At 38.7% G+C, this 121,896-nt stretch overlaps 14 protein-coding genes, 1 non-coding gene and 1 pseudogene across 20 annotated transcripts in view; 8 read left to right on the top strand and 8 right to left on the bottom strand.

Annotated features, from left to right (window-relative positions):
• Window positions 1-584: 584 nt before the first annotated feature.
• On the top strand, window positions 585-1,010 carry LOC144637628 (dynein light chain Tctex-type 5-like). Its single transcript, XM_078496686.1, has one exon. It carries the CDS (start codon window positions 585-587, stop codon window positions 1,008-1,010), a length of 426 nt encoding a protein of 141 aa, XP_078352812.1.
• Window positions 1,011-4,956: 3,946 nt separating this feature from the next.
• On the top strand, window positions 4,957-5,643 carry LOC144638538 (dynein light chain Tctex-type 5-like). Its single transcript, XM_078497730.1, has one exon. The coding sequence runs from the start codon at window positions 4,957-4,959 to the stop codon at window positions 5,641-5,643; it is 687 nt and encodes a 228-aa protein (XP_078353856.1).
• Window positions 5,644-7,909: 2,266 nt separating this feature from the next.
• LOC144637832 (dynein light chain Tctex-type 5-B pseudogene) lies at window positions 7,910-9,169 on the bottom strand (annotated as a pseudogene).
• A 3,452-nt stretch (window positions 9,170-12,621) lies between these two features.
• On the bottom strand, window positions 12,622-18,769 carry LOC144637824 (ceramide glucosyltransferase-like). Its single transcript, XM_078496904.1, has 12 exons — window positions 18,625-18,769; window positions 18,424-18,493; window positions 18,201-18,269; window positions 17,881-17,983; window positions 16,495-16,596; window positions 16,148-16,212; window positions 15,795-15,842; window positions 15,114-15,225; window positions 14,914-14,980; window positions 14,629-14,715; window positions 13,524-13,716; window positions 12,622-12,867 (listed from the first exon to the last, which is right to left on the bottom strand). The coding sequence occupies exons 1-12, from the start codon at window positions 18,747-18,749 to the stop codon at window positions 12,670-12,672; spliced, it is 1,239 nt and encodes a 412-aa protein (XP_078353030.1). The 5' UTR covers window positions 18,750-18,769; the 3' UTR covers window positions 12,622-12,669.
• A 687-nt stretch (window positions 18,770-19,456) lies between these two features.
• Window positions 19,457-28,488, top strand: LOC144637772 (uncharacterized). Of its 2 annotated transcripts, none has more exons than XM_078496849.1 (12): window positions 19,457-19,592; window positions 19,809-19,875; window positions 21,138-21,313; window positions 22,662-22,743; window positions 23,118-23,191; window positions 23,967-24,076; window positions 24,619-24,686; window positions 24,818-24,894; window positions 25,253-25,353; window positions 25,621-25,703; window positions 26,279-26,509; window positions 27,618-28,488. In XM_078496849.1, the coding sequence occupies exons 1-12, from the start codon at window positions 19,527-19,529 to the stop codon at window positions 27,704-27,706; spliced, it is 1,224 nt and encodes a 407-aa protein (XP_078352975.1). In that variant the 5' UTR covers window positions 19,457-19,526; the 3' UTR covers window positions 27,707-28,488. The 2 variants fall into 2 exon arrangements, with proteins under 2 accessions (XP_078352975.1, XP_078352974.1); XM_078496848.1 differs by having other exon boundaries at window positions 26,279-26,518.
• On the bottom strand, window positions 27,795-30,852 carry LOC144637773 (RWD domain-containing protein 3-like). Its single transcript, XM_078496850.1, is given in 4 exon segments — window positions 27,795-29,066; window positions 30,091-30,449; window positions 30,451-30,486; window positions 30,488-30,852. Coding segments are annotated over 4 exon segments (867 nt in total). The 5' UTR covers window positions 30,848-30,852; the 3' UTR covers window positions 27,795-28,954.
• An 82-nt stretch (window positions 30,853-30,934) lies between these two features.
• Window positions 30,935-46,054, top strand: LOC144637771 (cytoplasmic dynein 2 light intermediate chain 1-like). The gene is made up of 17 exons (XM_078496847.1): window positions 30,935-31,054; window positions 33,222-33,289; window positions 33,422-33,492; window positions 33,984-34,018; window positions 34,485-34,557; window positions 35,117-35,205; window positions 37,043-37,121; window positions 37,480-37,532; window positions 37,624-37,678; window positions 37,828-37,896; window positions 38,695-38,772; window positions 41,505-41,584; window positions 42,451-42,521; window positions 43,196-43,241; window positions 44,208-44,259; window positions 44,412-44,504; window positions 45,411-46,054. Exons 1-17 carry the CDS (start codon window positions 31,041-31,043, stop codon window positions 45,492-45,494), a joined length of 1,110 nt encoding a protein of 369 aa, XP_078352973.1. The 5' UTR covers window positions 30,935-31,040; the 3' UTR covers window positions 45,495-46,054.
• A 1,982-nt stretch (window positions 46,055-48,036) lies between these two features.
• LOC144637762 (serine/threonine-protein kinase NIM1-like) lies at window positions 48,037-50,983 on the top strand. The gene is made up of 3 exons (XM_078496839.1): window positions 48,037-48,416; window positions 48,508-48,776; window positions 49,055-50,983. Exons 1-3 carry the CDS (start codon window positions 48,158-48,160, stop codon window positions 49,820-49,822), a joined length of 1,296 nt encoding a protein of 431 aa, XP_078352965.1. The 5' UTR covers window positions 48,037-48,157; the 3' UTR covers window positions 49,823-50,983.
• Window positions 50,984-52,962: 1,979 nt separating this feature from the next.
• Window positions 52,963-69,347, top strand: LOC144639306 (general transcription factor IIF subunit 1-like). Of its 2 annotated transcripts, none has more exons than XM_078498611.1 (10): window positions 52,963-53,157; window positions 55,486-55,568; window positions 58,423-58,492; window positions 59,326-59,519; window positions 60,802-61,108; window positions 62,442-62,538; window positions 63,917-64,078; window positions 65,462-65,677; window positions 67,497-67,646; window positions 68,813-69,347. In XM_078498611.1, exons 1-10 carry the CDS (start codon window positions 53,095-53,097, stop codon window positions 69,184-69,186), a joined length of 1,716 nt encoding a protein of 571 aa, XP_078354737.1. In that variant the 5' UTR covers window positions 52,963-53,094; the 3' UTR covers window positions 69,187-69,347. The 2 variants fall into 2 exon arrangements, with proteins under 2 accessions (XP_078354737.1, XP_078354738.1); XM_078498612.1 differs by having other exon boundaries at window positions 52,964-53,157; window positions 63,920-64,078.
• Trnas-gcu (transfer RNA serine (anticodon GCU)) lies at window positions 66,197-66,269 on the top strand. Its single transcript has one exon. It is a non-coding gene; the product is annotated as a tRNA-Ser (tRNA).
• Window positions 69,348-71,687: 2,340 nt separating the features above from the next.
• LOC144639322 (epoxide hydrolase 4-like) lies at window positions 71,688-86,124 on the top strand. Of its 3 annotated transcripts, XM_078498640.1 has the most exons (12): window positions 71,688-71,918; window positions 74,676-74,809; window positions 75,993-76,063; window positions 76,806-76,884; window positions 77,497-77,548; window positions 78,362-78,374; window positions 80,252-80,317; window positions 80,644-80,695; window positions 81,555-81,638; window positions 82,498-82,659; window positions 84,115-84,188; window positions 85,489-86,124. In XM_078498640.1, the coding sequence occupies exons 1-12, from the start codon at window positions 71,783-71,785 to the stop codon at window positions 85,577-85,579; spliced, it is 1,014 nt and encodes a 337-aa protein (XP_078354766.1). In that variant the 5' UTR covers window positions 71,688-71,782; the 3' UTR covers window positions 85,580-86,124. The 3 variants fall into 3 exon arrangements, with proteins under 3 accessions (XP_078354766.1, XP_078354765.1, XP_078354764.1); XM_078498639.1 differs by lacking the exon at window positions 78,362-78,374 and having other exon boundaries at window positions 77,497-77,561; XM_078498638.1 differs by lacking the exon at window positions 77,497-77,548 and having other exon boundaries at window positions 71,689-71,918; window positions 78,310-78,374.
• A 1,844-nt stretch (window positions 86,125-87,968) lies between these two features.
• On the bottom strand, window positions 87,969-92,134 carry LOC144638703 (uracil-DNA glycosylase-like). Its single transcript, XM_078497922.1, has 3 exons — window positions 92,077-92,134; window positions 90,326-90,402; window positions 87,969-89,020 (listed from the first exon to the last, which is right to left on the bottom strand). The coding sequence occupies exons 2-3, from the start codon at window positions 90,381-90,383 to the stop codon at window positions 87,999-88,001; spliced, it is 1,080 nt and encodes a 359-aa protein (XP_078354048.1). The 5' UTR covers window positions 90,384-90,402; window positions 92,077-92,134; the 3' UTR covers window positions 87,969-87,998.
• Window positions 92,135-96,379: 4,245 nt separating this feature from the next.
• Window positions 96,380-103,145, bottom strand: LOC144639318 (inactive pancreatic lipase-related protein 1-like). The gene is made up of 6 exons (XM_078498632.1): window positions 103,047-103,145; window positions 99,161-99,397; window positions 98,597-98,896; window positions 97,982-98,173; window positions 97,569-97,799; window positions 96,380-96,511 (listed from the first exon to the last, which is right to left on the bottom strand). The coding sequence occupies exons 1-6, from the start codon at window positions 103,099-103,101 to the stop codon at window positions 96,501-96,503; spliced, it is 1,026 nt and encodes a 341-aa protein (XP_078354758.1). The 5' UTR covers window positions 103,102-103,145; the 3' UTR covers window positions 96,380-96,500.
• Window positions 103,146-103,971: 826 nt separating this feature from the next.
• The window catches only part of LOC144639319 (inactive pancreatic lipase-related protein 1-like), a 19,057-nt gene continuing 1,132 nt past the window's right edge, over window positions 103,972-121,896 (bottom strand). The window contains exons 1-6 of one of the 2 annotated variants that reach the window (XM_078498635.1): window positions 113,312-113,405; window positions 111,601-111,837; window positions 110,788-111,087; window positions 108,824-109,015; window positions 107,780-108,010; window positions 103,972-104,135 (exon numbers count right to left, since the gene is read on the bottom strand). In XM_078498635.1, the coding sequence (XP_078354761.1) occupies window positions 104,125-104,135; window positions 107,780-108,010; window positions 108,824-109,015; window positions 110,788-111,087; window positions 111,601-111,837; window positions 113,312-113,366 (1,026 nt within the window). In that variant the 5' untranslated portion in view covers window positions 113,367-113,405 and the 3' untranslated portion in view covers window positions 103,972-104,124. Of the gene's footprint in view, window positions 104,136-107,779; window positions 108,011-108,823; window positions 109,016-110,787; window positions 111,088-111,600; window positions 111,838-113,311; window positions 113,406-121,896 lie in introns of those variants that run through there. The other variant, XM_078498634.1, reaches the window with a different exon arrangement.
• Window positions 106,631-121,896, bottom strand: part of LOC144639320 (pancreatic lipase-related protein 2-like) — a 97,798-nt gene continuing 82,532 nt past the window's right edge. The window contains exon 7 of the mRNA XM_078498637.1: window positions 106,631-106,733. The gene's annotated coding sequence lies outside the window, so the exon portion shown is untranslated. The remainder of the gene's footprint in view (window positions 106,734-121,896) is intronic.
• Window positions 106,673-121,896, bottom strand: part of LOC144639323 (pancreatic lipase-related protein 2-like) — a 35,026-nt gene continuing 19,802 nt past the window's right edge. Inside the window, exon 6 of the mRNA XM_078498641.1 lies at window positions 106,673-106,767. Within this exon, the coding sequence (XP_078354767.1) occupies window positions 106,757-106,767 (11 nt within the window). The 3' untranslated portion in view covers window positions 106,673-106,756. The remainder of the gene's footprint in view (window positions 106,768-121,896) is intronic.

Here is a 121,896-nt window from a genome sequence, read left to right as displayed (position 1 = left end):
GGCCCGTTTTCCGCTAATTTTACTTTGACTAACAAGAAATCTTCCATTTTCTACCACGAAGCCAGCCATAGAATGATTTTTGAAGCTCAATATAGATTTTTTTCGAGCGATTTTTGTCTTTTCGCATTGGAGTCAAAGCTTTCTCATTCAGTGTAGCCTCATTTGATAAACAGTGGGGTTATTGATTAGAAGGAAAATAGGAGTTACGGCCAAAAGAGTTCGCATAATTACTTCATCAAGTCTAAAAGAGTTGAAAGGTAATTGTTCAGCGAGTGAGGTCGCAATCAAACATCATTGTTACCCTTCACTCGGACAGGAAGCAACTGTGAGAAAATTGATCTCGTCCCAGAGAAAACCGACGAACAGCGAGCTCAGTTTTAAACTGAACTATCGCTTTTTTGTCTTCTTTAATCACTGAGAACACAAGTGTTGCAGTTGGACTTGTTTGTCAGACTGTATGTTTCCGTTATTGGCTTCAAGCTAATTACGTCGTATTCAACTCAACGGGAAGCTCTCATCTCGCTAACAAATTGCTTGTTTTGAGACTTTTCACAGAGAACTGTTCAGCGAGCGCACGACACGAAATGATGAGAAAACGCACTTATGAAAACTCGGCCATTACATCTCGGGCTCCGCTCAGTGGCTTCATGAAAGACGACTTGCTTATCCTTCAACCGGCTTGTAAACTTCAAGATCTTCAAATACAAGACACAATTGAAGAAGTACTCAGAACAAACTTGCAAGGAGTTTGTTTCACGTCATGGGATAGCGACGCAAGATGCGACGCACTGAGCCAGATAATCAGGCAAAAACTACGAAGCTTTCAACATCAGTTCGCCGATTTTACTGTGGTTGTTTTGATAGGACAGGCGAACGATACAGGGATCGAGAAAGCTTCACACAAGGTATGGAAACCTGAATATGACAGCTTCGCTTCCGCTTGGTACAAAAACGACTCCTTATTTGCCGTGGGGACTGTGTTCGCTACATATGCCACAAGAAACTTTTGAGCCTTGATGTCTGAGTCAGTACGCCCAGAGTTTATAACTTCATACAGGATCGAAATACATGAAACGATCTAAATATCGACAACAAGCGACTGTTTTAAAAAGTAAAATCTAATAATATACCTAAAAAGATTATCTAAACAAATTCAGTACTGTAAGAAACAGCACGAGGCAGAACTCTGGTTCTAAGCTAGGAGATTTTAATCGGCATTTGCCGGCCTTTCGCAAAATGCTAAATATGTTGTGCCTTAATTACAAAACTTGATTGCGTTAGCTCTTGGGCTTTGTTTGCGCAAAACATTTCTATAAAGTAATAAATTGTACGTATTTGCCTAACAAAACAGCAACTAATACGTTCAGAGCATATTTACTGTTTATAATTCAAATATCAATTGTACATGACAGCTGCCGATCATTTCCCTTGATGTATTAGTTAAAAAAAGATCGATTATTTTGAACTGTAAGTATATGTCCTAGCTTAACTGTAATCCATGGCTTGTCTTTTTAATCGATGTCGCTTTCTCTTGTAAATAGGTAGTAGAAAAGATTATTTATTGCTTTAATAAATCGAGTAAACCTCATTAAGTCATGTCTTATGTACAAAGATCTAATTAAATTCAAGGAAAAAAAAAACAATTCTACTAATAGTTTATCGTTATCTCTATCTTAATTTTCTAAACACTCAATGTTTTTTTTTATTTATAAGTTGAGACCATAAAATATTTCTGTCAAAAAGTACCGCATCACATAATGCAAGGTGTTTTTTCGCTTAAAGTCTGTATCAGGAAAAATTTCGACGATGCTAAGCAAAATTTTTTTCCTATCATTTTGGTGACGTCATGGGGACATTGAAACGGACAACTCTGTTTTAACTTTTTTACGGTTAGCAAGCCTAAACGCCTTTCAGTCACTTGTATATAGCCCTCCTTATAGTAAAGCACTATCAGTCTACCCGAGAATTTTGGTTTGTGGGTTTGGGGGTACACATTGGGAAGCGAGGGAGGTAAAAAGTACCCCCTTTTCTCTATCTTAAAAAGAATTTAAGCTATAGCAATAAAATCAATAAAACTCGGATGTTGAAATGGCCAAGAAGCTCTTTTCCTATGCGGCGCATTTTTGGTTGTGTTCGGAGGAGAAGCAGTCTATAACTACATTCGCACCGAACTAATCACGAGTAATTAGGCCAAGCAAAAAAAGAAATACAACTGTCTTTCGACCCCGCCCGTATCATTTTTGGGGCCGCCCCTCTTTTTATTATTTGTTATTGGAAAAGTTCGAACGAACAAAAACGCAACGGGCGTTACTATACTTTCACTTTGCACCTAGTTGAAAATTCTGTAAGACATGGCTTTTGTCTGCGTTTTAATAAGAAATCAGGCCAAAATTTTAAAGCCTTGGTATACTAGGTTTGTACTGGATAGGTCAATTACCTTGCAGGATTTATTTTGCAAGTTCGCTTCTGGAGAATTTAAATATGGAGGGAAAAAAACATCGATATTCGAACAACACAGGTGAGGAATGCAACAAAATAATCTATAACAAAAAAATGCGCCCGCCCGCTCTCTTTTTTATAGAAATCCAAACGAGAAACATTTGTTTTTTTTTTACTTGACTTTATATAAGCATAAACGAGGTGAAAATTACGATTCAACTGATACCTTAATCAAGACACTTATCATACCCTATGATACCCTAGATAAAAGTTGATTAAAGTCCTTAACTTTATTATCGTTGATAATAAAGAGGAGAGGAGAGAATCCCATATAAAAGGGATGCCCGTCGTCTCGCTAAAAGGGGTGTAAATAACAGAATCTGGTCTCACATAGGTCAGTTGTTCAGGACATAATTCATGGATATATTTTTAGCCGTCGAGATCTCGTTTGTGGTTGCACGTGAAAAAATAAAAAAAAAAAAACGCATTCATACCGTGTTGGCTTTCTGGAGCGATCAGGCTAGGCATGAAAACTGTTATCTTTTTTATAGGGGCCAAAAAGAGAAAGCTTGAGCCACGCCCAAATGGGTTTCTTTTAAATTAATTAAAAGTTTTTGACGAGCATCCCCGTCCCTTTCAGATGGGATAGCGTAACCCCCCCCCCCTAACAGGGCCTCAGATGGGTGTCCCCCCTTCCCCAATACTCATGCATGTGGCTATTTGCATTGGTCCTTTAGAGCTGAGTGCCATCTGCAAGAACTACGTGATGACCAAAGAGAAAAAATTGTCTTATATCTTTTTATGCCGTGCACCCAATCCTACTAAACCTACTAATTACAAGGTTTTTGACGATGTTCCGACGATTTCCAACCATTTTCGAAATGTTGTCCGAAGGTCAGACGAATGTTTCCGAACATTTTCAGAAGATTGCCGAGAATGATCCGAAGATGTTTCGACTTAATGTCGATAAACTTTGGCTCATTCACCACTGAAACATGGCAAACTTGTCAGCACGTGATTGGTGATATCAAACACACGTAAAAAATTATCGTAATTTTACACACTCTGAGATACTGTTTTTTTCGGTGGTCAAAATCCCAATAAACATCCGCAGTTTATATAATAAAAAGTTTTATATCACTGACTTTGGAGATAGTTTCTGGCGAGATCATGGTTCGCTCAGAACAGTGAAAATACGGTTAAAAGAGCAATGTCGCGGTATTGCGGTTAGTCATTTCCGTGATAACTTTCAAATGAAAAGAAACCTCAAAATACTGATAGTTTTCTAACATAGAAAAACAACGAAGGAGAATTAAAAACGCGCAAAATAAATAACTAAGGATAGTTTTGCTGACGAAGATTACGACGGATATGTTCTACAATTGGTATAGGATTTATGGAGCCGAAACCAATTGTAGAATTGAACGCATTGTAGGCATCCAACTGATGAACGCCATTACGTTCATGGTCGCCGGTCCCCTTAGAATTGCATGCGCATACAATGGCCGTTTTCACACTAGAAGACGTTCGTCTAGTGTGATCTAGTGTGAATTTAAGACGGCTTTAAGACGACTTGTCCGTTAGACGACCAAGTCGTGTTTGAAAAATCGTCTTCCCAACGGCCAAATCGACGGACAAATTCAGACGACTTGTTCGTCCAAAATCGTGTCCGTCTCGTTTTCACACTAAGAATTAAAAACGCGCAAAATAAATAACTAAGGATAGTTTAACTAAGGATAATAACTAAGGATATGCAAACGACCAATGCAAGTTATTCTGGACTCTCTCTTCTCGCGCCCGAGTTCAACCCCTATTAAAATAAAGGGCGCGCGGAAGAGAGAGTTCAGGGACTGGACTAGGGTAAGATGTTTAAACGGACAAAAGTCTGCATTCAATTGTGGTTTACAAGTAGCCCCTCATTTTTTCCTACTGGGGTTGCAACTACACCTAACCGTAGCGGGACCGTGTGTCGGGTTTTCGTGTATGTGGTCAGTTCATTAGCATTTTTAATAGAGCAAAACATAAATCGACTTCGAAATAGAGATGTAAGTGGAATCTTAAGAAAACCTCTCGATCAATGTCAACTGAATTAAAATTACTACGCCTTCATATAACATCACTGCTTAATTGGATTGGGACATCTATCAGCCCCAATTGATTTGCGCGCACCGGGAAAACGCGCACTACTTTGGCATCATTCAAGGCTTTGATGTGTTTTTAGTATCGAAAACATCAGTCAATTATTCTCGAACTCTAATAGTAAACAACATAACAGTCTCTTCGTTGTTTTATCGTTAATTTACATGCAAGCTTTTTAAAGTATTTACATTATATAATGGACACCTTTTCTGTAGCTTTCTCAAGGGATCTAATTAAGGGCACTTTAGATTTCAAAAGAAGCTGTTTATGAAACTCATCTTAAAGAATAAACCAAACAAATTAGGAGTAATATTCAAACATCAAAGTTTGCCAGAAACACACTATGGTTTTGATTCCTCCGACCGGAGTTGTTTTGTAATGGAACCCACAAGAAGGAGCTCACTGCAATCGAAAAGTCCCCAAAAGAAAACAACTTTCTTTTTAACCTCGCAAGAAAAAGGAGAGAAAGCACCTAGCAACGAATTAAAGCAAGCGGGCGAACAGGACAAAGTTAAAACGAAATTTGCTTCAGTTGCTAAAACAGTTTTGCTTGCAAACCGTGCTTTTCCGCCAGCTACACGTAAAGCAAGCCGTGGAAATTCATTGATCCCAAACCAATCAGAAGTTTTATCTGGAAAGTTTGCAAGTTCTACCACAACAGCGTCATCCGTCGACGACAACTCATCTGTGTACGCCATGGAAAAACTAATGATCGAGAACACATACAAATTGCAACCAGACGAATTCTTCTTGACTGGAAAAGCACGTGCGATCATTCGAGACGTGTTAGAGGCGCACTTGACAGCCAAGTCGTACATTGCTGAAGAAAGCAAGAGATTGTCAGTTGAAATAAGCGATGAGATTAAAAGAAAAGTGAAAGCAGAAGCGCCCGTGGAGAGGTATAAGTTAGTTTGTGTGGTGTGGATTGGTCAGCAGCTCGGTCAAGGTGTACATATCTCGAGTAGATGTTTATGGAATGCTAACTTCGATAACTTTGCACAAGAGACCTTTAGAAATGATCAACTTTTTGCACAAGCCTCTGTTTACGCTGTTTTTGTGGAATAAAATTGACATTTTTATATTTTCAGCTTCTAAGTCGCTAAACTGGCAAATATAACCAAAGTAAAACTGTGTAGTTGTGCTAACTGTGTGATTGCGTGATGAGTTTCACAGGCTCCAAAGATGGGTATTTTATGAGAGGGCAGAAATTAAAGTCCCCCCTGCTACTCTCAAAAAAGTATGTGATTTACACTATGGCAGGGTCGTAACCAGGTATATGGGATCAGGGATCACAGCCTTGAGATCGGGATCACAGCCTCGGGATCGGGATCATGGACCCGGGATCCCGGGTCACAAGTCATGGGATCCGGATCGGCCAATCAGATGGGATCAGAATGGAATCAGGGATCAAATGTTGCCACATTTTGGGGATCAGGAATCAAAATTTAGAGCTAAAATTTGGGATCAGCAATAAAAAATATACCTGGTTACGACCCTGCTATGGTAATGAATAAAACTTGTTTCATATGCAAACTTGCAAAGGCTTCTGTTTAAAGGAGGGTCTTTAAAGGGGGTCTACGGCCTATCAATTATGACGTCACATCATTAGGTTTAATTATTGCTTGAACCCAGCTCCCCTTTTTTCTTCCCAGGAAAATAGGATATAAAGTGGAGTAAAAGACTAGACGATTTGCTGCACAAATTAGCGATAACTAAGTCGCCGACTAGCTGGAGCCAGAAAGGCGAAACTGATAATAAATACATCTCCCAAAAAATGCTTAATAATGACCGTGAAAAGATATTTGCATGAGAGGCACTTTAGATATGCAATTGATTTGATCAATTTTGCCTACACTATCCAGAAAAACACACAACAGTGTAGATACAGGGGCATATATAGGTCAGCAAGGACCTCAAAACCAGTTTATTGCTAACCTGCCATCAACTTATCAGAATACGCTTAATAACAATACTCTCCATCACAAAAGATCGAAGTTCCTCACAGAAACTGTGTACGACACCGCCGGATACGAAAACTCAAAACTACTTTGTGGAAGAAGGGAACGTATACCCCCAACCTGCTGAAATCAGCTGCGGTGTCGCCAACTATATATGAGGGCAGGGGAACATGAAATCTAGAAAGTTGTGAAATTACAAAATATTATACAAAAATTTCCAAAATAAAATTTTGGTGCTCGAGTAAAGTGCTAGCCTGCGAACAAAGACGTGTTTCTGGTCGTCGCTTCTCTAGATCTTCGGCGGAGAGAAACGACAGTCGGAAATACGACTGCGTTCGCAGACATAGAGAATATTACATGGTTGCGCGGAGATATGAAATTTATCTTCGAGTGTTCAAATCGATATCTCACGAGTGAGCACAGCGAACGAGTGGGATATCGATTTGAACACGAGATTTTCCGAAGATTGCCGACCATTTTCCGAAGATTTCCGAAGATTTGCAAAATGTTGTCCGAAGGTCGTACGAATGTTTCTGAACATTTTCCGAACATTTCCGAAAATTTCCGAAGATTTCAGAAGATTGCCGAGGAAGATCCGAAGATGTTTCGACTTAATATCGATTTACTTTGGCTCATTCAGCATTGAAACAGGGCAAACTTGTCAGAAAATGTTTCGAAATCGATATCTTCACATGTGAAAATAACAAGTTATTTTCACGTGTGAAGGTATGATTTTAACGCGCGAAAGATTTCCTGGTATTTCACTGATGTTAATACCGTTTAATAAAAATCTGTAACAAACAGCCATACATATCTAATTACGTTACCCACAATCCCTCCTACATGGACGGATGGACCCAGTCCTCTGTTGCGTGCTGGCAAAATAGCTATTTCTGCATGTTCCTCGATGCCACACTGTCAGAAATGCCATAATATATTTGTGTTTCCAAAACGCTAAATCGCCAAAACAAATGCGATTTTAGCGCACTTGATGACAAAGTTTTCTTTTTCTACTAATGACATTGTCTTGATATATCTCGAAATTCTCAGAACTGACGTTACAAGAGATGTATGGTAACCAGGAAAGAGAACTTGATTTTCGTAAGGGGTTTTGGGTGAGCTTATAACCGGGGGGTGGGGGGGGGGGGATTATATCTGGGGGGGCTTATAAGCAGAATAAAAAAAAAAACGTTGCGATACGAGCCACGGCAATGTTGATAGAAATACGTTTTTAAGTTAAAAGTCATAAAAAAGCAACATTTAGCCCTGTTCAGTACTGTCATCCAGCAGAGGGGATAGTGATAGTGATCTAGCCTATCCTTTTTTGACAGTTGTTGTTTCCACAGCCCTGTAAAACAAACACATCATTTTCACTATACACCTTTATTAATATTTAAATTTTTTTTTACCTGTTTAAGTTACTCAGCTTTGTCAGTGTTTATAGTGATCTCAAATGGCGTGACGCCAACCTATACAGGTGTTCAATAAATGCCATTTTGCGCTTTCATAATTGGAAAGCGGCGTCTAACACACAGCAATTTCGATTATCGTTCTAATTGCCTTTCTCTGTGGGAACATTTAAGTTCTGTAAGCTGTTGTTATTAAAATTCGTAACAATGTTTCTAGTTATTCAGTTTCGACTCCGGCCTTGATTTTGCATACACTCTAGACTTGATAATTTCCGTATCTAACCTATCATCGTGCTATACACAATCATATTTCCCCCCGCTTTAATAATACACTTTCGTTTCCAGAAGTTTATTTCCGTCAGAAACTAACGAGATAACAATTAACCTTCGCAATAAATCGTAGAACCCGCTTCAGATCTTGACTCGCTTATTATTGTCTACTCGCAATACAAACCGAACACAGTTGCAACCGCAAACAAGTCTCCGTTCCTAAAATATCCTTCTGCAACATTGTCAAACTTCTGATCCCAGAGGCAACGACTTCCTATTCGCATTCCTTGGTTATTAACTTGTCCCATGTGTACAATACAGATAAACTTGTACCTTGAAAATCCCAAAAACTTGACACGTTGTTTGATAATATCAGAGAGTTTTTTACTCATTTCCTTGCAGAACACTGCTTCGTATGTGTGCCCATGAAGATTCTCATCCAAAACATCTTCAATAACTTCTTTGACTTTTGGCTCGGAGAAGCGGCTTACGGGTTCCATACGGTATGTGTTTCGCGGCGTTTGGCTTACATGTGAGTAGGCATAACGCGACGCAACGCTAGTAGATCGTGAGGTCGGTGGGGATTTTCCGCCAGGGACGAGCAATCTTGTCGGTGGTTCATCACGACGAAAATTTCTCGGGAAATCCCAATGAATCACTGCCGTCTTGCCTGCATTTTCTCTCCGCGTTCTGTCCGCAACTAAAAACTGTGCCCGTTTTTTAATTTTAACGGCGAGTTTTCTTGCCCTAATCATACCAATCATTGAAGGCCCTCCACCGAGCGAAGAGTTTCTAGAGTGAGCCGAAACTGAAGTACTCATTTTCACAACTGAAAACAACAGTCGAATGTACAGTTAATACACAACTTCTCAGCGAAAATCCAACAGTGTCTTTCACGTAAACTAAACATGAATGTTTTTAAAAACGAAACGTTGTTATAGCGATACGCTGGTGACATTAAATTTACATGGGGTTTGATAATGAGATGTCGTTGTGAAACGTGCGTCGTATTGCATGTAAATACATGCTAATAAGTCAACAGGTGAAAGACCTTCAACCAACCAATCACAAGCGCGGAATTTTTTCTGATGTTAATTTTAGAGTCTAAACGTTCTGAAAACCTCAAGCTGTTAACATTGTTATACCTTTCGTAAAGTCTAGTTTAATGTAAATTCTTTTCCTGTGTTTTGAAGAACGGGACACAAGTTATAATTAAAAGGAAACGGCTTAGAATAATTTATTTGCAGACGCAATCTAAGAGGAATTTTTTTGTTTTAACACGTACAATTCCGTTATGCACACGCGCCAATGAAAAACGGGGAATCAGTTATAATCTCACCAAGCTTTGTTTCTCATAAAAATTTATCGTCGAATTGGTTTCACTTAAAAATATAATTACTTCTAGCCTCTAAGGCTTAAGGTTTTGTGCCGACCCTGCGGGTATATGGTATAATTATAAAACATTGGTATCATATCCCGAAAACTTGAATGTTTTGTAAGTTAAAGAAACCGAAATGCAGTTATACAGGAACATGACTGAAATATGAAATTATACTCAGTTAAGAGTAAAACGATTCTTATTAGTTCGGGTTACGAATATCAATAAACCAGGGCCTTTGGCATAAACGAGGCAAAATCTTGCTAGGAGGTTCTGGGAGCATGCCCACTAGAAAATGTGGCTCTGAAACTCTTTCTTAAACATTTCACATGAAAGGTATTTCTCGAAAAAAAAATCAATATTTTTCAACTGGGAATTATTTTCCCCACTAAACATATTTTGTTTTAAATTCTGGATTAAAATCTAGACTAGGCAAGTGCCTCGACTTGCCTCTTGCTAGTTATGGCCCTGTAAACTTTGTAAACTTTATCCGCCATCGAGTAGGAGTGGGGCTGGAATCTAGCAAACCGGAGGGGAAAATTGACGTTTCAAACAAACCCAATAGAACCATACGGCACGAGACCATAAAGTTTATCTGGGGGGGGGGGGGGGGGGGGGGGGGGGCAGGGGGAATAAACAACCGATCTATGTTCATTTCACTCGATCACTTTTACTTTCTGTACACAATGGAAATGTACACTTCAGACAAAGAGAAAAGATCGAACAGTGTCTCCGTAAGAAACATTTATTCAGACTTGAATTCAATTTATTTTCACATTTATTGTCAAAATTCTTAACGAAGCATAGCTGGCTATGTCTTCTTATTAAATAAGCGGCTACATTATTAATAAGTGGTAAATTCAATTTCAACCCTTTACCAACGTCAAATTCCTTTTTCTGTCCCTCAATTCTTACGTTATGTGTAAACATAAAATACGAGATAAATAAAGAACTAGCATGTAGCAAAAACACACCCGTTACAAAAAATATCGGTACCATTAGCCTTGTAATATAAAATTCAAAGCAGTATTAGCGGATAGCAACGCAAAGTGTGGCAGCCCTTATAAAACGCAGTTGGAAGAAATAGAATATAAATTTTCTCCAAACAACCGTAAAAAATAACAAGCGTCCTGAAATTTTACCAAAATGAAAAAAAAACCTTTAAACGATATGTAAAAGTACAATGATAGCATTCCAAGACAAAAACACAGACGAATTGATACATCGGTTTTCACTTAAGTATCTAAATTAATTCGCGTTTGCTTTGGTTTTGCATTGCTTCGCTTAGTGATTGGTTTAAAAAATTCGCACCACTTTCTCATTCAATCAGAAGTAAAACCAAAACCAATCGTGACTCGCTTGCACACGTTTTCCCGCGCTTCGCGCCGGCTACGTGTATTTTCTTCGAGTTTTGATTGGTTCAGTGGATCGTCTGTGTCCTTTGTGATTGGCCAGAGTGATTAAAAACCACTCTTATACACTGAAAGCATTCCATTCTTGAACCAATCAGAGTAAAACCTTAAAAATCCCCCAACCAATCAAATTTCAAGTACTGAATTGCCTGGATCGCATTTCCAGCCTTTTTCCTGCTCCATGATTGGTTCACTTGAAAACGTTGTATGAATGAACTATTAAACACAAACTAACATTTAATTATGTATGTGTTAAAACGAGGAATTCCCTGTTCAATTGGCTGCATGAGAGCCTTCATGATGGCTTTCATATTATAATGCTAACTCACGCAATGTTACACTTTTCTAATAAGAGGTAACTGAAGACTGTAATGTTATTAAAATATTAAAATTATTTGTTTAACGTATTCAGTGTCTGTGCCGAAATAACATTTGACAATTTGGAATGTTTCCGTGATGCTATGCAAGTCCCTTTACTTTTTTTACAAAAGCATAAAAAACTCGTATTATAGTATACTATTTGCCATAACACAATAAGAATAAAACATGAGTAGATGGAAAATTAATCAGTGTATTCAGAAACTGTTTTGAGCCCCTAAGAATTTACGGTTTATTAAGCATTATAATAAGAAAACCATCACGTCAATTAGGCTATACATAAATTACAATAACTTAAATACAAACATTAGGCATAGAACCTATCCTGTGAACTCTATGATACAAAATAAATAGTCATTTTTCTTATTCCATTCCATTGCAAATTGATACAAAGTCGAATATTGTTTTTCACGTTTTACAAAATATGATTTAACCCTTAATGTGCATTGAATTCATAACATTTAATTAATATTTTCCCTTGATACTAGAGGTATTGATTGTAAGTTGGGGTGGGGGGAGGGAAGGGGGCTGTATCAAGACCATGTTCTATACAGAAAATGTTGAGAACTACTTTTAATTGAAATTGTTAAAACAAGGTCTTAAAAATGGTTTGACAAGAAACCATGTTTAAAAACATATTTCAACGCTAGTCTTTCCAAGTAATCTTCCCCTGTTGAACTGAACTCACACTTTTACACAAAGTTCTGTTATGCCTCAAAGTCCTGTCCCCTCCCCCAGTCATGGTCTTGTTTAAGGAAAGAGCACCTTTTTTAGTAATCTTTTACAATGAACACCTCTGAACCTCTTCCCCTTCTTTAAAATGGACCTAAAATGCGATTTGAGGGTTTGGCAAAGAGATCTGTCCCGGCCCACTTCCCTGTTCTTGCTCACAATTTCAAATACTCCTTCCACATTAAAACTGTTTAGCAAAGATGGACACTATGAGTTTATGACAGTCTCCATTTCCTGCACCTTTACCTTTCCACATGCAGAAACATACCCTGCCTGTTGGCCACAACTTCTGTGGCATGCTCAACAGTCTAATCTTCTTATAAGACTGCAACAACTTCATTATTCTATTCGCACTTATTGGTCTCAGTAAAGTAACAAATAATTCTTCTTGACACCCCAAAATAAATTCCCACAAATTTTCTACCTTTGGCATGAATTCCACAAGGAAACCATAAAATTGCTATGTCCATAACAAGTTATATGTAGCATAACAATTTTTTTGAACAGCCAACATGGCAAAGAACAGTAAATACCACTATGGCTCGGGTTTCGCGTCAACAGCAGTGGTTGTTAAGGTCTTGACATTTCTCTTGGAGTCGCTCAGCCTTACCACCCAGCTGTAACACAAAGTGTGATGTCCGCCATTCAATCTCACGGCCACAAGCTGCTTGAAGAAAAAATACTATCCAGGAGAACTCGCGAAACAGCCACGCCAGAAAGAGCTTCCATAATGGAGGCAAGGCATTGTTAGGCTAAAAAAAAGACAATATGATTCAAGTCAGACATACTTAATTACATTGTACTTATTTTTTTTTCTGCATGGTACTTAATTACTTATTACTTGTCTTATTTTACTTTTGTCTTCTTTTAATATGTACAACCTTGTCAAAGCAATTAAATTTTTTTTTTACTACTCAGCTCGTTTAGTTTTATGTTTTTTTGCCAATTTTAGTTAATTTATGTTATGCTGTAATTTATTTTCTATTTAATTTGGCAAAATAAAATGGTTGTTGTTGTTGTTGTTGTTTTGTTAAAAGTGATTTTTTTTTAATTTACACAATAAATATTATTGAGAAGAAAAAAGAAAGACCAAAAATGCTGACTCGTCCCCAGTCGTTTTTTTGGAGTCCGTCTTGAAGTCAACTGCTGAACACCGAGGGAATCATGGGAATCATCATCCTTAGCGCCTTGCAATTTTCGCATAAGAGACGACTGTGGACGAGTCAGCCAAAAATGTAGAAAACCCAACAACAAGGAATTGAATTATTGTGTTGTAACAAAAAGTACCCATACCACCCATGACAGTTTTTTTAGTTTGAGCTCCACCAAGCTTAAGACTCAAAGAAAGAATAAATTTAAAGATGGAATGAATCCAATGCTTGTAAAGGAGTAAAGGAAACAGGCTCACCCCTTGAAGACATCTGAGTAAAAGATAATCCAACGCAAACCAAAGCACAAGATGTTCAATGAAGAATAGTATTGCACTGAAATCCCACAGGTGTCGTACTGCCCAGCAGGTCAATAAGCCAATTACAGCACTCTCTGTGAGAGGTTCAAACACAGCTGGGAATGGTTCCATTGTGAGGCGCAGCCTGGTCCATCTACAACAAGAGCGATCAAAATCTAGTTTGTCCTCAAAATATCAATACAAAGCTTAGCATGCATTGTGCATCCAGAATTTTCCAAGCTGAATTCTATAATTTATAATTCAGAGTGCAAAGAAAGTCCTGGCCGATAGCCGGGGGCTAGTGGATTTTCCTGTCAGGCTAGGCAGATTTTTTCTGTCACTTGCTTGATGGGCAAGTAACGTTTTGAACTTTTTAGTTGGCAGATGAAGTAAGGCCAGTGAGGAAGGCCTTCAGGCTAGCAGACAATAACTTCTTTCCCCCTGTAATTTGATTAAAATTATTTGGTATTCATGCCTTTTTTCTCCACCATGCTCCCTTGTAACCAGAAAAATATGGCCATGGCGTTAAGGTCCACTTACTGGCGAAAAAAGCTTGTTGGCAGTGCAGGAAATTAACGCGTCATGAAATTAACGCGAATTTCAAACTTTTGTGTTAATTTAAGTTGCGTTAATTTTTGTTAACGTTAATTTCCGCGCCGTTAATAAAGTGGAGCGTTAATTTCCATGACATTAATTTCCGTTATTTTGACCCCAATTTTTCGTTACAGTCCAGATGTTCTTGACATCAAGGAAAAAGCATAATTTTATCTGCCACTATCATTGATACAGCGAGGAACGCTCGAAGTGGAAAAAGTACCACGAACATTGTTTGCGTTTAAGATTATACGCCTACAAGTGTTGAAATAAACTTGTTCCTGTTGTGTACATCGCGTTAATTTTCTTCCTTTCATTTCATGTTACCCCCTCTTTCGCGTTAATTTCCTTTATTGAGAAGTAATTTTTCCTTCAATTTGCGTTAATTTAAGTCGCGTTAATTTAAGTCGCGTTAATTTCAAATACCTTAATTAACACAAGCGTTAATTTCCTATAATAAGGTACAACTCACCTGACCATTCGCTGCTGATATCTTAGAAGAGAGTAACTGCTTGGATTCTGCATGGCTGGGTCAGAGCTGAGAACTACCTTCATACCTCTGAAATCAATAATATCTGAATTTAACATCAGAGGCTTGAAGTAAGAGGGACAGATCGAGGTCACTATTAATGATGTACAGAGTACATGGCAAAGTGTACAGGATTGTACAGTTTTCTTTATAGTTTGACCAATATTAACGCACAGGTCATACATGTTTACTTGAAATTCAGCGATCACCATACAGTTTATTACTTACCTCTTAAATATCGCCTTTGATATGAAATAATCTTCTGCTATATAGCAAGAAAACACTTCTAGACCACCTGCAAAATTGGTAACAACATAGTGTGATTAAAACATAGAGTGTAAATTTATTAACACTTGACTTAAAACTTGTGCTCAAAACTCACAATAACATAATTACTATTTGTTTCCTGGACCAGTTCTCATCCTTACCTATCTCATCCAGGAGTGGCTTGCTGTAGAGGCTTGACATTCCATTTGCACACAGCTGACCCAGGCTGTAGGCTAGCAGGTATACAAATGCATGCTGGGTGCCAAAGTAAACCTGTCGTGATTTGCAAGGATCATTGTTTTAGGTAAACAGTTGAGCCTTCACAGACAGACACCTCTTCCCATAAAGGGACACTTAGTCAAGATCCCAGCCACATACAAGTTACATTTTTAACCTCCCAGAAAAAGGACACCTCTCCTTAGAAGCCCTGCCAGGGGGGTGCCATGTTGCTTGTCTGAATTGAAAAATGTCCTGTGACACTTTTTTTATTGCTCTTCATGTCGCTATTAGAAATTGTATTGAAAGAAAAATTACTTGTCTTTGCAGGAGTATTTTCACTGATTTTCTACCTTGATGTCGCTGCTGGAATTTTTGCCAAGAATGAAGGGTTGTCTTTTGACGCAATTTTATTTTATGTGTTGTCTTTTATTTTTTATTTTATGTGTTGTCTTTTTTGTAGGAATTTACTCTGGCAGGGCCCCTCCTGTGTTGACACTATTTCAAGTCCCAAAAGTGTCCACTCATGACAGGTTTAACTGCCATAAAGCCACTTAAAACAACAACAACAACCAACAATAGTCAGTAATGCCTCTTCCCCTCCCTTATGCAGCATTATCTCTTACCTTATCTACACAGGCAGCAAAGTCCATGCAATTGGTAACAAAAGGTATCTAGTATGAAAATAATAAATAAACAATTCCAATTGACATTAATCAGATCAATGCTACAGTGATGACAAAGAGAAGTCACAGGATGGTACAAAACGTGCACCCCCATTACTGTATTGCAATTACTAATAATTTGTCAGGTCACAATTTTTAACCTAAGACTGCCCTCTTATGTGAACACTGATAATAGCTACAAAACAAAGTTGTACCACAAACCACCCACACACACCGATTACATTCATAAGCTTACATTACACTTACACTAATTTCTATTGCATATGTGCATGTCTTATTGTTGCTTGTATTACCTGATGAACCATTCCTACACCTGGTCCCATATGAGACACTAACTCCTGCAGGGTGCCTTGATGAACTACAATTAACAAAAAAATCAAGAAATAAATACAGGAATTTCAATTAAATTTTAAAGTAGACGACTAGTTTGAGAGAGTAACCAACTGTTTCAATTTAGGGAAAATTAAAGAAGTCGATTTCGCTGAGCAAAGCAGCCAATACTTTTTGTTGGCCATCAGTGCTTAAAATAGATAAATAAATATATAGAAATTATTAGCAGAAATTTAACAGTTGAAGTTTAAGGGGCACTGTTATTAATTTGTAGCTAGCATGATTTGGATAAGATGAAATTTTAACTTACCTTTAATATTACTATCACAGATCCATAACAAGTCATACTTGGCTGCTTTATAACCTTGGTTCATGTTATTAATCTTCGGATTCACACCAATTGTCTTGGCAGCTGTGATCAAAACAATAAATTAATGGGAGAGTATACCTAAAACAGTCAGCATCCAATCATACAAAGTAGTTATTATTTGACTGGTTCCTCAAGCAGGCAAGATAAGGTAAACCCCTGTATTGTGATTGGCTACCTAAGGGGCAATATCCACCAAAAAGTGTCAAAAAATGTTAAAAATCTTGCTCGGGTGGCAACGGTAGCATGCTTCGTGCTGTAATATGGAGTACCATGACTCCAGTTACTGGCCTTTTTTTGGGTGGGTATGGATTTTTTTTCTGGAACCAGACAGTGTTTTGAGATGGCAAAATAATTTTTCAACTAAATGTTGCAAAAAAACTCAAACACTCACACTGAATCAAGTCTCTGTGTAGTGACCATCAATTTCATTTGCCAAAATTCTGCCTTGTCTGGTGCAAATTTAAATTCAATTCCATAATAGCATAATATGAAACCTTATAAAAACTTATATTTGTGACAGCCATTAATAGAAATACTGCTAGTGAGAGCATATGTGCTATGTTGTCTCTTGTAACTGTCAATTTAATCAACCACAAAGCTCTTGTATCATCAATAGCTTTGGCTGCCTGTATAAAGATAAACTTTGAAAATTTTTTAATGCAAAATATTTCTTTCTTAAAGCTTGCTATTTCAAAAAGTGGAATTTCAAGCTGTTTGTAGTTACTGCAAAACATTATTTGTGGTTAAGAACAAAAACAGCTAAATTTATTCATAATTTAACTTGGTGAAGATTCAAGAATAGGATTTCAAAGAGAACATTATGGGGCTGAATATTTAATGAGCCATAGGAGATAAACAAGAATTTTAATTCTTATAAATTAAAAGAAAAAGCAATTGTATCAATTGGAAATATTTACAAATTTTATTTCAAAGAACATTATGCTACAATTATTTGCCCTGTAACAACATTTAGATATCGTGTCATTATATCGATATTCAATAAGCATTATCCGTGACAAATTAGGTCCATATTTTGAATATTTTTGCCATGCCAACATTAATCTAATTTCAAATATCCCTATCCAGAATTTTAATACAGTAACAAAATTTTAACAGTTTCTTTTTGATACGTTGCTGTTATTGTTCATTCAATGTGAAATCACGGATTTTAAAATTCAGTTAGCTTTGTGGTCTACAGACCATTCCAGTCTCGAGCACTCTGAGGACATATTTATGTAAATATAAAATATATCGCAAAGAATAAATTTTTCGGGTAAATAAGTCTTACAGTTCCTGCTCGTAAAACACGTCTGTTGTTTAACCTACCAGTAAATAATCTTGAATTCACCAAAGGAAAGGCTTCCATCAACTGACGTACAATTTTGACAGCGGGATCTAGTTCATCTTGTACACAAAATAGAATTTCAAACTGAAAAAAAATAATACACAGTAGGATTGTTAGAAAAATTCAATGCGCATATTTGGCTTTATATTCCAAGCGTCAACTGTCGGGCTTCAAATTACTTCAAAGAAAAATAAAAGAAGAAAAATAAATACGTAATGTAAGTTAATTTTAAAATAAAAACAACGAAGGAAAACAAAGAATCGATAAATGAATGGGCATACCGCGAAGTTGTACATCTTACCTTTGGGTATTTGAGTTCGAAAAAAGTTTGAAGATTTTTTATAAGATTCGGCTCATCCCCAACCAAAGGCTACAAAATAAAGATACACACACGCTTGATAAGTGGGATGTTTCCGATCAGTAACGCTAAAACAATATGCTTATAACTGAATTAAACAACTTTGTCATGTTTAGCATGCAGCAGTAGGATTAGAAAATAAGCTCGTTTTTTAACCATTTCTCACCTTCAAGATTGATACCCCTGGAAGTTCTTTGTTGTTAGCACCGGGAGTAGATTTGTGAAGGTATATTTTTCTAATTCACAAAATTATAAAGTAACAAATTAGTGAATGCAATCGAACATGATCGGCAGGAAACCGAGCGAGTTGAAACGAACAATATTGAATGAAAACAGCTTAGTAAACAGAATAGAAAACAGTACTTACCCTGTTGCTATAGATATCAACTGAAATAAGGCTAAAACTATCCATAATAAAATAAATACAAAGGCTAAAAGATCTGTGGCACTGGGCGCGTAAACCTCCTCGAAACTAACAAGAGGGGAAGCCATGTTGGATGTTGGAGAGCACTCGGCCTGCCCTCGGGCCAAGTATGAATGTCGTTCCCTGATTCGCTCATTCTTTTTGAATGATTAATTTGATTGGCTAAAAATTCCCGCTCTTTTTTTGAGAACTTTTCAGAGTGGCGTGACGTGGCCTGGAGAATGGAGGCTTAGTAGGCGGATTATTTTTAATCCCCAATGTTTGAAAATATAAATTTTGCATATATATTGCCTATACAGATAAGGCATCTACCAATTTTCAATTTACTTCGAGAAGAGAAGAGAATCAGTTTTCCCTGACCAGTAGAATGTCAATCCCCAGGGTGGGGGTAGGAGGGGGGGGGGGGAGAGGGGCAGTGGGCAGAACCCGGGATTTTGAATTTCAGACATCCCTCTGTGCTCGCTTAGTAGGCGACCACAGAGGGATGTCTGAAATTCAGGCAGATGTCAAAATCCCTACCCTGGGAGAGCTCTGGGAGAGACTCGTGATAAAATTCCCGTGGGTTGCCCCCCCCCCCCCCTCACCATGGGGCTTAACATAGATGCATATTAAAGACTCACAGTTTGCTTGAAGAGGGAGTTTGTATTCCCTAGGATGTCCCTCGGATCCCCCCTTCCGATGATTTTCACCCGTTGCAAAAGGTTCTGCCAAGCCAAGCGCAGCGCCCTCACGATGGTCAGCGGTATATATAATGAGCCTTTCACGAAGTGTCAAATTGCACCGTTGCAATGAAATGAGCAAGTACTACAAAATTTCTAACTGTTCTGTTTATAGTTCCCTAAGCAATGGAGTGGGAGAACAAGTTTTCTTCTATTGTCCGTGAAACAGAGACGAATCTGGCCAGAGTTCGGGTTAGTAGCTCTTGATTTTGGACGCGATTTGTCACACATTCCTTTAGGTTTTACAAAAGATTACAGTAACGCAGACATTGGGCGGAAACCGAAATTTCACACAAAACACCTTTACTTTTTATCTGTATCGATCAGAATCCCGATAAAAAGCTCTTCTATTCTTCACGAGTTCCATATACCGTTAGATTAACTGGCAATTTGTTTGTTTACACTCAGGATCGCTTGGGTTCTTCAAGCAAAACAAAAGCATTTCACCCCAGGTCAAGTGGAATCCATCATGGCGGTGAGTTTGATTGGCTGTTATCACTGCACGTTGGTGTAATTAAATTTTAAAACAAAACACCTGCTATTCGTAATTTATTTTAAACTCGCTATTTTCACCTTGATGACCCAACATATAATGCAGTTTTCGCGAGGTAAGCTTAAGAAAACCTTGCTATACCTTCTTTAGTATTTATGGTATTTTACTCTCAGTCTATCAGATCAGTATAATTTAAGTAGACAAGAAATTGCGAGGTAAATAGCTGCATTCCACACATGCCTACATCTCTGACCTCAATGAGCTATTTTCAATATAATTATACAATTTTATTTCATCAAATCCTACAATATAATGGGCAGATCGGGTATTGATTCCTTTCCATGGGTCCACCAATTTAAGCAGTTAGTGGAAAGAAGATTTAACTTTGTGTTCTTTGGGAATAATACCAGAGCAATGCTCGGAAAGATTTCTGCACAGCCCCCTACATTAATTATGTATGCAACTATTTCATACTATCACTATACATAAACAGCAATCATGAAAAGAACGAATCAGTCAGAAAATTGTATGCATAATTAATGTAGGGGGCTGTGCGGAAATCTTGCCCAATGCTCTACCAACTGAGCTATAAAGCCGTACGTTGGGAGGTAGTAAGTCCATTCACCGGGTATTTCATTGTGGGTTCTATCTTTCCCATGAAGGACATATCAGTGAACCACACTGTACTTCTAGGATCAAAAGGAAGTGCATCAAATGTTTGCTGCTTCTGACATGTCTCCACTCCAGTCTTCTCTGTTGTACAGGTGAGGGGTGAAGGGAAGGAGAAACTCCTCTTTCCTCTTTCTCGTCTCTCCTTAGGCTCTCTCTCCTAGTGCTCCCATCTCCGGACCAGATACACATCATTCTTGTTCCCGGAGCGGCTTGCAACTAGTCCCTAGCCAGAGAAACCTGGGGCACAAGGAACAAGTGGTTTGGGGAAAAATGATTTGATTGGCAGAATTTACACAAAAGGAACAGCCAATAAAATGAACTGTTTTAAATCCCTTTGTCACAAAAGCGTTTAAAAACAGTTGATTTAATTGATTAGATCTGAACCTCCCTTCATTTAATTCAAATCAAGTGTCCCCAGAGCCACTTGTTTCTTGTGCACAGGCTTTAATTACTGGCTGAGAGGGACAAGGGGCTTTCAGTGAGGACGAGAATGGGTACACATACTCTGAAAAATGAGGGGGGACTTTGAGATGAGTCAGTTCCTGCTTCTTTACATATATTTATATCAACAGGCAATCTTAGGTCCCAGGCTGCCAGGAGCCCATATAAAGGTACTGTGGCATGGGACTTGCCAAGCAGTAAACATAGTCCAATAAAAACCGTTGGTATGGCAACAAGTGCTCCATCAAGCCAGGCATCACCTGCGCTAGTGAATGCGTTGTTTGAAAGAGTTGAGGAACAAGCTGAGGTAACTGTTGGTGTTATATAGCTAAAATTTTTTCCCCAACAGCACACGCTCTCATTGACTACTTCAAGGTCACATGACATCTACGGTAACAGTAAAATTGTTTTTTTGCCAAAATTGTTTTTACGCAATTCAGTTTTTAGACTGTCATGTAAGAATATCAATAAACTATCTATCTATCTAGTCTCTTATTGGGCAACATTGCAAAATCTATGTTACCGGGGTATTATTCAATATTACTAGCCCCAGGATGAGATTCCAGTAATGTATAACACAGCACCAGGCTGTTATATATGCACGGTCATTGAATGTTTTACCATGATTTCACAAGCACACATGTATGTATTGTATACCGGTAATATGAGAGAGCAGATGATCAACAAGCCTGAACTCATGAAATAAAACAAGTGATGTACTTTTTTCATTCATGTTAACTTTGTAAGGCATGGAATAATGGTTGATATCCATGCAGTTGCCGCTAAACCAATTAAAACTTTGCAAATGCATTATCCTATGCTCTAGTTTTTCAATATTTTATTATAAAAAATTATTGAATATATGCCAAACATTCAAATCACTTACAAACTGCACAATGTTACATACTTTTTGCAGGCCCAAGAGAGGCCCGCAACCCTAATCTTGACAGTGACCAGCGGATTGCGTTTTACGCGTGCGCGCCACCTCAATACAGAGCGAACAGAAAGCGGAAGTTGAAAATTTTGTTCTTCCACTAAGAACGATCGGAATGCGAAAACTGTGTCAATCACGACAGTTTGTCCTAAGACCGGAAGAGAAAAATCTGTTCTCCAAAAACGATAAGAATGCATAAAATGAGTCAATCTCTCAACAGCTTGTCACATAAGATCTACAACAGGCTTCTGTCACATGGAAGACTCGATGAAGGACGTTGTTTTATAGGTATTGCTTTTAAGAAAATTTGCTGTGATTGTATCACAGATAAACCACGGTAAAGCGAATGATTCCAACAACGGTTATTGTCGAGATATTTGTTATAACACTGACAACATAGCGAGTTTAACGAATGAGAAAAATCACATCTCAATTCACACCGCATGCTCGATTACACTTCCCAAAACCGTCAATCAAAAAACAACTTTGATCGGTTCGCGGCAATAGAAAACGATGAAAACGTGCATTCCTTGCGTGACGTGTTACTCGGAATAATTGTCTTTTGTCCATTTTATCATTTATTTATCGACACTGTCTACCAGAACCTTTTCTAAGTGCGTCAAGGCCCGCACTTTCTAACCTGTGGTTACCACTAGTTATTAGAAGTATAGTTTTGCTCTTTATATTATATTTAGTACATATTTTTTATGTTGCTCTATAGGTAGTGAGTCAATTATGTGACACAGTCAAGAAACTGGAAAAAGAAAGGGATATTCAAGCTACAGATATAAAGAAAATGAAAGGTTCTGAAACATGAATGCTTTGGTTTTCAAGAGTTTCTCATTCTGGCTCCCTGCAACTATTTTTGTTCACGAGTATCAAGTGATTTTCCTTCATATTTGAACAGTTTGAAAACCTTACAATGGCCAAGGAACAAAATAAGTACAAATATTGTCCTTATAATTTTATACTGCTGGAACTTGAAGTCAGCTTAGTACAAATCTGATTGACTTGGTATGACTCCCAGAATGTGTTGTGAGTTTTACATTGAACTCTCCAAAGTAATTATTTTAATACTGTTAACAACCCCTTCGGTCTGCAGTTACAACTCTGGAAATATCCTCTTAAATGTATCTAAAGTTTCATTTAATGAGTGTTTTAATTTTCATGATTTCAGATGAGATTAGCAGACTGAATGAAAGGCTCAGAGAAAAAGGAGTGGACATTGAAACAGAAAGAAAACTAGAACAAGTACGTACATGGGAGGAATTACCAGAGGAGTATTCTTAAACTGCTATGTAGACATGAAAGGAGGATATAAGTTTTTTAGAGATGTACTGCAGGGCTGTTAAAAAGCTTGACTTACTAGGTCTTTGCAAACATTTAGTTTCACAGTGAATATTTGACAAAACTTCATAACATAAAATTAACTTACTGCCATTTTCGAGCGACCGTGAAAGGCAAACTTTTTTCGGCGTTTTTTCAAGGGTAAAACATTCAAGTTTGACTAGACAAACCGTCGCGTTTTTCAACTGAACCAATTAACGTTTGGAGCGTCAACATGTCAAGTTTAACAGCTCCGCCGGTGTGTTTCTGCACATGAAACAATGGTTTTTGAAAACTTTTGCGTCGACTTTTTATATTTCTTCAATGAATGTCGAAAGCAAAGGGCGGCTTTACATTTCTGGCAATTGTTGTGACAGCGATCAGCGATTGTTTATTTATTTTTTTTATTTCGAGAGTATTTTTTACGTTAAACAACATTAAATGGTTTACTTGTAAAACGCGACAGTTTGTCTAGACAAACTTGAATGTTTTACAGGTGAGAAAACGCAGAAAAAAGTTTGCCTTTCACGGTCGCTCGAAAATGGTAGTAGCTGTGACACAGTCTTTTTCAGTATAAAATCAATAACAGAATTTTAAAACTTACTGTAATGAAAGATAACACTTATCAATCTTATCATAACATCATTTGCATAATTTGTATTTGCTATTAGTTTATAGTATTCATTCCAATTACTTTTAGTTTAAACGTGATGTATACAGCCAACTGGAATTTGTTCAAAGCCAAGCAAAGCTCAGACAGAGTGCTGGTGAGAGCTCTGGTCGCAGTGACTCAGCTGTTGTCAATGAAGCGTGAGTTTTGTTATGAAGTTTAACTTTATTAATAAGAAGGGGTATGAATGACCTTTTTTACATCATAGACAAGTATGTTCTGAAATATTATAATAGAATTATCTGCTTGAACCTAAGGCAATAAAAACAATACCCAATGAAGATCAACGGATGAGATAAAAGGAAGAATACAAGAAAATAATCTACCAAAAAAAAATAAATTAAAAAATATTTACAAGACACAGACTAAGTTGACTACATCAATTGGCTTCATAAAATGTTGTGATAAACATGCAATTTGTTAAAATCCAGTGGATTCCCAATTTGTCAAACCTGTAAGGAAAAGGAAAATTGATTGAAGAAAGCAGGAGTTTCGAAGTCTGGGGGTAAAACAAGGGAAACGACGTAAAGTTTGGTTTGAGTTATCAGAAAAAAAGTTCTGAGGGCTGGAGAAATCAGGATTCTACTGTACAGGAACATTATAAATTTATAAAATAAATTATGGTAGAAGGTGTCAATCATGGCATTTTAAATACTTTTTGTGATTGTCCAATCTTTTGAAGGAGAAGAATTGTTGAAGACGAAACAGAATCCTTACAAAGGGACATTGAGCACCTTAAAACAAAGCTGGGTAAAAGAAAATCATTTTTACTCTGTCCGACTTGTGATAAATACTGATAAATAATGATTTATTACCCTGGTAATTAAAAGATATTTTAACATCTAATTCTTGTTTTGATATTAATTGATAAAATAAACCAGGAAAAATGGAAATGGAGCTGCATTCAACCCTTGCTGAGTCAAGAGATGTATTTCGTAAACAGGACAGATTAGACAGGGTAAGACATTTTATCTTTTTTTTGATAGTTTTGAGATGATTGAACATAACCGTATTTCCTTGATTAAACGTCGGGTCTCCAAAGTGGAGTTGAAAATAGGCCCCTCAGGTATTTATTTGAGGTAAGATAAGTTGTAGTTATACAAGCAAGATACATGTTTGTTTAACTTATGCACAAAAACCCTGCTTAATAAACACCAGGCTTGAATAAACTACAGGAGTCAAATAATCACTGGGTCCACCAGGTCAAGTTTCAAAATGATTCTTGATTTCTTACAGTTTGTTGGAAAGTTAGATTTTGATCACCGTTCAGGGCTGAAAGTATTGATCAGTGTTGTTTTTAATGACATACCCTTTAGGCTTTATCATCACTATCAGAGAATCAGCGCTCACAGTCAAGAAGTCTCAGCAGTATCGTTGATGAGAGACAATCAGACGCCTATGACATACGGCAACTCAAGTAAGTAATTTTGGGCATGAAAAGTACAAGAAAATATGCCTATAGTGTCACAATCAAAATTTGATGTAAAAAGGTACTAGTTAATTAACTTCCAAATAAATGCAGCAATGTAATGCTGTTAACACAGCCAGCAGTGAGCCATCAAATGTTCCTACTTAAGAAATAATGAACATGCTAATATCTTGGTTGCAAAACCATAACTGTATTAATGAGGTGGCTGTAAGGAGGGATTCGACTGCAATGTTGTGGATAATTTTCTGTTTGCAGGCACCTTGTCAACAAAGTCAGTCATCAGTATTCTGAATTGGAATCAGAAATGCAGTCCAGCATCAGGCGTTCAGGAGTCTCCAGTAAGAAAACCTTCAAAATTATGTTATTGTCTTGTTGAGTTCTTTGAAAATTGATTAATGTTGAGATTAAATGATTGAAAGATTTAACCTAAGTTCCTTATGAGGCACGACTCTCAATGATGCTCGATAGCCTGGACAACACACCTCAACTGTCCAAGTTTATTTATTTCCTTAGTGGCTATTTGGCCACCAACTGCTCAAGTTTAGTCGCTAAATTAAGCTCATGATTCAATCCTTCTTCTCAATTTTGGTCACAAGTCTGGCGACTTTGATTCCAATTTAGTCGCCAGCTTCAAAATTGTAGTCACCATGGCGACTAAAATGGTCTTAACTTGGAGGGTTGTACCTCCACTTAAAATTTTTTCCCACGAAGAACTCCCATATGAAACAGATGGGGATGCTCATCAGAAATTTTAAATAAAACCCCTAAAGGAATTTCCTAAATGAGACCCCAACGTTACACCCCTAATCCCTGTCTCTTTCACATGGGAGCCCTCCCTGGATTTTTCATGTTGTGGCGACCTTCAGAAAACAAGTGAATGATTGTGCTTTTTTGTTCAAATTTTGTTTCACAGGTAGTAACTCTTCTGTGAGACTACCTCAGCCACGTCTGCCCAAGCAAACAAAGATGACTAATGGTGACTCTAAACCAAGAAGAAAAGGTGCGAAAAAGAAAACCAAAGCAGCTTCAGATGATCTTATGTTATCCAGCAGCAGTAACACTGATCTGAGCTTGACAACACTGGATATTAGCAGTCCCAGCGACACAGAACTGGTTTCTTTACAACTTGACAGATCACATCGAGGTAACAATGGTAAGCAGTATGTAAATAAAACATCCATTTCTATATTTTTATACAGAAATTTTATGAAGCCATGAAAGCCTTAGAAACAGAAAGAAAGATGTAAATAAATTACAGAAAGAAAGATGTAAATAAATTACAGAAGGCTTTCGACACATGTCTCTGAAATGAAAGAAAAATTACATGCCCCGAGCAGGATTCGAACCCGCGTCTCTCTGTTACTAGTCAGGCGTGATATTACATCTTTCTTTCTATATTTTTATACTCTTATACTAATGAAAATCACAGCTCATCATTTTGGTCCCAAGCGGGTATGGAGAGAATCTTAGCAAAGCTGTAGGCGAGGGCTCCATTATAAAGACACAAAACAGGGAGTTTTGTTCTTTATAAAAAAAAATTGCTACAACTGGCTAAAAGTGCAAAAGTGTTCCTACATTAAAGCTTACATTTTTCATTTGCTCACACGAAAAATTTGATGCAACTGTCATGTCATATCTATAGACCTTATCACGGTTTTCAAGGCCATCTTTGACAGGTAGGCAATGCCGTTAGAAATTACAGTGTTTGTATGGGAATTTGACAGCAAATAATTTTTTTTAAGAATTGAATTCTGGACGAGTTATGAATCGTAAAGTTTAAGATACTAGGTAAAAGTTTTTTCACCAAGTTTGAAGGATGTGGCTGGGCTGAAAAGCATTAAGTTTTGTTTTTAATTTTCCATACATTTCTCTGAAACTTTTTCCCATAAACCTAGTCAATTTGCAGAAAAAAAAGACAAATGTATGAAAACTTTAAAACGTAACTACTGGAGGCTTTCCAGCACAGCCACATCCATCAAATTTGGAGAATACAATTCTTTCCTTTGTATCTTAACTTTGCGATTCATAAGCTGTTGAGAATTAATTTTTGCAAAAAAAAAAAATTTGCTATCGGATTCCCATACAAACACTGTAAATTCTGACCGCTTTTCTCTTTTCATCAAGATGGCATTGAAACCACGACATGGTCTATTCTATATATTCTAATGAGCAACAGCTTTTTTATGAAAAAGATATCTGCAAGAATTTAGTTTTGTGGTTGATATTAACAAAAGGTGTGATTTGTTTGTTAGGAGTGTCTGGAAATGGAGTTGGAAACATCTCAAGCTCATCACTAACTTCTTTGGATTCTGATGATCTCCTGAAAGAACTATCGCACTAACATCACAGAAAAAGCTTCATGTATACAGCACTTGCAATATTTTTTTTCCAGCGACATAAATGTACAATTTTATTTTATTTATTTATTAAAAAAAAATAAAAGGAAACAAATTGCAGTACAAAAAACTTGCACATAAATTATTATTCTTTATTAAAGTTAGATGTTATACAGTTTTTTGATTTTGTAATCAAGTTTATTTTGTAATAAGTTATTTTTTAATACAAAGAGGCAAAGACATAACTATATATAATTATATTCATTTGAAGGAAATTTTAGTAGTTTGCTCAACATCACATTACGTTTCCTTTTCTTCTTTGTGTAAGGCAGATGATTGGTGATGGAAAAGCTTGGTTAAGGGCAACACAATTGTTTTTCTGAGGTTAATACCCAATAACCCTTCCAGCTTTTTGCTTCTGTTTTCCTTTTTTACACGAAATTATTCTTTGAAGTTGCCTTTAATTTGATACGTTTGTACATTGCACTGTTAGAATGAAATGTGGTCATTTGTATCTGTTATGTAACAGCAAAAATCAAAAATTAATGCTAGCTAGGTCAATATTTAGTGATTATCTCTCTTCTGAAATGGAAATGTTGAAGAAAAGAAACTTCATCTGTTTTTTGTTACAAAAATCATTTTTTTAACTTCGAGCATCACTAGAAATTATTCAAATTGTATATTAATTTATTACTAATTTTAAATATCTTGCTGTGTAATAAATTATGTCAGCCTTCCAGGTCAGATCTGACCACAAATACCAAATAAACTCAGCCACTATTTTCAAGTGTTGTAAGTTCTTTTATCAACCACAAAGATAGCTTGAGAAAGGCTTTCATGCCTGTTAACAGTAGCCACAGGTGAGTTGTTTGTTTATAACAACTCTGTTGGTGGGCAGGACCACGTAATGGTTGACTTTTGGAGATATCCACTTATGAACTACACCTGAGGTGTAAACATCTCCTTTATGATAAGCCTTTCTGTTAGCTCAGTCGGGGGAACAAGTGCCAGTTGATGGCGCGACATCACTTCTCCAAGAAGTGACTGAGCCCGCGGGTTTTGTCCCAGAAGTTGCTAAGCAACATAACATATTTATAAGCGCGACGGCTTTTAGAGTACTCGTGAGCGCTCGCGCTAGGTTTGATTGGATGAAATGATTCGGAAATACTTCGAGTGCTTCAACGAAGATTTGCGAAAACTGGCTTTTATTCTCCCGACTGAGCTTGTTTTGCATAGAGAAGATGTTATTTTGGTTAGAGCAAAGGCTTGATGTGTTCCTTGAAAAAATGTTCAAGATTTAATTCTGTAAATCTTTCCTCTAACTCTGACAGAGATTTGCATTCACCTTCACCAAGGCCACAAATCCTACAAAATTAACACAAATGACAAAAAAATTGAAATAATTCCCATAAGGTAACTTTCAATCAACAGTGTTAAAATAACAATATTCTGTTAATTCTAATAGTGAACACGATGTTGTCTTGATGATTTTACCACAAATTTCCAAGAAAAAATATTTGAGACAAAACGTTGGGTGTGTCCCTTGAGCACTGCTTTTCTGATGTTTATACCCATAATTGATTAGTTCAAGATTTTCTTATTCTCGTCACCTTACTGCTTGAAATGGAATGATTAACATCATCTTGTTGGGTTACTCCACCTTTCAATCAATTACACACGAACTCTCAAGTTCAAAACCAAATAGTTGTGCTTTTCACTGCCATCAATCAATTATTCATAATACCATGGTGACAGCCAGCAAACCTCGAAAAACAGAAAGCTGATCGAAATCTACCAATCACAATTGACAGATATCAGACCTTTTGAACCTCTGTTTGCTGAGAGGTTCACTAAGATGATTGACAGCAGTGTAAAACATAACCATTGCTTGGGCAGAGCTCTTGTTATTGAAAGGTGCAGTGATGATGTATAGAAAAATTGGATGTTGATTACACAACGTACAGGTGTGTTGTTTATTTGCATATAGTTGATATATAGATGGATTCTTTTTCCCAACAGCATGCACTCTCACTGGCTACTTAGAGGTCACATGTATGACTTCGAACAATAAAAATGGACATTCCTGCCAAAAAACTGAGTGGGCATCATTGCAAAATCTATGTCGTCAGAGGGTAACAATGTAGATCAGTGTTCTGTTACCCGACTGTTACCTGCTAATGTCGACCAATGACTGCCATTCTTCTAAACTCTTTGTTGTGATATATAGCAAATCATTTTATGACTGGTCCCTTGGGAAACCAGTTAATTTTGTTTTCCTCGAAACACAATGTTTCCCTCAGCTCCACCTCCAGAAACATTAAGATTCTCCGCGGAAACAAGATTTACTGTTTCCCGGGACCAGTCATTAACTAAGTGTTAATCATTTTACCTCAAATTACTTGGAGCTTTCTCTTGCACTAGAACATTTATCATTCTTTCCTTGCATGGTTTTCCAGAAGAGTCAACGTCAACATTGCAAGTTTTATGTCTCCGTAAATATTCTCTGACATTGTCAGTTTCCCCTGTCAACAAAATCAAGATCAAATAACTGGCAAAGAAAAGTCTTCCATTCAAGTTCAGCTCATCAATCCAGCGAGTTATAGTTCTGATGTAACGATTTTTATTCCGCATGTGGTCCAACTTGAGTAAAAGGATAGAATCATCCCCAGAACTATCATTTCTTTCGATGTTCAACGCACGTTTGTCGAAAAATAATGAAGCATTTTCTTGCAGCCACATCGCTATAATTTTCCATTATCATTGGCTCAGAACTCGAACTGTGATTTTTTCTCGAACTGATTTCCTGCATATTCGATCAGTTTGTCACGTAAAGAAGTCACACCTTTCTTCGAGATTTCCGTGCATGAGAGTGATATTTCTGGCAAGGTTTGTGGGTAGTTTAGTGGAATGACAACCGTCATTTCCACAACAAAACAAAGAGTGTTCTTTTCGGTCTTTTCCAGTGATTTAGTGGCATCGTTCGATTCTTGTTCTGCGGTACATTTGACGGCAATCTTGAAAGAAATAGGTCCTGTTGATGATTCAAGTTCTTCTAACGAGGAAGGGCTTATTAAATAAAATTCTCCGGGGTTACAAAAAATTGATTTCAGGGCCAAAATCTCATCGAACACTTCTGTGGCAGTCATGACTGATTTCCGTCAGGCGTTCCAATGTCACGCGGAAAAAACTGGTAACGATATACAAATCCGCTGGCAAGAAATATCCGCGGGCTCAAAAGTTATGTGAAAACATTGGAAAAGCAAGGAGAGAAGGAGTATTTCAACTAAAAATATCGTAATGTGATTTGATTTTGCCCAAGCTGAACAAAGTAACGCAAAAATGAGCGAGAAAAGGTAAGATATAAACTGTTTCCGCGATTCTCATGTAACTTCTAGCTTTTTCACACAAAATGTAAGCTTGCTAATGGCGTCTTGGTTGCTTTGGAAACGATCTGCAGAAGCTGGCTAAACTAGCAAATAATCCTTAATTCAAATCTTCTATTCAAGTTTTATCATTCTTTATTTGTTGACGAAGTAATCAAAAATGAGCCTTTTAGCTAACGGGATAAAAATTTTCTCATTTTAAACTTCTCATTTCTGAAAATAATTTGGCAAACACACAGGAAAGCAGAATTGTCTGTATTTTATGCTGCTTTCAATCGTAATTATGACGACAACCAAAGGACCCTAGAAAGAAAGAAACACAATGCAGATTGAAATCCACCAATCACAGTCCATTGACATGCTATGCCAAGTTAATAAAGGATTATGGTGAAAAAGGCAAAGATCCGCAAAGAGGATCTTAGGCATAACCTGCATGGAATGCAGGCTGGTGGACATAATGAGGGGGACATGGGGGACCCTGAACACCGCAACACCGCAAAAATAATACATAAATACCGTAAAATTCCTGTTATAAGCCCTGAGCTTATACAACTTCGGAAGGGGTTTTGGGTGGGCTTATAAACAGAGGGGCTTATATCCGGGAGGGCTTATAAGCGGAATAAAAAAATGTTTCGAAACGAGCCACGAGAGTGTTGATCGAAAAATGTTTTTAAGTTAAAAACACATAATAAAGCAACATTTAGCCCTGTTCAGTATTGTCATCTGGCAGAGGGGGCTTATATCCGGGAGGGCTTATAATGGGATGTATTTTTTGTTTTCAGATAGATGGGCCTATAATCGGGGGGTGGGGGGGGCTTATAAACGGCAGGGATTATAACCGGAATTTTACGGTACCTCATCACCGCAAGAAAATTTGATGAAACACCGTCACTGCAATATAATTAAGTAACTTATCAATGAAAACGTCTTGGGATTGGGTTAAAGATAAACTAGACAATGGTATGTGCTTTTAACAAATAAGAATGGATTAACAAACATAACAGAGCTAAATTTAGTTCTGCAAGTGTTAGAAAACACCGCTAATAATTTCGTTTCACCAAACACCGTAGGTTTTAAAACACAAACATCGCACACTGCTGGATTTGAGATCACCGTAACACCACAAGATGGGATTTTATTCACCGTAACACCACATAAAAAAATTAGTGACACCGCAACTCCCCATGTCCCCCTCCATGATGTTTATGAACCAATTGATGTGAACCTCTAGCCTGCGATTACAGCTGCCTCTCTTTCCTCCAGGCCACATTGGTGTTTCGCGAGGGCCGGGAGCAAAGAGAGGCGGCTGTAGTGTATTCACAGGCTAGTAAGCCTCCTGAAGTCCTTGTTTCTGGAGATATATGCTAAGATAATTGAAGGTAGTCAGTAAACATTACCATACGTCAAGTTCTAAATTTGAGAGGTCAGGTGTGGTCTCTATCTGGATACCCCAAGACCAGTAGCTAGTGGATGACATACAAGCTGCAGGGGTTAATTTAGGAGGGAGGAGGGGTGAGAAAGCCACAGCCTCCATTGTGTGTCCAGGAATTCACAACTCTCTCATTCTAAACCTTCTGGGGAAGAGGAGGTGTTGAGGGGTACTATGAAATGTTTGGACGGGGGTGCTGCACTGGGTCTAGGAGCCCCTACAATACCTCAATCCAAATAAAGAGCTCATTTTTTTATATAACCCCACCTCAGACTAAAGACTTTAATTGTATACCACATTTCTCAGACCAGGCTGAAGAAGATTATTTTTGCTTGTAATGGCGAGGTGGCTATAACTTTCTCATATCCAAGAAGCGCAAAAGGAATGTAATAATATCGATTTAGTAAAAACACCCAAGGAATTGCAAAATTTCAGCTCCCCAGCTGTTCTCACTGACTTAAACACCTACCATATTTGTGGTCCATGATATATGTCTTGAGCTCAGATACCATGTCCCGTAAACCAACCAATACTCAGTAATATACCATGGCTAGTTTTTCAGCAAAAGGTAGAATCCCATCCCTGGGTTTACAAATCTTAAAGATTTTGCACCTAATTTCCTAGAAAATGCAGGAAATTGTTTCTTGGAGAAATGAGATTTTTTAAATTTTCTGTGTCTTGAATTTTTACAATATATTATTTAAACAGGTCAGAAAAAACTATCTGGGATTTGGCAGTTGAAGAACGAGACAAAGTAGAAAACCATTCAAATAAAGGTATATTTTTATTAATTAATTTTGGAATTTTATTTCCATAAAGGTCACTTTATGACCAAGTCATCATACATATTGGATATTGAAAACTAAAGTGTTAATTATTAACTAAAAGATTTATTTATTTTGGTTTAGACCAACAAGAAGATTTCTCATTATCAAGTAGTGATGAATCCAGCATCTTTATTCTTGGTAGCAAAAACTCTGTAAGTGTCATGGTTATTGTTCATCATGTTAAAAAAGTTGTCAGTATTGTGGTCATGCACTTTGCTTCAAGATAGCTAGTTTACAGGCATGCCACTGAAACAGGAAACAAAATATATTGAAAGGAACATAACATGATTAAAAATCCCAACTGACAGGAGGCAGACCAGTTGGCTATATACAAAGCATGATTGAGGATTTGAACTCGGGACTACCAAGAACAAATCCAGCTAGTGGCAGGGGCAGGTCTTGAACTGGAGACCTCCGGATTACAACACTAGCGCCCTAAACCACTCAGCCTTGTTGCCTCCTCCTGTAAGATAGGAAAGATGCACATTTATTTGTTTCTCTCAGGATGGAGTCTCTTTGATTGTTGCTAGTCTTCATTCATTTTCTAGTTGAAAGTAACTATACAACAATTTCATATCCTTGGGCTACACTAGTTCATTATTTTAAATATAATAATAATTTTATTTGTCAATCATTCTTTCAGGGGAAAACCTCCATGATTTTAAGATTTCTTGATCGGTAAGTAGAACTCTTCCTGGTACACATATCTATAAGACGCTCGGCAACTTTGTAAACAAGTTGTAGTGATAATGTTAAAGGCTGAAATGAGAAAGTAAGAATTTTGTAATATAATAATAAGTAGTAGATAAAATATGAGCAGGAGATCTGTATGGGCGTTTACAATGGCGAGCCGATAGGCGAGCCATTATAAACGGCCATACAGATCGGACGCGAATATTAAATTTTTATTCTACTTGTGAAATGAAAACAATAAATTGAATGCGAATCAGTACAGATCTGTATCAAAAGTTAATGAATACTAATTAGCTGAGCAGGAGTTTGTGTCAAAAGTTAATTCTTTTGTTTGAATTGTATTGGGGTTTACAGTTTTGTACATGTGATCTGAATATGGTACTGGGATTGGTTCGCAACCGCATGAATATTTAATGAATTTTACAATAATAGTTATTGTTTTCTGTTGTAGAGATGAAGCTCCCAAACCAACTACAGCTCTGGATTACACATTTGGACGAAGAGCTAAAAGTGGTCATAATATTGTAAGTCACTTTATAATAATATTCATGTACAGATTGAAGGGTGTCGAATGGTAAATGTGAGACTCTGCGAGACGGCGAGACTGATATCTTTTCTGCGAGCCCAAGACCATTTTAGCCTTGAAAAAGAAATTGAGACTTTGAGAAGGAAGCAAAGAAAAATTTGAGAAGACGAGACCCCTGAAATGATCACACACATTTTTTTGAAGGACCATTCACCACCCCTAGATTGGTGTTAGTGTTTGTACTAGATTTGCAAACTTGAGCAGGTTAGTGCTACGATTAGCATAATTCTGATAATTTGCAGAAAATGTTTGTTTTATCCCATACCGTGCAATTAATTTATTTCATTTGCAGTTAATTTTGGGTTTTGATTATGGGTTAATTTTTTGGTTGCATCACTCACCTGCTTAAAAAAATAGGAGAAGTTTTTACTTAAAAGAACTAAATCACTGTCAATAATTTTAATACCAGCTGCACTTTGGCTGATTAATTCTTTTTCACCAGGTAATTTAATCTGAACTCTGAATTTCTGTGTTTTTTTTTTTTTTTTTTTTCATAGGGCAAAGATATAGGTCACATATGGGAACTTGGAGGTGGAACATTTCTTTCCAAGTTAATTGAAATTCCTCTTACTTCTGTCACTATCAGGTTAGTGCGTAATGATTGGTAAAGGTAAAGTCTGCATCCCGGGGGGGGGGGGTACTCCCTATAATGGCCTATACGGGGAGGCTCCGCCCGAAAGGGGTACCTTTTCAGGCTTCAGGTATATAAAAGGGTAGGGATTTCACAAGTTTAGGTATACGAAAGGGTATGGAAATCAGTCATTTAGGTTTTTCAAAGAGCCTTTAATTGAAATATTTCGAACGGATGCAATTTGTGGCTGAATTATTTCAATTTATTAAGCGCTACATGAAACTGGCAAGAAAATGTCATGTTTCAAGTCTTTACCATGTCTTTCAGGTATATGAAAGGGGTACCTTTTTTCATTAAAAAGTATACAAAAGGGGTACAATTGCTGTCAAAACGGTATATAAAAGGGTAAGGGGTAAGACCTCGGGGCGGAGCCTCCCCATACAAAACTTTTTTGGGAACCCCCCCCCCCTCATATGCAGCCCCCCAGGGGGGCCTGCATATGAGCCTGGTGGATGATCAGGCCGGAGCTTATCCTGTTAAGTAGCATGAAGTGACTAGGAGTATTGCTTCTCCCCCTGGATGGGATGCTAGTCCATCACAGAGTTTCCCCCAGCAGTAAATTCCCTGTTACACATTTATTACTCCTGAGGTGGAGAGAGGCACTGTGAGAGTAAAGTGTCTTGCCCACGGACACAATGCAGTGCTCTGGCCAGGGTTTGAACCCAAACTGCCTAAAGTGCTTTCAATAAGCACCAACAACTGATCAGAAGCGTCAGTAACTTCGCTCTACTTCACTCAGAGAATTCAGCTTCTTTTTTCCCTTTAATTGAAGCATTTAAAGGAAGATTCCTTCAAACAGGCAGTCACTAATGATCCAGTTACTCAACTCAGATCAGCTGCTTACTTCAAATTTTATTGAAATCTCTGAACTTAATCTAAGACAACCAACAGACTAACATGTCTTAGCTACTGTGTTGCAGTTTGCAAGCCTGGTAATAAAACTGTTATTATCATTGTTATTAGCAACCCACTTTAAAAAGGTTTTGTGTTTCAGAGTGATTCTCGTTCTAAATGAAATCCAAATTTGACTGGTCAACCAGGTGGAAAGAATCCAATTGACTCACTCCAAAAGCATATGACCTCTGCTCACTGATCTCTTGGCATTCAAACATACTAAAAATAACAAAAAAATATACCGTATCAATAATATTGTGTATCACCATACAGCTACGATTTTAATAAACTACATAATTTTATGCCTTTCGACCTTAATGGTCCTCTTGAGTGTAGTAACATTTGAAATGGCAACGACCAGTAGCATGATATTACAGTACATCTGTTAGGGTGTGTCAAGATATTTATAAAATTAAGTAACGCCGGTGCCTAATGCATACAGATCAGCCCTATTAAAACACCAAGGAGTATGACTTAAAAATAATTTGTCATACAAAGAGATATTATCAGTGATGATGAAAATGACCTAATAAGGCATTGCTAACCCTCCAAGTTTATTTTTTTCCTAAGTGGCCATTTGGCCACCGACTGCTCAAGTTTGGTCACCAGTGAAACATTTTAGTCACTAAATCAGGCTCACTCTTTCAATCCTTCTTCTCAATTTTGGTCGCCAGGCTGGCGACTTCAGTTCCAATTTAGTCGCCAGGTCCAAAATTTTAGTCGCCATGGCGACTAAAATGGTCTTAACTTGGAGGGTTGATTGCATGTCTTGACCAAACCTCTTGCTGATCAGGCTTGACTTCTCATCTCTTGTGCCCTTGAATAAGTTATGATATACAGTAAAAAGAACATTTGAACTGATCACTATAATTGAATCCTTGCTTTGTTGCTTGTACAGGAGCATGGCTATTGTGATTGTACTGGACTTGTCTCTTCCAAATGAACTGTGGTACACTATGGAAACACTTCTTTCTCAGGTACAAATGTCACTGGAAAGCGATGAAGTGGTTTTATTGTCAAAAAGTGTTGTTTCAGAAAATATCAGTTTCCACCTACAGAAAGGTTTCTTTGAGCCTCCCAGCCCATCAGAAAATCCCTGTACATTAATACTTAAAAATTTTGGCTTTTGAGATGCCCCATCCCCTCCATCCATTGACCTTTCATTGGGTGGGTGTGGATATTTTCTTCACATGTTTATTATTTAATAAAAAATGCTCATTTTCAACTTATAACACTTCGCAGTAAAAATACATCTATTGATTGGGACACATCCAATGTTGGGACACACCAGACAGCATTTCTTGAATTACAGGATCTACTCTTGTATCTTTTTAGGTCAAATCTAAAGTCAACAAAGCACTGGAGGGTTTGGAGAATAAAGAACCAGGGTAAGGTGTTCAATGCCATTGTGAAATGTTTCAACATTTTGCTTTTGTATACTGTAATATGTAACAGTTTTGTTTTATGTTTTTATTCCAGTTCTGTACAGCAGCTGAAGAAGCAAGCTTGGAAGAAATTTGGAGAAGAACATCCTGTATGTCAGAATCCTTTTCTGGTGTTGTATAATAATTAGAACTTACTTGGTAGACATGATAATGCTTTACTAGTAACCGTAAAGAAATTTGTTTTATCGCCAAATTCCCGCCATGGAGCATTAATTTTGTTTGATGCTTTGTTTTGCAGGACAAGTCTTCCATCGATCCCTTTCCTATACCTCTTGCCATTATTGGTGGTAAATATGACATTTATCAGGTAAGTAACCAGTCAATAAACTCCTTTAGTTACCTTATTAAAGGAAATTAACGCTCCGGCCTTAAATCAAGGTCTTTAAAATTTAAATTAACGTGACTTGGAGGGAAAATTTCTTTCAACTGGATAAAGGAAATTAGTGCAAAGGGACGGGCAAATTTTCAAAATGAAGAAAATTCACGCGATTTTCGATGTCTTTGAAAAGATATTTGGGCTATTGTACCACTCTTCCGAAAGCAAGAATAAACTAGAAATATTGCAGATGACATATCTTTAAGGCGTTTATACTATAAAGGACTGAAAATTACTGCACTGAAACGAGGTTTGTTGTTTTCTGGTTTGTTCCTAAATTGACGCTCCACTTAAATAATGTCGCGGAAATTAACGCTCACAAACGCGAATTTTGAAAATTCGCGTTTTTTTCATGGAGCATTCATTTCCTATAATAAATGTATGTTTTAATTTTTGTAATTGGAAAAGCCCTGGAAACATCCGAGAATGTGGATTGTTGTTAGTCTGGAAGCTGGAACAAGAATTGAAAACAGCACTAATCAAGGGACATCTGATGTACCATCACTTGTGGACGACTTGATAACTTCAAACAAACATTTGCCAAAAGCTATACTTGGGTTGCTTTTCTTATTCAAGAAATAGGACGGTCCCTTGTTCTCCATCCCCTTCACTCCCCTCAGGTGGGGGGGGGGGAATCGGTCTCCTGGGGGGGGGGGAGGTTTTCCACCAAGCGCGAAAAATACCGTCACAAAAAGTCATTAATATGTATGTTAACGATATATTTTTCAGGATTTTGATCCCGAGAAAAGGAAAATGATAAGCAGAGCGTTGCGATTTGTAGCACACAAAAATGGAGCTCATCTACAGGTTGGTATTATACTACTTATTTTTTTCTTTCTTCTTTTTCAAGGGTTTATAGTCACATGTCGAAACCCTAACTTGTCTGAGACTATTTAGACTGCACTCTTTTTTATATAAGAACGTCAAATTTTCGGCCGAGGCTGAACGTTCTTAACTTTTTCAAAGATTTAAGCCTAAAATGTTCTTATTTTTAAAAACAAAGTGGTCTTGTAGTAAATTCATTCCTAGCCGATACGTACACGTTCACGTCACCAATTGGTTTCAGGTTTGGGTCTAAATAAAGATTTTCTTTGTTTAGTACATATCTTTGTCACTCGCATCAACTAGAAATGAATAAAATTCGTTCTTAACCGAATTTCAGCCTTGGACACGTTCTTAGGATGTTCTTAAATTTCTGCCTTGTCCAGTCTCGACGTTTTTATAAAAAGGATCTTATATAAAAAAGAGAGAGTGTATTAAGTTAAATCGTTGAGGTGACGCCGATTTTAGCTTCATCGCTCTCGTCTCCTCGTATGTACTTCGTCCCAAAATCGATATTTCTATAACATGTGAGAAAAAAGTCGGGGAAATAAAAACTCATGACGGTCAAATACTAATTACGATGCCGAAGTAAAAATTCTTAGAAGAAATGAATTCCCTCCTCCGTCGTCAGTGGGTAATGGGATTGTATGCAAAATAAATGTCCTTGGCAGGGAGTGTTAACTACATAAATTAAAAAGTGCAAATGCTCCATGCTTTTTCTTTTTTTTTTTTTTTTTTTTCCCCTTTTTACTTCTTAATATTTTTCCTTATTTTTACATATTTTATCTTTCCGTTCGTACATTTTCCTTTTTTGCGGCAAAGAGTCATTTGGCATCGTAATTAGAAGATAAGATTCGTAAAATATCATGAAAGGACGCTATTTTATACCGTACAGGTTTACCGACGTTTCGGCATTATTGCCTTCCTCAGGAAAAGCAAAACGCAGAAAAAAACAAGCAAAACAAGACCCTACACAGTTTTTCTTAATGTTTTCAACTTATGTTATACAATGTCTGCCGGAACATTGTCTAACTGAAAACTAATAAAGTGCTCGCTTTCAATTAATTTCGTGTCACTTTGGTTTAAATTAGTAGTCATGTTTTGTAAACACTTGAAGTAACTAAGGAATACATCGTCCCCAGAGACTGAATAAAATTAAAAACAATTAGTTTTAAAGTGTCGTCAAACAATACATATCTTATCTTTGGCACGTTATTAAGTCGTGGATTAGTTTATGTTGGTTTTCAGTTTATTTGACCAATCAAAATCAAGTGAGTCAGTCAGTGAGCCTGTCTAGTTATAAGTTAAAGTAAGCATACGCCAATTAATTGCACGTGCAGTTCTCGGCATGCTGATTGGTTGAAAGGTTTGGAAAAGACGTTTTCAACAGCAATAGGACTTTCACACCTGACCATTGCCAGTTCATTATAGTTTGCATGCTAGTAACCTATTATAGAAAAAATTAACGCTCGTGTTAATTAAAGGGACTATGTCAAAGATTTTACCAGATTTTTGAACAGCCAAAATTTTAATTTGTGTCGCAGGAAACAAAAATAACAGTTCTTTTTTATTATTAAAAATCGCTATATTAGAGCACTGAAACTGTTTACGAGCATCTTTGGCTGCGGACGGCTCGGGTGGAAATAGATTGCAAATTGAAAAAGTTGGCTTACGTTTTCAAGTTAAATCGATATTTATAGCCGTAGCTTGATTTCTATCCGCAAATTAAGGTTATATCTTCCTTTATTGGGATAAGTTGCCTACCACTAATTTTAAAACAGTTTAGACCAAAAATCTGCCGAATCCCCGTGAAGTTAAAACGCAAATTGAAGGAAAAAATACTTCCCGGTAAAGGTGTATACTCTTAAACGGAAACAATGTTCCTGGCACTTTCCCCAAACGTAGGGGTTAAGCGAAGGAATCTGACCATTTCGAGCGAATATACTTTTTCATAGGAGTCAAGAACGTCTGTACTGTATTGAGAAATTGGGGCTAAAATAATGGAATTAAGGTCATGGAAAGTAATGCTCCACTATATCAAGGGCGCGGAAATAACGTTAACAAAAATTAACGCGACTTAAATTAACGCGAATTTTTGAAATTCGCGCTAATTTTCTACAAAAAGGTAACTACTTATTCTAATATCGGTTGGAGAGACTGTAAACCGGTAGGTAATACAATTAATTTGGCTGGCGTTAAATATGTAAACGGGGAGACAGAATATTGCTAAGTTAAACGGGAATAAAACTTGTATGACTAAGTCAGTCAGTCAGTCAGTCAGTCAGTCAGTCAGTCAGTCAGTCAGTCAGTCAGTGAGTCAGTCAGTCAGTCAGTGAGTCAGTGAGTCAGTGAGTCAGTCAGTGAGTCAGTGAGTCAGTCAGTCGAGTCAGTCAGTCAGTCAGTCAGTCAGTCAGTCAGTGAGTCAGTCAGTCAGTCAGTGAGTCAGCCAGTCAGTCAGTCAGTCAGTCAGTCAGCCAGTCAGTCAAAAAAAAAAGTCAGTCAGTCAGTCAGTCAGTCAGTCAGTCAGTCAATCAGTCAGTCATGCAGTCAGTCAGTCAGTCAGTCATGCAGTCAGTCAGTCAGTCAGTCAGTCAGTCAGTCAGTCTCTACGTTATTCCTATTTCAATTAAAAGTGACCTTGACCCTTAGTTTCTAGAATTTCACGAACATAAATTCATTCTAAGCCTTTTCTTATTAAACTCTTTTTCCTTTGTCAGTTTTTTAGCACAAAAGCTGAGGGCCTGACGAACCGCACCCGGGGTCTGGTGGGGTCCCTGTTGTTCCACACTCCGATCAGGTAGGTTCTTTTCTGCTGATTCCCAGGTTGAGTAGAAGAAACTATACTTTTCATTTACCGCTATCGTAATAATACAGTCGTTTTTTTAACGTGTAAGATCAGCCAAAACATTTTTTACGATTGAAAGTGTTGATCCCGGTAGAAGTGTTCTTTTCAAGAATTCGTCAAATTAAGCAAAGAAAATCATAACCGCGAAGAAGGTTTGGATACCCTCGAATATCCGGTCTTAATAAGCATAGATTTTTACGATTTTATTTCTTCGTTTACTCCGTGTTTTGTTTCGATTGAAAAGATATAACAAACACTCGAAACAGTGTTTCATCGGCTATCCAAACACCTCGAAGTTCGTCAAAATTACTCCGCTCTGCGTCGTATTTTCCGCTCTCTTCTCGGTTTTTGGATATCCCGATGAAACACTTTCTCTCGTGTTTGATATACAGTCAACTCTCTCCCTAACGGATACCTCTGCAAGACGGACACCTGGTGTTGATCCCGTCCCTGCTGTTTTTCAGTCATTTTACTGTAACTAAAAACTCCCTATAGGACGGACACCTCTTTATGACGGACAGTTGGAGCCGGTCCCGACGGTGTCCGTTTTAGAGAGAGCTGACTGTAGTAGAGCAGTTTTCAATTGAGTGTCGTAAAACCAAAACCAAAGTTATTACTCTGGCCAATCACAAAGGACACAGACAATCCAGTGAGCCAATCAAAACTCGAAGCAAATACATGTAGCTGATACGAAGCGCGGGAAAACCAAATCACCGATCGTAGTAATGCAAAACCAAAGCAAACGCAATTTAAAACTTTCGACACTCAAGTGAAAGCCGCTCTACTTACAATTCTAATCGTGTTATTTAACTTTGTAGTAAAGTGGTATCAGTGGATCATAACAAACCAATCATTGTTCCAGCTGGCCAGGATTCGTTAACTCAGATAGGTGAGAAAGTTTAACTGCCATCACTTCATGATCGGTAATTCTAATAGGCAAATGTAGACTCTTCCGTCTCCGGCTGAGCCCGTGAGTTGTGATGGTCAGAGGAACCATGCACCGTACTGACGTCACAAGCATCGGAGTACTGACTGTCACGCAAAGTGCTCATGCTACTTTTTGATTTGAGAATAAGAATTAAAGTCGCATTTCTCCTTACTGTCAAATTGTTTAAACCACTTCTTTCAGACCGTTGTCCAATATGTTCTTTCAAGTTCATATTTGACGGCTAGACTAAGGGGGAAGCCTCGAGCCATTGGGCCCATACTGCCGGAGCTTATCCCGGTTTCGATAGCTTTAAGCAACTAGGAGTATTGCTAGTCCCCCATGGAGGGAATGCTAGTCTATTGCAGGGTACCCCCCCCCCCCTAGTTTAATGTCGCCGGTACTCATTTATACACCTGGGTGGAGAGAAGCACTATGAGAGAAAAGTGTTTTGCCCAAGAACACAACACAGTGACCCCGACCAGGGCTTGACTAAGCTAGTTTCTAGGAAAAGGAAAACAACAACAACTACACTTTCACACTGTTCTTTTTTCATGTCGCTTTAATCTAGTTATTACCACTACTTTAAAAAAAACAAACCCCATAATTACCATGAGAGTTCGTTTTTTAACAAACAGGGGCGCCACCAGTGGCCAATCAAGATATGGGAAAAATGCACAGCAGGTAAATAACCAAATTCTCATTCCTGATTGGTCTCCTCGTCTCGTTTTGTTATCGGTTTATACGAAGATTGTACGAGGCTTTTTTGGTGTAATTTCAAACATAGCATCGCGGAGATAAAACTGACTCCTGTTTTGTTAAATTTGCTAGCAAAAGCGGTTTTCTTCGGTTACTTTGAGAATACTGAAATATGATACAAAATCTACTCATCGAGCTGCAGACATCTGGGTCAGGTTGTTCAAAGCACGATTAAGCTAATCTAGGATTAGCGCAATTTTGGTGTCAGCTTTTCAACCTGTCATTTAGACTTTCTGTTTATATTTTCTGTCCTTTAGTTTGCCATCGACTTATCTTAAACTCCAAAAAACGTCAGCAATAAAAATAGTTTTATATAAGAGAAACTAAACCCTCGATTAACTTTTAATCCTGGATAAGTGTTACTCCGCTTTTGGGCAAACCGGCCTTGGTATAAAGGTTGAGCTCTAGCTTTGTTTCCTAATGGTTGCCGTAAAGCTAACGGTGAAGTTAACCTGCTAGCCAGCGTAGCTTGGCGTTCCAGTCAGTCGGGGAGAGCGAGAAATCGCGCGCGCGGCGAGAGAGAAGGAACGCGTTCTTTCTTTCCTTTTGCCCCGCCGTCGCTTTTGCACGCGCGCGCGCGCGATTTCTCGCTCTCTCCGACTGACTAGAACGCCAAGCTACGCTGGCTATTAACCTTCAACTAATGACTTTCGGCGGCAAAAACTGTTATAAGCCAATCAGAACGCGAAGCGGCAAGCGCGGGAAAATGTGACGTATGTCGAATCGTCATTGGTTTTATTTTTCATTTGATTGGAGGATAATACAGCATCTTCATCCTAATTGTTAAGAGCAAGTAAGCTCTGCATTCGGTTCGTAAAACTAGTGTAATAACCTACAACAAGTGACTTGGCGAAACCAGACTTGATTCTAAACATCTTCACTTTTTTTCAGGGATCCATATGAACTCTGGAAAGCTGCTTTCTCCACGTTTTTTCCACCCGAGGTAAAGCTCGTTAAAGTAATTGTAAATTCTCCTTACATATTCCGTCCTTTGCGTTTAATTGTGGCAATAAGAATTGGGTGGTTGATGTCAGTAAAACGCCCAAATCCGATGTTGATCGATGTTGGCGTTACAAAGGCATTTTTTTATTTTAGAAATCTCAGGGGCGCAGCACAAGCGAAGATCCTTCTAAAGATCCACAGTATGCAGAGCCAGCGGTGGACACAATGAGAAAACAGAAAGATGAGGTAAACTGGAAACGATGATAACGCTGAAATTGTCGGTCTGGGCTGAAGCAACATAGAGCTCGTGCCGAGTAGAGGCGCGCGCAAAGAAGAACGCTCACGAGGCGAGAAAAAAGGAAACTATTAAATGCTTTTTTTTTTATGCAAATCGTCGTTAAAACACTCAAACAGTTTCTTATTCCAAATTTCTCAATCCGAAATTATCAACCCTTCCGGCCCAGTAAAGTGAACCGACTTTGGTGGGCGGGAGAGCGATAGTATAGATTGCATACTCGTACGCAATTTTTCATATGTAGGAAACATACAGCTTCAAAATGCTTTGCACGCACTAAAAGCACTGGTAGTAGTTCATCAATGAAACGGCGGAAGATATAGTTAGTATTTACCTTGCCCCTTGCCTAGTTCCTAGGCTTCTATTTTCGTCGCGGTCGACCCGTTTCGGGTCACGTGGTATGCGTCACCGAAACGAGTAGTGACGTCAATAATACCGTGAAGGCCTGGTGAAATTTCTAACATGTGTCCGAGCCGTTCACGCGCGGAATTCAGCTTGATTTTGTAAAGTAACGTGAAGTGAGCTTGTAGCGAAAAGCTCACTCTCTTAGAACTTTAGATTAAATGATAACAATCGGAGGAAGGCTTACAAGACTCTTGGTTTTAGGCCATCGTAACTTGGTTAAAAATATAACACAAACAGCGGTGATAAACATTATGAAAAATCGCATTTTACTAAACTTGACGTTGTATGTAGCTTAGCATACGAAACGTCAAGTTTAGTAAAATGCGATTTTTCATAATGTTTATCACCGCTGTTTGTGTCATATTTTTAATCAAGGCTTACAAGGGTTTACAAAAAACGGCCCTTGTTCGTTTTGCAAATTAATTGTTAAAAATTTCCTTTTATCCTTACAGGAACTAGAGAGATACCGAAAGTTAGCCATGCGAAAGGTGCGAGATGCATCCAAGGGAACTGAGGCAGAGAAGCACACACGGTGAAAAACAGCATCAGCTTTGTTTTAGACGACTCTGAGAAAATTTAGAACAGCCGTGGCCGGCCGTGGTTGATGGATATACGTGTATTTATTGAGTATTTATGCTGAAGAAGTCGACGAGCATTGTAAATAAGAAGAAAGAAGTAAAAATTTCTGTTGTTTCCTGTAAAATTGTACCCACAGAATCCTCGTCTCTGATTGGTTCTTTTCTCTACAAATTTGTCACCTTGTTGGAGCGCAATTGACACATTTGTCCAATTAGAAACAGCTTAGTTTAAAAGCTGACATTCAGTTCACTTAAATAGGTTCCTCTTGTAGAAATTCTAGCCAAAACAGTGGCTCTAAAGAAAGAAAGTAAATTTAGAGAGAGGCAATCGATCCCATGCGAGATAACAGGCTCTGTTACGAATAGAAACGATTTGTACTCGCTCACGTTTTATTTTTCCTTAATATACTCCACTCGCTTCAAATCCAATGTATCATTACTTATGTGGGAGTCTATAGCGTCATATTTCATTGTCAGAAATCGTGGCACTAAAAATAATAAAGTTTCCATTGACAGTTGTGCGTTGTTTTCTTTGCGTTGTCCATAGGTAGCGAGACAGGCAGCAATAGCCTGCGTTCAGGCGTTCTTCAACCTCCCGCCGCGAGAAAATAAACGCCTGATCGTAGGTTAAGACAGAAAAGGCTATAATAATAATAATAATAATAATAATAATAATAATAATAATAATAATAATAATAATAATAATAATAATAATAAAAATTAAAATAATAATAATAATAATAATAATAATAATAATAATAATAATAATAATAATAATAATAAAAATTAAAATAATAATAATAATAACAACAATAACAATAATAATAATAATAATAATAATAAATAATATTTTAAGAGGAGGCCTCCAATCACCTAGGGGGTGGTTTTAAGGAGGGTCCTCTGAGAAAATAAATGTTAAACATTAAAATACATTAAAATCTAAAATACAATAAAAAGACAAAACCTATGTTGTATGCTAACTGAGATTAAAAACTAGGACAATAATTAAAATACTACTAACTAAGGTTAAAAATGGGATTAAAATCTAAAAGGAAGTACAAATGTCACAGATCTAAAATATAAAAAAAAAACTAATTACAAATAGTTATCTATTAACATTATATAACATTGTGCAACTAAAATATTTGTTCGTCGTCTAAAAATGTTTATCCAGTAAGAACCTTGTAAGGTTTTTCTTAAAATGGCATTGGCTTTCTTAAAAATACTGGGAGAGACATCCAGTCATTTGTAAAGCGGAAGTAGGATACTCTCTTTCCGCTCTCTTTCTGCTATGAGCTCTCCTGTCGTTCACTTTCTGGGAGATATGTAACGCCCTGGGGGGAGAGGGAGGGGAAGCACGTGCAATCGTTGACAAGAAAACTTTCGCAGTGCTAAGTGGCACCATAAGTATTTGATTCCTGACTGGATCCACAGTGTGCTACCAGTGTGTGATATACTGGATACGAGTAATAAAGAACTCCAAATAATATTTTTTTAACTTAACTAAGGCGTTGTATATATCACGTAAGTGTTCCCTTACAGAGTTTGTTTAAAGCTGAGCTTGAAATAGTTTTAGAAAAAAAAACTCTTTGTCCACTACCCCTCCTGTTTAAGGCTTATATTAATTTGCTCTACTCCAATACTTAATCGAGTTTTTTTGACAACGGAAATTGCAGTTTTGAGTTGATTATGGGGACGGCGAACAAGAATCTATAATTTTAGAAGTACATAACTTCGGCTTAGGAAAATTTTCAATAATATTTACAAGCCCGCCTGGCAGCTTAAAGATCATTTGGTTACAAAATGGACGATTTGTGGGGAAATGTTTAATAATAGAAGTGTCGAGAACGAATGTTGCATAACCGTTGCCAACGGCAACGAACTTGGTTAGTTGCAAACACGCGGCATGGCGTGTAAAATTTAATTACGGATTCTTTTGATCACGAATGTATGTTAGACGTCAATTTACGCTAAGATATCAAACCGCACGCAATGATCAGTAAACATTCAAATTACAGCAAAAGCTTGTTTCTTTAAAGACTGTTTTCATCGTTACATTAAAATGACCCACACGAAAATCGTCAACTTTAACAAACTCGATAATTAAAACATTTAATAAGGTGTTAATAGTTAACTCACTAATGAACGCAAAAGCAATAGTTAGTTGTTTTGAAAGAAAACACCAAACAGGTATCAATTCGTGTACGTGTATCCAGGAGCTGTCGACCTCAAGGGAAGATGAAATTTACAGGAAGTTTGTTTAGCACGTATCAGCATAATCTGTATTTTTTTAAATAAATTCTCCGGTTCGTCGAATCTTACCGAACTATTTAATCCACTTTAGAAATGACGCACATTACGTTTATCTCCTCCAAAGCGAGATAAAAATCTGTTTTTCTCGCCACTAAGCGCTGGAAAAATAAAAACAGTACGACGTATCCCTAAGAGACAATTCACTTAGACGAACACAAAGGAAATCATCAATAAAAGGATCAGTGGTTTCCATAGCAACAGCCGGGACCCTTCGTGGCCTTTGTTCGCCGTCACAACAGAATGGACTGGCAGCCCGCTCTTCATCGATCAGTCACTCTCGCCATGGCGGTGGTAAACTTTTTAGAACCATGACGGTGTCTAACACTATGGCCGATTCTTCCTCGCGGGAGCGTGAAGGCGAAGAAGATCGTACTAAACGCATTGAACAACAACATCGGGAAAAGACTTTAACGCCTTTCGAACGATTGACCTACGATTTAGCTCACGACGAACGCTATCTCAAGGAAATAACTCTCGGCAAACGAATCGGATTTTATCGCATTCGAGGAGAGTTAGGAAGTGGGAACTTTTGCCAGGTTAAAATGGGAATACATTCGCTAACGAGAGGTAAGAAAGCTTGGTGATCGAGAAATTCATTGCATGGCGGCGCGCGTGCCTTTACGGAAACTTAAGCTTACATTGATATCTTCACTTGCAGACAAAGTCGCTATCAAAATTTTAGACAAGACAAAGTTGGATCAGAAAACGCAACGATTGCTATCTAGGGAAATTTCTTCTATGGAGAAACTTCATCATCCTAATATTATCAGACTTTATGAAGTGATCGAAACACTCTCGAAGCTACACATCGTAATGGAATACGCTCCCGGTGGCGAGTTGTTCGCTCGAATTTCAAACGAAGGGAAATTGCACGAGCGGACAGCTCGCCGCATTTACGCTCAAGTGGCATCCGCTGTAGAACATATGGTGAGTAAGCAATGTCGGATTTCTTTCTTTAATGATATAAAGCATTCAACACTTGATCTAACAAGTTTTAAAGCGCCAACTGACTACACGACTACTCGAAATCGTTTCCTGCTAAAAAAGTATTTACCACTAAGTCGCGAGGTAAGCTTTCATTTTATAAACCCGAATTCTACGTTCTATGTTCCCTACATTGTATACTAAATTTTAACAATGTTAAATAATTAAAGCTGGTTTTACTTGCAATCTTACTTATGCAGATTTTTTTTTTCCTTTTTCAGCATGACAACAACATAATTCATCGCGATCTCAAAGCGGAGAATGTGTTCATTGCGGGTCCAAATTTAGTGAAGGTTGGAGATTTTGGATTTAGTACATTATCAACTAAGGACAGTACACTTAATACTTTCTGTGGTTCACCACCTTATGCCGCTCCCGAATTGTTTAAGGATGAACACTACATCGGAGTGTACGTCGATATTTGGGCTTTAGGAATACTTCTATATTTCATGGTTACTGGCGTAATGCCTTTCCGTGCGGAGACGGTGGGAAAGCTCAAGAAGTGCATTCTCGATGGAACGTATTATTTGCCGGAGTTTTTGAGCGATCGCTGTAAATTTCTTTTACGGAACATTTTAAGACCTGTCCCCACGGATAGGTTTACAATGGAAGAGATCAAACACTCTTCTTGGCTGGAAGGTGAAGTGTTTCCACGACCTGACACCAAGTACAGCCTCCGTCCCCCGGACACAGAAAGTGCTGAGTTATCGGAGGACGAACGCGATGCGTTAAATACTATGAAAGAACTTGGAATTTCGTCGGATCTTCACGCCAACTGTAGAGATTCCAGAGACAGTATAACAGGAACCTACAGAGTAATCCTTCATCGTGTTACGAAAAAGAAATTAGACCTCATCCGGAAAGCATCAACTTTGAGCAGCTATAGCAACAATAATCACCTCATGGCGGACTCGCGACCACACAAGACTGAAAGCAACGATAGGGGTGCTAAAACGCAACCAAAATCCAAATTTTGCATCATTCTATAATCTGTAGTTTGCTTAATTTTAGTTATAGACTTCGTTTGAAGTAACAGTATTCTTGGGAAAATGACTAAGTGATTTTAATTTTAAAGATGTCAATTTCAATTTATTTTTTTGCGAGAATTTTAAAACACTTTTTTATTGCTAAAAACAGATTTGCATGTTTTCGATGCAGTTTCGTGGTTTAATTCTTTGTCTTTTATTAACACTTGAGTAATATTTGCATACAGTTTTTACACATTTTGTCTCAAACATTTGTATATAAACAGATCATACGCGAGACCCTCGTAGAAGAAATCGAGACATGCAAACACGACATACATAAATTATTCGTTTGATTACGTTCCTGAGTTGCGACTAGAAACCGATCACTGTAATTTATCTAGTGTGGGAGTGATATATACATTGCAAAACTTTGTAAACCACAGGTTAAAATACACCAAACAATTATCACAAACTTTGTGCGAATGTTCTAATCAGAATGGACTTGATTAATTTCGTCCTTTCATTCGAATTTGCGTGAATAGGCGCCAGATTTGGTAACATATCTAATTAACATTCTTAAGTCCTTTCAGAATATTTAATCGAAATGTTCTCCATATATTGTTCAAGTTCGGTTTTTGTTGTCTCACTGCATTGGTCAAGTTGTTTAATTTTTGCAAAAATATTGGTTTATTAAGTGACCAATCCGGTGTCAATATTCTTATAAAAGGCCTGCCTTATAATTATTTATTAACACTACGCTACTCCAATCATCATTGTTAAATTATTAATGATGTTGTCACTTAATGAAAAATGAACTTCATTTTTTTTCCAATCATGTTCACTAAAGTGTGTTTATGCGTGACGTCTTTAGTAGACATGTTCATAGTTCAGTTTATTCCCCCCTGAGGCAATATTTTTGTCGTTATCAATGAGAAGTCCAACATACGTGAAATGCAATGTCATTGACAAAGTTTTCAGTTTTAAATTTATGGGCACACTTAAAATGTGTTCCGCAGATAAGAGTGATTTGGCGCAAAGAAAATGCCATAAAACGATTTGTAAATATTAAATAAGACTGGAACATATTTTTTTGCAATTTTAGTTTGCATCAACTTTATTTAAGTCCAGCATCTCACTGGTGTGAAAAGGGTACTAATAAAAATATTTTTTCATAAAAAAGGATGAACACGTGTTTCCTTACTTTTTTAATACTAATTTAAAGGCTTTGCATCGTGCTGTTTTCAAACCAAATCTTACCTTTTTGGTAAGCCTTGCATATCACAAGATCAAACGGGCCTGCTAATTGCTGCCAAAGCGTACTGGAAAGATACGATTAGGTATTCACCATACCCAAATTTGGCCAAAAACCTGGCAATACCAGGTTAGTGAATTGATATCACAGGAAATTAGAGCAGTAGACACATAGACAAGGCTAGTTCTGATTGGCCAAGTCTGAACTTGGGTACGTTGACATTGGTCAAAATAACAGGGACGGCGGACCACTTTTTTCCAATTGGAGGGGGGCTGACTAGTGACTTGGAGTTGGGGGGGGGGGGCTTAAAAGACTCTTCTTTTTAAGTCTTTTTGTTTTTGGAAATATTTGGGGGTAAAGACCCCCCTGGCTCCACTGTCCCTATATAAACTCTCCCAACTTATGACATACATATTACACTTATCACATTTTTCAACTGATATTGTAAGGTTGTTTGTTACTATGCAAGTCATGCAAGGGTTTCAAGACCAAGGTGACCCTTTCTAGCCCTATGTGACCCCTCCCCCCTTTCCCTTCCCCCATCGGTTCCCCTAATGATATTTGTACTCCAGAGGAGAGAGATCCTGTGGGATCGGAGTTAAGTGTCTTGTCCAAGAACACAATGCATGACCCCAACCAGGGGTTGCACATAAACAACTCTAGCCTGTTTCAGGCATTTTGTTAGTTGGGAATAAGCATGAATGGCAAGTGGGTGACCCTATCCATTTTTCCCCCCCTTTTTTTTTTCTTTTTTTTTTTTTCTTTTTTTTTTTTCTGCTGCTTTCCAATAACCAAATGCCTGGCACAAGCTAAGCCAATTCTAACAAATGCCTTTATAAAAACCAGGAAAAAAAGTTATTCAATGTCCTAATTTCTCTGCCATGAAAGAGTTTTTCATCACTTTTGTTCCATTTAGTTTTTGAGACTATTTGGGTAGTGGGGGATCTGGGGAAGGGGCCCGGGCCCCTTCCTTATTTTTAGGCCGAAACTCAAAGGGCAGAAAAAAATATTTTCAAGAGCGAGGCCCCCTCTTTCCACCGCCTGGATGATCGGGCCCCCTTACCTGAAGAAGGTCTTGTGGATCCGCCACTGTTGGGTTTACCTCGGTATAAAAACCTTTCCTAGTCTATATTGTTTGGAGGTTCTTTATTGTCTTGGTTGTTCTTTGTTTTCCATAAGAAGTTTCACAGTTTCTAACATTAGAGTGAATTCGTGTCCGTTTTTATATGTTAATGTCGTTATTTCTATGTTTGTGTCTCTGTGGTCAGCCTCAGTCACTTATGTGCAGATGTTCTGTCAGGACGTTCTTCTGCCTCGCATGTTCACCTTCGAAGCGGTCTGTTCTCACGCAGGTGTCACGTGTCGGTGGGGAATTGCCAGGTTGCACGTGTCAGCTTTTCCTGTCTCCTTTGCGGTTCTCGGCTGCTCCCCATTGCCGTGTGTTCGTCAGTTGTCTTTGGGTTGATTTGTTGTCTCGCGTCAGGCATGGCCCGTCTGTGGTCTGTTGCTGATTCCTCTCACTCTTGATTTGTCCACTTTCTTTTTCCTGTCACTCTTTCACCGCATTTCATTCGGTGAATCACTCTATTAAGGATGATTCAACTAGTATATATATTCAAAGCCAAAAATGATAATTTTCTATCAACTAAAAACCTCACTGAAATATAAAGCTAAAATCAAAATGCACACTAAAAAGGCCCTGGAAAATTTAAAAAAAATACTCTTGTTTTTTGCGAAATAAAATATTGACCACTGTGGTCAAAACAAAGGCACAGAACTGTCGCCAGATCCGCCAGATGAGTTTCTGTAAGTAAGCCGAGTGATCGTGACGGGGTCTGGAAACAAGCTTCCCAGCGACCTCCTCACTACCTCCTCACTCCGTTATCTGACGCGGTTACAAAGTATGTAAAGATTTGGGAGAGGTTACCAAGGATTCAAGATGGCGCCCGTATGAGATCTACCTGATACATTTCGCACCTTTGTAGTTCTTTGTTTTTTCGCTTTCTTTTTCATCTGTTTGTCACTTTTGTGAAGAAACGTAATGGACAAACAAAGAACTGCCTCGCCGGTACAGCTAACAGCAAAGCCGCTTCTTCAGCAAAAGGTAAAAATCGCATTTGAAACAAAATGTTTTTAGCTTCAACTCTTATAAAATTATCCTTTGCCATGAATTTGGTCTTACAGTCAAAGAAGAAAGAAATCGATGATTATTAAGGTTGAATTTTCTATGAGCTTGATCTTTTTTTTTATATGTAAACATTATTTGTTGCCTTCTGTTACTGATTCAAAAATCAAAGCAGGCCAAATATTAAGACTTGAACCCCGTTTATTTGAGCCGTCAGGGGGAACAAAAAAAAGTTCAAAATAGCGGGAGTTCGAAATAGCCAATAGTGAATGACTGAAGGAAAAATCCAAGTGAAAAGGGTTTTATATATATATAATTTTAGTTCAAGATAACAGGGAATTCGAAATAACCGAGTTCGAATGAGCAGGGTTTAACTCTGTTTAACTGTAGTACTGCCTGGTGGTAACTAACCTCCCACGCAGTCATTCTTAGGGGCGATTATGTTTCACTCCTCCCCACGAACGTTCGTGGGGAGGAGTGAAACACGATCGCCCCTAAGAACGACTGCGTGGGAGGCTATGTGGTAACCGGTCGTTTCGCCAATGGCCTGTTCAATGACGTATAATTATATTAATGAAAGTTTAATATATCAACTGCAGTACATCTCAATAAAGTCTGCAAGACTCCAACTCGGTATTTATAACTACACCAAGGGGTGAATATTTGTCATTCTTAAAGCATAAGCAAAGAGTGGCTATTAAGGCACACTGCCCATTGGCGAAACCATGTTGGCGAAACGAATGTAAACCTTTCTACATTATTGTCCCTAAAGGCCATAATCCTTCTAGTCTACAACAGGGATCGTGACCTCTGGCCAGTCCCGATTTACCAGTGAGCATGCGCAGAGTACTCATTTTGTATTTTTAGTCAATCAGATTTGACAATGAGTCCCTTAAATCACGCACTTCTGGTGTTGGAGCTGGCCAGAGGTCTTGATCCCAGGCGCAGACTAGAAGGATCGTTGACTCTGGGGGGATGAGAATGACCTAACTAGCACTAGAAAAATCTTACTTGGTATCATGAAGCTCAATCTTGTTTTAGGTTATATTTTTTTCATATATGTATTATGTCAATATTATAATTGCAGAAAAGCCAACCTAAAGAGAGAAAACCCGGGGGCCCCTATTTTGTTTCAAGATATGTCTTTTTAACCCCCCAAAAGGAGTAAAAATTATAGCTCTACCAATTCATCCACAAAATTAATAGTATGCAACAAGTGTTTCAAAATTTCCCCCAGAATTGGGCAAAATATATGCAAAAACACATTTTTTTTAATCATTTACATAAAAAAGACATTAATAATCGATACGCTACTTAAGCTTTCACAACAACTCTGTGACTCTTATAGAGTCTGGGCGTGAATATCTTCCGGCTTGTGTCCGCGCTTGCTTGACCTATCGGCTCCCTTCTCTCTCTCGATCTACTACCGATCCACCTCTCTCCTCTTCGCCCTCCACCCTCCTCCCCACCCCCGACTCAGGGGCCTTCGAATCCCACCTCTCACTCTCTCCCCCCCCCTCCCCCTCCCCGGGGGGGGCGCTTCCCCCCCCCCCCGCCCAACAGCCCGCCGGTCCACTCCCCCCCCGGGGGCCTACGCAGGCCACGGTCACGGGGATCCAGTTCCCTTCGACCCGGTCCCCCCCTCCCACGTATCAGAACACCGTCTCGGCAGAGTGAGGGGGGTACACTTGGAGGGGGGCAGGGCAGGCACAGGGTAGGGAGCCTCCTCCCCGCCCACACACCCGACCAGCTGCGCGGGGCGGGGTGGGGGGGGGGGGTGGGGGGGGGGGTCGCGGGGGTCGGGTGGGGGTGCGGTGGGGGGGGGTGCGGCGGTCTCGGGGGGGGCGGGGTGCTCGCTGGCGCGGGGGTGGTGGGGGGGGGGCGGGGGGGCGGTGTCGCGGGGGGGCGCCCGTCTGTGCGTTCTCGTCTTCGCTGCCGCGCGCCCTTGGTGTGGTGATGGGCTTCCGTGGTTCTTTGTTGTTTGGTCACGTTTTCTCAGCGGGTGTGCACAACGGGAAGTCCGCGCTGTCCCACAGCGGGTCCTGGAGTCCCTGGGGCATCCCTTCCGGCGTCGCTTTCTCCCTTGCTGAGGTCGATTGAGTGCAGTGAGTCATTATTTATAGTGCTTTTATTATTGTTTAAAAGCACTCTCCTTTGTATTTGGGAGATTTGGTGACCCATACTAGAGACCGATATATTCGTTCTGTAACTGGGAGACTCCCAGACAATCTAAGAGAGCTGGCATAGATAAAAATGTACCTGGAGTACAAAGTATAAACTTTAGTGAAAATATTTGAAATGTTTCAGGTTGGAGGAATGCCACAGGCATCAGGATCAGGAGCCATAACAGGCTCAGCCAACGGCAGTGTCTTCAAGGTGCGAGTACCAAGGTACGAAACTAAACAGATCTTTACCCCTTGAAAAAAGTGTGTGAATGTTTGCCTGTGGGATACTCAACTAGTATCACTAACTACAACAATGCCAGCATCTTTTCAAAGCTCCTATAAAAAAGGAAAAAGGACAGTTCTGCTGATTCAATCTCAAATTAAAGTGCTTGAAATATCTAACAAAACACCCAAAATTGGGCCAAACAAGTGTGAAAACACATATTTCAAGCACCCTATAAGACTATTGTATCTGGGAGATTTGGCAGGCTCCACTAGGGAGGGGTCTGAGTAGCCTGTATCCCATTAATTTTTGGCCTAGATATCCCATATCCCATTTATTCCTGTGATTTGTATCCCCAACTTTGATATTCGATATCCCGGAATCCCTTTTTACGACTGAATTTTTAATTCAGGAGTATAGTGGGTAGCCCAATGGCACTCACACAGTTGGTTGGTTGGTTGGTCAATCAGCTGTAAACATTTTTTGCAACTCCGCTGACCAGCAGATATACTTGTAGAAAGAATGTAGCAAGGTGGCCATATAAAAGCGGCCGTATAAAGGTGGTCTTTTAAATTTAAAGGGGTTTACAAGAAAAACCAGAAGCAAAGAAACAAAATATGGCTGACAATTACGTGTAGAATTAAGTAATCGACCGCCAAAAAAGTGAACATTGAGAGCCATTTATCAGCATTAATCAATCGATGACTTTCGTGTCTATCTTTCGAGCTAGAGTCGTACATGAAGGAGCATTGGAAAACTAAATCGGGTTTCACATAAGCTTCATCAACGATGGATCTATCCAGAAACCAGAGTGTTTGCTAAAATCGAATGTGTGGCTGCTTGTTCGCAAGAAAAGGAAAAGCTTTTTAGATGTAATTTGTACCTGAATCAGTCTAATATATGTTCTGATATATTTATTTACAGCGTTATTACTTAATGGTTTACATATGTAAATTATTCTGCAATGCATACCTATGGAGCGATATAAAAAACAAACCATTTTAGTGCTACGGGTTAAAAAAAGAAAAAAATGGAAAAAAAGAAAAAAACCCGTCTATTCTGGGATTCGAACTCTCGACCTCTCATTCCCCAGTCAGATTCCTACACGACTGTGCTAATCAGACATACTAAGTCAAGTGAAACGGAAATATCTGATATCAATGTAAAAGACATTCCGCCGTTTATCTGTTATTGTGTGCATCAAAGAAATGTTTCAATCACTGCTGCTCATATATTTTTAAGGAATGAAAGCTTAACTTTCAAAGTTGGTGAAAAAAATTCAGTCGTGGCTCGAAGAGCTCTTTGATTTATTTAAATAACCTGTATCCCAATTATTTTAAGTTTTACCTAGTAAATATCCCGCATGCCAATAACCCCTAATAGGGCCCCATTTTCTCTTATGAGAGATCTGAAGATTGGGTCTGTGGGAGACTCCCAGATAATCCGGGAGAGGTGTATAGGTGTAGCCATAGCCATCAGGCTTGGCTAATAATGTTTAACACTCACCTTGTTGTTGATTATTCTGGATAAATAAAATCATCATTAGTTTTAGTTATAAATTTTCAAATGACATTTATCCACACTTATCATTCTAAGTTGGGGTAGTGCATGTAAAACTAATTTACGTAAAATCATAACTAAGCAGAATAAATGTGTCCAAAGCATATTCTTTGCTTATAGAAGGGAAAATGCTACACCATATTACAATCTTATAGGAATTCTCAAATTTGAAACAGTGTACAAATTTAAAGTGGCTCTATTTACTCATAAAATTTTAAATGACTCAACAAACATTCCAACAATATTCCATAGAACACTTACTCAGGCCTCTGAAGTCCATACCTACAATACCAGATTTGCTGCTAACTTGAACTTTCATAGGCCAAGAATAAATAATAACTATGGGACCTCAATTTTCTCTTTTGTTACATCAAAACTTTGGGAAACTCTTCCAACAGATTTTAAAAAAACTGCCTTACACTTCCTTTTATAAGCAATATAAAATATGCTCTTCAGCATAATTTCTCTGTATTCTGTATATAGCTTAATTATGATTTATTCATTTAACTTGTTTATTTCGCATACTTTTGTTATTCACATTTAACTTCCTTTTTTCTATTGTTTCTAGTAATTTATGTGTCTTGTCTGTTTTTTTGAACGTGTCAGCGACCAACACGATAGCATATGCTTCTTTGGTCACTGAGCACATTTTATTTTGGCTTTATTATATTGTTATATTTTCCTTATTGCGGGCCCAAGAGGGCCCGCGCCCTTCTTACAGTGACCAGCGGTTGCGTTTACGCGTGCGCGCCCGTTCATAGGCTATCTGCAACCGGAGTTGAATTTTGTTCTTCCACTAAGCGTCGGATGCGTCTCGCAGTTTGTCGTCCCGGGTCTTGTCTCCGGCGTGATGCGAAATCAACAGTTTGTCACATTAGTGGAGGCTTCTGTCGGGTGCAGACATTACGTTTTGCGACGTTGTTTTGTGTTGCTTTTGAGGATCTGCTGTGATTGTTCACAGTCTGCGATGATTCACAACGATCTTGGTTCCTACCTAACAGCGTGCGGGGAATCACATCTCATCCCTCTGACTCACTCGCACTGTCTCCACTTGGTTGCGGCGGCGACCCGTGACGCGCGCCTCGGACTTTGTTCAGTGATTTCGACTGGCTGAGTTTCCAACTACACTTCCCTCCCATCCTTCCAATTCATCGGGCCCGCACTTTCACCTGGACATAGTTTTAATTAATGAATTTTCTGTAAATAGCGTGTGATAGTGAAAAATATTTGTAAATAGTGTGAAATAATAAAAACTTAAATCTGAAATCTGAAATGCAATTTCTTTTGCTTTCTTAGGAATTTGGCCAAAAAATATTCAGTGATGCGTTTCCAGAGCACAAAAGTAGATTTCTCATCAATCTCAAAGGTACAGTGTGATACTCTAAACTTTGGTTTATTTTTTTGATAAAGTATCATAGAATGGTAGTTCACCATATTGCACATTGTATTTGCCATTGCTGTTGTGAGGGCATAATAATCTTGATAAAAAAAAAAAATTTTTATGGGGTGGAGTAAAAATATAAAAAATAAAAAAAAAAAAAAAAAAAAAAAAAAAAAAAAAAAAAGAAATAATATTTTTTTTTTTTTATTCTACGCTCCTCTTCTTGTTCTACAAAAGGAAGAGAGCGAAAAGAAGAAAAAAAAATAAAAACAATAAAAACAATTTTCATTTTTCATTTTAATTATCATTTTAATTTCATAATAATCTTGTCTATACAGTTGAATCCCATTAACTTCAACCCTCAAGGGAAATCAAAACAGGTTTGCGTTGTCAGGGTTTGAATCAGCAAGAGTTAAAATTAGTAAGAAATTGACCTGGAGGGGAATCAAAAAAGGTTTGAGTTAGTGTGTGGTTCGAGCCCAGGGGAGTACTCCGGCTTCTTGCGGGGGTGGGGGGCGTCCGGGTTTGGGGGATTGGCGTTTTTTGGGTGCTTGTTGTGCGGTTTGGGTGCGCCGGCACGGGTGGTTCTGAACAATGGTGTTCTTGTGTGTGCCCCTCCTGGTTTTAGGGGTTTTGACAGGGATTTTGGGGGTTATTTTGGTCCGGGTTTTGGGTTGTGGGACTGGATTTTGGGTTCGTGCCTCCATCGTCTCCCCGTCATTACAGCCGGAGTCCCCCTGGGGGTTCGAGTTATTGAGGGTTCGAGTTGTCAAGATTCAACTATAGCAATATTGATTTTGAATAAATCCATTTTCTAGGCCCAGATGTCCCGTCAAACAGATTCAACAGAAGAAAAAGAAAGTGAAAATCTTCCTACTTCTGGTGCTGGTAGTGAATTTGGTCGGGAAAGACGTGAAGAGGCACGTAAAAAGCGCCGTGGTATTGTTACGAAACCTAAGGATCCTGAGGCAGCTCCTTGGAATTTGAAGATTGGTGGCAAGAGTGGAAGGAGGTCACTGGTTGAACATATTGTCATTTAAACATAATTCTCACTGGTTGCCGTCAGTATTATACTGCTCCACAGGGAGCAGGGATGGTGCAACAATGAAACTACTTGCCTTCCACCAGTGATGCTTGGGTTGAGTTTGTTGCTGGTTCGCGTCCTTGCTCTGGGTGCTTTTCTCTGGGTTCTCTGCAAGTTTTCCTCCGCCCGCAACAGGGGTGGATACAGGGGGTGGATGGGTGGATATCCACCCCCCATTTTTCAGTGTTCGTGTCACTTTATTTGATGATAGAGAGCTCTCGCTCATGTCTGGTTGTTGTTCGCCCGTTTCGCCTTCTGCCGCCACTTGGGTTGGGTTGGGTTGGGTTGGCCCTTGGTCTGCCATCCACCCCTCTTTTATCCTGGATCCGCCCCTGCGCAAAAACCAACACTTCTAAATTCCAGCTATAAATGAAGAGCCACTCTGTGGAAAAGCCACTACAAATTAGCATTATTTTGTTTTTATTTTATTATGTGGCTATGCCTTGTGTTCACTGGCATAAATTGTTTGCAGTGATTTTCCTGCAGATACTGGTAGTTTGAAAAGACACTGAAGCCATGTAAACATTTCAGATTATCTTTGACACCCTCTTGTTCACACAATACTTTTTAGCCACATACTGTTTTTCTGAAATAGTGATATCGATGTTAATTTCTAGCTGAATTATTTTATCAAGGTACCTTATTCTTACTAAATTTTTGCGCATACTTAATTTCGTGAAGATTCCGGAGCCGAATTTCTTGAGTACTTTTTTTGTGATTGCAAGAAAAATTAGAGCAAAAGTGTATTAAATTTCGCGATGACTAGTTGTCAAAGTCTAAGGAACTTACTGGAAATATACAAAGGTCTAGCTCAATGTAACTACATGTACCAGGAACCTGCAAATGGAAACTCTGGTGAGCAGTTATAAGCTAAATTAAAAAGTAAACAGTAATCAGAGGAAAGGTGCTATTTAAAAGCAACAAAAAAATATACTTTCAAGGGTAAATAGTTGCAGTTTCACACCTTTAAAAAGTAAATATAATACTGTTTTGATATAAATATTATGATATCAATTTTGCCTGTTAAAATTTTGCACAATGTTTTTTTGCGCTGATTAAATTTCGCAATTATCTTGATGTTGCGAAAATTAGTACTTTCAAAAATTATTAAGTGTAAAGTATTAAAATGTAAGTAGATGTCAGTGATGGATTTTTCTCTGGTCCTGTATTGAATTAATATTTATAAGCATGCTTTAATTATTGATTGCAGGTTTACAGGTCGAAAGGAAGCAGGAATTAATGAAAATTCCTCTTATTACATACTGACCCAGTGCGAGGATGGTGCATTTCAAGCTTTGCCAGTCAAAAACTGGTATAATTTCACTGCCAACATAAAATATCAGACATTAACAGAAGAAGAGGCTGAGGAAGAGTTTGGTCGCCGTGAAAGGACAGTGAATTATTTTTCTTTGATGGTCAAGAAACGATTAACGGACAACAAAGAAGACTCCGAGGAAGGAGATGAGAAAAACATGCTTGATAAGACTGCTAAAGCAGCTAGCAGAACGGGAAACTTGGTAAGTACCCAATTAAAAGATGTCTGAGCACCACTTTACAAAGGACTTAAATTAATGTTACTTATATAGTAGAACCCCGGTCAGGGTAACTCAAACTCCGATAACTCGGACAACCCTGCTAACTCGAACTGAAAGTAAAGTAATCGTCCGAGCCTAAGTGGCCCATGAGCCGGGCTTTCCCGTCCGCCGCAGCTCCCCCTGATGGGATGCTAGTCCCCGGGTACCCCCACAGTGTTCGCCGGTACCCATTTATCACCTGGGTGGAGAGAGGCCTGTGAAAGTGTTCTTGCCCAGCACACGCGCGCCCCGGCCAGGCCTCGCCCGGGCCGTTCGACTCGGAGTCGAGCACGCTAACCATTAGCCACCGCGTCTCCACACAACTCAACTGAGTCCAACAAATTTCCCTTTGATTTGACCCCACTTTTTAGTCAAATATACTCGGTTAACTCGAATTTGGATAACTTGAAAACCCTGCTGACTCAAACTAGATTTTGTTTCCCTTTATTAAAATTTGGGTCAAATTTACCCCGAAAACTTTAATTCTGGTTTTTGCAACTCGGCACGGTTACCCATTGATTAGAGCAACGAACAGATTACCGGTAGGTACTTGACATTCATTTTTCACTCTTATCACAAGAATGTGTGATCGTCTAAGAGATTCTGGCGAGATAAGTTCAATTTGCACTGTACTGTATACTGACAGAAGTGCTGAAAAATCAGTAAACTATCAATACTTGGCAAATTAAATATTTAATCGACCCTGATAACTCGAAACCCGCTGATCTCTTTAAGGCTGATTTTCACAAGTGATAGAGTTGGATTAATCAGTAGCACAATCTAGCAAAAATCAAACTAATGGTGCAGTAAATTCCACTTATGACTCCCTCACTTACAATCCAGTGAAAACTAAATTGTCATCTGAGTTGCAAGCAGAAAGGAAGTACTTGGAGAGCTTAAGAGCTGGCATTGTGATTGGTTTGTTCTTCTGCTTCTGCTTGTGACTCCATCAGTCTAGTTTTCACTTGACTACTGTCAAGCAACAGAGTCTTAAGTGGAATCAGGTGAAAATTGAATTGTTCTGATTCTTTTGAATCTGATGCCATTGAGCTTGCAACTACTTGTGACTCCCATTTTCAATTTTCACTAGGTCGTAAGCATTCTTACGACTCTGATTATAACTCTGGCTATGACTTTGTCGCTAGTGAACACCAGCCTTTAGGTAATTACTCTTGCCCAGCAAGGCTAACAAGAGTATTTTTTTTATATCTCGCCAATTTATGAAACCAAACATCAATAAAAACACACATTGGGAATTTGGTTTTGTTTTCTACAGATCATACATGACGATGAAAGAGATTTGTCTCTGTCGGAGGAGGAGGAGGATGATGATGACGAGGAGGAAGGTCAAGGTGGCGATAAAAACAAAGAAGGTAGGATTAATCTTATTATTTTCCCTAAAATAATCCTGTAACTCCATGCAGATGTTTTTTTTTTTCTCGGGGGGGATTTTTAGGAGGGATGTACATGTACCTGCACATGTACAGTAGGTTTGTTAGCAGTGGCAAGGGAGGCATAGTGCTCTTCTGATTAGCATGCTGAACTTCGGATCCAGCGGCCCGGGTTTAAGCCCTGGCCGGGGTCATTGTGTTGTGTTCTTGAGCAAAATACTTGTACATGAAATTGGTTTCAGCTAGTAAGATGCATTTTTAGCTATAAATTTGTCCTTGCTATGATCAGGGGTATGCACAACAAAAAAATTAAATTTTGTTGCACAAAACGGATTCCCGGCTAAAAGGATTGCGCTGACTGTAATCCTGATTAACCACTTACAAAGAAACCCTGTGCTTTAGAATGAGAGGGATGTGTGGTGACCAAGTGGTTAGACGTGCAGAAGGTGGCGGAAATCAAACCTATAATCATACAAAACGAGACTTTCACACACATAACATTCTCAATATATAAAAAAAAAAAAAAACCCCCCCCCCCCCCCCCCCCAAAAAAAAAAAAAAATATTAAAAAAAAAAAAAAGAAAAAAAAAAAAAAAGGGGTACGGACGACACCCCCACCAAACCATCACAATTCTCACTAAAAAGAAGAAGCCACGAGCCAAGCGGCCCACACTGCCAGAGCTTATTCCAGTTTCCGTAGCATTAAGCGGCTAGGAATATTTCTACTCCCCCCTGAATGGGGTGCTAGTCCATTGCAGGGTTCCCCCCCCCCCCCCCCAGCATTATGTCGCCGATACCCATTTATACACCTGGGTAGAGAGAGGCACTATGAGAGTTAAGTGTCTTGCCCAAGAAAACACACAAGTGACCCCGGCTGGGGCTCGAACTCGGACCGCTCGATCTGAAGTCTGGCGCTCTAACCATTAGGCCACCGCGCCTCCCATTCAATATATAAAGAAATTTGAAAATGCTGAATGATTCATTGAAATGTCATTCGATATTATTATTGCTGATTTTTATTCTTAATTGTTTGTAGAAAGCCTCCATTATTTGAATTGAAGATGGGCCCTTTTGTGTTTAAAAAGAGGCCTATGAGGGGAAGGGGGATTTAGAATGAAGGTGGGATCTTGTTTTGCTCTAATAAGGGGGGATGTTTTGTTCTTTATACTCAGTAATAAAGGGAGAAAGGGAAGGGCAGTTCCCTTATAACCACTCCCCTTGATTTGCGACTGGTCAGGTGCACTGCACAACAATTACAACAGATGTAACATACTATACTAAAATAAAATTAAATAGTATGGCCAGCATATTAGGTCAGTTTTGCCTTTCATGATGATGAGCCTGTCTGTTATGCTTCAAGTAGATAAACAAGCCAAGAAAGACAAGCATAAAGTTGGACAGAGGCGGCAACAAAAGACAAAGAAGGGTTCAGATGCCGACAGTGATGCGTCATCTGAAGAAGATGGCTACATGGATTCCAAGGAGATGGATTATCTATCTGATAGTTCCTCTTCTTCTGAAGGTCAGAGAGAGATTTTGTTACAAATTAGACTACCTTATACTTTTTTTCTTATCTTTTTTTATTGCAATTACAAAAAAAGAACATTAATATACAGAGTAGAGTTACATACATTTTCTACTCGGTATATTATACCTTATAATTTTCTTACTAATTTTCCCGATTTTCACGATTTCGAAATAATCGCGAAATTTAATATGCGCGAAAAAAACATTGCGCGAAATTTAAACGCGTTAAAATTAATACCATATTCTGTATCAAAAGTAAACAATAAAAAATTTAAATGTTTGGAACTGCAACTATCCTTCCTTGAAATCAACTTTCCATCTTGTTTTCGACTAGTACCCTTCCTCTGATATTTACCCTTTTCTTCAGCTTGTAAATCGGCCAAAACCTCTTTAGTACAGACACCAAAGTTTCTGTTCACAGGCTCCTTTTAGTTACATCGAACCAGACCTTTGAGTATTTTTAGTTGTTCCTTAGTCATTGACGACTAATCCAAAAAACACTGACAAAATCGTGAAATTTAATACACTTTTGCTCTAAGTTTTCTTGCAATCGCGAAAATTAATGCTCGCGAAAATTCGGCTCCCGAGTTTTCGTGAAATTAAGTACGAGCGAAAATTAGTAAGAATAAGGTAACTTTGTGTTCCATTGGAACAGTTTGTTTTTCAGCCACAACTGGTTTTAGTTGATTTGGTTGTAGTGTTCCAGTAGAACACTGTTCCAAAGGGTTTTGGTTGAAACGGTTGATAACCCTTCAGCTGTGCTCTGTTGAGATCAACTGTGTTTGGTTGGCTGGATTGGTTGATTTTTTTTCGTGTTCTGTTCAGGACAGAATTGTTTAATGTTGATTAACTGTTTCCCCATTACAACTCGCCGTGTTCTATTGGAATCCACAATCTGATTGGTTCCCCATTGTTTTCTTTCGCTGATGAAGATATTTCACATCTCGTGGCTGACTTTTGGCTTAGTCTTGTGATTGACTGCAATCATTGAGTACTACCTACTCCCTGCTCGCAACAGTCACTCTCTCCTCTACTATCCACTCTAGAAACTCGGGCTCATAGTTTAACTGTTACATAGTTAAAAATGTGTTCTGATTGGGAACCTTCAACCAAATCAATTTTAACCTATTTTGAAGCCAGTTGAAGAAGTTGTCCAGCGAAACCAACCAAAAATGAGTTTTCCCTATGCATGAAAAAATTTAACCAATCTAACCAACCTTTAAACTTGATCTCAATAGGGAACACAACCTAAATGTGAAGGATTTTCTTCTTTATTACGCTACCATTTAAAACTGCCAGGCATGTGATTTGTACGTTGGGATTGTATACTTTGAAAAAATTACATAATGTCAAACTTCTAATTGTTCTTTTCACACAGAGGATGTCAAGACTGTTGAAGAAAGTAAACCCAAAGCTGAAGATGACTTGAATGCTGAGGAGACGTCAAGTGAAGATGAAGATGATTTAACACAGGCAGGACATGAGCTGAAAGACATGCTGGATAGAGAGGAGGGGAGAGAGAGCTGGGACGAGGAGGAGGATGAAGATCCTGACCAGGATGAAATGAAGGGAACCTCGGCTCTATTTCTACAAGGTTGGAAGCAGTCTGGGTACTAGGGTCACTTTTTGGTACAGCTCTGTAGAATAAGTGGGAAATGTGCTGGCCTAAACGCTGGTTTTCGCTAGCAATAAAGTCATTCTCGTCCCTAACGCCTTTTGTCCCTCTTAGCTGGCTGAGCCTGTGCATGAGAAACAAGTGTCTCTGGGGACACATGATTTGAATGGCTGGATGTTTACAAAAGGAGCAGCCAATCAAATGAATCAATTTTAAATCCTTTTGTTATACAAGAGTTTTAAAAAACGGTTGATTTGATTGGCTAGATTTGAAACTCCTTTTGTTAAAATCTAGCCAATCAAATCATGTGTCCTGAGAGCCACTTGTACCTCGTGCCCCAGGCTCAGCTGGCTTAGAGGGAAAGCGGCTCTGGGGACGAGAAAAGGACAGAGTCAGAGTCCTAAGTCAGAAGCATAGAATATTACCATGTAGTTAAAATCAATCTGATAAAGTCATAAGTAGTTTGTTAGATTATGCTTATGACTCTGTCACTGGTTAGCCTGGTTAGCTCAGTTGGTAGAGCGCCGGACTGCTGTGCGGGAGGTTCTGGGTTCGAACCCCAGACCGGACCAACACTCAGGGTCTTAAAATAACTGAGGAGAATGTGCTGCCTTTGTTATTACATCTGCAAATGGTTAGACATTCTAGTCTTCTCGGAAAAGGACGATAAACCGTGGGTCCCATCTCCTGTATCTTCAGTCCTATAACAGGGGACGTTAAAGAACCCACACACTATTCGCAAAGAGTAGGGCACAAAGCTCCCAGTGTTGTGGTCTGGTCTTTGTGTAGTATATTACAGTATGTGTACAGCGCATTTGAACATTACATATGAAAAATGCGCTATATAAATTGATTATCATTTATTTATTTATTTATTTATTTATTTATTTATTTATTTATTTATTTATTTATTTATTTATGATCCAGCGAAAGCATGATTCTTAGAGTCAAAGCAGAAAGGAAATACTCGTCAGGCCTTAAAGCTAGCCATTGTGATTTTCTTTCTTCTCTCACTTCTACTTGCAGCTCCGACAATCTAGTTTTCACTGGATCATAAATGACAGAGTCATGAGCGTAATTGGAAACTCTGCTTTTGACTCTGTTGGTTGGATTTAAAATGCAACGTTCTGATTCCTTCAACCCACACACCATGGGTCACATTCTGTTCTTGGACACAACACTAAACTAAAAATAAAAAGTCAAAACTTCGTTAGAAGTGTATCAATTCAGATAAGCTACCTTATTACATGAAATTTTGGCGTCACGTTATTGCGATCCGCACACAATCGCTATTCGTCAGCTAAACTTTTGCGGGGGCGCGATGCAGAGATCGTTGTCTCATCCATCATCACAACTCGGGAGGAAAGCTTCGTATATGCGACACTTAACTTTGGTGCATAATCGATTTTTGAAAATCGCTAATATCGCTAAATAAGTGTCCCAAAATTTATGTAATAAGGTACAATTCTAAAATAGTCATGGTAACAATACATGGGCTTGCTTTGATAATAACTACCTTACAGTTTTAAGTCATTTTTTCTTAGAACCAATTGAAGGGGCACCTAAAATAATGCCCCAAGAGACTTCTGATAAATTGCCAGATTCTCCTTCCAATTTGCCCTGTGTATGCTTGTAAATCAAAGGGAGAAAATTTTCCATATAAGATCAGGAGTTACTAAGGGTCTCATTCCACGCACCCCTTCAATTTTTTTCCGATAATAATTATTTAAAGAAAGTATGTGAGACATAGTACGGAAAACTGCAATACTGACCTTTGCACTTAATATTATTTGTTCAGGTGATAAGAAAAAGAAGAAGAAGTCAGGCAGTGGCTCTAGTACATCATCCAACAGTCGTTCATCAACTCCTACAACTGCTATAGACGGTGCAGCCAACACTATTGCTGCTGCCGCTAGCAAGCTTACTCAAGATCGACCAGGAACACCCTGTAAGTAAAATTCTACACCCTGACTCATCCCCCATATCATTGTTCAGGAGCAAAGTGGTGGTGGTGTGGGGGGCGGGGGGGGGGTTAGGGGGTTAGGGGTTGGTGATGCGGACTTAGAATTAGTACCTGGTTGCTCCTTGTATAAGACCAACCAGGTTCCAATCTTTAGATCGCAAACCCCCTAATCTGTCCCTTACCATGCTTAATTCCCTGTCAAAACACGCACGCTTCACTGTAACCCCTACCGATAATGGGCTTAGGGGACAACCTGTGCTAAAAAAATTCCCCCTACTTCCACATGTAAATGTAAATGTAATTTATTTACCCACGTGACACGGAAGAGCTCAGGAGCTCGTAAAGACGTGTACGTGCATCCAAGGTCGAATTGGAATTTGGAGTGTTGGTTTTTGTGGAGGGAGGAAAACCGGAGAACCCGGAGAAAAACCCTCGGAGCAGGAACGAGAACCAACAACAAACTCAACCCACGTATGGCACCGGGCCGGAATCGAACCCGGGCCACATTGGTGGGAGGCGAGCGCTCTCACCACTGCGCCACCCCTGCTCCCATGTAAATGTAGGTTCACAGTGAAAGCCCGCCCGGAGTATCTGCTTTATACGGACTCCCGTTTATTGTGAACAGTTTTGTTTGTCCTGACAAAACTGCTTATACATTTCCTCTTACAGTGTCCCTTGATACGGACAGGACACTTTTCCAGTGACCCGATCTCATACAAAATAAACCTCGCTTTACGGACACTGGTTGTCTGCGCACTATGTATTTTTTCTCTGTCACGATTAAAGTTTACTTTAGGTTAATTCGTTTTTGTTAGAAGTACAGTAGCATAAGAACGTGTCGTTTAAACTTGATAACGGTTTTCTTTCGATCCGGTGTTTTATCCTTGTTTACGTTAGTACAAAACATTTGATTACTTAAATAAGTCAAAAGCTTTTGTCAGTTTGAACTTACATTAAAGACATTAAACATCGTTTTGTTTCTTAAAATTTGTATGCTTTAGTGTTTCTATCGGTAAAACAAGTATCCGTGACGTTTATCTTGAGTGACAGCTTAATGCGGTCACCTGGATACTTACGGACCCTGGATATAACGGACACTTTTGCGTGTCACTGGGTTCCACTGTATTTTAATTCTGATTTTTTTTTCTCAGCAAAAACCAAGAAGCGCCCAGCAAGCTCGGCCAAGAAAGGAACCACGGGGGAGGAGGGAAGTCCCGCGTCCAAAAAGCCCCGTGTTTCCCCGGCACCTTCCTCAGTGGGGACAGGAGGTGGTTCAAGAACAAGCACTCCAACACCGACCGGCAATGAGGAGGGTCCTCAGGGGATCACTGAAGAAGCCGTTAGGAGGTACCTCATACGAAAGCCCATGACGAGTAAGGACCTGCTACAGAAGTTCAAGAGTAAAAGAACAGGACTGTCAAATGACGAGACCGTGAAAAAGATTGCGGCTATTGTGAGAAAGTTACAACCAGAACAAAAAACCATAAAAGGAAAACTGTACCTGTCACTCAAACCGCTTAGTTGAGGATGACTTCGCTTGGCAGTAAATGACGTTACAACAGAAGTGACTCATGTCACGCAATTTAAAGAACAAAAGTGGCTCATGTCACGCAATTTAAAGGACAGCGTTACAGTATGTGGGGTCATTTTGCAAGATTCAAACTTATTGGCAGATCTAAGTAATGTCAAGTTAAAAGTGACCGCGGGATTTTGCAAAACTATCAGAATTTGTTTCTTTCTCCTTAAACTAATAAAATACGTTTTATAAGTTTTATGACATGAATGTAATTCGTACATGACAATCCACTATGGTTCTCATAAAGCCTAAGAAACATAATTGCCTGATTGCACGGGGACAATCGAGGCGCATTGCAAAACAGTTCGTACTAGATTAGAAGGAATTCGAATGAAGTTTAGTATGCAAGAATTTACTTATTCCTGTAAAATTCTTGATGACAGCTCCAAAGAAATACTCTCCTAAGCAGTCACAAAGCGGGATGACCCCCCCCCCCCCCACAGCCCCCCACTGGGTGGGGCGCTGTTGAAAACTGGACAACTGGGTAACAGCAGTTTCAATAATCGCCCCTCCCCCCCCCCCGCCTCGAAAAATCCCGTAGCAAGCTCATAGTGTCCTTGATATAGGCGATCTAATTGCACATTTAGGAGGCCTTCCTCGTTTCTGTTATTTATTACTATTTCATGTGTAGAATAAATATGACAGACATGACTGAGACGGATTTCATTTGAAATCCAGTTTTTAAGTTGAAAATCTAAATGCAGAATTATAAAATAAAGAAAAATAAAGATTTTTTTTCATTCGCCCGATTGTTGGTTTGTTTATCTTAATTGTACAAAATTCCTCGCTCAAAGACGGACTACCACATGTACTAATTTTTCCCGAGAACGATACGGGAATGGAACATCCTGGCCAATGAAACAGTTAATGCACCAAACTTGAGGGCCTTTAATAAATGCCTGCCGTCTGACCAAGCGCTAAGCAAACGATGCTGACTTGACTTTTTTTTGTATCTACCGTATTTTCTCGATTAAACGCCGGCTTCAAATAAACGCCGGGTCTCTGAGGCCAAGTTTTAAATAAACGCCCCCGGCGTTTATTCGAGGTCCCGGCGACCGGCGTTTAATCGAGGTCCCGGCGTTTATTTGAGTCGATCCAATAAGTGAAGATATTCACTAGAAAAGCACTGATATGACGCGTACTATATGGTATACGGCTTTTGTTATTTTAATAAATGTTTAACGAATAAGTCTGGCGTAACATTAACTGCGGTTTATGACGTACAACAACACAAAATTGAAAATATAGTAATGTTAGTCAATGTTCCGGCATGCTCTTTTTGTTTTTTACGCACTCTCTTTCTTTTGTTGTAGTGCTCGCTGTCGCTAAAATCGCGAGGATCCCTCCAGCGTTTGTTTATCAGTTGTTTTAGCCTTGTCAAATATTGTGCTTTCTGGGTGGAAATCGCGCATTGAACAGTAATAGGGACTTCAAGGCCGCCTTGTTCCAAGTTGCTAGCTGTTCTGTTTGCACAAAACTGATTACAATATACACGATGCCGTATGAGGTCGGGTCCAAGGGATACAACGTCCCGTCACGACAAACTGTTCATGGGTCTCGAAGAATGTGAAATAATAAATCAACTTAAAAATGATTGAAAATTTTACTTCATAAATAAACGCCGGACCCCGATTAAACGCCGGCTTCAAATAAACGCCGGGTCTCTGAGGCCAAGTTTTAAATAAACGCCCCCGGCGTTTATTTGAGAAAATACGGTATTTTTATTCATAGCATTTAAGTAGTTATTTATTTTAATACTCACGAGAATCTTCACTATTGAAGGAGGTGAGTTACGTGGAAGAAGAAGAAGAATTGCAGGCATCATTTTTTTTTTAATTAAACGAAAAACGAGCAAGAGGGAAAAATATAAGCCGCTATATACCTCATTATAAGAAATTAACGGTCCCCTAAATTAAGGTCTTTAACGCTCCACTTTAAAAATAATGTCGCGGAAATTAACGCTCACAAGATGACATTACTCATAAAAGAAATAGAGAATCGGAAAAATTCAAAAGTACTTATACGTAAACGTCTAGTCTTTGGCCCGGACTGTACATTAATTTTCCGATTCTCCCAAACGCCCACGGTTACGCCAAGTGAGAACCATTATACAATACAATACAATAGAATGCAATTTTATTGTCCATACGTGGGACGAGGTCTCCCTCAATGTCCGAGCCAGAGGCTCATGTATAAAACGTAGGACTAAAATTAAAATAGACTTAATTATTAATTTATTTCTATATAACCATTATTAATTTATTTCTAATGTATGTTTTGATATTTAGTGTTTATTATTATTCGCGCTTACATAATGTAGCTTGAGAAGAAACCGTTGTTGTTACGACGTTTGTTTGAAAATAGTACCTCTGGCACCTTCGTTCCAAGATCCCATGAGAAAGTCCATTCCCTATTCTTTCCTTTTAGATCCCAGGCTTTCACTGCCATCATAGAGCAAACAACAAGGGAGCCATTTTGGGACCTTTGGACTGGGAGTTCACCTCTGCACTTTGTGGAACGGTTTGAGGGCTTGCACGATATCAGAATGGTGAAACAACTGTTACAGAGCTTGTTTGTGTACAGTCTTGCTTTATTTTATGGTTTCCTGGCGTCTTTAAGACTGTTATGGCAGATCATTCGGAACTTTGGAATTCCACCAGGGCTCAAGAAGAGAGAAACTCGTAAGCTCTATTCTGATCATTTTTTTACATTCCAGTTTCGTCAATTGCTCGATTTCTTTTATTAATTGAGTTGTTCATTTACATGCAATCTTAAAATATTAACCGCAACATAAAGTTAAGTACCGTAACGTATCCTTATTTGACCCTTAAAGGCATAAATTTTGTGGTAAGGTTGGCTTGTTTGTCGATTTATACCCGGCCACTTATTTACATGTCATTGAATAAGAATAGAACCTATTGTGTTATGCCTCGTTCTACAAAAGGTCCCGACACATGTACATGAAGTGGCCGGGTATTCTGAAGTTGCTCCCTGTTTAATTCTACTGTAACTACTCACAGAGTGAAAGTCCATATTTTCCCTTAAAAGACTCTAACTCTTTGCACTGTTTTGTGTTAGCCTGCGAACAGGCTCCCGAGTGGGGTTTTTACGCGAGCGAGCGAGCGGAAGAGCGGGGCCTGAGGGGAAGTACGGGGGCGCGGGAGCCTGTGGGCAGTCTTTTAAAAACGCCGATCCATGATACCAGATTCTGGTATCATGATCTGATTGGTCAGAACGCTAATTTTTGACAACTGAGTGATGAAAAATAGTGGCATACACAACACGCAAAAAAGTCAACCGACTTGCGTGTGGTTAGATATGCAGTAAATCTACATGAATCCTACATTTATATTGTGGTGCAAATGTCACACAACGAACAAAGGAAAGAGGCGAAAACCCAAAACATTGAGCTCAAAAGACTAAACGCCGTTAAAATTGATGCAAGATACATATCCTTAGCGACAGTAAATAACGTGTCTCTAAAACAAAGCAATAGCTTTGCAAATAAAGCTACGCAGTCTCTGGCTAAACTGGACAGAAATAAATATGTCATCCGTGATAAAAAGCAACACACATTGCAACACTATAAACAGCCGGACCCGGCCTTGCAAAATAGAATGCAATAATAATAACATATTCACGGAAAAATCTGTGTCCTTCCAGAGCGAACATTTTTAGAGCTTAAAAAGATCTTGCGTTGAATGAGCAAAAACCGATAGCAAAATTAATACAGAGGTGTCAAAAGTATAACGGGAAACGGTGCAGATCTATCATCTCTACACATCTGCTGAGCGGCGTCTTTCGACTCTACTATACTAAAATCGCCTTCTTATAATACAAGTGACAGAGCATGGTGCCCTTTCTAAACAACTTTGAAGCGTCAAAAAAATTGGACAACAAATCCATTTTACCGAACGGCTTATTTTGTACAAAAGTCACGAAGTAGGAGTCTGTGTAAGCCTGACATCTGTTTTTTGCTAGGTCTAATTACCCTACTGACAGATGTGTTACAGGATCCATTACAAGTGGGCGGATGGGCGGAATCAAACAAATCTACAGCTCCCCCTCAGGCCCCGCTCTTCCGCTCGCTTCGCTCGCGTAAAAACCCCACTCGGGAGCCTGTTCGCAGGCTAGTTTTGTGTATACAAGCCCTGGGGAGTTGGAGGGAACTCCCACATGCGAGAGAACAGGGATGCTTGATGTTTCACTTATATAGGGGTGTGATTAAGGATTTTGTTCTCACTAAGCAGTGGCGGATCCAGACCTTCAGATAATGGGGGGGGGGGGAGGGGGTAATCATTCAGACCATAGAATAAGGAGGGCACTCTTGAAAATAATGTTCTTCGGCCTACAGGCCTCTTTTTGGGCATGTACTAAAACCTGAAACAACGAAACGAAACCACCGGAACGAAAAAACCGTTTCCGTTTTGGTTGTTTCGGCGGTTTCGTTTTGCTCGTTTCGGTGGTTTCGCTCGTTTCGGTCGTTTCGTTTCGGTGGTTTCGTTTCGTTGTTTCGGGTTTTAGTACATGCCCTCTTTTTGTTTTAAAAATTAGGTGGGGGCCCTCCCCTAGATACGCCACTGCTAAGGGTGTTCTGGAGAGAATGCCAATATTTTTAGCCAACAAGGTTTCATTTAGAGTTACAAGTAAAGAAATATCAAATGCTGTCCAACTTGGGTTGGTGGTCTAGAGACTGATCAAGTATGAAAAAAGGATTCTTTTAGCCATTAGGCTAGAGTTAGAGGATAAAAAAGTTTTGTGAGGTCAACATCTATAGATGGCATCACATATGACACCCAGTGTCATGTGTGGGTTTAGTTTATTGTTAAATTGCTATATTTAGAGAGGAAGCCTCATCAGCTCTAGCTGGTTTTCATGCAGGTCCCCTGTCCAGGTCGAATTGGAATTTGGAAATGTTGGTTTTTCTGGAGGGAGGAAAACCGGAGAACCCGGAGAAAAACCCTCGGAGCAAGGCGAGAACCAACAACAAACTCAACCCACATATGGTACCGGGCCGGAATCGAACCCGGGCCACATTGGTGGGAGGCGAGCGCTCTAACCACTACGCCATCCTGCTCCCCTGTTTTTGGTTCTCATCCTTCCTCTGAGGGTTTTTCCGCGCGTTCTTCGGTTCTCCTTTCTCCTAAAAAGCATCATAATTCGACCCGGATTGAGGACCTGCATGAAAACCATCAAGAACTGATGTGGCTTCCTCTCTAAATAAAAATATAGAGCCACGCCCAGATTAGTCTCCTTGGGGGGGTTTAAATTAATTTTTCTGACAAGCAACACTGCCCCTTCATATGGGAATTCCTCTCCCCACTTTCCCAGGATAATTTATAGTCAGCATCAAATCGACTGGTGGTGATTCCTTTCTGCATGTTTTTTTGACAGTTTATAAATAAAGTATTTAATGTTGCCGATTTATTTACCCATAGCTCCGTCATGCCTTCTCAACCCTGAGCTTGGAGAACACAACTTCCTGAGAACAGCTTCAAATTTAAGAATTCATTATGTGGCTAAAGGTGATCCAAGCAAGCCACTTATGCTGTGCTTACATGGCTTTCCTGAGGTTTGTTTTTGTCAGTTAGCCATGTGTTATAGTTTCATACAAGAGGCCTTCCAAGGGGGAAAGCGACAAGCGACATGACCCTGAATACCACACAGGAACATTTTAACAGCGACAGGCAACTTTATTACAGCACTGAAATGCGACAGCAACACTATAGGGTAAAAAACGCCAGCGACATTTACAGCTGTAAGCTAGGCGACATGGGTTCTCAGAAACATGCGACATTGCAAAATAGATACCCCCCTTAAAAGGCCTCATAAAAAGGTTACCATTGTGTCTGCCATTTTGCTATAAAATTAAATGGTATCTTCAAATACGTACAAGGAGCCATTAGTCAATTAATGCCTAGCCTCACGTAAGTGAAGGTAAAAAACTGTAAAAAATGTACAGAATTATGTTGTGTATAGTGCCCATGCACAACTTATAAGCGCTGTTAATGCCCTGTTTGGAAAATGTCCAGCTGACAATGCAAGAAACAACATTTAGAAAGATTGCGATGAGGATTATTTTGTAGGACAGGGCTCCACACTAATCAAACATCTTCAACAACACTTTTCTTGCAAACTTGGGAGACGCCGTGCCCTAATGGCTAGTGTGTTGGACTCCAGAGTGAGCGGTCTGGGTTCAAGCCCTGGCCAGGGTCATTGTGTTGTGTTCTTGGGCAGGAAACTTTAATCGACAGTGCCTCTCTACACCACGTCCGAAGTATTCCAAAGACGTTCCGAACATCTCCCAATCCCAGTACGTGGAAGTGTTTTGCTAAACACGACCTCGTTCTTAATGCTATTTTTCGTCAAAACTCTGTCATTTCGGGGAAGGTATCGCCATTTACTCATTTTACATGGTGTTTTATTTTCTCACACTGGTTTGAGATTACATTTTTTGGAAAATGTGTCGTTTTAGGTTGTAATAACTCACATTTTTCGACTAGGCGTGAGAAATTGGTTCGTAAGCGTGAGTTGGCATGAAATTGAAGTTTTCAACACGTAGGCGTGAGACTCACGCCCAAGGCGTGAGAGTTGGCAGGTATATATTGGTTAGGGGAGGTCGATTTGCTGGGGTCTTATAACTGGAATGTTTTTTCCATAGCAAAAGAGACTGCTTATAACACTGCTTATCAGAGGGATCAACTGAGAAAACTCATTGATTATTGTCTGTTGTTTATTATCACATTTCTTTGTAGTTCTGGTATTCCTGGCGATTTCAGTTGAAAGCCTTCAGTGATAAGTACAGGGTGGTCGCAGTGGATATGAGGTAACTAATGCATTATGTGCTGCTCCTTAAAGTGCAAATGTCCATGTCTTTCCCAAGGAGGGTCATAGGAAATTCCTATTTAAGGCCAGGTTTCAAAAGCCTTAAAGTTTTGAAAAGTATGTATGAAGCTGATCGGAAATTTCCAGAGGTGTGGGCAGGGTTCAAACCTTCCATTGGAGGGGTAGAATAATTTTGGTAACAACAGGTTTTGTAACAAGAGAGAATTTTCGTGCACTCACAGGTTGAAAGTTATGGTCAATGAGAGTATAGACCATGAAATTAAAATGACATAACCTCTAATGCATTGCAAGACAAAATTTCTTAAAGAGATTTAGCTAAGACTAAAAGCACCACGCCTTGGCTGTTTACTTTGCCCTTTAATCAAATCTGAATATACTGACCATGGATAGAAAAAATGTCTTGAGCCTGCGATCCAATGAAAAACCATTTCCTGGTATGATCAGTGGTCAATGTACTATGAAAGAAAACACGCAACCTCAATGAGTTCAACTCCTGAGCCTGTGTTATGGTCATATGATGCTAGTCAGCAGATACCTTGTTTTGACAGCTGTCAATTGAAAATAGTGTAGGAAAACTTAAATTTTTTTCATTTTAATATGGTCATCATACCAGGAATATGTTTGTTGATTATAATGCTAACAGCAGATGTTTTGTCTAAAATGCACACACCAGATATTATTTTACGACATCAATGGACACTCTTGATGTTTCTATTTTTTAGGGGATATGGAGAAAGTGATCACCCAAAAGGACGAGACCAGTACAAGATGTCTTACTTGGTTAATGACGTCAAAGAAATAGTATGTTGGAAATTTTGTGCAATTAGTTTTTCAGGAAGTATCCCATTCCCTTCTAACAGCAAGGAAGAACATTGGGAATTTTTTAGAGGGGAATCGGGGATGTGGGTGGTTTCAAATGCCAAAGTTTTAAATTAAGGGAAGTAAGAAGCTAATTCTGGAATTTCCAGAGGGGTAATGAGGGAAGAGTTTGAACAAAAATCCTTTTTACTCTGTCGTTGGGCTATGCTTATTGTACAGTTGCAGAAAATATCCATACCAACCCCTTGGAAGGTCATGTGAAATTCCAAGGGGGTGGGGGATCTCAAAAGCCAAAATTTATAAAGGAATGTATGGGGCTTGACTTGAATTTCCAGAGGGTTGGTGGGATTCAACCAAAACTCCTTTCATGGGAGGGGTGTGGATATTTTCTGGAACAACACATTATATTTTGTTTATAATCTTTATCTTAATAATCATCTGTAAGTACTCTGTTACTTCTGCTTCTATACTGACAGAAACACATTCAGGGTTTGTCGCTATAACAGAGCTCATAGCGAAAATTATTAAACCTGTGTCAAGGGGGGGGGGGGGTTGGTGGTTAGGTCTCATCTAATTGGTGGAATGTATGTACAGGTCACAGCTCTGGGGTACAGTTCCTGTGTGTTGCTGGCCCATGACTGGGGAGGTGCCATTGCATGGTAAGGGAATTAATAGTAACAAATAATTCCTCTTGTGTTGTATTATTTCCAATCTGACTTAATAATCTTAATAAATCTTGTTGACTATTACCGTAATTTGCAGAGTTAATTAATCAGCACTTGTCAACAATGATTAAATTGGAAATGATACACTAGCAGTGATGTAGCTAAGAAAACACTATGTCGGCTCGTTGACAAGCCTAGCTGGTTTTTCTGGCCTAAGCAGCTCTATAAGTTTAGCTAAGTCTTTGTTATCCTGCGAAATTTCAGCCAGATTTAAGTTCTCTTTCATTCAGTAAAATCAGCTGGCAGCTCACCCTTAGCGACATCCCTGCACTAGTGCAAAGAGAAATTATTTATTACAATTTCCTTACTGTGCAATGAGACCTCCCCAGTCATGGCTCAGCCTCGCTTACTTCTGCATCTAAACAAAAACAAACACGTCACGGGTTTGTTGCTGTAACAGAGCACTTAATGAAATTAAAACCAGTGACAAGGGGCCCATCTAATTGAGATAGGATAATATGCAAGCCAGCGAGGCATGCGAGCCATGTGAGCCAGAAATCCCTAATCCCAATAAAAGGTTAAACGCAAGCTACCTTTAAGCTAACTGAAGGCTAACCAGAGTGCTATTTAGGCTAACCGAAGTGCTATTTAGGCTAACTGAAGTGCTATTTAGGCTAACTGAAATGGCTAACATGGCTCGCAGATTATCCGGGCCCGTCTAATTCATGGATTGTATGTGCAGGTCACAGCTCTGGGTTACAGTTCATGTGTGTTGCTGGCCCATGACTGGGGAGGTCTTATTGCATGGTAAGGGAATTGTAAAAATAAGATACTGCCTTGATATCAAAATATGTTAGCCAATCAGTGAATTAGTAATGAAATAAATAATAATAATAATAAAAACTTTATTTATCCTGAAGGGCCAATCAGTGATCATTAGATCACTGGTATAAACTGGCGATCAGCATTAAGTTTAAAATACATCTATTCTTAAAATTGTAGAAGATTTATATATATACATATTAAAAATTTACATTAAAAATACATTTAAAAAAAAATACAAATATACTGGAGTTTATGTATCAAATTCAAGCATTTAAAAAGAAGAGAAGAGCAAAGAGCAGCAAGCAAAAAAAAAAAAAAACAACAAAAAACAAAAAAAAAAAAAAAAAAAAGAAAATTGAACCTAATTTACAGTACATATATGATTTATACGGTCCTGTTCCATAAAATGCTTAAAAATGTGTGTCTTAAACTTAGATAGAGTGTTTAATTCTCTCATTTCCCTTGGTAATCCGTTCCATTCTCGTGCAGCGTCACACTTGAAAGTAGACTGACCCATTTTCGTTTTAGATGGTGTGACGTTTATAAGTGTTGAGTCTTGAGTGTTCTACCGTGAATATCTGATCTCTTAACAAGATATCCCTCTAACTGGTGCGGACAGTTAACATTGTGTACGATCTTAAACACCAAAAGAAGCTTCAAAAACCTCCGTCTACTGTCTAAGGATAGCAGAAATAGCCTGTTTCGCATATCCTGTGAGCACGTTCTGCGATTCGCAGCAAGAATAATACGCATGGCCTGATTCTGTAATCTCTCTAAGCGTCGTGAATTACTCTTTCCACAAACACCCCATACGATACACCCATAATCTAGGATGGGTAATATAGTTTGTTTATAAATATTTAGAAGCACTTGTTGGCTAAGAAAGGGCGCGATCCTGTTTAACATTTTGAGCTTAGGATAAATTCTGGATGCAATATACGTAATGTGCTTATTCCAGTTTAGGCAACTGTCCATATATACACCTAAATATTTGCAATGTTCACTTTGTTTCAACAGCTTTCCGTCAAGTGTCACTTGTAAGTCACGGGTGTTAGCTACCGAATGCCTTGATCCAACTAGCATAGCCTCGGACTTTTTATGGTTGCTGATGAGACCGTTGCGGCGTAACCAAACGCTTACTTGATTAAGATCATCGTTAATACACTGTTCAGCAGCACCAACATCATTGGAACTTGCATGAAATTCAGTGTCATCGGCATAAAGAATTACGTCGCTGTTTTCACAGGCACTTGAAGTTCAAATTATGAAGTTCAAATTATGTATCATAAATTAATGACTTAGGTCATCAGTAATAATATTAGTCTTGTGCAATTGCTCTTTGTAAACAGAACAATAAATTATTGTTAAAAAAATAAAGAAATGCATTTTAGGGAAATTTTAAAATTAATAATGGCCAACGTAACTTGGTTAATGCAATGAAAGAAAGGCAAGAGTTGTCTGAGGTGATAGTTGAGGGCTACTCTAGCTTCTTGAGTGATTAAACCTCCCAAGCGCATTCGAAAGTCAATAGTGCATGCTGTGGCATTAAACACAACTTGTGCCAAGGTTATTCTCTGAGTTTCGACGTAACATACGCAGTTCTCTGATGAATGTATTCTTGATAATGTAGCGTTTCAAATTTGTAGGTGGAAAATTGAAAAAATTAAAGTAGAAAAACTCATGTACTTGGTGCACTTTCCCTTTTTCTGCATTGACGCTTGCGCCATGTCGCATCACAACACTGCACATGCTCAAGTGGAAGGTATTTGTCTGTGTCCTCCCATGGGCAAATAGTAGATCTATGCTAAATGAACCAAAAAGAGCCAACGTACAGCTAGAATGTACGTTTTTTTTTTCAGGAACGTGGCGCACATTTATCCAGAACTTGTTGACAAGCTGATTGCATGCAACATTCCACACCCAAAGTAAGTAAATTCTCAGGTCCTAATTTCAGCGTCAAGTCTTTCGTAGGTTTTTTTGTTATGAGACTTAAAACGTTTTGCTTTTGGCTAGTTTCTCTGCTGGAATATTGCTCTCCACTTCTTTAGTAAAAGATGACAAAATCAACCACCTAGCTACTTCAACAGGCAAAAGCCACCACTTCAACACTTTCTGACAACTGTATTATTTTATTTATTAACCAACTGCTTTATTTAGTTAGATATTTATTAACCAATCAGTGAAAGCAGCAAGTATATAAATACTTTATAATTTAATAATATAAAAACTTACAATTTTTTGCTTAAATCAGATGCTTTGCAAAGTGTTTGGAGACCTCTAAAAAGCAATTCCGTGCTTCATGGGTAAGAAAGGACTTAAAATTATTGTAAAACCAAGATAACATGTAGTGTCAATGCAAGTAACTGAATATAATTTCCAGCTGTAATGGCAAAAATAAAGTTACCAAAAAATAATGAGCTCACAGCAGGAGGCAGCATGGCCGAGTGGTTAGAGCGCCGGACTTGAAATCTGGAGGTCCCGGGTTCAAGACCACTATCTGGATTTGTTCTTGGTTGCCCCGAGCTCAAATCCTCGGGCATGCTTTGTAAATAGCCAACTGGTCTGCCTCCTGCCAGTTGGTATTTTTAACCATGTTATGTTTATTTAATATATTATATTTGTTTCATAAACACGGCCCCACAAGCTTTTAGCTTTAAACACAAACCGTGTATAAATAAAGTTGCTTTACCTTTTTTTACCTTTTACGGTCTTGGTACAGTTACCGTAAGACGTTAGAATTAATTGAAACTTAAGCTCTCAAGCTGACCCCTTGAGAGAATTTACATTCTCCATATTGTAGTGAAAATGGATGTTTCAAGTCAGTTTAAAACAAAACTAACAAATGTTCTAAGCTTTTAATGAGGTTTGACATTAAGTTTCTCCAGGATGATTTAAAATTTAATAGCTTTTTTTTTCTTTTTTTTTTTTGTTAATAGCTGGTCAATTAGAAAAATGAATAACAGTGAGATATTTCAAACAGTAGACAAAAATTAATGTTACCATGCTACGAGTAGATTTTTAGTAATTAACTTTTGCACTTATTGCTTACTTTCAGTAGAATCCTGTCTTCAGTGCTTTAGTTTGGTCAGCTTGAAATACCTGCCATGTATTTGTTTGATAAAAAGTTATGCCAACTAAAATTTGTTGTTTTTTCTTTTGCAGTACATGTTTTTCTTTCAGTTGCCTTATCTTCCAGAGTTCATGCTTGAGAGAAATGACTATGAATTGATAAATAAAGCTTTTGAGGTAACTAAATTATGGCAAGTATACTTCTACACTATCAGGTGCCTCACGTGGAGCTTTAACTTTTCCTGCAAGCGAAAAATGTAATCTAACCCCTAGTGAACCAATAAAAAGTAAAAATGTTTACACCATAGCGCTTTAGTGAATTAGCAGCTTAGAGGTTTAGCGGAAGACAAGTGCATTCTGCACTAAAATGGGAATGGACTAATTAAACAAAATAATGCAGATGATTTAGATTACAGCCACCTCCCACGTTGCGACACCTCACTATTACGGACACCCTGTTATTACAGACAGGAGTTTTTAAAAGTAATTATGTTAAACAAGAAGTTCCGGTATAAAAGGGGCCTGGCCTGGCCTTTTCACGCCCAGTTGTCAGTCAATCATCAAAGTGTAAACAACTGGCAAACAACCTGCGTATTTTCCACAACTGTTACTGATAAAATGTGTTTCATTTTCGCTAGGAATATTCTGTTAAACGTTAGGGAGTTATTTTTCATATTTTTGTCAATAATATATCTTGGTTTCATGAGATTTCAAAGCCTGTTCAGCTTGAAGGATGCTCGGCACCACAACGTGCCACGAATGCAAAGAGTACAAATTTGCATTTCGCGCCCGAGAAGTGTGAAATGTGGGAGGTGCCATCCCTTTTATAGCGGAACTTCTTGTTTAAGTCCCGGTGAATAAGAATTACTGAAAATAACTCCCGCTACGACGGACTTTCTCTATTATGGACACCAAACCATGGTCCCTTAGGTGTCCTTTATAGTGAAAGTTGATTGTGTTTATGTGTATTTTCTAACTGTAGTCAGTTGGGATTAGTTTGAGGTTAGACTTAAATATCCATTATCTTGTCATTCAGAAAGTGAACAACTTTACGGAAGAAGATACGGAGGCATACAAGTATGCGATTTGCCAGTCTGGGTTTAGTGGTCCCTTAAACTACTACAGGAATGCCATGTCATCTGATCTGCCGCGAGGACACACCCGAACAAAGATCAAGGCTCCAACTCTTGTGGTCTGGGTAAGTAATACCAATCCAGAGTGAGCTCTGCATGGGTGGGGAGGGTTGGGGATGGAGGGGTGCTCTGTTGGGGACTAACAACCCTACCCCACCCCATCTAATACTTTTTTTATCTACTCCATCTATGACCAAGTTGTTAAGACAGAATCCGCCAGGACTTTAAGTATTAATTGGACACAATTATTTACCAAAATTATTTACATCTTATTGCAAACTTCTGTGTTACCGTTTCAAATATCTTCTCAAAAAAAAATTTTTTTCTTACAACACCATATGTCGAAAACAAATTTCGAAGTTCTACTGAATCGCTTTAAAGAAGATTTTACAAAATTACTACACGTGAAATTTTACATTAAGTTTTCATGGTTCTTGTGAAAATTCCTTGTGAACATTGAGCTTCATTTTCTCAGGCTCTGATAAGAAATTGTTGTTGGTGTTATCACGGATATGACTTTTATTTGCTAATGTCAGGAGGAATTAATCAATGTTTAGGGAAATTATCATAAAATAGGACCTTTGCACTTTTAGAGTTACATTCATCGGGAAACTGTGCAAATATGAGTTTTACAGGCAAACAGCGATTTATATGCTTAAGTAAACTACTTTTGTACTTTAAGTAAATAACCGCGCGTGTGGGTTGTCGCTGTTTAAACTAGGGTTGTATTCAAGGGGAGAAATCTAAAAGAAGTTAATTTCAATTTTCATTTAGTCCATTACCGAAAACAATTCGAATTTAGACAGCTTTCTAGGTTGAATATACATTCGACAGATGTATCTTTTTGTTTTAGCTTTTGTTCATAATTGAGTTTGGTTAGTTTACGATTTCAAATAAGCCGTTAATTTCATGAAGCGTTAATTTCCTATAATAAGGTATGTTATGTTACGTTACTTTCTGTTACGTTATGTTATGTTTGTTATAGTAGATACCTTATTACATGAAATTTTCGCGACACGTTAATTTCGCGATTTTGAGGTGCACATATTTCGCGACACTTAAATTTTGCGATTTTGCGAAAACTTTGTGTTTTTAATCACTTTAATTTCGCGTTTCTGAGTGAGACGCAATTTACATTTTCTTGGCAATATATTTTGATATGCCTTTGAATTATATAAAACGACTTCATCGAAGGAACAATAAAGTCAAAATTAACAAAAACGCAGGGGAGACTTAATCTCGGCAATAGCAACAACAGAGCAGTTCTCAAAATGTCTACAAGTGAGTCAATTGACGACACCAATTACATTGATTACTGATATATGCGAGTCACTTAAACTTCGCGTCGTGTTATGTTCGCGACACTTATTGTTCGCGTCACTTTATTTTCGCGATTTTTTTAGAATCGCGAAATTCGCGAAATTTAAGTGTCGCGAAAATTTCATGTAATAAGGTACTTATATCGTGGCGTACTGTCCATCTTCAAACAACAACAAGTCTCCGCGTTTTTGGTTTTTCAGGGAACAGAAGATGTGGCACTTATGAAAGAAACCTTGATAGGAACGGAGGAGTATGTTGAAGACGTGACCATCAAGTAAGGCGTTTATTCTTGGTTGTACAGTCGAAGCTCTCTTAACGGACACTCTCGTAAGCGGACAGCTCTACTTACGGTCACTTTGTTTGAAACCCTGTTTTAACTCCCATACAAACTCTGTATTTTTACTTTCTCGTAAGCGGACATTCCCGTAAGCGGCCGCGGACACTTTCAGAGATTACGACTTACACTTTTTCTTTGTTTTTAAGCTTCCGTATAAGGGACACCCCAAAGAAAATCCAATTCAAACCTCCTAAATTCCTAGTACAGCAGTAACACTGTTCAGTTATCTTTATCATATCGTAGGGTTGTACAGTTTAGGGCGCTATAAAACAAATGTCATTTAAAAACGGCGATATTTTTTTTTGTATTTTCAATACGGTACTGTACTTTTGTTAGCTGGGTAAGCTCCCATAAGCGGCCATCTATCCCCTACACCTCTTAGTGGCGGCTTATAAGAACCATTCTCGTAAGCGGTCAGTTCCAGTTACGGACACTTTTTTCGCATCCCGAGGGTGTCCGCTACGAGAGCTTTGACAGTACAACAAACAAACAAACAAAACAACCAAACGAACCAAAAACCTAGCTGCATACAGCTCATACGGGAACTCGATCATTTCTGACAGTGTTGGTAACTGAGGGGGAGGGGGAGGGAGTGGGACAGTGACACGCCATACCTTGTATGACTTGTATTGCAGTTGTATAAAAGATCCTGTTGGTGAGATCGTGAGAACATCTTATTTCTTTATATAAAAAGACAGGCAACAAGTTAACACTATCTGATTTTCCTCAAAATTCTCAAAACTATGATTTAAAGAAATGTGTGGTAATGAGTAAGGAGAACTTGCGACTGTCAGTTAATAGTCCGGTCCTACGTTAAACGGACGGTGTCTAGGCTGAGTTTAGTGTCTTATTTTTATTTAGTTTTACCAAATACTCGTTGTGAAACTTAATGCTAGCGAAGAAATTAATTCTATAGTTCTTAATGACAAAACCGTAGTCTCAATACAGCCTAACATGTCTCCCGGGCGTTATAATCAGTAAAAGTTGCAAACCAATAAGATTAACTTTGAAATTGTTTACCTAACACTATTTCAAAAACCATATCGCAATCCGTTTTAATCTTCTACAAAATTTTCCATCCGTACTTTTTTTTGTATTTGCTTTGTTGCAGTAATGTTCCTTCATTGTTTAAAGTGGTTATTTTATATTTCATTCATTTTGAATGACATTTTCTAATGTTTAAATTTGGCTAAAATCCGTGACAGTTCCTAAAGTAATTCTTTTAATTTTTCAACAGATATGTTGATGGAGCTAGCCACTGGGTTCAGATAGATGAGTACGAGACCGTGAATAAACATATTCGCGATTTCCTAAATGCTCATCCCTGAGAAACTCTCAAGAAACTGGACTGGATCAAATCAAAGATGACTGCGTGACTCGCGTGACTCGCGTGACTCGTGACTTGCGTGACTCAACGCGAGAGCTATGGCATTTGACAAAGCTGTCACGCAGTGGTGCATGTGACAAAGAGAAATCTGATTTTAAAAATTTCCCTTGCCAAAATATAAAAGAAGAAGTAGATAATTTGCTAAAGCTCTTAGTTAAAAAGTTAAGTTATTAGTAACAAAACACAGAAGCTTATAACACCTTCTGTTAGAGGTTGTGATTTTTATAGAAACAGCACAGTACAGCAAAGCTTTATGTAGTTATATTTAACGCATTACATTTGTCTGGTTTGTTCGGGATCCAGCCCGAATTATGAATGTTCCAACTCCGAAGGGGTGGAAAAAGATTAGCCACAGATGTAACAGAATAGTTGTTAACAAGAGAAAATATTTTCTCTTGTTGTTAATAGGTCTGCCTATGATTTACATGTAACTTTGCCGAGTAGAGCAAATTAAGAAATGTTAAAATACAAACTATGGTAAGCAAGCAGGCGTTTTATTTACTAAACAGGCCATAGCTGGTGAAGGGAATTTTCCACGCTAGTTACGAATTGCATGAAAAAGACTCTGTCCATTCCGGAATAGGAATGCGGAATAAAAAAGTGCGCTTTTCACATTCTTCCCATTCTCATCCCAAATTGTGAATATGAAATATGCACTCTTAGTTGCATCCAAGCCGCGCATGTCTCTCCCTTGATTTGTTTTAGAAAACCAAATTAATTTTTACACACTGGAACAATGGTTAGCTTTTATTAGTGCCTCCTTCCAGAAGAAACTATTTTAACAATAGATCTATAAATGGGTTGAACCCATATGTACGGCAGGGATAGGGAGAGTTCCAAGGACTCTGTGCGTATTTCTGCTGTCCAAAGTCGTTACTGGCGCACTTAGCTTTGAACTGTTGACAAATAATTGTTGTGCCATCTACACGATCAAATATATTTGTCACAACAATTGCCCATGTAAACCCGTCTTTAAAGTGCCTACGTTGGCACATTGTGTGAATGACATAATGGTCTTCACTCTCTAGATATATGCTAATTTTCCTTTGAAGGTAAGATTTCTAAACAGTTTTATGCAATTTTACAGCAAATGAAGTAACTTAATAACATTTTAAGAGGATTGCTTTAACTAAGAAAAATTGTGAAGATATCGGTGACGTCATTTTGCTGACGAGTTTTGTAATGTTTTAATGCAGAATGACCCGAAAGCTGAAAAGTCTTCAGATATTCCTAGAAAATTTTCGGTAAACTTCTTAAGTCTTCTGAAACGTTCGCATGGCCTTTAGACAACACTCGGATAATCTTCGGAGATCTTCGGGCTAGAAATTGCTCAAAATTCCACAAGTTGTTCGAGAGGAAAAAAGTTGCTCCGACCTCGTCCCCAGGGCGCTTTTCCCTTCAGAGCGGGAGTGGCCCTGGGGACGAGGTTGAAAGTTGCTCCAAATAACAAAGGTTGCAAAGCCCTAGTTACGCCTAAACAGTCGACCTTATCGCCTTATAAACATTATTATTATCATTATATAGTACTAACACTCATAATGTTTCAGTATTAAGCTGTATTACCAAATAACTGCAGACTTTCTTTATATGATTTGGACCCTGTTTGAAATCCTGTTTTAACACGAAAGTTGAACGAAAACTACAATGGAAAGAAAGATGAAAAGGGCAAAGCTTTCGCTTTCTGGGCCAGGCTTCCCGGACCGTTAATTCCCGGTTCCCCCTGCCCCCCCCCCCCCCCCCCCCACCGCGAACATTTTGAGAATCAGTTCACTAACACACTTATAACATTTAAAAAGGTCAACAAGGTCAAGGTCAATTAAGACGGGCAATCTTTCATCTTGCCCTGCAGCATTGTTGCATTGCAAGTTGTATAGTGTCGTTGCGTGTATTACCTCTCGTGTTGCAAGTTTCAGCAACATGTTAAACTCGTGTCTACTTCGAGCAACATGCAACACGGGTGTTAATACGCGCAACAACACTACACAACTTGCAATGCAACAATGTTGCGAGACAAGTTGAACGAAAATGTTGCCCGTATTACTGAACTTTTATACAAAATCTATTTAACAATTATTCCACGAGCGCGCGTTGGATATGAGATACGCGCCTCGTTGGCTATAACGATCTCATGTTCAACAAGCGCGAATGGAATAATCGTTTTATTAAAAACGCTCAAAGAATTGCAATATTTTAGCTCCCAAGCTGTTTTCGTTGACACGTATCGGCTACCATATTTGTGGTCAATAGTATATGAGCTCGTATACAATTGCCTGTTGACCAATCAAAACGCAGGAATTGCAATATACCATTGCTAGTTTTTAATAATTTATGTTAGTTTTAAATGTCAGAGAAATACATTATCAGTTTTGTTCGTGGCTTATGTATGAATCATTTAAAAACGAAGGTAGGAAGAGTTTGTCGTTGCTATCATCGTTGCTATCATACAGTCCACTTACATCACAGTCACCCGGCTTCTTCCCACTGAACAACCCGTGACGGGATGGTAAGCCCCAGTCTACTCTTCCTCGTCCCTTGTTGTTCAAAAAATCATTAGCGCAGCTGAAGTAGTTTCTTCCAAAAAATCTAATGCCCGCCGTGCCACCCTGGGGAGAAGGGTGCCCTCCAGCCTTGATGTAGTGGTCTGCTTTGTTATGGAGCCATTTATTTGCAAGGTCTTTCGCCTGGTCTCCCCAAAGAATCCAAGCCGTTTGCAGGCGTTTATTGCTAATGTGCTGGACCAGAAGTCTCGTAAATGTTCTCCAAAGGCCTTGATGCGATCCCGCCATGCCTTGTGAAGTTCCTTGTCTTACTGTTAGCGCCGCGTTCAACAACAAGACTCCTTGACTTACCCAGGGTGTGAGGTCACCGTTAGACAGATCCACATTCATTCCTTCCACTTTCAACTCCACAAGCATATTAAACACAGTTGGTACGCTTTCACGGGGATCTTTATTTGGCTGCAAGCTGAAAGCCAGGCCGGTAGCTTGGTTTGCTTCAGGGACTGGATCCTGACCTATGATAACCACTTTGACTCCATCGCGACCTTTGACCAGGTTGCTTTTCACATTAAACGCTTTGAACAGTTTGGACATTGGAGGTTCGATTTCATATTTATTCTTTACCTCGTCTAGAAGTGCCACAGATATCTCACCGATGACTTTTTTAACTGCGTTAATAGTCAAGAACGCATTCCATCCCTCTGGAAAGCAGTTATGCGTGTAGACAAAGTCGGATAGGGTCACTGTTTTGTATGTCGCTTTATTGCATTCAAACTTCGGCTTATTCTTTCGTCTTGTAGGGCGAGCACTCTTCGGCATTGTCTTCGCTGGGGCTCGCTTTTCCAAATTGTGGAATTGTGGACTTGTGGGCTTATGGTTGATCTCTGAACACAAGAGAGGATAAAACGTAAGAGAGTGAATTCCCCAAATAGGCCGTATTCCAAAGGTAATCCTTCTTAAGTTATTTTTAGACATGGTACCCAGTACGTCTGCGGAAATAAACGCGCGTTGCGTGGATGTTCTCGCGCGGTTCCGTGGAGAATACAAAGGCCAAAACATGGTAATCGGCTGAGTGGGATAATTCTGGTCGTCCCCCCTGAAAAGACACGTTAACATCCACGGAAGTATTGCGTACCATGTCTACCATAACTTTAGAGGGATTACCTTTGGAATAAGGTCTGTATTTGCCGTTCCGAGGTCGCGCAGGAAGCTGGGGCGAGTTATAACTTTTAACCAATCAATAAACTGACACTACCACATGAAAGACCAGGTCGAGATTGGTCATTTGACCAGTTTGGTGCTTTTAAATTTAACAGAGACCAAGTTATGGGCCTTGAAACAGGCGTCAAATTCCATACAAACGTCTGTTATTAATGATTTCTATGATACACTAAAAATGAGCAAACGTGGTGATTTTCAGTTCGGCCTCTTCCAAACAGTAGATCCATGGCAGGATTTTAAAGTTGTCACAAAACTAATTCGAAATTTTACCTCTCATAATAAGGCAGAGAGGAGCTATCTTTGTCCTTTGTCTTTTTCTAACATTCCCATCACACCATTCTTTGCATTCGTTCGGGTATTCCCTCACCTTTGCTGGGAACAGCTTCATTTAAAGTAAACTTAATTTGAATTTTGCAAAGTTTTTACTAAAAATAAGCGACCGCTTTCAATTGGTGGCCAAAAGATGGCAGAATGTGTTACGTCATTTCTCTTCAGTCACAGCAAACCGAGCTCAACCAAGCCACAGAGGGCGAAATATAGATATTTTCGCTAATTAATGTATTAATAGGGCGTTAAGGATCATTACTGCCGTACATTTCACTGAAGGCCATGTAAACGTGGACTTTAGTGCATAATCGAACGTAGTTGATAATATCCAAATATTTTAGTGATTCCGGATCGAGCGTTCTGGGTTCGAGCCCTGGTCGGGTCACTGTGTTATGTTCTTGGGCAAGACACTTTACTCTCACAGTGCCTCTCTCCGCCCAGGTGTATAAATAGGTTCCAGCAACTATAATGCTGGTGGTAACCCTGCGATGGACTAGCATCCCATCCAGGGGGGAGTAGAAATATTCCTTGTCACTTCATGTTAGTGAAACTGGGATAAGCTCCGGCCTGATGGGCCACTAGGCTCGAAAGCAGACTTACCTACCTACCAAATTAATAATAACTCACGATCAATACCATACCTGCATTGATGGCTAGATAAATCGACAGTAAAATGGCGACAACGATGAATCGAACCATTGTTCAGATGGAGACTCTCCTTAAAAAAGAAAAATGTCAAAAAATTATATTGAGAGATGAAACCATGGCACGTTAACCAGGAAAGCGTACGTCTTGAAGGGATTTTTTTATAAATTTGCTCCATCAAGTAATACCGATGAGTAATAATAGTTCATTTTTAACTCGAAAAAAAGTGTTGGGGGCGAAGTGAATTCACTCCTTCACTCGTTTCCTGTTAGACATATGCACGCAATGCGTGCAAGTGTTTTAAGGCCTCTAGAGAATGAGACCTTTTCTCTGATACCTACATTTCTTGTTAAATTACATAAAATTAACATGCTTAGTCACCAACCGAAATATTGTATTAATGTCAGTTTTCTTGAAATAATATTATGATATTTATTCAGCTATAAGCCGAGACCGTAAACCTTTGGTTTTTTAGAACCAGTTAGAAAAAAAGTAACCCAAAACACTCAGCTAAAGATGAATTTATTTCAGTACGATTTGGTGAAAAAAAATCGCTCGACTTATAGCCAATGATATTATTATTATTATTATTATTATTATTATTATTATTATTATTATTATTATTATTATTATTATTATTATTATTATTATTATTATTTTTCGTTACCTTCAAATAACAAAAAGGAAAAATAAAAAGAAAGAAATCAATTTGCAACAGATGGGAACTCTATCTCTTGGCCTTTCGGTCTGCTCTCGATCAGTATTTGATGACAATCAAAGTGAAGTAAACAGAAGTTTGGAAAGTATAACATCATTTGTATTATCAAACCTTTATTTGTCAGTTTGTTGTTTTCGATTCTTGTTTTATAATAACTTTTCCGAGTTTAGTGGCTTATAGCCACTTTTAGTTATTATCATATATTGCTATATTAGGGTACTGAAACTGTTTACAAGCATCTTTGGCTGCGAATGGCTAGGATGGGAATAGAAGGCAACTTGAAAAATCGAGGCTAAACTTTTCAACTTGTTTCTGTGCGTTAAACAAATTTGCTATTTATAGCTAGAAGTTGATTTCCACCCTCAAATTAAGGTTATATCTTCCTTTAGATGTTCACAGATAATGTTTTTTATGGGTTAAGTTGCCCATCACTAATTTCAGAACAGTTTACACTAGAACTCTGCGAAATCCCCGTGACGTAGCTTCCTTAATTGCCATAAGATTAGTTCTGCTTTTCGACTTTTAGGCACAAAGAAAACCAACACAAGAAAACACATTGATTTTAATTCTTTTCTATCAATACTTTTGTATCCGGCTCTCAAATCATCTTGACACTTACTGTTAATAAAAAAACCCTTCTCGATGCGATCTAGCGAAGCAATATTTCCGGCCATGGACCTTAATGACATAATCATAGCTTCATGCACTACAAACAAATCAACCGGGCTTTACAATTATAGGACATTATAAGCTACAATCAAAAACACTGCTCAGCCTAACCGTATTTCAAAAACCCATATCACAATCCGCTTTAATCTTCTTGAATTTTTGTCCATCCGTACCTTCTTTTGTTTTTGCTGTGTTATTGAAATGTTCCGTTGCTGTTTAAAGTGGTTATTTAACATTTCACCTAATTTGGTAGCCATCTTCGTATGCCTGAATTTAGCTTAAATCCATGTCACAGGTCCTTTAGGCACATCAAGCCTTTAAAGGTAAAACAAAGCAACAGAAGTATAAAATATTACTCACTTGTTGATAGATGTGGATCGATAACGGAATAAGGTCCAAAGCGAATGAAGGAACCCTTCATTATTCATGTCAGAAATTTAGTTTTGGTTGTCCATTCTGTGTCTATTTTAAAAATAAAAACTCCCCCCTTGCGGCTTTTCAGTAACTATTTACACAATTTCAAATTGTTTCTCTGTTGCGTTTTACGGGTGCTATGCTGGTTTGGCACTGTTAAGTAATTTTGTCAATTTGTTTACGATGACCGAGTCACGAAATACGAAAGAAAGACTTTTCCCGTCGATCGGGGAAGATGCCAAGTTTTCAAGAATTAAGTCCCCTGGTTTATTTTCCTTTTTCTTCTTTATTTTCCTTGCTCCTAGTTCATCAGATTAATCAAAGAAAGTGCACTGTTTCTGTTTTTGTTATTATTATTAAAACCAGTTCTTTTAAAATCTTTTGCTAAAGTGCCGTTTCTATTACTGCCTTCTTGGTGTTGGTATCGTAACATTCTTCATGATAATAAATTTTGTTTCTTTTAAGTGTGATAAGTTGTAAAAGTATAAATTAGTTTACGAAGAACATAGATGAATTCAAGCTTATAAAATGTTGCAAAACTATCAATTGTTGATTGTTTAATGGCGCGTTACCGTTAATTTCCCGCTCTACGAGCCAAAATATATGAATTGTTTAAACTGTTACCGTTAATTTCCCGCTCTACGAGCAAAAATAAATGAATTGTTCAAACTGTTTCAACGTTTAGTGCACGAAGTAAAAGAGAACACACAAACTAAGAGCATCGTTATCCGACGCAATTATTTAAATAAAAAAAACATAGTGTTTGATTTTGCTAGGCTGTTTCTTGTAGCTATATTGGAGTTTGCCCCCCGCAGCGGAGTTTAGCGGAGTTTGCCCCCGCAGACTAAAAATCCTAGGTACGGCCCTGAAATGCTTTTGGGGGTTTCTTATTAACAACTAAATGGGAAAAAAACTAACGAAGAACTTTCAAAATTTTTCCCTTGCCGCTGTCCTTTTGGCTAATAAGTCAGCAAGCGTATGGTTCTTTCATAAAAGTTCTAAAGCTCCGTATTGGGAGTGACAGTTAGCCTAAAGGTTAACGATTAAAAGAGTCCATTTTGACCATAAATATCGATAACCGATCGATAACGAAATAACGTCCAAAGCGAATGAAAGAACCCTCGACTTGTAAGGAAATCACAGAAAATTAAAGGAAGCAATATTTATGACAGAAATTCAGTTTTGGTCGATGTCTTCTTTTGTTGCGTTTTACAGGTGGTAAGCTGGTTTGTATTATTGAATAATGCTGTCACTTTGTTTAACGCCGATCAAATCACGAAACACGAGAGGTCAGGGGTAGACGGTTGCATTTCGATACATTTTAGGCCACGAAGTAATTATTTAAATGAAATTTGGAGGACAGTTTAGAGCGGTTTTCATTTGAGTGTCGAAAGTAATTCGCTTTTGCATTGGTTTTGCATTACGCGCCACTTTCTCAGCCAATCAGAAGTAAAACCAAAACCAATCATGACTCGCTCGCGCACGTTTTCCCGCACTTCGTACCGGCTACATGTACTACGATTTCCAGTTGAGTACGACGCGAACAAAGTTTGGTGACGAAGTTTCAACATAACAACGGCATTGTTGTCAAGGGCAAACTTCTCTGTTACCATTGGTAACAAATTTCTTTTTGTAACTGCCTTGCTCGACAATCTCGATGCTTAAATAAATACAAACACTACAAATATCGTCAGCAACACTTTATTACGCTTTCAAATAAAAAATATATACACAGAGACAACAATAAAAGAAACAAATAACGAAATATATTATGCCTTAGCAGTTTTATATCGACGGTAACAGATCTGTGTTGAGAGTTGACGTTATGTTTAACGTGCGTCACTTTACCTCCCTCGTTAGAGTTACTGTTCAACTGAAATTTTATCGTTTTCCAACTCCAGGGATTTTCTAGCAGCTTTAAGAATTCCTTCAGCTTTAAATAATATATCTTTCTCAAGTGCAAAATGAATAATTCGCGAACTGAAATGAAGAACATTTAGCGTTTCGTAAAGCTGACAAAAGCTAACACCATTTCGGATCGAAATTTCAAAATATTAGCCAATCAAAAAATTGCTCAATTAAAACTGACGCCATCTTGGATCGAAATTAGCCAATCAAAAAATTGCCCTGTTTCCCGAGAGGTCCTCCTTGTATAAAAGAACTTTGGCGGTCAGTACCTGTAACGACAAGTTACCAATGGAAACAGAGAAGTTTGCCCTTGACAACAATGCCGTTGTTATGTTGAAACTTCGTCACCAAACTTTGTTCGCGTCGTACTCAACTGGAAATCGTAGTATTTGCTTCGAGTTTTTATTGGTTCACTGGATTGTCTGTGTTCTTTGTGATTGGCTAGAGTGATTACTTTGGTTTTGGTTTTACGACACTTAATTGAAAACTGCTCTGTCAGACAAAAGCCAATACCTTGACCGCGTTTTTCACAAGAACAACTACAACACCGACTTTATTAGACGAAACACTCACCGAATTTCTGAAACTACCGAAACTGCTACTACAGTGACAACGCCTTACATCAAGGTCACTTCTGAGACTACTGCGCGGATTCTAAGATAGGGACACGAAAAAGAGGGAGAGACTTAATATAAGTACTAGACTAATCGATGGATTGAACTGTTTGATTCATTTTTTGTTTATTTTGTATTTGCTGTTTACTTTTTCGTTCTTTTGTTTATTTTGATTTTGATACCAAGGGAATATCGCCTAGGAATCGGGAAAAAGTGAAAGAGACGCGTACCCTATTTAAGGGACTGTGTCACAGATTTTAGCCAAATTTAGTCGTAGCAAATGACCAACAAATTCGGTGAAATTAAAAAATAACCTCTTAAAACAGTGAAGGAACATTTCCACAACACAGCTAATACAAAATAAGGTACGGATGGCCAAAAGTGAAGAAGATTGAAATGGATTGCGATACGGGTTTTTGAAATATTGTTGGGATGAACAGTTTTCAAAGATAGTCTTGTTTTGTTTGCTTGAAACTTTAAATTATAACGCCCGGGAGACACATTTGGTTGAAATGAAGCTATGGTTTTGTCATTTAGATCCATAGAATTATTTTATTTGAAAACATTAAGTTTCATAGCATGTATTTGGCAAAACTTAATAAAATAGACTAAACTCAGGCGTGACACAGTCCCTTTAATGAATCAAAGAGCCTTTGGATTTGGAAGAAAAAAACAACGCAAGTTATAACTGGATTAATATTGAAATTGGGAAACACCACAAGCACTTCATAAACTGCGTTAAATCAAGTATAAAAAGCATACGACCAATTATGCGTTTTAGCTGAATTAGAGTACTAGATCGATCTTTGAAATATATCCGGCTCACTCCGAATTACGAGGCTAGTGCAATAGTACACGTGCAATAGTGAGACTAAAAAAGCAAAGGACCGTAAACGATAATGCTGTAATTCGTAGGATCTATTGAGAGATCTCATCAGCAAATAAAATGAAATAACAAACAATACTGCAAGGCTGATCATACTATACGTGAAAAGTAGACTTTGCGAGACACCAACGCGACTAGAAACGATAGAGCAGGATTGCAACCGCGGACAGCTGTTTCGTCCTTATTGAGACTCAGCGGCGCAGTGTAGCAAATAAAAATAACGCCAGCTCAGAGAGCCAACGCAAATATATTTCCCAACCCAAGCAGCCTTGTTGTTATACGTGCAATAGTCGCAGGGAGACCGCCTATCTATCGGTATTTTGAAACCCCCCGGGGGCACTCCCATATATGAGCTATATAGGTATGTGCCGCTGTGAAGGTTATGGTTTTTAAGCAGTTCAGTCTGGGATAGGGTATAGAAATCAGCGAGTTTTGGTATAGAATAGGGTATCATTTGCCGGGAAACTGACCAGTGGTAAGAGGAATTAAGTTCAGAGTTGGAATTGAAACTCGGAAGAGAAAGAGGCTTTCCTAAAGGAAAATAAAATCATCGTCGCATCGTTGTCGACAGATGGTTTTCTACTAGAAACACTAATAGTGATACAGTTATAAAAAAGCAAGTCTGGGATAGGCTAGGGATTTTCGGAATCTAGTCTCTGAGTAGGGTTGCAAAATCAACTGAGCATGGTCTGGTATAGCGTAAGGGTTTCAGAGACCCAGCAGTGACACCCCCACCCAAATATAAGCTGACTGCCCCTCCCCCACTGGGTTTGAAATGTTGAATTCATGCCTGGAAATGAACTTTACATTTCGCAGAATCAAAGAAAAAGAAAGACAAACGTTGAGGTTTTGACCACATCTTTTAATTAAAGCGGTATCTGAAAATATCCACTTGAGAACGTTACATTAATTGTAGTTTTTGACTTGCTTTATCCCTGAAAAATTTCTTCAAAACGATCGCTTCAGTTTAATCCTGAGGATAAAACGAAAGAGGAAAACATATAAACTAAATTGTATAAAAAATCTTTTCACACTCCTTTTATCAAACTTACGGGTTTCTGAGTATTACTTGAGTGTTAAAGGAAAACAAGATCCCAGCCCCCTCCAAACTCTACAAAAAGAGAAGAATCACACAGACTTAAAAAAAAAAACAACAGAAAAACAAGAAGAACCAGTATAGAACCAAAAATAACCAGAAAATCCCTAAAACCCATAAGAACTAAAAAACAAGTATGTAGCAGCAGAGAACTTAAGAGAACAAGTAGAACCTGAAAAATCTAAAGCCCGCAAGAACCAGTATAACCAGTAGAACTAAAACCCAAAATAATCAGAAATCCAGAAGAACTCAGTGTAGAGCCAGTATAACCATAAGTTGCAGAGGAACCAGAAAACCCAGAAAACAAGGATAACAAGAAGAACTAGAAGAAATTAAACCTACAGAGCGGACAGAACAAGAAAAAGAATAAAGCCAGTAGAATTAGAAGTTCCAAAAGAACCGCTGGAGACAATAAAATCGTAAGCTGTACAAAAACCAGAAAACTCAGACCAACCCATGGGACCAATTGCAAGGCACCCAGAAAAAACAGAAGAATCAGGAACCATATCTACATTCAAAAGAACCAGACATTAAACCTGTAAACTCAGTAGTACCACAAGACCCAGAAAAACCAGTAGAACAGAAGACTTTTTCCTTTAAATAAAAAGAGCCAATAGACTTAAAACACTCAGAAAACCCAAAGGAATTAGAAGAATCAGAACAACTAGAGACACCAAAAGAATCAGGAATGAATTAATGAATTAACTTAATTTAAGTGTCTAAGTATTCAGCTTTTTCGGGTAATTGGGGACACTAAAATAATCTTAAAAATTTTAAAAATTAGCAATCGTTATCAATAAAGGAGGAGCGTCAAAAGAACCAGCAGAAAGAGAAGATTCAGAATAATAAGAAAACTAGAAGAGCCAAAACGTCCATAACAGAGCAAACAACAGCAGAATTAGAACATTTAGCAGAACAACAGATGCTTTCTCACCGCAAAACGGAGCTTTGCTTGTTGTTTTCAAATAGAAGGCTCCATGCTTTTCGGTCTCGTCAGCACCATACCCCATAGTGGGACATTCGCCATTACACTGCAGGCACTTTCCATCCTCAAAGTCAAGGTAGTTTCGGCATGGAAACGCTTTCCAGGAACACAGGTTTTTTACTGATGCGATATAGTATTCCGTAGCCCTCATGTGGTCACAGACAACAGTGTCGAACAACTCTAAGAAATAAATTAAAAGATGTTATAATTTACCATGTAACAAGTGAGGGACGCAGTGGCATGCTGGTCTGTTCATTAGAATTCAAAATGATTACACGAGGTAAGCGTTTCATTTCCAAAGGTTGTACTAGAATAGAACGTTTCCATACACTGTACACGCGTGTTAAAGACAGGAAACTTACGGAATAAATTGTTCTCAATACAACCAGGCTGCGTGAAGCCACCATTTGGCCAAAAGTCGGCGTGTCCGACTGTTTCAACGGTCCCTATAGCCAGCGCATCGGTGTGTATGACATCAATATACTGGGCGTCCCCTTGATCCAATCGGTACTTGGGGTCCACTTTTGTATAGAGAGGTCCAGCAGGATCTAAGCCTATTATTATATTAATACAAAAAACAGAAAACATGCTGATTTAATATCAAGTTACATTACGTAATGTGTCACTTTAAAGCTCCCAAGCTTTTCCTAAGTTGGCGTAAAAGTAGGTAATTCCTGGCATATGGGAATGAGAGTTTAAGTTTTGAAGTCCTTTCTTTCAATCGCCAATAACAAAATTGTTTGCAATGTTTTATGTTGAATAAAGGCTACGTTTTTGGTATGTAAAAGTAATGCATTTGTTAGTTAGTGAAAGCTTCACTATGAGAACTTCAACTGGGCTTGCAACTTTTGAATTTTAAAAACATAATCAAAACCTCTGGATTTAAAAGAGGTTATTCTCAGATCTTTCCCTTCTCGGAATTCTTTTGCGGTTCCGTCAGTCTACAATTATACAGTAAAGATTTTACCAAAACCTACCTGTTATGCGGCCAAGGGTCATTCCACGATCCTTCAGATAAGCACCAGCGTATCCTGCGATTTGAGCTCCCATACTGAATCCCACAATGTAGAATCGCTCAGCCAAATCAGGAGAACCGGAAGAACTGGAAATCAGGAACCTTATAAGCTCTGCTACCTGAGCCCCAACAAGTCGAGTGTTTCCAGCAGCCTGTTCATATAAAGTTCTTGATCCTTTAGGCCAGTCAACCAAAATCACATTGCAGTCTTCTCGTTCCAGCAAAGCCTCTTTTATTCGTGTGGCCCAGGTATTTTTACTCTCTAGATGCATGAAAAAGGCACGAAAAAATGTTAATTGCCCTATAGGAGTTTGCCATTATTGGCATACTCAGTCCTTGTTTTCCTGTAAATACTTTTATAATTTTTCCTTTAATCTATACGTATGAGCATACGTATATGATGTAGAACTTGTAGTCTATTTGTCAATTATTATATCTTCTTTTCTGGCACCTTTTATTAAATTTAATTTAACTCCGCCGTTGCTATATTTCTAATGTTTTTTAAACAAGATATGTAACCATTTACCAGTAAAGCCATGGATCACAAAGATCGTTCGCCTTGAGATGTCGAACTTTGGGGCTGTCAGCAGACTTTCATCGACATCATTAACAATCCCATAGCCATCCTTGGTGTACATGTAAAACGATGTTCCAACTTTAGCTGGCGATTCTGGCAATTTTACAAGCCACGCGTTCGAACCTGGCTGTCGCTCAAAGCAGCCGTACTTTCCATAACAGACTTCTTTTGGTGGGAACAAAAACCCTAAAACCATCCAAAAAAACGTAAGTTAACATGCACTACCGTTCTTTTTACCTACCCGCTATAGAAGCACAGTTATCACTTGTCTTTATATTTCTCAGGAAAGTTTACTCAGTCAGTTGGCGATCCTAACAGGAGGTAGTTAAGAGAAAGCTACATGGCAAAGTTTTTTGCATACGTATTTAAGATACGGACTGATCACGAGTCGTTATTGCAACATTAAAAGAGCGGTTTCATTCAAGATGTGCAAAGCGATGCGAGACAATACAGTACGTTTGATAATCGCTCGACGGTTTTTTACTTTGCGACTGATGAAGGGGTTATTCCCGAAACATTTCGCTAAACGAGAAAACATTTAAGCACTTTTTTAACAAAAAAAAACATTTCATAGTACATAAACAAAGTGCTACACAGCAACGTATTATTTTTATCTATTGGTAACAAAACTGGCCAATCAGAAGTTATCCTAGTCGTTGAAGGTTTTTTTTAGAAATGCCCTTAAGGCTAATTCACTTTATTGTGAATATTTTGGCAAATATATGTTTTAGTCACCTTAGGCGGAAGAAACAACAATTATGTGGGTATCTCGTAAAACAGGAAGTAGCCACTATTTTCCTTTAATTCTTTTAAGTCTCGCAATTTTAAAACCAAAATAAGCAATTTCGTGAAAAGCCAAAGTGGGTGTATTGCTATGGTACCATGAGGCACTTGACAAGGGTGCAGAATGCTCCCCTGTTGAAATAAGACAGTTAAATTGAAAACAGTTTGTTTGTGGTTTGACGCTGACTGTTTTTTGATGTTACTTTCAAAGACGTTTCGGCTGTGCTTTTAGCCTTCATCCGTTAAAATACTGGGTGTTACCGCGATTTAAGAGCAACACGTTAAGAGCGCGCGCTGCAAATAACGTGTAGTTAGAGAACGTGGCGCGATACTCTGCGCGTGCAGGTGCCTCTGGGCTGTTGTGGTCGTTCCCGGTGCGGATCCTTATTGACAACCAGGCTTCCAAAGTCGCTCGTGAGCGCTCAGTCCAACCACGTCGACAGCATAAAATCATCTGTGGTTTTCGTGGACGTGACGGAGACCTTAGAGTCATGGTCGAACATAGCAACGGCTCTTTTGTGTTCCCATCTGGGTTTTCAGTGCTCGCTCCGTTTGGCCGTAGTACACAAAATTACAGCTGGTGCAACTGATTCTGTAGACTACGCCAGATTTTGGGCGGTCAACATCATGCCTTTGGGCGAGGAAACAAACTGTTGACGTTTTTAAATTGAGAACATGTTGTCAGGAAGCTACGTTTTCTTTACTAAAAATTATCAAGTGTTTCAACTCTTTGCTGCATGCTTGGAAGAAATGAAAATTAAAGTACCTGCAATGGTCTGATAATTGAACATTCTAACAAACATTGGCCTAAATTTCTCCAGGGTAATTTTTCAGCGGGACAAAAGTTTTTGACGTAGGTTGCACGAAAGGTGCTGACATAAATACAGTCGAACCCCTATTAAGCGGCCACCCATTAAGCGGCCACCCCCTATTAAGCGGCCAGTTACTTAAGTCCAGAAAATATTGTCAGTATAATACTGTAAATATAACCCCTTTTAAGCGGCCACCCCTATTAAGCGGCCGCGGCCACCTTTCTGCCGTCCCGATGAGCGTTCTTCTATTGTTTTTACCTCTATTTAGCGGCCAATAAGAATGTCATATACGATATTTAAATTTATTTCCAACAAGCTCAGACCGTGACGGCCGATAAAATCATTCAAACACAGGTTTATTGTCGTCTTCCTGTGATTCCGCTATTCCTTTTCCCATTATTTTGTATTGAAATAATGTTACCTTTTAAAAAGACCTTATGCTAATTTCTGACAAATCCCTATTAAGCGGCCAACCTCTATTAAGCGGCCAGTTGCCATTTCCCCGAAGGTGGCCGCTTAATAGGCGTTCAACTGTAATTTATTTCGATTTTCATCTGTCAAGAAAAAGAGATGAGTTCAACAAGTCGCTTTAAAAATGATTATCTTTCGTCTGCACATGCTAAATGTCAATTTCAGCTGGACTTTTGCAAGAACTTGCACTTTCAATACATTTGAAATTTCTGTATTTTAACATAGCATACAGTCCTAATGAGTTTTCGTGACATAAGCGACTTATTCTTTCTTGGTTACGTTAGAAGCTTCACCCACTGCACTTTGATTTGTAGTTTCTCATAAACATTTATGTGCGTAGGTGGTGGCTGTCCTCACGCGATGCCAAAATGAACAAGAGCTGAGAACCCGAAAAAAAGAAGAAGCCTTATACACACTAGGCTAGCCTGCGTGGCGGGCGTTCAAAGGGGAAGTAGAAGGGGAGTTCGAGCAAAGCGCGAGGTGCGAGGAGAGAGCGCAAACCTCGCGCTTCGCGCTCGAACTCCCCTTCTCCTTCCCCTTTGAACGCCCGCCACGCAGGCCCAGGAAGCTAACAACAAACACACTGTGCCATTTTGGTACAAAGGCCATGAGAATTGTGTATGAATTTTTTTTATAGCTGGTGTTGATTGGGATTTTAATTAATTTTATTCCGTTCCTTCCCCCTTAACAGCTAATCACCTGGCTAGCTTTAAAACAGTATCGTCTGTTCACATCTGGGACTTGGTTTCAATTTTAATAAAAAAAACCCTCCGATCTGTTATTAAGCCTTACTTAGACTGGGGTTGGCAGCGGGATGCCGGGCATAAAGTAACACGCCATAACAACTTATTTCAATATTCATATTTTGTTTAATAAAATTTTGTGACTTTAGTCTGAAATTTTCTTATCCTCATTCAATAAAAGGGATCACTCTCAAGATATCATCGTGGCAATAATAAATCTACTGGTCTACAACCCTCATTTGACGAGTAAGCTGTCACACTGTCAAACTCACTTTGCACAACGTGTCAAAGAAAAACAGTTATGCCATAAACGCGCCGGTATAATTAATGAGTCTAATAAAAGCCAAGACGTGCTTGAAAGTGCTGTTTAATTTTAACACCTGTGTTTTAATCGTACAGGGTAACCAATTTACCCCTGAATCGCGTTGACTGATCCACGCCGTCAAAATGGTGGATTGCCATAATAAACAAGAAGCGCATCTTGCTTGAAATCGACTCTGTAGTCCAAAACATTTTTCATTCATCGTCGTTGAAATTTTGTCACTTTTTGTTTGAAAAAATAGCGCATTAATGTACAGAGGGGCATGTTCTTTTCTCCGTTAACTGTCCATAATGTGGTAGAATATCAAGTTAGCGACCACACTTGATATCGTAAATTAACGGTGCAAACGTTAGGGTATGGCTATTTGCGATAAGGTTCTTACTACTGACATACAACATTATTGAACTCGCTGTCACAAACGGTTCACTCTTTGCCCGCAAATACAATTACCATGAATTGACAATATTCCTTGACTGATCTAAATTAAAAACGAACCAAAATACAACGCGTTTACTTGACTGTCTGGCAGTTGATATCAAACTAAATTACACTTTACTTATCCTTAACAACAACTGACACATTTACGTCTTAATTTTTGATATATGCTAGATATGTCGAGTCGTAATTTGAACATTAAGAAAGTGATTTCATTAATGCTGTGCGAAGCAGCAGTGTTATTGGGAGTAATGCAAGCTAATACAAACCCTGTGTTTGGGCAGTTAGTGTCAAATAAAGGACAATAACTCCCCTCGCGAACATTGTTCCTTTGCCTGGCTCCCTCTTGATGCTTTGAGTGCAGCAAAATATCAATGACTATTACATCAATACGGGCAAAATTTGATATTTTGACCTTTACACACGTCATTCGGTACGAACGGACCAATACGAAATAAGGCTATACGTAACCGCTTATATTTTGAATCGCTAGTTTCCCTCTTTTAAGGTGGTATCGACAAATATATTTCACAGTCAACATACGTGTAAGAAACTTTACAACAGTTCTATGGGTATCAGCAAAACGGCATAAAGGCAGTTTGTAATTCATGTTTCAAGCGTTGCACTAACAAATTAAAACGTTTCACGAAGGGCAATAGTGGGCGTATTGCTATGGTAACATGAGGGACTTCACAACGCTGCGCATTGCTACCCACTCTGAAGTTCGACAGTTGAACTAGACAAACATTAGCAAAGGTATGGTTTAACTTCTTTAAAAAGTATCCAAAGTATTTTATATCTTGATTTGTCCGCTTGCACGAAATAACACTACTGATTGCTCGGCTAATGGCAAAATTGCAAATGGGAAATGTCTTCAGGCGTAATAAATATTTATGCAGGTTTTTATGTGTTGAAATAAAAAGCTATTCCGATCTCCTTTTTTAAACAAATTAAGATAAGTTTAACAAGTCACTTCAGAAATGATGATTAAAACTGTACAAGCTAGATGTCTCTTTCAGCCTGCCTAGGCTGAATTTTCCCAAACAGTTGCATTTCAAACTGAACATTTCAAATTTCTCTATTTTAAGATAGCAGCCCATATGAGAGTTCGTTGTCGTAAGTAAATACTCTCTTGTTATTTATGAATAGTACTTATTTTTTCCTTTTAAAAACAAGACAAAAAAAGACAAGGTGGAAGTTTTAAGTACATTTGTAATTAATCATTAGCAATATTTGGAAAGTATCCACTAAAGCGCATTACATTTATTGTATTCATTGGTTTGATTTATTTCTCAACTATCCCTTCACCGTGTTGCGTGGATGATGAATACCTTCAGCAAGGGTGCTTCAATTCAATCCTGAGAATAAAGCGAAAAAGAAAAAAATAATTAATACTTAGTTTTATAAAGGTCATTTTTAACCATCCTTTATTAAACGATTGAAGTATTAAATTCAAGTGACAGTTTCTCTTAAAGCGGTCCATCGAATTTCGGGTCGGAAAAAAGTTTTCCCTCAAACTTTGCCCAGTGAACTATCTTAGGTTGTAAGTAAATGCAACGACTTTAGTTTTTGGAAATACGTTAAAATATATTTTTTTTAGAGCTCTCAACAGTGAAGGCTGCAAAAGGCCTAATTTTGAGCTTGTCCAGAACGAGAAATTTCATAAGTTGACGAGCTCGCCGCTCAAAAACAACCAAACGCACCAAATTATTTTTATTATTCCTAAGTTAAGTGGTCCTTCAAAGGTTGGAAACGCATGTTAATTTTGATACATTTTGATTGACGGGTCCGAGAAAATTTAAATATCAGCAACCGTTAGATCGCTTTTTGTAAACATGCAAAAGTATGGTGTCTTCGCCGGCCTTTATTTCACGAGTCCAGACCAGACCATACTAAATTCCAACTGAATCCTACTAAACAGATGTTAGGAAGCATAGAAATATAAAAATACCTTGCACTTTTTATCTTCCTTTGCCACAGCGACTTCGAAAATTTTGTGCTTATGCGAGTAGGTAAGCTCATTTGCATAATGTGTATGAAATACTCGCATAAGCACGAAATGTTCGAAGTCGCTGTGGCAAAGGAAGATAAAAAGTGCAAGGTATTTTTATATTTCTCCTGAAAATGTACTCTGTAGTCAAATGCTTTTTTTATTAATCGTGATTGGAATTTTTTTCCCTTTGTTTGCGAAAATAGAGCAGAAATGTTCAGAGAGGCAATTGCTCCGCAAATGAATCTGTCCAATAAGCGATTGCAGTTGATATTGCAAAATAACGTTTCAAATACTAGGGTATGGTTATTTGCGATGAGGTCCTAAGTACTGAAAAAAAGACAAAATAAAGAGATTCACTACTGAACTCGCTGTCACAAACGGTATACTCTTTGTCCACAAATACAATAACCATTAATCGACAAAGTTCCTTAACTGCCCTAATTTAAAAACCGAACCAAAATACAAAGTGCGGTTTACTTAGCTACCTAGCAGTCGATATCAAATTAATTTACTCTTAACTTATCCTTAATATAAACTGACACATGTATGTCTTAATTTTGCATATCTGCTAGACAGATCAAGTGGCGAATCGTTATTTTAACATTAAGAAAGTGTTTTCGTTTATGCTGTGCGAAGCAGCAATTGTTTTGGGAGTAATGCGAGCTATGGGCTGTTAGTGTGATAAAAAGGATAATGACTCCCTTCGTCAACTATATTCCGGCTTTATCTGGCTTTCTCTTGAGGCCTTTAATATGTTCAGCAAGATAATAATTAAGGCTTATGTCTGATATTTTGATTTTGATGCCAAGGGAATATCGCCTAGGAATCGGGAAAAAGTGCAAAAGACGCGTACCCTATAAATGAACCAAAGAGTCTTTGGATTTGGAATAAAAAAAGAAAAACAACGCAAGTTAAAACGGATTAATATTAAAATAGGAAAACACTTCATAAACTGCGTTGAATTAGCTGAATTAGAGTACACGTGTAATAGTGAGACTAAAAAAGCAAAGGACCGCAAACGATACAATGCTGTAATTCGTAGGATCTATTGAGGGATCTGATCAGAAAATAAAATGAAATAACAAACAATACTGCAAGGCTGATCATACTACGTGAAAAGTAGACTTTGCGAGACACCAACACGACTAGAACCGATACAGCAGGATTGCAACCGCGGACAGCTGTTTCGTCGTTATTGAGACTCAGCGGCGCGGTGTAGCAAATAAAAATAACGCCAGCTCAGAGAGCCAACGCAAATATATTTCCCAACCCAAGCAGCCTTGTTGTTATACGTGCAATAGTCGCAGGGTGACCGCCTATCTATCGGAATTTTGAACCCCCCGGGGGCACTCCCATATATGAGCTATATAGGTATGTGCAGCTGTGAAGGTTATGGTTTTTAAGCAGTTTAGTCTGGGATAGGGTATAGAAATCAGCGAGTTTTGGTATAGAATAGGGTATCATTTGCCGGGAAACTGACCAGTGGTATGAGGAATTAAGTTCAGAGTTGGAATTGAAACTCGGAAGAGAAAGAGGCTTTCCTAAAGGTAAATAAAATCACCGTGGCATCGTTGTCGACAGATGGTTTTCCATTAAAAACACTAACAATGATACAGTTATAAAAAAGAAGTCTGGGATAGGCTAGGGATTTTCGGTGTCTAGTCTCTGAGTAGGGTTCCAAAATCAACTGAGCATGGTCTGGTATAACGTACGGGTTTCAGAGACCCAGCAGTGACACCCCCACCCAAATATAAGCTGACTGCCCCTCCCCCACCGGGTTAGAAATGATGTATTCATGCCTGGAAATGACCTGAACATTTCGCAGAATCAAAGAAATTTAATAGAAAAGTCAAGACAACGTTGAGGTTTTGACTACATCTTTTAATTAAAGCGGTATCTCGCAAATACCCACTTGAGAACGTTACATTAATTGTAGTTTTTAACTTGCTTTATCCCTGAACAAATAATCCCTTCAAAGCAAGTGCTTCAATTCAATCCTAAGAATAACGCGAAAAGAAAAAAAGTTATAGACTAAATTTTTAAAAAAACATTTTTCCCAATTCTTTTTTTAATCTGCTAAAGTATCAAAAACTTATGGGTTTCTGAGTATTACTTGAAGGTATTACTGCAAAATTGTTTGAAAAGGCTGTCCGAAGAGGATTTCGCTTAAAGGAAAACAAGATCCCAACCCAATCCAAACTCCACAAAAAGAGAAGAACCACATGGACTATAAAACCAGAAAAAAAAAAAACAAGAAGAACCAGTATAGAGCCAGTAGATCAAGAACCAAAAGAACCAGAAAACCCTAAGACCCATAAGAACTAATAAAACAAGTTTGTAGCAGCAGAGAACTTAAAAGAACAAGTAGAACCTGAAAAAATCTAAAGCCCGCAAGAACCAGAAAAACCAGTAGAACTAAAACCCAAAATAAAACCTGTAGAGCCAGTATAACCATAAGTTGCAAGAGAACCAGAAAACCCAGAAAACAAGTGGAACAAGAACTAGAGAAATTAAAGCTGCTGAGCAGGGAGAACAATAAAAAGAATAAAGTTAGTAGAATTATTAGATGTCCAACAAGAACCAATGGAGACAGGAGAACGATAAGCTGTAGAAGAGCCAGAAAACCCTGACGTACTGATGGCACGAAGACACCCAAAAATAAAACAGAAGAATCGGAAATCAGAACCTTCAAAAGAACCAGCAAAATTAAATCTGTAAACTCAGTAGAATCAAAAGATCCCGAAAAACCAGCAGACCAGAAGACTTTTTTCCTCCAAATAATTAAGAAGAACCAATATACCTATAACAGCTAAAACAACCAGGAAACTAAAAGGAATTAGAAGAACCAGGACAACTAGAAAGACCAGAAGAATCAGGAGAGCTAGAAGAACCAGCAGATAGAGACGGATAACCTTGAAGAATAAGGAAACTAGAAGAGGCAAAACGTGCATAACAGAGCGAAGAACAGCTGAATTAGAAGATTTAGCAGGACAATTGATGCTTACTCACCGCAAAATGGAGCTTTCCTTGTTGTTTTCAGGTAGAAAGCCCCAAACTTTTTGGGTTGATCAGCACCGTACCCCATAGTGGGACATTCGCCATTACACTGCAGGCACTTTCCAGCCTCAAAGTCATTGTAGTTATCGCATGGAAACGCTTTCCAGGAACATCGGTTTTGTACTGATGCGATGTAGTATTCCGGAGCCCTCATGTGGTCACAGGCAACAGTTTCGAACAACTCTAAGAAATAAATTAAGAGGTGTTATAATTTACCATGTAACCGGTGAGGGACGCAGTGGCATGCTGGTCTGTTCATTAGAATACCTTATTATAGGAATTAACGCGTCAAAATTAACGCGAATTTCAAAAATTCGCGTTAATTTAGTCGCGTTAATTTTTTTAACGTTAATTTCCGCACCGTTAGTTAAGTGGAGCGTTATTTCCTGACCTTATTTCCATTATTGCCCCAATTTTTCGTTCAGTCCAGACGTTCTTACTCAAGGAAATCATTATTTATCAGGGTGGACATCTCCCTATCGTACGCGAGAACGCTCGAGTGGGAAGTACCATGACATTTTTTCGTTTGATTTACGCCAACAATTGTTGTCTTGTTCCTGTTTGTCGTCGCGTTATTTCCTTTATTTTGACAGTTCCCCCTCTCTCCGTTAATTTCCTTTTGAAGTAATTTTCCCTTCAATTCGCGTTAATTTAAGTCGCGTTAATTTCCAATACCTTAATTAACACAAGCGTTAATTTCCTATAATAAGGTAGGCCATTTCCGAGTTACCCTTTGCCTCTATTTCAAAACGAGTCTACGTGCGAAACCATTCATACGAAAATGAGTTTTATCTACAGGTCCATTTTCATGCAAATCAAACTAATTTTCATATGAATGGTTTTGTACGTAGACTCGTTTTAAAACAGAGGCAAATGGTAACTCGGAAATAGCCTATTCAAAATGATTAGACGAGGTAAGCGTTTCATTTCCAAAGGTTGTACTAGAATAGAACGTTTTCATACACTGTACATACGTATCTAAGAGAAAATACTTACGGAGTAGATTGTTCAGAATACAACCAGGCTGCGTGAAGCCACCATTTGGCCAAAAGTCGGCGTGTCCCACAGTTTCAACGGTCCCAATAGCAAGCGCATCGGTGTGTATGACATCGACATATTTAGCGTCATCTGGATCCAATCGGTACTTGGGGCCCACGTTTGTAAAAAGAGGTCCAGCAGGATCTAAACCTGTTTTATAAAAAACAGAGACATGCTGATTTACTGTCAAGTTTCAATAGCGTTTCGCTTTAACGCTCTCGACCTCCTCTTAATCTGGTCTAAAAGTACAGTGAAACCTCGATTTAACGAAGTGCCAAGGGACTGATGAAATTTGTTCGTTATATCGAGGGCTCGTTATATCGAAAACCTCGATTTAACGAATTTTCGGGAAAAAAAACAACAAAATGTTCGTTATTTCGAGGTATAGTTAATCAGTTTTTAACGCTGTTACGTAAGCACTACGTACCCAGCATTTCCGGATATTATTATCGATTTCTGAAAATAAGATATATAATGTTAAATATATGCACATAGATTTAGACATATGTAATTGAACTTGTTTTCTTGTTACAGGACTATAGGAATTTCATCGTTGTTGGTCTGTTCCGCATTCATCTTTTGTGGCGTGTCGGCATTTTTTCGTTATATCGAGGTACATTTACGTTTGGGTTTCTGGATTGCGTTCGTTATAACGAGGATTTCGTTATATGGAGGTCCTGCTCCATACATTTTGATGTAACTTTGGACGGGCTGAAGAATATCGTTCGTTATACCGAGGATTTCGTTAAATCGAGGTTCCACTGTAAGTAGTTCCTAGCATATGGTAATGCGATTGACTTTTTAAACCTTGTCTTTTGTTTTCTATTGATTTTCTTTTCATGTTGACTAAAACCTACGTTTTCGAAAGGTAAAAGTAATGCATCTCTCATTCAGAAATGAGAACCACACCCGGGCTTTCAACTAAGTTCAATTTTCGAAATTAAAAGACGTAATGAAAACCTTTCTGGTTACTGAAAAGGTTATTCTCAGTTCCTTTTCTTCTAGAAACCGTTGAGCGGTTTGTATAGGAAATTGCACGACCTCCAGTACAATTCGTAAGTCTTCGAATTAACTTCGGAAATCATCGGAAGTCTCCGGGTCAACTTCGGAAATTAGTTCGGGGTCGACTTCGAAAATTTTCGGAAGACTTCGGTTTAACTTTAATAATAATAATAATAAAATTTTTTTATTGTGGGTGTTATATAATATATAAAAAAAAAAAAAGCTGGCCCCCCCCCGAAAAAAAAAAATAAAAATAAAAAAATAATAAAAAAAAAAAAAAAAAAAAAAAAAAAAAAAAAAAAAAAAAAAAAAAAAAAAAAAAAAAAAATTGGGGGGAAAAAAAAAAAATTAAAAAATAAGAAAAGGGAAAGCTATCTTAGTCGGCATAACCTTCCTTAATAAAAATACTATAATTATGTTTAAAGGCCTTAAAGCTAATGCTAGTGCTATAAAGACTTTCGGTGAACTTCAGAAACCAAAAGTAATAGGACTTCTAGTGAGTACAACTTGGGATTAATTGTAGTGCTCTCGTCTAATCAGAAACCAGTAATTTTGTTGAGTATACTATAAAAAAATACAATAACACAGTAACCCTTTCTACCTAAAAAGGAGAAGCCACGAGCCAAGCGGCCCACAATGCCGGAGCTTATCCCGGTTTCCGTAGCATTAAGCGGCTAGGAATATTTCTACTCCCCCCTGAATGGGATGCTAGTCCATTGCAGGGTTCCCCACCAGCATTATGTCGCCGGTACCCATTTATACACCCGGGTGGAGAGGAGAGGCACTATGAGAGTAAAGTGTCTTGCCCAAGAACACAACACAGGGACCTCGGCCGGGGCTCGAACTCGGAACGCTCGATCCAGAGTCCGGCGCACTAACCATTAGGCCACCGCGCCTCCCATTTTCTGCCTAAAACCTACCTGTTATGCGACCAAGGGTCATTCTACGAGCCTTCAGATAACTGCCAGCGTACCCAGCGGTCTGAGCACCAAGACTGAATCCCACAATATAGAATCGCTCAGCCAAATCAGGAGAACCGGGAGAACTGGAAATCAGGAACCTTATAAGCTCTGCTACCTGAGCCCCTACAAGCCGAGTGTTTCCAGCAGCCTGTCCATATAAAGTTTTTGCTCCTTTACGCCAGTCAACCAAAATCACATTGCAGTCTTCTCGTTCCAGCAAAGCGTCTTTTATGCGTGTGGCCCAGGTATTTTTACTCTCTAGATGGCACGCAAAAAAAATGATAATTATTTTATGGGGAAATAAGGTAGAGCGCCACAACGGTGTACAACGGTAAATATAATTGCAAATGTTAATTGTTTTATAGTGGTCACGCACTTAGCTTCGAGGTACCTAGTTTACAGGCATGCCACTGAAACAGAAGAAACAAACATTTTAAATAAACATAATATGGTTTAAAATCCCAACTGGCAGGAGGCAGACCAGTTATCTATATACAAAGCGTGACCGATGATTTGAACTCGGGACTACCGAGAATAAGTTAAACTAGTGGTAGGGTGGGCTGAACCTGGAACATCCAGATTACAACGCCAAGGCTCGCACTAAGCCACTAGACCACGCTGCCTCCGTTAAATGCTAATCAAAAGCACAATATAGCTCTTTTCCGTGAACACTTTATAATTTTCCCTTTAATCCGCCTGACCATAAATTTAATTTACACTACCGTTATTATATTTAAAAGGTTTTCAAAAATTAAACAGGTAGACACCTACCAGTATACCCATGGATCACAAAGATCGTTCGCCGTGAAATGTCAAACTTTGGCGCTGTCAGTTTACTTTCATCAACATCATTAACAATCCCAAAGCCATCCCTGGTGAACATGTGAAACGATGTTCCAACGTCGGCTGGCGATTCTGGCAATTTTACAAGCCACGCGTTCAAACCTGGTTGTCGCTCAAAGCAGCCGTACTTTCCATAACAGACCTTTTTTGGTGACAACAAGAAACCTAAATACATTTAAAAAAGCGTCAGTGAACTTCGCGCCGAACCCTTCACCTGCCCGTTGTAGAGGCGCAGTTCTTTAAATGACGTGTCCTTATATTTCCCAGGATACTTAATTTGACGATCCTGACAGAAGCTAGTTGCTCGTTTTTTTGTTAGAATCATGCTCGCGGTTTGAAACGTGGCGGAAGGGGGGGGGGGGGGGGGGAGGAAGGGCAGAACATCGAAGGTCAGCAAATGTACGCTCTGAAGTCGCCGATGCCACAGGTAATGTCAAATACAATCTTTACAGATATTGCGGACCTCTCGATCCTAGTAGCGTTTTGAGAAAATGAGTTTCGTTGAAAGTCCTACACCATATTATCCCGCCATGCATGATCCTGATAAAACGATTTGTGTCTTGATAAACCAATTTTATGCTGCGCTAGCGATACTTTCGGACACTGAAATGTGTGTGTGTGTGTGTGTGGGGGGGGGGGGAGAGGGGGGCTGAGCCCCCTAAATGTTTGTTTAGGAGGGGGGAGGGCTACAGCTCCCCCTGCCCCCCTGCTCCACTGCCAATGTATTTTGAAGTTGTGTGTTTTGTCTGGTAAGAATCGTAATGTGATTGCTATTGCAGCATATGAAATAACATTAAGCAATTATTGGATGAGGTTGAGCATGATATCGTGAATTATCAAAACCGAGGTCTGTGTTATCTGCCGAAGCCGAAGGCTGAGGCGGATAACACAGACATGAGGTTTTGATAATTCACGATATCATGTGAAAACCGAATTCAATAATCGTTTTATTATACGTTTTCAAACAATTTGCCATAACTTCCTTTAGCGCCGGCGTAAAACTTCGTCAGAACATTAGCCAAAGCAGTTTCATCTTGTGGTTCCTCCAGGTTCTTCTCCCTCAAATAATCATTCATAATTTTTACACTTGTTTTTGTTGTTCTGTTGGTGTTTTTAGAATCTATATTCTCGATCAAAACGTTCAATTCCTCTTCGGAAACGGAGGCGAATCGCTCAGCCATATTTTTAAAAGTTTGACAGCACTACACGGACGAGGGGCTTGGAAACTAGGCAGACTTTGAACTCGACATGATAACCCAATATCTGCTGCAGATATTGGGTTATCATGTCGAGTTCACATGCTACTGTATATTGACTGAATGCTCTCGACCAATCACATGTTTCAAAGTAATTATAATGTATAATAATTATAATTTTCTGTCTGCAAATACGATAACCATGAGTTAGAAATACATCCTAACCCTGTCCAATTTAAAACTCACCAAAACAAAGGGTTTTCTTGACTGCCTGGCTTGAGAAATTAAACAACTGTGCACTTTCCGTAGTCTTAAAGTCATGAAAGTGTTTTGGATACGTATTTAACATACGGACTTTTCACGAATCGTAACTGCATCATTACGAGAGCGATTGAACTCGAGATGTATGAAGCGACAGGGAAATAATGCGGGACAGTACATACCCTGTGTTTGGGCCGATAGTGTCATAATCAGGAAAATAACTCCTCTCTTCAACATGGTTTCTTTGTTGTGCTCTCTCTTGACGAACAGAATCCAGCAAGATATAACTAATACCTATATTTATACGGGCAATGTATGATATTTTGACGTTTTCACACGTCATCTGTTACGATTAGATATATGGGTTATTGACCAAGCGTGAGGTCAAGATGGCAGGATATTGGCCAAGTTCTTTTTTTGCGTGTTTATGGACCGAGACGAAGTCGAGGTCCATAAACACGCAAAAAAAGAACGAGGCCAATATCCTGCCTTCTTGACCGAACAAGCTTGGTCAATAAAGGATTTATTATATGACTTTTTTCGAGTACTGAAAAGGAAGCCAGTTGCATGCACAATCAATGGCGCACGCTTAAATCATTTCATTGGTTTAAAAGTTTAATGAGTGACTGTCAAATTCTTGAATGAATCGAGACGAAATAAAACGACGCTACAACAGCGAAATTTACCTCTTTTTAACCCTCAAAAGGATATTGAAATGGCTAAAATTGCAAATCAACGTTGAGTGTGAAGCCTTAAAACAAGAATGTCCATTCCATCTGGCCGCCAGCTTTTGATTATTGGACGTTTTGCAGAGTATTTGCTCGCTTCAGGCGCTTTATTAGTGGTGCAAGCCTGCCGTCACGGTGACACGAGCTGAATATTGAAATTGTGATTGTTGAAAGCGTTTGGGACTTATAAATTCACGGGAAGAGCTTGAACTTTCCTACATCATTGATTTAAATGTTCGACCCGACTTTATTCGACGTGAGCGTTAGAGGCTTTGGTGAAAAGATGTTTTAAAAGCTTACATTGCCTGGTTCGCCGTGCCGACCGCTTTCTCCATCAAGATTTACACAAACGACAAAGTTGCCGAATTCTTTATTCTTCAGGTATGTCACTGTCAGACTTCTCTCCCTTTTCCGCCAAACAAAACCGATATCATGTCTTCAAGTCGCTTTGCGTTTTAATTTTTGTATTTATAGCTGGTTGTTGTGGCAAATATAATTCACGAAATTCGTTAACATTTGTTGTTTTTAAAATTAGTTTGTTCTCGTTCGCTTCGAGACCTATTTCTTTGTAATAGGACTCTCTTTCGCTAGAAACAGGCAGAAAATATTTGTGTTGTTTCGGTAAATGGTTTCATAGCTCAAGTTTACGACGGAAAAGCTTTTTGTAGTAGCGTCGACGGAGCAGAAAAGTTTTTTTTTGCTTGCGGGAACACAGCGGGTGATCCCGAGCGGTCAAGATGGCTCCATCTTGACCGCTCGGGTAGCCAATCAGAGCACGCGATTCGTTTCATCTTGACCGCTCACGGAGCTAGTCATATAACTAGTATACCTAAATGGTAGAAGTGCTGCCAAAGGGGAAGAACGATTTAGTCGTATGCTTGCAGTAACTGATTTAGTTAAGGTCCCTAGCAAAAATATGGTATTATGCCGAGAAAAAACTAAAAGAAACAAAAACAAGAACAAATAAAAAGAAAATACAAAAAGTTAAGAAACTATTTAAGAAAATATACTTGAGTAATTAAGGTTGATCAAAGTGCGGGCGAGATCGATGCAAGGTGTCGTAGGATTAATAAAAGTTTAACAGACGTGTACTATGACATAATTCCTCAGGAAGCGATTTTTGATTTTATAGTCTGCACAAGAGCTCAGGCAGGATCCACTTTCATGTATACTTTTGCCGGGCTATGTATGGTGACGCACATCGTTAACACTGCCTGGTTTATGCAAAACGTTTAACACCAGGCTTGCGTGACATAACAAATCACTTAAGTAATATTAGTAAAATTAGACTGAAAAGAGCTTCGTGTCGTGTTGCAAAATTTGCCTTGAAAAGCAGAGTATGTTTCAGTTTACTTTGTGCGCGCTGAAAATCCAAGATGTCACTTGTTTGAAATCCTGCATCACGCCTGGTCACATATCAAAACGCACTAATTGGCGCTCGTTTCCGGTTTGGCCTTTGGGTACAATAAAAATTTGCTCGCACCAAAAAATAACGAGAAATACTTTGCGCATCATGGAAATTTTTCATTGCTATATATTGTTAACCATAAAGATTAGCGAAAAAAAAAATAAATACCAAGAGTCAATCTAGATTTCGAGAAAATCAAGCTTGTTTGAGAACAAAAGAAAATGTCAATGGTTGCTATGGTAACCTTTGTGACAAAGTGACGGGTAATGCTGTATTTTGGCAAAAATCGAACATTGGCTTCCTAGATAATTTTAATTTCAAAATATCCACCCTTTGGCTAAAAAAACTACATTGAGCCTCCTTAAGTATGTGACGAGAAAAAAAACTAATTTATACTAAAAGTAAAGGTGCGAAATAGAATAAATTAAATTGTAACTGTTCAGTGTCCATGTCATTCCAGTGAGGTGTCAAAAATGATAATGAGAGTAATGGTGCCAAGATGACACCGAAAAGTTGTTCCCTTTTTAATTGTATTTCTAAGTTTAATGCTATATATTGTGTTAGTTCCGTAGAAACAAGTAGTGGGAATATCGTCACATGTTCCAAAGGGCAATGTTCTGCTGATGAGAAAGATAACGTTTATGAAGTCATTGCGTCATTTCCTTTGGTCTCCACTGATTCGTTATTTCTAGCCGACAAAGGTTCATTTTGCCGATGTCGCACGCTCGGCATGTGGACCGTTTATTTTCGTGTATTGCAGAATGAACTGTGGCTTCTACAATCAGCACAAGCAGGACTTAACGCATAAACGCAGTTAAGAAAAGAAGAAGGACGCACATCCGAGCTTTGTCTGCATCTTTCGCCATTATTTACAAAGCATTAGCACAAAGATCACATTGAACTCCACTGCGCATCCTGAATCTTCCATTCGCGCAAAACCACAATTCCTTGCGCCTATGATCTTTCCGCCGACCACAATTCCTTGCGTTTTGAAGAAAAAAGCGATTGCAAGCCCCTATATAGTAGTCCTTTTGCCGATTAGAGAGCTGCCTCGCTCGTTCGCTTCAGGCTCACTTCGCTGCAGCAGCAATAATGTAATATATTGACTACTGTTACATAACCGGAAGTTGTGTTAAGCTATTGCACCATATGTACCCAGGATGCTTAGCGAATAAAGTGTTGTGTTGTTCAGCCATATTGAAACTGTGTTGTTTACTTGTTTAGAAGCTATCTTTATTGATATGCTACATTTTGGCGACGAGGATCTTACACTCTACATGCACTAAGACGCATGAGAAACCCTACGAAGCCTTGATTTTCTCTGTGTGAGGAAAAAGTGTGTTTTTGACAGTAGTCGGCTGGCTAAAGTTTTCGAGTCGTTCAACACGTGCAGCCTATCGGAATGGCGGCAAATGTACTATTCGGTCGTGTTGGCGAATTTGTTCAAGAGAGAGAGACTTTTCGCTCATATGTTGAAAGAATGGAGATGTTTTTCCTAGCGAATAACATCCGAGAAGAAACAGGCGAGGGAAACGAGGATGCCAATCTCGCCGTAAGAGAAAGAAAACGTGCTATTTTTCTGACTGAGATTGGACCTGAAGCATATTCTACCCTGAGCAATCTGTTGGTGCCATATAAAAAAAAAAAAAAAAATCTGTTGGTGCCAGCAAAACCAAGAGACACTCCTTTTGCTGATATTGTAAAGGCACTTGAGAGACATTACAATCCAGCGCCATTAGAGATTGCGGAGAGTTTTCATTTCGGCACACGCCACCAGAAACCAGGTGAACCCATCAGTGACTTTATTGTGGCATTGAAGAAGCTATCAATTCATTGCAACTATGGAGAGTTTTTAAATCGAGCTCTGAGAGACCGTTTTGTGTGCGGATTGAACAATCCCAAAATCCAGAATAAGCTGTTGAATACCGAAGATCTTACCTTCGAGAAAGCTTGCCAGATAGCAAAGTCAATGGAGATGGCAGAGAAGAATACCCAAGAATTCCGCCCTGTCAGTGCAAGTGTTGACAGCGAAGGCATTGTGAATAAACTGGAAACTGTGAACAAACTGGAGACTGTAAACATTAATGAACCTTCATGTTATCGATGTGGTAGTAAGCATGCTGCACCAAAGTGTAAGTTTAAGTCAGCAACATGCTATAAATGTAGGAAAATCGGTCACATTGCATCGGTGTGCCAAAGTAAAAATGTAGATCAGTCTAGAAAGGGTAAAGGTAATGTTCATACTCTGTTAGAACCACGCAAAGAGTGTGGTGACGATGATGAGTTGGGTATATATTCCTTGTACGCAGTTGGTACAGATAATCCTACCAACAAAAGTTATACTGTAGAAACAACCATTAATGGTTCACCATGTGCAATGGAGGTAGATACTGCTGCCGATTACTCAATAATGAGTAAGAGTATGTATACTCAGAAATTCAGTAATTACCCACTTTACCCATCAAAAGTTGAATTGAAAACCTATACGGGTGAAACCCTTGCAGTGTGTGGGGAGATGCAATGTGATGTCGTGTACAAGGGCCAAAAGTATACACTGCCCATGGTTATAGCTAACTATGAGAATAAGCCTACTTTACTGGGTCGAAATTGGCTCAAACATGTGAAGCTTGAGTGGGGTGAAATATTCAGTGTAACAAGTTGTGAATCAACTAGTGCCAAAAGGCAAATTGATGATCTTTTAGCTAAACATAGTGAGTTATTTGAAGAGAGCTATGAGGGTATGAAAGGGTTGGAAGCACACATCACTATGAAAGATGGTGCAAAGCCCATATTTATCAAACCACGAGGGGTCCCCTATGCACTGAAAGATGAAGTAGAAAAGGAGTTGGATAAACTTGAGAAGCATGGGGTGATAGTAAAAACTGAAAGATCAAACTGGGCAAGCCCAATAGTAGTTGTACCAAAAGCTGACAAGTCAGTGAGAATTTGTGGGGACTACAAAGTAACCATCAACTCAGCTGTAGAAGATGAACAATATCCCCTCCCTACCCAACAAGACTTGTACGCTGCCCTCTCAGGATCCAAAGTTTTCAGCAAACTTGATTTGTCACATGCATATGCGCAGTTAAGTGTTGATAACGAAAGCCTTGAGTACCTAACTATCAGCACTCACAAAGGACTCTATTCCTACACCAAATTACCCTATGGGGTTAAATCAGCGCCTAAGATTTTCCAAGCTAAAATGGATATGATTTTGCAAGGGGTAGAAAAATGTGTTTGTAAGCAGGATGACATTCTTATTGGTGGTGTCAGTTGGCAAGAAAATATCAAAATCCTAGCTGAGGTCCTGGAAAGGCTGCACAAATATAACATTCATTTGAAATTGCCAAAGTGCGAATTCCTGAAGACAGAAGTTGTCTACTTAGGCCTGAAAATAGATGCTGAAGGCCTACATCCAGTTGAAGAGAAGGTGGATGCTGTAAAGAAAGCACCAGTACCACAGAATGTAAGCGAGCTAAGATCTTTCTTGGGTATGGTCCAACACTACCACCCATTCCTACCAGATTTAGCAACTACACTAGCACCATTACATGAGCTCCTAAAAAAAGGTGTCCAGTGGGTATGGACAAAAGAGTGTCAGCAAGCATACGAAGCTTGTAAACAAAGTCTCACCAGCGATGCACTTTTGGTGCATTATGATGGGAACCGTGAACTAAGACTTGCATGTGATGCGTCCAGTTATGGACTCGGAGCTGTCATCAGCCATGTGATGGACGACGGCCAGGAAAGGCCAATTGCCTATGCGTCTCGGACACTGAGTTCAAGTGAGAAGAACTATGCACAAATTGAGCGCGAAGCGTTGTCAATTGTTTTTGGTGTAAAAAAATTTCATCAGTTCTTATACGGGCGTAAATTTACTTTGATTACTGATCACAAACCATTGTTGGCAATTCTCAGTCCAAAATCTGCTATCCCAACACTAGCGGCAGCACGGATGCAGAGGTGGGCCCTAGTACTCTCAGCATATGACTATGAGATTGAGTACAAAAGATCTGAAGACCACGCTTATTGTGATGCACTTTCAAGGTTACCACATGGGAATTCCACTGTAGGAAGTGAGAGTGCAATTTATAGTGTGAGTGCAATTGATGATGATTTTCCAGTAACGGCAGAGGATATAGGAAAGGCAACACTTGTGGACCCTGTACTGAGTAAAGTACATCAATTTGTGATGTCAGGTTGGCCAGAGAGTTGTCCTGATGAGACCCTGAAACCATATCATAACCGAAGGAATGAGTTGTCCTGTGAACAGGATTGTGTTCTTTGGGGTTCTAGGGTCGTTATTCCACCGATCTTTAGAACCAAGATGTTGGGGCAGCTACACTGGGAGCACCCTGGTATATGTAGTATGAAAGCAATTGCTCGTACGTGTATGTGGTGGCCAAAAATGGATCAGGAAATTGAGGAAGAAGTGAGAGTTTGCACAGTATGCCAAAATGTTAGAAATGCCCCACCTAGTGCACCCCTGATCCCATGGAAGTGGCCAACCAGACCATTCCAGAGGATTCATATTGACTTCTGTCAAAAGGGTAATGATTACTTTCTTGTTGTAATTGATAGCCACTCTAAGTGGATTGAGGTGCAACATATGACCTCCACAACTACTGAACGGACTGTCAATGAACTCCGTCTCATTTTTGCCACTCGTGGCCTACCCGAAGAAGTGGTATCTGACAACGGACCACAATTTACCTCCACTGAATTTTCTGAGTTCATGCGCAAAAATGGTATCAAGCACACCTTAGTTCCACCCTATCACCCTCAATCCAATGGGGCAGCAGAGAGGTCCGTGAGAGTCGTTAAGGATGCATTGGTCAAACAAGTGCTTGAGGGTAAAAAGGGAATGTCTATGAAACATAGACTTGCAAATTTTCTATTCAGGTACCGCACTACCCCTCATAGTACAACCGGGGTTACCCCTGCTGAGTTGATGGTGAAGCGTCGCCTAAGAACAAGGTTAAGTTTAATTAAGCCTAATCTAGCACAGGTCGTTGAAGATAAACAGGAGAAACAGAAAATGTACAAGGATCTGAAATGTAAGCGGGATAGACCATTCACAAGAAATGACAGGGTGCGTGTACGAAACACAAGGGCTAATTCTAAAACGGATAAGTGGATTCCTGGCACTGTAATTAAAGTTTGTGGACCTAGAACGTATGTAGTTAGGACAGGACACAAAACCAGATATGTCCACACTGATCATATGATAAAGGCACATGATGATGTACCAGATGATGTGAGTGAACCAGAGGTCATGGTGCCTGAGTCAAGTGATCAGATTGCTACTGATGATAGTGTTAGTATTTCCGAGCCAGGTGTAACTTCCTCTGAAACTGAGGATCCTATTGCATCTTCCACAGTTGAAAGTAGCACGCCACTAGTTTTGCGAAGATCTCAGAGGGTTAGAAAACCAGTTATTAAACTTGACTTGTAGCAGTAGATTATGCCTTAAGTAGAAGTACATTGCTAGTTTTTTTAGGGGGAAGCAGTGTAATATATTGACTACTGTTACATAACCGGAAGTTGTGTTAAGCTATTGCACCATATGTACCCAGGATGCTTAGCGAATAAAGTGTTGTGTTGTTCAGCCATATTGAAACTGTGTTGTTTACTTGTTTAGAAGCTATCTTTATTGATATGCTACATAGATCATAGAAATAATTGAATTGTAATGCTCCTAAAACTAGTTACTTTTCTGTAGCTATAGATTTTATCGCCAAATGTACAAATATGCGTGTATTTCTTATTTTTTCGATCGTTCAAGCATCGCAGTTTTAGACTGAAAAAAACAACAGCCGCCATTTCGTGAAAAGGTATATGTAGTAGGGCGTTGGGTAACATCAGGAACTTCACAAGGGTGAGAAACCATACAGTGCAAAAATTCGACAGTTAAACGGAGAGCATTGTTAACATGAATTTGCTTTTGCTTTACTGAAAATTATCAAAAGAATTTAATCTCTTTGCTTTCTACTTGCAAGAAACGACAATTAAGTACGGGCGATGGCTTGCTAAGTGTTTATCGTAAAAAACTTTAGTATTTCCCCAGAACAAGTTTTCAGCTAGACAAATAGTCACGAAAGGTGTCGACATAAAAACGATACTGTGATCTCTATATGTTCAAAAAATGACATCAATTCAACAAGTCGTTTCAGAAATGGTGATCTCTTGTCTGCAGTTGTCAAATGTCTTTTAGTTTTTTGCTGTTTACCCTCAGGAAATGACAAATAAGTGCGCGCGTTGGTTAGCTAATATTAGATTTCTCCAGGGTAATTTTTCAGCAAGACAAATCTGGCGATGATTGATGCATATCAAAGAGATGTATTTTCATGACAAACAAAAATTGCAGATTTCATAAAATTTATGCTCCTCTCTGGTGCGTTTTTTAATTTTGCAACTTTTTTGTTTCACAAAATAGAGCAGTAACCTAACCTACTTTCACCCATAATTTAAGGATAAAATTAACGATTTTTGTTGCGACATTTCGATGTCTTCGATCGATCGCACTCCATTACATCGAGTGCAAATCACCGACCGAAGCCACCGAAAGCACTGCAAAGGGCTATAAAGCAGTTGAAACGACTAGACAACATCGTCGTCACAAAGCCAGATA

This window comes from Oculina patagonica, chromosome 14 (genome assembly GCF_052425735.1).
Source record: "Oculina patagonica isolate OP01 chromosome 14, crgOcupat, whole genome shotgun sequence".
NCBI classification, from domain to species: Eukaryota; Metazoa; Cnidaria; class Anthozoa; order Scleractinia; family Oculinidae; genus Oculina; species Oculina patagonica.
The sequence above is the reverse complement of the archived record's forward strand: the minus strand, read 5'-3'. Positions and strand labels throughout refer to the sequence as shown.

Excerpts from the sequence above, each read along its gene's own strand:
- LOC144639318 (XM_078498632.1), bottom strand. The coding sequence starts at position 103,101 with ATGTTCGCGAGGGGAGTTATTGTCCTTTATTTGACACTAACTGCCCAA. Across the intron at positions 99,398-103,046 it reads ACTAACTGCCCAAACACAGG|GGTTTTTGTTCCCACCAAAA; the intron begins GTTTGTATTAGC and ends GGATGGTTTTAG. Across the intron at positions 97,800-97,981 it reads TATTGAGAACAATTTATTCC|AGTTGTTCGACACTGTTGTC; the intron begins GTAAGTTTCCTG and ends TTTATTTCTTAG.
- LOC144637772 (XM_078496848.1), top strand. The coding sequence starts at position 19,527 with ATGGAGTGGGAGAACAAGTTTTCTTCTATTGTCCGTGAAACAGAGACG. Across the intron at positions 24,077-24,618 it reads TCAGCTGTTGTCAATGAAGC|GAGAAGAATTGTTGAAGACG; the intron begins GTGAGTTTTGTT and ends AATCTTTTGAAG. Across the intron at positions 24,895-25,252 it reads AACAGGACAGATTAGACAGG|GCTTTATCATCACTATCAGA; the intron begins GTAAGACATTTT and ends CATACCCTTTAG.
- LOC144639306 (XM_078498611.1), top strand. The coding sequence starts at position 53,095 with ATGGACAAACAAAGAACTGCCTCGCCGGTACAGCTAACAGCAAAGCCG. Across the intron at positions 59,520-60,801 it reads GGTGGCAAGAGTGGAAGGAG|GTTTACAGGTCGAAAGGAAG; the intron begins GTCACTGGTTGA and ends TATTGATTGCAG. Across the intron at positions 64,079-65,461 it reads TAGTTCCTCTTCTTCTGAAG|AGGATGTCAAGACTGTTGAA; the intron begins GTCAGAGAGAGA and ends CTTTTCACACAG.
- LOC144637771 (XM_078496847.1), top strand. Across the intron at positions 33,290-33,421 it reads AGAAAACCATTCAAATAAAG|ACCAACAAGAAGATTTCTCA; the intron begins GTATATTTTTAT and ends ATTTTGGTTTAG. Across the intron at positions 37,533-37,623 it reads TTGGAGAATAAAGAACCAGG|TTCTGTACAGCAGCTGAAGA; the intron begins GTAAGGTGTTCA and ends TTTTTATTCCAG.
- LOC144638703 (XM_078497922.1), bottom strand. The coding sequence starts at position 90,383 with ATGGTTCGATTCATCGTTGTCGCCATTTTACTGTCGATTTATCTAGCC. Across the intron at positions 89,021-90,325 it reads TTATCTAGCCATCAATGCAG|AGATCAACCATAAGCCCACA; the intron begins GTATGGTATTGA and ends TCTTGTGTTCAG.
- LOC144637824 (XM_078496904.1), bottom strand. The coding sequence starts at position 18,749 with ATGGCTTCCCCTCTTGTTAGTTTCGAGGAGGTTTACGCGCCCAGTGCC. Across the intron at positions 15,843-16,147 it reads GTGTAGGAATGGTTCATCAG|ATACCTTTTGTTACCAATTG; the intron begins GTAATACAAGCA and ends TTTTCATACTAG. Across the intron at positions 14,716-14,913 it reads TCAAAGGCGATATTTAAGAG|AGGTATGAAGGTAGTTCTCA; the intron begins GTAAGTAATAAA and ends TATTGATTTCAG.
- LOC144637628 (XM_078496686.1), top strand. The coding sequence starts at position 585 with ATGATGAGAAAACGCACTTATGAAAACTCGGCCATTACATCTCGGGCT.
- LOC144637762 (XM_078496839.1), top strand. The coding sequence starts at position 48,158 with ATGACGGTGTCTAACACTATGGCCGATTCTTCCTCGCGGGAGCGTGAA. Across the intron at positions 48,417-48,507 it reads AATACATTCGCTAACGAGAG|ACAAAGTCGCTATCAAAATT; the intron begins GTAAGAAAGCTT and ends CTTCACTTGCAG. Across the intron at positions 48,777-49,054 it reads CATCCGCTGTAGAACATATG|CATGACAACAACATAATTCA; the intron begins GTGAGTAAGCAA and ends TTCCTTTTTCAG.
- LOC144639322 (XM_078498640.1), top strand. The coding sequence starts at position 71,783 with ATGGTGAAACAACTGTTACAGAGCTTGTTTGTGTACAGTCTTGCTTTA. Across the intron at positions 76,885-77,496 it reads TTAATGACGTCAAAGAAATA|GTCACAGCTCTGGGGTACAG; the intron begins GTATGTTGGAAA and ends ATGTATGTACAG. Across the intron at positions 80,696-81,554 it reads AGCAATTCCGTGCTTCATGG|TACATGTTTTTCTTTCAGTT; the intron begins GTAAGAAAGGAC and ends TTTCTTTTGCAG.
- LOC144638538 (XM_078497730.1), top strand. The coding sequence starts at position 4,957 with ATGGAACCCACAAGAAGGAGCTCACTGCAATCGAAAAGTCCCCAAAAG.